The sequence below is a fragment of the Dermacentor albipictus genome, unplaced genomic scaffold (genome assembly GCF_038994185.2).
Source record: "Dermacentor albipictus isolate Rhodes 1998 colony unplaced genomic scaffold, USDA_Dalb.pri_finalv2 scaffold_14, whole genome shotgun sequence".
NCBI classification, from domain to species: domain Eukaryota; kingdom Metazoa; phylum Arthropoda; class Arachnida; order Ixodida; family Ixodidae; genus Dermacentor; species Dermacentor albipictus.
In genome coordinates this window covers 11811566-11937968 of record NW_027225568.1, presented here as the reverse complement: position 1 = coordinate 11937968, position 126403 = coordinate 11811566, and the positions used below count along the sequence as shown (strand labels likewise).

At 46.1% G+C, this 126403-nt stretch overlaps 1 protein-coding gene and 1 long non-coding RNA gene across 2 annotated transcripts; both read left to right on the top strand.

The window, feature by feature from the left end:
- Positions 1-19055: 19055 nt before the first annotated feature.
- Positions 19056-42118, top strand: LOC135905839 (uncharacterized). The gene is made up of 5 exons (XR_010565519.1): positions 19056-19205; positions 26716-26804; positions 27241-27415; positions 34955-35004; positions 40974-42118. It is a non-coding gene; the product is annotated as an uncharacterized lncRNA (long non-coding RNA).
- Positions 42119-54761: 12643 nt separating this feature from the next.
- On the top strand, positions 54762-113306 carry LOC135905836 (zinc finger protein 665-like). The gene is made up of 17 exons (XM_065436887.2): positions 54762-55183; positions 57399-57469; positions 59223-59358; positions 70694-70770; positions 75900-75977; positions 76828-77041; positions 78061-78508; positions 90221-90366; positions 92092-92210; positions 93634-93760; positions 97835-97908; positions 100087-100222; positions 104256-104332; positions 106764-106890; positions 110071-110144; positions 111229-111355; positions 111569-113306. The coding sequence occupies exons 1-17, from the start codon at positions 55062-55064 to the stop codon at positions 112095-112097; spliced, it is 2682 nt and encodes an 893-aa protein (XP_065292959.2). The 5' UTR covers positions 54762-55061; the 3' UTR covers positions 112098-113306.
- Positions 113307-126403: the final 13097 nt, after the last annotated feature.

Below are 126403 nucleotides of genomic sequence, written 5' to 3'. Positions count from 1 at the left end.
TACATATGCATGGAGTTGCGCCGGAGGAGTTCTCGGCGTGCAGGAAGCAGACGGACGGGTGAATCGCCTAGCAATATACAGCTTCTATCTAAAAATGAACCTAAATGCGCCTTAGAATGAATTTACGCCTTATTTTATTCTGCAAAATGTGTTGTAATTGTTTTTTTAGTTATGACCAAACTGAGCGCTTGAACAGCGTCTGTAGGTAGCAGTAGCCAAGTCTAAATGTGGTAAAAACGAAGTAAGACGCAACAGTGATGGAGGAAAGAAATTCTGCAGATCACACTCACCGTAGGAAACAACCTTATGCGAAGCACACGGTCGATACAGGCAGCTAGCTATGCAGCATTGTTTGGGGCTCAGCAAAGCGTTACCAGGTTGACTAGTGTGTTATTTGTAAAACCGGTGTGTGATGTGTGTGTGTGACGCGCGTACAGTGAAATAGAATTCCCCCAAATGCGCGCGTTTCACGATGGTAGCAAGTCGAGGACGACGGTGACAACGATTGCATGGTTTCTACGAACGATCCAATTATTGTGAAAGAGGGGCATGGAGAGCGAGATGGGTAAGAAAATGCAGAAATAAAATGTTTGCTAACGGCTGCCCGTGGTATCACTTGGAGGACACAAATGGGTGCCTTGACGGCCATACTGCAGTTCAATCTGAAGTCTCTGTCCTTTTTAGCCATCCGAATGAGTGGCATGGTGTAAGGCTGCCCCGTGCAGCCTTGGCCGAGCCATGATCACGCTGCCAAGGTGGAAGTTCCTGTAGCGTTGTCGTACTCGGACACTGTGTGCACCAGGAAAGACCGCGCCTCTGTGTTTGATTAAGAGGCTTGCTAACGACGAGAAGCGCCGTCAAAGTCTGGTACGGGCTTTGGTAGCATGATGATGAAGCAACATTTGCTGGGCCCGAAATAAGTCGGTGGTGCACGCAGGCACCAGACGGGGTGGTTCCCTAGTTACGGGACCCATATGTCTCCAGCAGCTCCTGGCCCCTCTCCGTCAGTGCGAGCTGAATCGGTAGGGCGGGGCTGGATAACAAGGTCTCCCATCGCTCAAGGGGTTGGGGATTGGGGGCGTTGGTGGGAAGGGGAGGAGTGGTGGTCTTGAGTTCTGTGCACTCTGCCAAGACGTGTGGCAGGGTGCCCTTTTCTCTTCTGCAAAAAGGACAGAACATATCGTGTTCCGCAGGGTACATGTGGTTCATCAGTACGGTATGCGCAAGCGATCCCGCCTGCGCTCGACGCAGGATCATCTGTTGTTGCCTAGTTAGTTTGGGGTGCGGTTCTGGCAGTCTGCACCTTTCCTCTCGGTACATCCGGGTAATGTCCCGAAAGCTGGTAACCGGGTGCGGTAGCTCTGCCGGCTTGTGCTCGGCCCGGATTGACATTTCTCGGGCATGCATGGTAGTCGGCGATGGTGTTGCCTGCTACCTGCGAGTGAGCCGGGACGCACACGAGCTCTATGGCTCTTCCCGGTGGCTTGTGCTTGTCTAGAATGGCTCGGGCCGTGGAAGAGATTACCCCCCTGCGGAAGCTTCTGTAGGCAGTCTTTGAGTCTGTGACTACGGTGTTCACGCTCGGCTGCGCGAGTACGAGGGCCACGGCCGCTTCTTCGGCTACTGTGGGGTCTGTTGTCTTCAGGGACGCGCTGACGATCAGCCTGTCTTTTGATGTAACCACCACCACTGCACGGTCACTGTGTTTCCGGAGCGAGGCGTCCGCGTAGAGGACCCTGGGGTTCTCTTCCAGCTTCCGGGCTAGTGCTTTAGCTCGCGCGGTGCGCCTTTCGTCGTCCTTGCCCGGCGTCATGTTCCGGGGAAGGGGTTTCGTCTGAATGATCGTTTTCGAGTCTTCCGGAAGGGCCGTCTTCATGGGTACTGGCTCGATCTGCCATCCTATTTTGCGTAGGACGGCTCGTCCATGTTCCGTGTGACTGAGCCGGATTCTCTGATTAGAGAGGTGGGCTTCGATGAGCTCCTCCACCGTGTTGTGGGCGCCCATGTCTAGCAGTTTTTGAGTGGACGAGTAAATAGGCATGCCCAGTGCTTGTTTCATTGCCTTACGAATCATTGTGTTTAAGGTGTCCCTATTCGCCTTCGTCAGCTGAAAATACGGTGCCGCGTAGGTAACCCGCGACACGACGAACGCGCGTACCAGGCGCATGCCATCGTCCTCTTTAAGGCCTCGGTTCCTATTAGATACCCTCCGAATCATACCAAGTATCTGTTCGGTTGAAGTCTTGATCTTTGTGATGGCGGCCTGTGCCTTCCCGTCGCTCTGAAGTAGTAGGCCGAGAATTCTAATCTGCTGTGTTGGCTTGATGGTAGTTCCGGCGATGGCGATAGTCACATTCGGCGGCAGCTCCTTCTTGGATTTTCCCGGTTGGATAATGAGCAGCTCTGATTTCTGTGGAGCGCAGCTCAGTCCGCACGACTTTGCGTACTCATGCACGGTCGTTGCCGCCCGCTGCAAGACTTCCTCCATCCAGGCATCGGATCCGGCTCGGGCCGTCCACACCGTAATATCGTCGGCGTAGAACGCGTGGTCCACGCCTTCAATTTGCTTGAGTAGATCGGGCAGGGGCAGCAGGGCCAGATTGAAGAGCAGGGGCGACAAGACCGATCCCTGAGGGGTGCCCCTATCGCCGAGTTCGACAGGGTCCGACTTCTCCTCCCCTATCCTGATGGTCGCCGTTCGGTTTGACAGAAAATCTTTTATGTAGCCAAATGTCTTTCGGCCACACCGGGTTTTGTTTAGATTCTGCAACACGCTCGCGCGGGACACGTTGTCAAACGCTCCCTTCAGGTCGAGGGCGAGTATCCCGCGCGGCGCGTGCCTCGTTGCCGGCTTGACGACCAGTTCGTGGAGTTGGTGCTGAGATGTTGCCTGAAGCCGTACATCGTCTCCGGCACCTGATCCGTTTCTTCTAGGTGCTTCTGCAGCCGGCGAAGGACCATGCGCTCCATCACCTTCCCCACGCAGGATGTGAGAGAGATGGGCCGCATGTTGTCTATCGTGAGGGCCTTGCCGGGCTTTGGAATGAAGCGGACCTCGGCGTCCTTCCATTCCTTCGGCAACTGCGAGCTCTCCCAGGCTTCGTTAATGTGCTCTAGGAGGCTGCTGGCCGCTCTACCGCTCACGTTACCGAGTAATTTGTAAGTTATGGCGTCCCTGCCGGGTGCACTTCTCTTGTTACTGTCATCTATCACTGTCCACAGTTCCGTCATGGTAAACGGCCGGTCTAGTTCTTCGTTGTTGGGTCCTTCGTACCTCTCGGGCACCGGGTACTGGCCCTTCTCTGTCTTTAAGTACTTGGCCTTCAGGTCTTCCAGGAGCCTGCGGCCGTCTCCCTTGTACGTGTTCAATACTGTGGTGAGGTTGCGATTGGTCGCAGTTTTGCTACTCAGCGGGTCAATCAGATGCCTCAAGAGACACCACGTCTTCCACGTCGAGAGCTTGCCCTGCAGGCCGTCGCAGGTCTTCAGCCAATTTTCCTTACATAGTTTGGCCGCGTGCACGGCGATCTGTTTGTTCAAGACCGCTATGCGCTTGGCCAGCTTTCTGTTGTGTCTCTGACGTTTCCACCGCCGTGTTAACGAGTGTCGGGCCGCCCACATGTGGGTCAGTCTGGCGTCCACGTACGGTGTCTGCGACGTCATTGCGATTTCTTTGGTAAATTTATCGGGAGCCTTCTTCTGTTCCCTCGCCCATTCGGTGTAGGTCCTTTGTGTTTCAGCTTGTCCCGATTCTTCCTCGGACGCCTCTTCTTGTTTTTGGGTGCACTTTCGCTTCTTGTCCCAATCCGTGATCCGTGATCCCAATCCGATCATCTTGTCCCAATCCGTGAGCACAGCCCGATATCGGGAGCCTCGGATTGTGATGCCGATCACGCTGTGGTCAGACCCCAGGTCCACTTCTTCGCTTCTCCAGGAGACGTCTAGCGTGCCTGATAACCACGACGGGTCTGGCGTGGTGTCCCTCGCGGCACTGTTGCCTCCTCTGGTGGTTACGTCCGGCTCGTTCAGGAGGGCCATCTCGTGATCCTCCATTGCTTTGGCCAATGCTTTTCCTCTCTTGGACTGAAACTTATAGCCCCAAGTTGTGTGAGGGGCGTTAAAGTCGCCGAGTATCAGAAGCGGTCTGGTCCCCGCCAACCCTTTCGCCTGGCTCACGATGCGGTCAAATTCGTACTGCCGTTGTGACGGCCGCCAGTACGCGCTCATTACAAATAAATTGCCCGAGCTGCCAATTTCTCTCGCATGAATTTCGACCAGCGTGTGCTCGCACCCACCCTGCGCCGTGACATGTTGAGTTCCCGCCACGTTGCTGCGGACGAGTACCGCCGTTCCTTTCTCCATGGGGTCCATGTAAGTTACGTACCCCGGGAGTTTTGGTTTCCCGTTCGTTTCTTGTAAAGCAATTACATCGGGCTTGTTTTCTTGCCCGTCAATGTGTAATATTAGTTCCGCTTCTTTGTTGCGAATCCCGCGGCAGTTCCATTGGTAAATTACGGTGGTGGTAATTACGGTGGTAGCAAAGAGGAGGAGGCGCGTTGTTGTGCGGCGCTCAGAAATCAACGCTCACGGAAAACGTGATTTTCAGACGCTGTTTTAACAGATGCAACCATCTCCTGGCACGTGTGCTGCTGAGGTGTCATGTGCAACATGGGACTGTTTTTTTGAATATGTACGTTTGTTTTTTCGTTGCGCAGGGGAGTGTCTCTACATATATGTGTTCTTTGCTGTTGAATGATCACGGCAAGCTCGACTCTCAAACACCCTTGCCTTTGGTGTGCAACGATTAGTTGCCTATTCTCACTAATCTTGTGGTTTCATCTAGGTTACGTCACTCTGTTCGCACCCTCTTCCGCTTTCTACAATCGACCGGTAACAAAGATTGATTAAACTTTGTGTTTTGATCTTTTCACAAAGCGTTTTGTGGGCAATGTATCAAAGAAAATATAGTTTGTTCATCTAATTACTATCCTTAGAATATGAATGTGTATGAATGTATCTATATGCATCTTTCTATTTATGTATCTCTAGTCTTGTAGCTAATTATGTCTGCCCGTCATGAAAGGACCAGTGTGGTCTGCAGTATGTACTAAAAAGCGAGACAGAGAGAGGGAAATAACGTTTATTTGCACCCGCAAATAGAGTACCGAGGCGTCAAGAGTCTTCCTGTTTTTCCAGCTTGCTTCTCACTTTTCATCTGGCTGATGCTTCTTGGAGCTCAGCGGCGTCTATGGCCATGCGGATGACTTCTTTTTGATCCTCTTCCTTCGAGCTGGTCATTAATGTCTCCTAGGATTGTCTGTGCATATTTAGTTTGTTTTTCTAGGACACGTCCATATGTGCTAAGTAATTTTTTTTACGTGTGCCACCAAGCTCGAGCGCACATGGCATGAGGGAATCAGACGCAAGAATCAGATTACGAAACTGGAATAACGATGCAACCACAATAGCGGTATCCCGAACACGATCATATCTATACAATCATCGGTCCAAGTTAGTACACAACTTGGTCCACTGGTCATAGTAAGTTCTTGTCATGGAAACGACATGTGGTGCATGCATGGATGCATGTCATGAATTTCTCTCATTCTTGTTATGCTATGACATTCATTGGAATCATGCAGTGGCTTGACATAGACTTTGGCGTTCCTGCCAATCATATTGTGACATACATGGCATGAAATGTCAGTAATGTAACACATATGATTCTATCCATTATATTCATCTCAATTATAACATTCATGTCATGACATGATTGTCATTCATGTCGGTTTCATTTTCTTGCAAGTTATATATCACGATATCTATAATATAAATGAAGTAACATGATATGTATTCATGTCATGACATCATTGTCATGAAATTGACAAAATGACAGGAGGGGATGAATTGGATTGGAAAAACTTTAATAAAAGTCCTGCAGGACGCACGTCAGCGCACAGTGGGCGTCTCCCACGCAGGAGGGGATGAAGTCTAGGTTATTTCTTTATTGTATGTATTAGGACATGTGTGGTGAGACATGCGTGCATTACATAAGAATGACCCGGAATGACGTGCTGATACATGCATGGTCAGTAATGTCATGTCATGCAATTGATGCCATTCATGTCATGCCATTCATTTAAGGTCATGCACGCCTGTCGTGTAATTCATATTCAGATATATACCAAATTATTCCATATATATCGAGTAACGACAGCAATATGTTATCATACCATTTGTAGTGGCATAGATGCCATCACAAGCCACGTCATGTCGTCGCTTTCATGACATGCGCTAGTATGTCTTGCCATGCATGTAATGACGCACATTACATGTCACGAAATCTATCGTTCATATCGTGATATATATGTGCTGTCATCCATGTCAGGTCATGCATGCATTTCATTCATACCATGATATATATTGCGTTTAGCAACCACGACAGCATCATTTTTTTCATACCATTAATACAGTTGAGGACAAATAGACGTGAATAGACAGATGCAGAACGCCCGAAGTTCGCAAAGGACGCTTCACATTGAAAAGCTAACTCGCAGAAACCTACGACACTTTGATGCGTAGCAGCCGCTCGCCAAACCGCACACGACACCCATTTGACGTGGATGATGATGCGGGCAAGAGGCTGATGCTGGTGCTGCTGCATGCACCGGCGTGTGCAACATTGAGATTCCGGCTGTCATGACAGTTTTTAGTGGATAGAAGCTTGTATCATACTGGGACACTTGATTTCAACAGGTAAGAGTTGAACTTGCATAATTATGCTGTAAATAATTTTTCACTTATACGCCCTTTGGACTCAAGAGGGCGTACGACATGTCCTTAAGAATTCAGAGAACAAACGCGTACACCCCTGACTCAAAGCTCCTTCCGACTATGCCTCCTTTGATGCACTCGTGTGACAGCGCGAATAAACCCCTGAAGTAGAGCGTCTTTGACTCAAATGGGTTTGAAAATGCCGGTGGGACAGTGGTATAAGTTGTTTTGTGTGACAATAAATTTAGTATGAGTAACCTGAAAAACACATGCTCGTCAACAGTATTGTGTTATCTGTTTCGTAAGTGATTTTTCGATGCTTGGCTTTAAATAGTTGTTCGTCCTCGCCGGCCTGATCAAACCGAAAAAGTTACACCTTTGATTTTAACTCGGCGTAATCCGAGTCTTGCCTCTCTTTCTCTCTATATCGTGTTTGACCAGTGCCATTTCTGCAGTAGCGAGATGCAAGCAGTCGAGTGCTTTAGCACAGGCGTATGCTTAGGTAACCCATTTCTAAAAAGAACGTGGACCGTACTGTGTGGCATCTGGACTCCGCGTGTTGTATTGCCAGAGTAGGCCAGTGGTGGTTTGAATCGCCTTGACTCTCACGCGCTTTTGTTAGCCGTGAAACACGGACCCTTCAAATCGCAATCAAGCCTGATGCGGATCCATTTTTTGAGGTCGCGATCAAGAATAGTAGCTGCTGCATGGTCCAACAATTTGTATGGAGTTGTTTGAGCTCACTCAGCATTACGGTGCTGGCAACCAGCCTACGATCGCTGTGTACTGGATCCCGGATACAGTAGACAGTAGATAAGTGCCCATGTAAAAGAACCCAATGCAGATTAGTCTCAGCGTCGCAGCAAGATGCCCGAGTCACAGGGGTACAAATTAACCGTGGGTTTAAACACCTCAGGGACGTCACAGTCGGTTGTTGAGTCGCGCGAAGCGAGGGTAAAGCCGTCTCTTTTTATAGTTGGGAGGCGGCTTCGCGCGCGAGTTTCTTCACGCCTGTTCTTTTTAGTCTTTAACGATTCCTTTGCCTATTTCTTCGCTTTCCTTTTTAACGTGCAATGATATCGTATCACATAAAGCCACTCGCTGCACCAGCGCGAAGCTGCCGCTCCTGCCGACACCCAGCGGGGGCCCCCAGCGGAGGCTACGAGCCCCGTAGTCCCGTTCGACATTCGAACCCACTTTGATGCGAGAGCCCACACGACTAACTGCGTGTCACGGATGGTAATTTCATATGCGAGAACGTTACACTGGCATGCAAAAGCAAACAAGCACCACTGGGCTAACAGCAGTCGTGACGCTTGTTTTTGTTGGCACTCCACCATCATCAGCAGCAGCAACCTATTTTATGTCCACTGCAGGACGAAGGCCTCTCCCCGCGATCTCCAATTATCCCTGTCCTGAGCCAACTGACTCCAACCACCACCCACAAATTTCCTAATTTCGTCGCCCCACCTAGTCTTCTGTCGTCCTCTACTGCGCTTCTCTCCTCTTGGTACAAATTGTGCCACCTTAATGGTACAACGGTTATCTACTCTACGCATTACATGATCTGCCCAGCACCATTTTTTCTCTTTATGTCAATTGGAATGTAGTCTATACTCGTTTGCTCTGATCCAAACCGCTCTCTTTCTGCCTCTTGAAGTTATGCCTGGTAATCTTCGTTCCACAGCTCTTTGCGCAGTCCTTAACTTGCTCTCAAGTTTGTTTGTTAGTCTCCAAGCCTCTGCCCCATATGTTGGCAGCGATAAAGTGCACTAATTTTATACCTTCATTTTCAATGATAACGGTAAGCTTTGCTAGAGTACAAGTAGACATAAAAGTGGTGGGGGTCCATTAGCATGCCATGGCCGAAGCTGCTCGCAGTATTACGTCACATTCACTGACCACCGGGCCGGGTACAGCTTTGGGTATGGCATACATAGTACTTGCAGTTAGTTTCCAAAGTAGTCTCCTGTCACAGTTATCCACGTGCGTGAAGGAAGACAGCTATCTAAAAGTATGTGGGACTTGTCTGTTCTCCATATTGTCTACCATGTTGCCATTCCTCCTCTATAATATAGCCGCAATGTAGACTAGCAAATATCGAACGCCATAAAAGCTACCCACGTACTCAAAGACCTCGCACAAAACTCCTGACACTTACTTCTATTCAAGAGTTGTGCGGTTGCCAAGGACATCCTTAACGAATGTTACGTAATAAATTATGGGATTTTAATCGCCAAAACCACGATCGCAGGTGGCACGCTGTGGTGGGGAACTCCGGAATAATTTGTACAACTTCGGGTTCTTTAACCTCCGCGTAAACCTAAGTAAACGGGTGTTTTCGCATTTCACACCGGTCTAAGTACGGCTCCCGTGGCTCGTATTCCATCCCGCGACATAGCGCTTAGCAGCCGAACCCCATAGCAACTAAGCAAATACGGCGAGTAAGGAATGTTGGCAGTTCGAGGAAGGTGACAGTCGGCACGTAAGAAAATTTGTTCCCATCCTCATTCTGCGAGAATCGGTACAAGTCGTCGAAGAATGACACCGTAGAGTGCACTGCACTTAATGTGATCGCGTCCGCGTCCGACATTTCAGCTGGGACATGCAGCTTAACATTGATAAAACAGTATTTATGAAAATAACTAGGAAAATTAATAAATTGTCGTTTACCTATAGCCTAGCATCCAAACCTCTTACGGAGGTGAATGAATTAAATACCTCGGTGTTATAATAGCCAGTAACCTTAGTTGGAACTCGCACATCTCCCATCTTTGCGACTCGGCTTTTAAGAAGCTTTGCTACCTCAGGCATAAATTAAAACACGCTCCTTCTGAAACCCGTCTTATCGCCTACACCTCTCTTGTCCGTCCTAAACTCGATTGTATGGGATCCCTATACTAAAACTAACATCGATGCGCTAGAAATGATATAACGTAAAGCAGTAAGGTTCATCTTCTCTAAATATCGCACAAGTGATTCCCCAACTCAGTTAATGGCTGAACACAATATTCAGTCTTTGCAACTAAGAAGAAAAATTCACAGGCTTAAATTTCTCTTCTTGCTGAGTAACAATAAACTATCTCTTTCTCCCGAACCTTACATAACACCCCTTACTGCCCGCCGAACAAGGCATCGCCACGCTGCATCATTAACGCCTTATAATGGTAGAACCAATGTCTTTTTGTCTTCCTTTTTCCCTCGAACAGTAACGGAATGGAACAGCCTACCCTATAACAAACTTCTCAGCACTGACTCAATAGCGTCTATTACTATCTAATTTTAGTGCTTGTTCTTACGAAATCTCGTTTCAATTTGTATCGTTGTCCAATATTTATTCATTTGCGCGTTGTAGTAATATTGAATTATGCACTCCTCCTTTTTTTCTGTTACATTTCCTGTGCTTTGAAACTTTGCTTGTGAAACAGTGTTTCAATTTGTACCTGCCACTCTCTATGCATTATTTAGAGGTGCTTTACTCATTATGCGATTGTACTTTCTGTTACATTTTTTCCGGAGCTTTCTTTTTTTTTATTCCTTTGTCAATCTATTGTGTTTTCTTTTTTTTGTATGTACCTTTCCCCTCCTGCCTGGGCCTTCTAAGGCCTGCAGTATTCCTAAATAAAAAAATAAATACCCCAATCACCCTGTAACGACTGACGACCAGGCACGTCACTTATACGTGCAGTCGCCTGACAGCTGCCGGTCGCTGACGTCGTCCACAGGACCTATTTGACCTCTCTTCAACACTTGCTGACATTCTCGACTTATTTTGCACCACCGGGTTTCAGATGAACTGCTTCCACGACCAATTTATTTTTGCCAAAATTTGGCCACCTTGTCAACGTGATAGTTTTCTGATATTCAGGTCATCTTTTATATTTAATATTGTCTTGAGATTTCAAGCGTTTCACCTTTCCGCAAATGCCCCCATTTTTATCGGCCTCTGTTTATATTTATGGAGATTTTTAATAGGCGTAGATGTAGATGAGAGAGAGTAGATGTGCAAGCGCACATGCAAGAAATGTCCCAGTACATTTCCCAGTATTCACTCAATGAATGTATAGAACGCCTGCACAGCCAAGTTGTAGTGATGTGAAAAACAAAACTGTTCCAAACGAGTCACGAATATAGCTCATTCTAATGTGGGCTTGCGCTGGAAAAGAAAACAAAGCCCAACAATGGCTGCTCGCAAAGTAGTGCTTCCTCTGGATCTGATCTGTGGATCAAGGCATCTTTTCATCAGATCGGAATGCTGGTACATTTCAGCGCAATCTCTGGTCCTCAAGTTTGATGGAGAATGTACGCCAGTATTCACTCCACGCGCGCAATCTGATAAGATAAACCTCATTCGCAACTGAATTCGTGACAACATACTGGATATTAGAAACACATGCGGGCGCATCTTGAGCTAACCGATCACTTTGGAACAGTGGTTAGACGCTAAAGAAAACTCGCTCCCCCCCCCCCCCCACAAAAAAAGTGTACAGTTGCTTTGAATATTAGCGGAAACACAGTGCTCATGTTAAAAGGGGCCCGCAAGACTGCACAGCGGCGCCAACATGCAAAAATTACCCGCCGTGTTTGCTCAGTGGCTATGGTGTTGGGCTGCTGAGCACGAGGTCGCGGGATCGAATCCCGGCCATGGCGGCAACATTTCGGTAGGGGCGAAATGCGAAAACGCCCGTGGTGCTTAGATTGAAACGGTAAAGAACACCAGGTGGTCGAAATTTCCGGAGTCCTCTACTACGGCGTACCTCATAATCAGAAACTGGTTTTGGCACGTAAAACTCCGTAATTTAAGTTAATTAATGCCAAATATTCAAAAGCTAAACACTTTCCAATTACTGGTATTAATCAAACCAGCATATCGTAGTTCAATGAAGCACTGTAGTCCAGGGGCCAGTTCCACCACGGGTACTGTTTCGTAGCTCATATTTCACGTGACTGTACATATGTCAGCATTATTTGTCGCAAAATCAGTGTTTTCGCTTTATATCTTAACATTAGAAAGCCAAAATATATGTAGCAAAACCCTCATTATAATATTTCAGCACTTTTTGTTCAAACGTACATGTCCGTGCTGATCCATATGTTAGAAAGTACTGAAAATTTATCCAATGCTTTCCTCCAAGCAGCTGTTTTTATTCCTGATGATGCCAGGAAACCAAGCTTGATGCCATCAACGCTCAGAAATCGAATCGGGAGCAAGCACAATGTTCTCGCACACCTTTTGTGATGTATCGTAGCGCTGAGGTGCTTCTTGTATAGTGTAGACTAGTCCATTGTTAAAACAGAAGTGCACGGTTGGGCACGTGTGCTCAAGCTCATGAACTTGATTTGCGCCAAGAAAACCTGCCAAAGCTTTTATACTTGCTTCCTAAGAACCCTACAACACCATCGATAGGCTGACTGCCATTATTTGCACCAAACAGAACCATTAAACCAACGCAAATATTGGCGACGTAATTCTATCATACGAGTGTTCAAATTTGTAACTTCTGAATGGGAAGTAAGTGGAGAATTTGTGTGCGTTATTAACCAAGCTACGTTAATTAACTTTTCGGTAATGAATCTTAGGTGGGTAAAGAAAATTAGCACTTTGGAGCCGGTCCTCGAGATTATCTAGCCGAGCACAGAAATTTTGATTAAACATGCTTCTGTAAGTGATTCTCCAAGTGAACACTCATGGAAAGCGTAACTGACGCAGAAACAGGACGTCTGTAAATTCACAGAAAGAACAGCGCTGCAAGGCGGGACACAAAGGAGGAACCCCGCACACACTGCGCTAACAACTTGAAGCGCTGTTCTTTCAGTGATTATGAACCAACTACCCAATCTGCCCATCCTTACAAACCTGTAAAGTCAACCTGACCGCACCAAGCCTTTTGTGATGCCATCAATAGATGACCCCGTGAGCATGTCCCTTGTAGCCAGGCCTCTTTCGTTTATGCACGCTGTTTTTCAAAGGCAAGCAGTGTAAAGTTTTACTGTAAATATAGCAGCGAACATGTGCCGCCGAAAGCTTGCTTGGTCGCAGAAACGATGCATGACGCAATGATCGTGGAGATTTATCGCGTCGCTGGCATCAAGACAATGCGCTGCCGCCGAGGGAAGAAAGATGACTAAAGTGAACAGCTTGGCAGCCGCTCACGGAGCCATGCCGATGGTGACGGTGCCATCGTCACGAAATCTGGAGCGGCAATATTGACGGCTGTTGCCTTAATTTTTTTCACAGCGAATCCGTTAAGAGGGAGGTTTAGCACGTGTGCTAATATCTAAATACATGTAAAAGGAGAATTCGTTTTTCTCGGCAACCACAGCACGAAACTGGACAAGATTTGTTGCATTTAAAAGAAAAACTTTGAAATGTTTTGATAACGAAACTATCAAGTTTACAACTCCATAACCCAACGATAACGAACGATATCGCAATTCTGTGAATTGCAACTCACAGTACATTTAAAGGTGACAAAAATGATCTCTTATACATGAATCTAAAACAATGTAGAACTTTGTAAATACAGCTTTTCCGAAAACCTTGTACACAACGCAACAATTTCACGTGATATATAAGTTGCATATCGCATTTGTCCGCTTTTAACCCTTTGAGGGTCAATGACGTAAATATACGACGCCGCGAATGAACTCCAAAGCGTTCGACGCCGTATATTTACGGCGCCATCTGTACACTTAAGAGGCGCACCAATTTTCTAACTTTTTATTTTTCTATCATGTGCTGCCACTATGTGGGAATACAGGGAGTTTTTTTCGCGCGCCACCCTCTCGCACTTTTTGTTGCATGGTTTGTTTTAGCGCTAGTTTGCTCCCGCGCGTCTCTATAGTACCGCTCGCGCATTGGCGCACGCGCGGGCTGGCGGCGGCTTGGGTTTTGTTCCGCGGGCGGTTTCGGCTTCTTCCGCTTGCGAAACTGATGGCTATGTCGTTACGAATCGCTCAAAGGGCGACCGCTTGTTTCTCGTTCGTTTAGTGCTCACAGGGGTGCGCATAGGAAGGATGCCACCGCGAATCACTCTATCAGAAAAGTTTACAGCCTTTGGAGTGCCCCTTCTGCCACACAACTATAATCGTCATCTGTCTTGATGCATTTCCTTTCTTGAAAACGCCGCGCCCGCTACTTTCCTGTCGGGAATGCTATCATGCCGATAACGCGCTTGCCGTTCGTTACTGAAAAGTGGCGGGCTCGCAACGTTAAAGAAAGGAGGAAACGCATCTAGACATACGACGATTATTGTTGTGTGGCTGATGGGGCACTCCAAAGGGTGTAAACTTTTCTTAGAGTATGGCATTTCCGTTGCATTTTTTTTTTGTGAGACTCGCGAAACCTAATTGCCTCTGGGTGGCGATAAGATGAAGATTAGCGGAAGTTTGTCACATGTTTTGCATTCTTGACGGGCACACAATCACACAGTTTTCTTGAGTGCACGCACCTACACAGTTCGATTACGCCATGGATTTACATATTAGCGTAAGAGCAGGAACGTTTGGGTCTTGCGAAATATTCTAGTATGCGCATTTTCAAAGCCTTGAAGTGTAACAATGGATACAATCTTCAATACTTAGAGGTTTGTTTCCTTTTTATTGTTGGTATTCATGAATGAAGAGTACATATATACCAACGCACAATATCTTTTTCTCACTTTACGGTCACCCTAGATAAATTACGGTCAATTTTTTTCGAAATAAGTCCCTAAGAAGAATTCGAATCTGCAATAAAAAATCGACGATGGGCAGTCGCATCTGGCGAAAAGAATATACAGAACGGCGATATCTGTTCTTGACGGAGCGCTATTAATTTGTATACTTCGTGCTTCCATTTTTTTCAAACTTTCGACATTTGGAAAATTCTTTCAATAAAATCCAAGTCGTAAATTGAAATTCCGCTACTAACAGTCACTAGAATTTTACTTTCTGTCTTAAATGTTACAAATTTGTTAAAATCGGTCCAGGCGTTATCTCAGAAAAGCATTTTCGCATTTTACAAGCATTTCACTAGGCCGCGTTGGAATTGGGCCCGAGCTAAAGCTTCCTCTTAAGGGCTACTTTCCCCACTATCGTGTCCCCGTGTAGAAGAAAATCCCGAAGATAGTGCGATGCTGGGCCGACCCGCGGCGGAGATGAAGCAGGCTTAAGCACTCCCCATAAGTGGGCCGATCCCGAAGATGGTGGAATACCGGGCCGAACCGCGGCAGAGATGCAGTTCGCCATTAAGGTGCCCACATGCACAGCTTCGCTGGTCATACTTCTACACAGAGTGGAAGGGAACTGCGTTCTCTTCTTTTTTTGCATTGATTTCACTTGTAGAAAGAAATAGTGCTATGAATGCAAAGCCAGTCGTTCTTGTCTTGTAGGTTTAAATATGGGTTTAAATAAACTCTGTATCCGATTCATCTCCAAGAGTAGGAAGGTGTAAGCGGGGAAATGCTCGCTAACTCGCTCGCTTTAACCCCCCCCCCCACACACACACGCACGCACGCACGCACACGCACGCATGCACACACACAAAAAAAACACACACACACACAGAGATACGACACAAGCTATCCCGCATTCACATTTACACGCGCCCACGTATGCACACAAGCAAAAAAATGTACCAACGCACGCACACGGTACTGCACGCACGCACGCACAAACACGCGCATGCTCGCACACACATACCCGCACTCGTGCGCACGCTTATTCAAATTCTGAGGTACAAACATGCGCGCACGCTCAAAGTGTGCACACCCATATGCACTCCCTCTATTTCCCTTGTTGCCTCACAAAAACATGCGCGTGCAGACGGACTGAATTACACTACTCTGCAATTGCTGTTCAAAACTCCAGCTGTAATAAATCGCTGTACGGTTTAAATTTGCCGTTTCTTCAAGTCTTTGCGCCCTCTGCTGAGAGGGTGCAAGAACATTTGCTCCAGCCTTGTGAGATAACCGCCCATCGCCGACCGAAACACTGCTTTAACGCAATACGAATGTTCCAACTAAGTGTCATGAATGCATATGTTGCTACAAAGGACTACCCTCTTGGCGCAAACAGTTCAAGCTAACGTGCTAGTATATTAAACAGTGAGTAAAAACAGTGACTAGTATATCAGTGACCAATCAACTTATAAAAAATAATAGTGCTTCACATTTCTTCCTAATTGTTCACAATATCAATCAAGCTGTGCTTCTTGTCTACTGAAGTTTTATTTGCTAATTCCAATAGCGACGTTCAGAAAGCAGATACAGTGCACTATAATGTGATTGTCATTTTGCGCTGAGACAGGGTTGACTGTGCTCTTTTCAACGCCCAGTGGTCTTTATGAGACGTTCATTTGACGGATCTCCAGTCGTATGCGCGCAGGCGCACACACACACACACACACACACAGAGCGGGCGCGAGAGAGAAATTCTGGGGGCTTTTGCTCCTTGAATATATGACCCTGCCTAGGCACCACGGAGGAGGTTTCTTTGCGCGCGTTGTAGGCGTGTGTCCGTAGACGTGCGGAGTGGAGTCGAGTTTGTTTGTTGTCGGACGCTCGCTGCCGCTGCGGCAAGGAAGGTGAAGCAGCGGGCTAAGTCGTTTCGGATTGTAGCTTTCTCGCGCGTTACAGTGATGTAACTGGTCAATAACAGCACACATGTTTCTGTGGGAGGAGTAACGACCGTAGGAGAGCCCGGGCCGTATATATTGAATATCTAGAAGGCAGAGTGCCTGAACAACCGCGATGAAAGCAAGTGGTTGAAAGGCCGCCGGTGACAATATTGGCTGACCCAGTACCAGCGCCGCAGTCGCGAGAAAGTTTGTCCGACGCACCTTCAGAGTGCAAGATTCCTCGGACGATCTCGCTGGTGCCACCATTCGTTAAAGTTGTCGGACGATCTACGAACTGTAGGCCGAACTCACCGCTGCCATTCAGATGTAAGATTTGGCAGTCGTAGCTGTAGGAAGGAGCTTGTCTCTTCGTCGGGACTTAAGACAGCAGTATTTATTTACAAGTTATTTACAGTTGAACATGAGATACATTTACACAGTCTAGCGTGACTCCCAAATGGAGCTCGCAAGACAAGCATACAGCAAACAGCTTACGAGCACACAGCTCACGAGTACATTTCGAGCACGACAACGAGCACACTCTAGCAGCCGACAATCGCTGCTTATAAACACTCCGCTCGATGTCATAATTCGACGTCATTGTAGATGACCCACCCTTTTGGAGGAGGCGAGCTCTCGACTTGGAGGAGGAGGAGGGCTCATACACACGCACACATAGGTGCAATGGTGCGGAGCCGACGTCAGAGGGGCATCACAGAACTCTGAGCCGACGCGGGTAGCGCAGCCGAGTAGCACATTGTCTTGCGTCTTGGTCGATGCGTGGGAAGGAGCCCTCGTCAGCGTTCCCGCGGCAACTCCCCCAGTCATAGCAGAACAGGGGGGCGTTGTTGTGTTGCGCACAAAGCCTGCTTCGTCGAACTCGGAGCCGTCCCGGGTGGCGCGACCGGGTACCACATTGTCTGGTGTCTCGAAAAGCGCATGGGGAGGTTCCGCCAATTACGTCCCCTCGAGAACACCCCTAAGCTGACCCCTCGCCACGTGGCTGCCATTTATCCGCAGTTCTTTGAAGTGCGCCACCGTCCCGGTTGGATCGGAACACGTGCAGCGGGCTGAAATAGCTGCAGGCCGATCCTTCGAGAGGCAAAGTTCTGACTGGTGTTGCAGTAGTCGCGGGGCGCGGTAGTGCTGAACCTAGCGTCACAAGTTGGCGGCTCGATGTAATTATATTTATTCAATCGTGTCTTTCGCTTATTGCAACAACGTGTCAATTTTTCGCGGTGGCGCCTCGAGCAAACGAAAGCGGCAAAGGGGACACTAACGCTAGAACCGTCACTAGTCCGTGGGTTGGGGCAAGCTTCGGCATTCGCGGCCCCAACCCACGTGCCGCCCTGCTTCCAGCTTTGACACCCCCGCTAGCCCTTGGGTGCCTCGAAAATCCTGCGCCGCCTGCTTTACTATAACCTCAGGTGCTCTCCTGAGGACTCCGTTTGCCGGTAACATGTGGCCTCCTGGTGCAGTGCTTGTAAAAAAATGAATATATTGTCGCGACGAAAAAAGCGACACGTGACTTGTACAACACAGTCAGAAACTTGCCCCTTAAGTCACAGCGATCACCAAATGGGGCGTCCGTGCCCATTGCCTGACCGCGCTGGCAGCCAGCGTCGGAGCGAACTAGGGGACATACGCATGCAACACGCGCTAAAAAAACTTCCCCGTAGTGCCTAGGCAGAGTCATATAGTCAAGGAACTGGTACTGGGTCAGTCGTTGTCACCGGCGGCCTTTCAGCCACTTGCGTTAAACTGCGGTTGCTAAGGCGCTCTGCCTTCTAGATTTTCAATATATGCGGCCCGGGCTCCACAATCGTCGTTACTGCTCCCACAGAAACATCTGTGCTGTTATTTATAAGGTACATCACCATAACGCGCGAGAAAGCTACGATCCGCCAGGACTTAGCCCCCTGCTTCACCTTCTTTACCGCGCCGGCAGCCAGCGTCTGACAGTAAACAAACTCGACTCCACTCCGCAATGATGGCATGCCGGCACGTCTAGGGACACACGCCCAGACAACGCCTCCTATAGCTATATGCCTGGAACGTCGCTCTCTTTTCCATAGGGAGCTCTCTGCCGAGTTTTGCGACCATGCGCCGCAGGACGGCGCGCGCAACCGTACCGGTCCCCATGGCAACCACTGCCGCCGCCGCCGAAAGCTCACGACGCGCCAGCCACTTGGCTGCCGACGTCGCTCCCGGTTGGCTCCCGGTAGCCGCGCCACCGGCGTGTTTACAAGGGCTGGCCGCAAGAGGCGCTCGCCACCGTACCAAAAGGAGGAGAGTACAGTCGAGGGCAGGGCAGCGCGTTTGCGGCTCACGTTCCAGGCATTGTATATTATAGGAGGCGTTGGCCCAGAACACGCGATAAGAAACCTCCCCCGTAGTGCCTAGCCAAGGTCACATGTTCAAGGAGTAAAAGCCCCCAAATTTTCTCTCTCGCGCCCACTCTTACTCGCGCCTGCGTGCAAATAACTGGCGAACCCTGTTTTTTCAAAGCACAGCTAGTTAAAGAAGGAGGGAAATTAAAATGCCGGAAGCATCAGCTCACAAGCCAAGAGCGCGGCTAGCAGACGGCGAATGAGCCTCTACAGTGACGTGTTCGCGCGCCGAAAAGACAGTCTCAGCATACGTGTCCTGCGCATGTGCAATGCTTCCAGCGATTGCCGTTACGCAGCGTTGACTGTGGCGGCGGCCTAAACGGTTTAAAGCCCCTTACGGCGGACACGCCCGTCACACCCTCGCTTGATCAGCCGAGGTCTGCGTATCGGTGTACCAACAGACCAGTCTGCTGTCGTCAACGGCAGTGCTTGCGACAGATACGGTCAGTGAAGGCATTTTATGTTCTTATTCCTGGCGCCGTCTTACACTGCTCCCTTTAAGAAGTGTTGCAGTTTGTGTTGAATTACGTGTGTTGTTGCCGTGCTAGAGGTGTTTTACGTCTCGAGGTAGCGCGCTGCTTATGTCGTAGCCGCCGTGGTTGTCAGTGGCTGTGGTGTCACGGGATCGAATCCGGGCCACGGCTGCACGTGGACGCAATAGTGAACGGCCTGACCTGAACGCGCAGTGATTCTAGGCCGACACCACTCCAATTTCGGGCTGCCCAATTCCGTGTAGTTCAGTTATGGCCGTAGCGATATAATATCAACTACTTTTCACTTCGTTTGGTGCGCCCTCAAGCGAGGCTATGGCAAGAAAAGCAAGAACTGCCTATCAGTCTGCCGAACAGCTGTTTCCAAAGACCGGCCGCTTATATTCACTCTTCCACGTGTAATGCGACGCTACTCATTTGCGCATATCTGTCTGGCTGCATTTTGCTGCGATTTCATGTGAGCACTACATGGTTTATGCCGTACTTGAAGCGAACGACCAATGGTGGCCCTATATACCTGCAAATCGCAAAAAAAAACGTAGAATGTTACGCTCTCTCGGAGGTTACTTGCGGACTATTTACAATTTTTTCGAATGTTTTTGAGGATGGGTAAAGAATAAAAAAAAAAAGGGGAGCACCAGTGCAGAAATGAGCAAAAATTCTGCGGCAGGCACGGTGATAGGGTGGCCGGCTCTTGAAGAAAATAGTCTGACATCTGCGGAGAATTCAGCCCCCGCCGAAGCGCCCCTTGCGAATGATGTGGAGGCTATTGGCGTCGCACAGTATGATAGGGCCACTGAAATTTTGGACAGCTGTCGCAGTGGGTTGGTAGAAAAAAAAAATGGTGTAGTGTAGGCGTTGTGTGACTGGGCCGTTACTGAGTGCGTGGTCGCAAGTCCCTGTCTACCGGGGGCCGGACTCTGGTTGGGTTGAAATATCAATGCCTGTATGTTTTTTGAATTTAGGTGCGCTATAAAAGAACGTGTGGGTGTGGTTGTCAGCTTACCTCTACATCCCGTATGCTCCGTTTGGGCGTTCAACCAGGTTTTTTTACTTGCGCAACTTGCAGCTGAAGCGGAAGATAGCAACTTTATTCGAAACAGAGGCCTCTTCCTCATATGCAATTCAAAGGTCTCCACTTATGCATTTGAAGCAGAAAAAATTTTTATGCTCGTGATGTTGAAAGACAAAGGATTGTGCCGCAACGAATTGTACGTCATCGTCAGCCTGGTTACGCCCTCTGCAGGGCAAGGTCCTATCCCATACTTCTCCCACTACCCCGGTCATGTTCTAACTGTGGCCATGCTATCCCTGCACACTTCTTACTCTTATCCACCCACATAACTTTCTGGCGCCCCCTGCTACGATTCCCTTCCCTTGGGATCCACTCCGTAACCCTTAATGACCATCGGTTATCTTCCCTCCTCATTACATGTCCTGCCCATGCCCATTTCTTCTTTGTTTCAACTAAGATGCCATTAACTCGCCTTTGTTCCCTCATCCAATCTGTTCTTTTCTTATCCCTTAACGTTACACCCATCATTCTTTTTTCCATAGCTGGTTGCGTCGTCCTCAATTTAAGTAGAACCCTTTTCGTAAGCCTCCAGGTTTCTGCCTCGTACGTGAGTACTGGTAAGACACAGCTGTTATCCACTTTTCTCTTGAGGGATAATGGCAACCTGCTGTTCATGTCCTGAGAGTGCCTCCCTAACGCACCCCAGCTTATTCTTATTCTCATTATTTCAGTCTGATGTTCCCGATCCGCGGTGACTACCTGTAACAAGTAGAATATTTCCCTTACCACGTCCAGTGCATCGCTGCCTATCGTGAACTGCTGTTCTCTTCTGAGCCTATTACACATTTCTTTAGTTTTATGATTAAATTTTAGACCCACCCTTCTGATTCGCCTGTCCAGGTCAGTGAGCAGGCATTGCAATTAGTCCCTTCAGTTACTAAGCAAGGCCATATCAGCGAATCGCAATTTACTAAGGTATTCTTATACTCTTATACCCAATTCTTCCCAATCCAGGTCTCTGAATACCTCCTGTAAACACGCTGTCAATAGCATTGCAGAGATCGTACCTTCCTGTCTAACACCCTTCTTTATTGGGATTTTGTTGTTTTCTTTATGGAGGACTACGGTGGCTGTGGCGCCACTATACAAACCTTTGAGTATTTTAACACACGGCTCGTCTTCACCCCGAGTCCGTAATGGCGCCATGACTGCTGAGGTTTCGACTGAATCACTCTTTCTCGTAATCGATGAAAGCTATATGTAAGGGTTGGTTATATTCCGCACATTTCTCTCGCTTGACTGACAGTCTGAGTGTGGTCTATTCTTTTGTAGCCTTTACGAGATCCTGCCTGGTTCTTTGGTTGACATAAGTCTAAGGTGCTCCTGATTCTATTTGTGATTACCTTAGTAAATAGTGTGTAGGCAACGGACACTAAGGTGATCGGTCTATCATTTTTGAAGTCTTTGGCGTTCCCCTTTCTCATGAATAAGGATTATGTTAGCGTTCATAAAAAAATTCCGGTACGCTTGAGGTCATGAGGCATTGCGTATACAGGGTCGCCAGTTTTTCTAGAACAATATGCCCGCCATGCTTCAACGAATCTGCCGTCACCCTATTTTTGTACATCAGACCAGCCCAATTCGTCAGAAGACTGTCGGTATTGTGGCCATTCTGACTCTGGGAACTCTCCGCAAAGTTATGACTTTGTTGGTAGCATAGTTGGTCACATTTGTCTAGCGCGCTTAATCGATGCACTGCGGTGCAAACAAAGGAGTTTCTGGCCGGTTTGGGACATGTTTGCAACTAGTCGGAGCCACAAAGTGCTCTCGGGCAATGCAGTGTTACGCTGCACCTTGGCAATAGCACAGCTGCTGCTTTGCTCGTGTTTTGCTTGCAGTCATGCGCTCCAGAGAAAAGGGTTGCTGTGCCGCCTATTAAACACCAGGATGTCGCTTGTGGCTCGTCCTTTGGTGCCCCACGGCGCTGACGCGGAAGCGTGGCCTACTTGCAGTCGTGTGGTTTTTGATAGGAAACAGGATAGCGCATGACTCTTAATCGATGCGCGGCCTCACCACGACACGTTCCGCCGCGCATGTGCACCGTTCTGAACACGGAAGCCCTGCCTATACTCGCGGACAACAATATGTGGTAAAGAAGGGACAGCTACTCAGGCGGACCTTCTGCACGCGTTTTACCGCGCCATTTGCTGCGCTTTTGGTTTCTCGCAATAGTCTGAATCGCCACTGCTTCCGCGTGGACCGTTTCGAGTTTGCTCTGATGCAGGAGAAAGTAGCAAACGTGGTCCTTTGACCCTTGGTGGTGTCATTTGTCTTAAAAGGTGCTTCTCCCTTCCCCAGCTTAACCTGAAACGCGGATGAAAATGTCAAGCGCACGGACTTGAGCATGGTTTGCCTTCGTGCTTCTCTACATCGACAAAGCGATGCGCGAGTAGATACGTATATCTACTATGGTGAGCAAAAGGAGACCACTGCTAGCGCTAGCCGAATTGCAACATTGCGCCGCCCAGCGCCTTGGCGCTTGGCCTGGAGTCAAGACCCGCTCGTGTTCATCCAAAAGTATAGTACACACTGCTATATCTGCTGGTGGTGCCCGACGCGCCCCGCTATCATGGGCGCGTTTTGCGTGAGGCATCGCTTTATAACGAGCACGGCTCAGCGTATCTCGGCCATATTACGTCGCAGCTAGTGCCATTGGTGACGGTGCGCGAACTGGACGTTACCAGCGTTACTTTGCGTGGTGCCGCTACCATGAAATCCTGTCGAGCAGTGCACGTGTCCGGCGGAGAGGCGCCTTACGCGACAGTGACAGCTGTAGGGGAGCAAATCCTGAAATGAAAGGAACGTTTAGGCAAGCGAGAACGCGCCCTGCGTGATTTCTCGCCGTTAGGTGACCCCGGCGCCCTTGTTCTAGTTGATCGGATGGTACAATTCTGGACACGCTCGCCATCAAGTTGTAAGCGCGCATGGTAGCAATGCTACCATAGCGCATACGCCCTGCAATGTTCGCTTGTGGAGGCACGGTAGCGTCAGCTGCATCTCGCCGGGTTAACCTTATCGGTGGAAAAAATAATCTACAATATTGCGTAATTTGTTGTGAGGTTGCAAGCCCTCCTCTACGCCAAATCGCATATCATACACCGAGCATACAACAGAACAAATGAAGCGAAAGGCAGAATACCCTAATAACATGAGACAAGTTTAAACTCGCGAGACTCATGTGAAACATCAATCATTTGACTTTCTGATGCTCCTTTGGACTTTTCTGATGTCTTTCTGTTGAACACTTTTTTTGCAAGCATGAGATGTCTTCCTAACGAACTTCTAATTATCCAGCACATGTGGTAACATATTAAATGAGATCCGACTGACATGTGCCTGACCGTCTTTGGTGGATTCCGGTATGCTCGAGGTCATGAGCTTTATATATATATATGTATGTATGTATATATGTGTGTATGTATGTATGTGTGTGTATGTATGTATGTATGTGTGTGTGTATGTATGTATGTATGTGTGTGTGTATGTATGTATGTATGTATGTGTGTGTGTATATATGTATGTATGTATGTGTGTGTGTATATATGTATGTATGTATGTGTGTGTGTATATATGTATGTATGTATGTGTGTGTGTATATATGTATGTATGTATGTGTGTGTGTATATATGTATGTATGTATGTGTGTGTGTATATATGTATGTATGTGTGTGTGTATATATGTATGTATGTGTGTGTGTATATATGTATGTATGTGTGTGTGTATATATGTATGTATGTGTGTGTGTATATATGTATGTATGTGTGTGTGTATATATGTATGTATGTGTGTGTGTGTATATATGTATGTATGTGTGTGTGTGTATATATGTATGTATGTGTGTGTGTGTATATATGTATGTATGTGTGTGTGTGTATATATGTATGTATGTGTGTGTGTGTATATATGTATGTATGTGTGTGTGTGTATATATGTATGTATGTGTGTGTGTGTATATATGTATGTATGTGTGTGTGTGTATATATGTATGTATGTGTGTGTGTGTATATATGTATGTATGTGTGTGTGTGTATATATGTATAATGAACGAAAAGATAGGGAATTAACCAAGGGGCCCGATATTTAATAATCGTATCATAAGAAGCAAACAAGCATAGACACCAAGGAACACATAGGAGGAATTACTTGCACCTACTAATTGAATTAAATAGATTTCATTAAATGGAATCGAACATCGCTGAAAACACAACTTGCCGCAGGTGGGGAACGACACTACGTCTCAGCATTACGCGTGCGATGCTCTGCCAATTCAGCTACCGCGGCGCCGTCTTCCCATCCACTTTCTTAGCTATTTTTGTGAGTGTTAGCCAGGGCCACCACTCACAAACCTTGGCGGCGGATGTGTGCAGTATTTCTTTGCTACGTCCACCACTTTCCACCACATCACCACATCGTTGGTCCACATCCACATCCACCACCACCACATCGTTGGTCCACATTTGGCTGGCTCGCCACGCATGCGGCGAATTTTCAGAAAGACAAGCTGTGTTCTGGAACTCATGCGCTCTCGAACGATGTCGCTTTTCATTGCAGAAAACACAATCACATCCTTGCAGCTAGCACAACCGACCGACTCGTTCTAAACAGAGCACCAGGTTGAGTGGACCCTGTCGTCCCTGCCTTCTGTTTATCGTGCGAGCACCAAATGTTGCTCCAAAAAGAGTGCATTAGAGTGCATCTAACAGACGAATGAGGCTCCAAACAAAAGGTTCATGCCGTCGAGTAATCAGGATTGCAGGAACGCACAGAAAAAAGAGTAAGGCTTGGGGCATGCTACTCCAGTCTCCAACAACTGAACCTCTAACTTAAAACAGTTCTGAGGAAGACGAACACGGCGCATTGCTAGAAGAGAAACCTCAGAAAAATACGCCTGCAGCATTAATACCTGCCCTCCAGGACAAGTAGGAAACCGGCAGAGAAAATAATGCCGTCAGCCTTACATTTTGCCCTTAGTCACTGACCAAGGCAAAGTTGTAGACCAGGCTAACGCCCTTAGGCAACATTTCGAGCGTGTGTCTATCTCCGAACATTATTCGGAGTCGATCCCAAAACACAAACAATTAATACAACAGTCCCCTGACCAGGAGCTGTAATGAAAACGAATCCTACAACCGTTCATTTAGTGTTACCGAGTTCGGGGCTTCCGTAAACGTTTGTCGAAGCTCTGCTCGCGGAGCCGATAGCATCATGTACGACATAAGTAATCTTCACTCTAGCAATGGCACTGCTGTCCCTGTTCAACACGGCGTGAATACATTAGCCGAATGACTGCTTCTATAAATGCATCTTTTGAAAAGCAATAGACGGGTGGAAGAGCCTCTTGCACTGTATTTTTACCACACCGCCTCAGTTCCCGGTTAAATGACGGGATTGCTTCCACCTCTGTAAGATCAAAGGCAATTGTCCTTCCTCTATATTTTGGGATTTTGCTTATGCTGTACAAGTTTTACAGCAACTGCCTACCGCATCTTATACGATCGCATCACTGTTTTCAGTGATTGTTCTACCATACAGCAATGCCCCAAGGGGGGCTGCAGGTACCTAATATAACCAGATAAATACCAACCCACTGTTGCTCATCGAAGTCTCCATATTCTTGTGAACCATGCTCTGTCTTAATGGAAATAACCAGTGCAACGTTTACGCTGGCCGTAGGACAGGACGCCAGGTGCAAGCGCCGCCCTGTAGTCTCCTACAGTTTGCGAAAAAGTTGCGCTGTTCATTTCCGTCATGTATCTGTAGCAACTCCCCCAAATGTATGTACCTGTGCGCTTTTTTTCTATGCCACATAAGTTTTAGGCTGTTGACGAATGTCGCTAGGCATTACATTCGACAACTGTCAACCAAGCTTGTAGTCCCTACCGCCTTCAAATTTCCTTATTTTTTACCTTACAGATCGAATATGCAAGCACGTTGGCACAATCACTGCTGATGATCTGGTAAACGTAGCTCGCAGAGCATGAAGTTGCGAGTTCAATTTCTCGTGACCTAACTCGCGTTAACAGGAGCGGTATGAGAAAGCACTCGCGCAAGAAATGACTGCTGCGCGTTGACGAATTCCACGCGGTCAGCGTTAATCCTAGTGATCCTAGTAAAAAGGTTATTCTTTAAATATCCACCTGGAGCACATGTCCATTTCAGCTGCTGCTGAAGTGCTATTTGGCTGGGTTGCGTCACCAGCTATGAAAAAAAAAACGGGCACCCTCGGCCAATTCTCACCTAGCCTAAACGGACATTCCACTAGGTGGACACTTATAGAATAACCCCCCCCACCCGTTCCTTGTGTCCTGCACGGTGCCGTCTCGAATGTTTTGCTTTGCGACGTTGAAAACCCGGTCAAAGAACTTACGACTGTACGTTCGACGCAGCCATGTCACCTGCTTGCCGCGTGAAGCGCCCCCTGCAAGCTTCTCCTCAGCAGCGTCTCATGAGGCCTTCAAGCTGCAAGCCTGTAAATGTAAGCCCCTACACTCTTCTGGAAGCATGAGCGATATTTCGAATGTCTGAATTGTATTGCTTGTGATTAGCTGTTACAATATCATTAAAATTTTATTTCGCAAGTACTTGAAGGATACCTTATTTTTTGCAACTGCAGGTACAGCCGTGGAGGGTAAAAAAAAACTTTCACCTAAAGTAAAAGTGAACGAGTCAGTTTAGAGAAGGTTCAGAATTTCGCAAACAAAACGCAGTTATCTGTGTGCACAGCCTCCCGTGTAATTGTGAAAGAACAGGTTGCGTTACGCTCGAAAGTGAGCTTGCTAACATGTTTCAGTATTTTTAATAGCGGAAAATAAACTAACAGTTGCAAGAAAAGCCTCGGCAAATAGGCTTGCGTAGCTTATGTCCCTGAAGTTTTAAAAATCTGTAATTATCTGTTTGTGTGCCGTTCCAAGGCCACTTCTGTTCAGGCGGAGCGCGTCCAGATAGACACGCTGGCTGCAGGCCTGCTGCTTAGTCTTCGCAACGCCCCGAATGGAATGACAGCACCAAGGTGCCGGCTACCTTTGACAAGTTCTGCACAAAAGAGGCGCACAAAAGGGAACGAGCTTTTGGCAAGGCACCTAGGAAGTGAGTGGGGAAAGTGGAAGGGATCGCCTCGTTGTCATTGCGCATTTTTGCTACTTAACAAATTTATATTCTCATGCTAGACTGCTCAGGGACACAATCACTTTTGAAGTTGGTTTTTATTACCTGCAGGTATGCTGTGAAGGATGGCAACAATTATATCCCGGTTAGATACCCAGGTTAGGTGCTGAAAGCAATATATGCCTGTAAGTGGACAAAGTAGCTTTGTCCTAATAATTATGGTAAATTTCTTTCGTCTATCTCAGCCAGCAACCAAAGTATTAAAGTGCTTGGTTAGCCAGTTGACGCTGCATCGCATATTTTCATGCCATATCCTGATATTGAACGTGCTTCAAGGTGATACTCAAGGGGGCTTTTTAATAGTTAGCATTAGGAGTGGAACAAACTGTGCGAGTGAAGTGTGCGGAGCCGCTGGTGTGGTTTAGGTAGACGAGTATGTAAGGGCTTAGAACAGCGCAAGCGTGTGTGTGGTGCAACTGACGGTGGCCTTCCTGGACCCCACTGTGAGTTGCACTTCGCTTATCGTAGGTGCAGGATGTGTCGAGAGCGCTCCTGACCAACCTTGCTTATTGGTGAACGTGTTCTACAGCATGGATCAGGCACCTCCCATGGGTGCGACGTAATGCTCGCGTCAATTTCCTTAGCATTGCCGTTACGCCACTGACATTTTTATCTGACATATTTTTTAGATCGAATCTCTGCCAGGTTTCTCGAAAGCTCGCATAAAGAAGTCGGTAAAGGCCACTTCGATACTGTTCGGCATGCATCGAGCTTTATATGCGTGAACGCTATACCTGATCGTTAACGAGTGTAATACAATGAAAACGCATTTCCACTAAATTGCGGATATCCACAGAATTAAGGTGTTCACCAAAATAAAAACCACGTGACGGAGTTTTGTTGCACCAGATAAAAGGACAAAAAGAACAAAAATACGGTTAAACGAAAATACCATAGTGCCCTTCCACTCTGTGAAGGATGACCAGCAAAGCTGTGCATGTGGGCCCCTTAATGGTGAACTGCACCTGCGCCGCGGGTAGGTGGGTATTGCACTATATTCTGTATCGGCCCACGTATGGGGTGTTTTTTTTTTTTTTGCATACGACACGAAAATTTCCTTCGATGGTAGGGGTATACAGCTTCACTGTGAAAACTGATGTCTTTTGTATCACTTTCGCTGAACACGCTGAACACACTGGCATCGATATTGTCTGGGCACGCATCTCCGTTGAACGCAGTGGGATGAGCCGTCTTCATCTAGTATTACTGCATCCCAACAACTTGGAATACGCTGACTCGCAGTGACCGCAGCCTTCCGACTGGCAATACTCGCATTGCTTGCACCACATTTCCATTTTTTGCTTGTTACCTCTAAATCTCAGTTGTTACAAATACGAAAGTTCCCGTGTGGGTGGAAAATCTTTGTTCGTTTTTGTATTTTCTATTCTTGCATAGTCGGCATTCATGTTTTTGCAAAACTCTTGCTTACCCCCGAACGGACGAATAAGCAGCACGCTAGATTTCAGTGTTGAAGTCACTGTCGACCCACGCTTGTCGGCTGTATCCTTGTCCGTCTCCTATCACAACACCGTCTTTCATGGACACTGTCGCGCGCGGCATGCGTCCAAAGAACTCGCACGATCGTTGGTATCGGCGTCTTCGCATTGGCGGCCATGATATGTATAGCAGTCGGAGACTTCGAAGCCTCCGACGGCGTCCGCCAATCAATGTTTCGCCACGCGTCGCCGATCTTCTAGCATCAGTAGTCGGTAAAATCTTTGTGCGTCGCCACGCATCACCCTTTTCGCCACCTACGCTTATGACGCATTAAACGCATTGGCCCGTGCCGACGCGTGCCCGTGTTTGCGCCTTCAGAGGTGCGCTATGAAATGAAAGCGACGTACGTGCATATACGTTACCTCGAGTCCAGACGTCTCGTTTGTTGGACCAGCTTTCGCCTATTTTGACTAAAGGCTGAAATACCAGCCGAAACGCTTGGATAGTGACGAAGTATTTCCACGTACGTAGTTGCCATTTGTGACCCTACACCAATGGAGCCAGCCTGCTTTTTTGCCTCCTCTGTATATGAACGGTGGTTCACGTAACTTGGACCAAGGATTTTAAAGAAAAGTGGTTAGCCGCAACTGAATGAAACCGAGTTTGCCGTCATGTGGTTGTTCTTAATCTTATATTTCGGGCTTTCTTTAAACGTCGGAAAAAAGAAATGGCCACGCGGCATGTACGTTGCCGCAAAAAAAATTGGAGCGGTCGTTTTCGAGTGCCCTCTACAACGTCACGGAGCGCACTTGGCCCTAAAGTGAAGTTTCAAACATTTGCAGAATTGATCTTAGCATTTACTTGCGGTTAGTCAATTTTTAAAATTGTTTGTTCAAGTTGCGTAAATCACCCCGGATAATCATAACCATATAAAGCCAACAGATAATGACATGAAAGCATCGATAAAATTGGCTGTGGTTGATACTGAAATGCAGCAAACAAAAGGGGAAATTAAAGTGGACGAAAAGAAAACTTGTCGCACGTTCGAGCTGAACCCACAGCCTCCTCATTACACTTGCATTACACTACCAATTGTGCTATGCTGATGGGAATCAATCCGGCAACGAACTTGGGTATGTATATTTACTGGATCTGAGAGCATGGAAGCCTGATGCCGAAACCGTTAAGCCATGAACGCGTGCCTCAACAGGGTCGGAGTAAAACACCATTAGAACTTTTCCTCGTACAGGCCAGCGCTTTGGGACACTTCACACGTCAGTCCAGTCATAGGGGATATTAAAGAGCGATCATTTCCGGTGCTACATCATTTTCCAGACATTTCGTGCATCTCTACATCGCACACGTCGAATGTAGACTAACACACTGTCGGTGTGGAGCGGGCGACTCGCGAGAAATGCGCGCTCTGGAATGCCTTAAAGGAAACTTCCTGACAGATCCAGAAACGTTGTCGGCAAGAATCGCAGGCTGTGTTTATCACGAATAACGACACGCGTCGGCCATGGTGAATATGCGGCGGCAAACGATTCCGTGCGACACTTTAAGCTACAGTTTTACGCGGACCAACCGCGGAGTCGCGGCTATAGCGGAGAGTGCGCGCCTCTCCCCTCCAGCCCGGCAATGCACCGCCCATGGCCACAATTACTGCGTACGTTGCGTACTGGTCTCGCTGGACGAATACCTTTGCATAACATTCAGCTGTGCGGTGCGGTCGCCGGATGTTTGCTGCGCTGTGCACATGCCTCATCTTATTGCTAATATACCCTTCGGTATGTCAGCGTCCTTAGGCATTCAGCTCCAGCTTCAAATGGCAATGCACTTCCCTTAACATTACCTCGCAAGTTCTCCCTTGTAATTTTTTTGTCGTTCGAAATTTGCACGGTAGTTCATTTCCATTCTTTGCATCCAATTCGCTGCCTCTGTTTCTCCCACTTTGTGATTACTGCTGCTTGTTTATTTAGGCCTTGAATTGCCTGTACTTGGTTGATAACATTGCTTACATTTTCCTTCATTTTGTGTCCACGCTTTTAGGTACAGATACTCCTGCGCTTTCGCCGCTCATTTTGACCCATGTTGCCGAGGCTTTCTTAAAGCGCCTCTCACCAGACCACAAAGCAAACTTTGGTTATACGCTGGAAATGTTTACCTATCAAGAGAGCGTTCTGCTGCAAAAATTTTCCAAATCGGCTCATAGCAGCAAGATAGGAATATTTCAGTGTCGCGAACCCATAATTTCAGGAGCCAACTACACCAACACCCCCTCTAGAACCTAAGGCCTTCTGGCTATAACCTTTCCTCTTGAGCTACGTCACGCAAGAGGCCCACATAGAAGTTCCGTGCAGCGTGCTACGAAGGTACGAGCGGCGCACCTGTGTTGAAAATGAGAGGCGGAAGAGCGAGGGAGCGACGACGGCGATAACAATTGGACTAGATGCACCTGCCGTTCCTTGGATAGCTTCGGAGTTACAAAAGACCTGGCATGCTGCGACATGCTTCCGAGCGCACATTTTCTGGACGTGAACCGCGCTCGTATTCTGTGTTTGTGCTTCAATTCGGTTATGCGTTCGGCAAGCCTTCATTGCCATGGAATGTGGATTACGTCCATGCCCGGATATGCCTAATAACTGCTGCGTGCCCAAGTGCTGGAGCAATTGGAAATCGGGGCAGAAAAATCATGCGTTCGCTTCGGGAAGATCAATGACAGAATATTGGGTGCCATGTCTAAGCCAAAGAAGAGAAAAGCTGGAGTTCGCAAAATAAGCCACCTGTTTCTTTGTAAATAGTTGCAGGAATGTATTGTATCTCCATCGATAAACTCGTGTGACGTGTGGTAAATGTGCACTGCTGCACTTTACGTAATAAGGCCTCGAAAGCGAAATTATTCGTTTAGAGCCTAATCTAGACTGGAATAAATACATGCGTCCCGAGTGTGAAAAGTGCACACCAGTGAAGTTGTCATGAGATGTGTTATGGTGCAGTGATAAAATTTTGTGGAACTTTCGTGGTCGCATGAAAGGCGAACTGTGACGCCGACGATAAATGAAGGAGAAGAAGCTCCTCTGAAGAAGAGGGCAGCACTGACTCTTCGACATAAGCCATGGTCCGTGTCATCATTTACCCGAAATTCGTTCTCAAACCTAAGACTGCACCATTTCATTTTTATGCATGGGTTTTTTTAATAATTGGGTGCGTAAGTAGTTTTGCGTAAATCTTGGAACACACTCAGGTAACAGATTTGGTAACAGGATCAGGGAACAGATTTGTTGCAGGATGGTGGGAACATTGTCCTAGAAAGTCGTACCACTCGCCTGCCTCCTAACCAGCAGTGAGCTGATGCTTCAGCCGCCAGGGGTCATGTGACACCTGACGAACACTTTTCATCTTGGTCGAAAGAAGACGACGCTGTGGACTTTGCGCGCTGTCTACCATCTTGTCAGCTGCTTCTACTTCTACCTATACTTCTGCCTACTGTTGACCCCGTGACATTATCACGGACGTTACTGTAACTGGTCGGTACAAGCTCGTCTGATCCTTATAAACTTTAGCTTTGTGGATGTTCATTTCGTTTTCACACCATCTGCCGGAATTTTGTTGGTTCAAATCACTTGCTCTATGGCATTAGTCATCGGTACCTTGCTCTTAGGACAGTTTTTTTTAATTAGCCCTATTGGAATTTAACTGGGTCCTGCTGCCGCATTTGGGACTACGCCAGGCTTCTCTGTTGTTGCTGGATCTGTGTGTCTCAACTACCCTTTCTTTCGTGCCAAAGTCATCCCTCACAACGTCTGTAATGTACCCCAGTGCATCGTCAACTTCATAGTTACCGTCTTCAACTCCTATAGTCGTTTGCGAGTTTTAGTTTGAGCTACGAGTGCTGTTATGTCGTTCAAGAATCTTTTTTTGGGCGCCTTTGTGCCTGATGTAAACGTAATTCACCGAACGTTCGCTTGTGTATTTATCTTTCTGTTGCACAAGGTCACTCGCCGCACTTTTTGTCGGTATTTGTTCCAGCTAAGCAGCAACTCTTCTGCGTGTAGTCCCAACTTTTTGCTTCTCCTTGATCCCTAGACGCCTGCTTACGCTCCTTTCATGCTAGCTTTATTTCCTTGTTCCGTCACTTACGTGGTTTCCCCTTTGTGATTGAGCAGTTTTTATGCATGTATGTCTTATCTCCTTCTGCGTAACGTCTACAACTTATATTCTGACTGCTGCAGGAAAAGCCTCCATTTTCTTCTGTTCGTACAGCGAAGCTGCTTGCCTGACGAGCCTGTAGGGATGAGCCGTATGTGCGCTTTCGCATGGAGGGGGTGACTATCTGGGCTGGGTAACGCCAGTAAAGGAGCCAAAAAAGACAACGAACTATAGTACGGCGCAGAAGAACGGACACGTGATTTCACGGCACGCCGCGCCTGCGCAGTAGGGGAGTGCACCCGGGCTGGCCGCCATTGCTGCTGCCTGCGTGTCCTGTCATCTGCCCGCAATGCAACGCTGCGGCAGTTGTGCGAAGAAAACACGGAGGTGTGCGCCGCGGTTGCCGCCGGGCTGTTTGATAACCGGATTATGCATTTCAGAGGTAGATCACTGCAACAGTTGCAACGCCAAGATAAATGGAAAGCTCCCGAAGAACAAGCAGAGTACGAGAGGCGCGAGTTGCAACCTCATTCGAGTTTCACCGGTGCAAACTCCAGATTCAAGATGTTTCTGGCCGCGGAGTTTTGCCATAGTTGGTCGGTCTGTGATCGACAGCTTCGATGGCTAATGCGCCACATATGAAAGGAACAGCCCGAAATTTCTGTGCTTGTTATTTGCTGCTCATTTATTTTTAGGAATTCTGATGATATTGGTTCGTGCTTTGCGTTAGTACCTCTCGCAAGATTTGAAGTTAAACGTCTATGATCGCTACCAGGCGAGTTCTTCCATGTTAGTGTATCATTTGGTCTAGTTTTTAGGCCATTTCTGAGGCTAAGGCGTAGTGTATACATGACTACCTGCTTCCGCATTGCCACGTTACCTGTCCATGACTCATTTTCCCTTCATCCCACAGATTTAACATTAGAGAACCACTGCAATCATTATGATTGTCAAAATCAACTATGTGTGCGTTCATATCTCCCATCGCTTCTAACGCAATCAATCCCTTACCCGCCGTTGTTGCTTAATAGCTATGGTGTTCGGCTGCTACGCACGTGGTCACGGGTTCGAATCCCGGCTCCCGCGGCCGCATCTCGATGTGGGGTGAAATGCGAAAACACCCGTGTACGTCTCGACGTCTAACCGACGTGTAACCGGGGCTGCTACATTTTCGCTAAAGTATATCCCGTGAACTTTGGGCGCATAACATACACAAGTGGACGTTGGGCGCATGACATTTGCCAAAAGGCACAAAGGCCCACCGCAAAGATTCTGTAGCCATGTTTGGCCACGCGGAGCTCGAACTAACAATATGCAGACAGCTATAAGGGATGAAGAAAGTAAAATCTTGGAGGGAGACGATGCGCTGCGGTACCCCAGACATGCGTAATACTAACTTCTGCACTAGAGAAAGCCTAGTTAAATGCTCTAATACTTCAATAAAACAAGCGTCTTCAAGGTGCAGCTAGTAAACCGGCGTGCCGTTGTTCCAAAAGAGTCCTAATGTAGAAATGTCTTGACCAGTGAAGCCACTTATTACTACATGTCGCCAATTACGTGCAGTGCACCGAATGTTGTCGTTCGCGTCAGGCAGCTATAAATGAGGACCAGCAGAAAAGATCCGCCTTTGATGGCGCTACTCTCGTTGAATGAAAGCGCCATAGGTTAGCAGAGCACGATAGGAGAGCCCTCCTGCGTTCTCTATAACATGTAGCAGGCTTTCGTCGCGGATCAGTTTGCGCAAGCACTGGCGGTACTTGACGGATTTGATATCGCGACGAACCTTCTGCGTGCAGGCGTCATGTGCTGATACTGTGAATAAAATTTGTCATCGTGTAGTTATATTTACATATGACGTGTGCTTTTTTTTTTCAGGACAGGACGGGGTGCGGATGCTCTGGTGAAGATGGACCCAAAGGGAGAAGGTGGCTATCACTACGTTTCAGTTACGATTATCCCTCCTACGTGGCAAGAATGAGAAACACGCACAAAGATGCATTTTTTAAAGGCAAAATGTTTTTTTTGCAACGACTCATGCTGAAAACATGCGTTCAACTTGTTGAATTAGAAAACATTAAGGTTATTCTTTAGCTGCGCAGAATATGTTGCCTGTGGGAGATAGCACAATTCGAACCACTGATGCAAAAACGCTATGTAGCGGCTATTACTTTACGAAAGATTACGCTAATTATCGTTTTGATTTATTCCTTTACCTCACATTTTTAAATCTGCGAGTTGCAGCTAGTGAGTCTGCACAGCTTGTCGACTCGGGACAAATTCTGAGGATAAGCATGTTTGGAAACACTAATTTTCAGACTGTCTGATGAAATGCATTGACTTATTTTTGAACTTCAACGCACAAAACAGTATTCTTTCGAAAGTAAGTGGAACAGCGAGTTTTTACCGCAAGCTTTACAGCACATATCTGGAAATCGGTGCCATCCTCAGAATTCGTCCTAAGTCTTGCACACCCCAGCTGCAATACGTACATTGAAATGTGCGGCAACGTGAATAATTAAGACGTTATTATGCGTAATTATGGTGCATGTATTTATGGTCCATTATTTTGTGCATGTAAAAAACGCCTTGTGTGGGCTACTACTGAAGCGAAACGGATCAGCAATTCTGAAGTAAATTTCCTAAAGTACTAAATAAATAACGACTTAATTTATTTGATAGCACAATACCGTCGGAAGTGAGGGCAATACTTTCCTTTTCAATTTCGCCCCGATATCACAGAGCAGATACGTCAACATCAGGTTCTGTATTTTAAAGTACTCCAATTGTGACCGATTCACCACACACTTTTTGAAAGTACTGTAATCCGTTGTTCACCTCCTCTTCGGCCTCTGTTGCACATAGACGGTACCTCCCAATTGATTCGCTTGGAAGAAATCGTCGGTGGCCGTTTCCTGTCCTCTCTTCATTTCTCACTTCCGAGCGTCCCAGTGGCAAGGGTTAACCTTGTGTGGCTAGCCATTCTTGGTTATGCTGTATTTGGTTATAGCAGCCATTTCCGGCTGGCGTTGGCAGGGCTTCCCTCGCAGGAACTTCTGTCACGTCCCGCTTTTGGACTCCATGATGGGCGGTTGGCATCGCTGCTGAAAACACCATGCAAACTTATGGTAAATGCTTTCTTTATACTCCCTGATCGCCCTTAATGAGGGCGCACCGAAGATGTCTTCCCGTTTTTCGGACGCCAAATCCTGAACATCCCTCGATTCAACATTAATCTCTCTTAAAAGTCGTACAAACCAGTATGATCCAGTTCGCCGTTCCTTGTTTCAGTCGTTGTGTGGAGTTTTTGGTCTAGGTTATCAGGCGCGAAGGATGGCAAGCGGTGATCTCCTCTTAGAGCTCTGTGATCAGAAGCAATATGAGAAACTGCCGAAACTATTATCATTTGGGGGTAGACCCAGGTAACAGTTACCCTGCACCGTGCTATGGACGCCACCCGCGGCGTTCTCGGGCGTTGATTTCCTTTACCTGACTGAGGCTGACCTCTTGGAGAGCTTGAGTGAACAGAATGTCCGTCCCACACGCAGCGAGCCGGTGGTGATGCCATCTGCGCCTGCCCCCCCCCCCCCCCCCCCCTCACCTCAGCGGCTGCAGCTCGTGCTGCTCCGCCATCTCAGCAGAAGGGGCCATCGACCTCCGGGCTGGTGGTCTCAAAGGTCTCGTCCAGCTTGTCGAGGCCTTCACAAGGAGCGCCGAGATTATCGTGATCGCTCCAGAAAAGAAACCTCGCGTCACGGTACCCGGAAAGGGCCCGTGAGCTAATATGAGTCTCTAAAACAAATAGCACAAAATACCTTAATCATTATGGAAACACAAATACTACAGTGGAATGTCGGAGGGCTTCTTCATTGCCTTGACGGCATTATAGAACTACTACCCAAACGCAATCCAATGTTCGTGTATGTTCAAGAGATGCATCTGAAACCTACAAACGCCAATTTTCTTTGCAATTACAGCATCTTCTGAAAAGAGCGAGACGAGGAACGCCTCCGGTGGTGTAGGCATAGTCGCCGACAAGTCTGTAGTTTGCCGACACGTCGACGCTTCAGACGCTCCTTGAGGCACTGTTAGTTCGGGACATTCTTTTTCATAAATTAGCCACTGCATATTCCATTTATTTACCACCGAACCATCATCTCGAAAAAGTACAACCTTATTGATCAGCTTCCCAGGCCTTGCATACTCTTGGGAGGTTTTAACGCTCATAACACGATGTGCGGAGACTCACGATGCGACGGGATAGATCGACTCATTGTAACTTTGCTTTCAACCTCCGGAGCGTGCCTCAGGAAAAGTACGAACATGCTTATTGTAATCCACACCATAATTTATACTCGTTAATAGACCTGCGATCCCCTTCGCTTCTATCTTTTTGATTTAGACTGATGTGTAATAAAGATCTGTTCGGAAATCTGTCCAACTAGCGCTGAACTTGGTAAACCAACCTGACTTCCCTCTGGACGCCCCACGCTGGAAGCTAGCCAAAGCTGACTGTGAATGTTTTAAGGAATTCACTACTTGTGAGAAATTTTTATAGATAATTTTAGTATAGATCATGCTGTTTCATACTTTACCGCTTTTATCATTGATGGCGCTGAAAAGTTCATTCCTCTAACAAGTGGCACTTCATTCAAAAGACGGGTCCCTTGGTGGAAGGACGATTTCAGAAAGGCATGAAGGAGACAAAATTAAGCATGGGGGCAAACTACGTGAATATCCTACGGCCGAAATTCTAATAGAATTTCAACATGTTAAATAGGAAAGACGCGAGGACAGGCTAGCAGAAGTTTCTCTCAAGTATGAAGTCGAATACTCAAGAGGGTAAACAGTGGCTATGGTGTTGGGCTGCAGAGCACGAGGTCGCGGGAACGAATCCCGGCCACAGCGGCCGCATTTTGATGTGGGGCGAAATGCGAAAACACCCGTGTTCTTAGGTTTAGGTGCACGTTAAAGAACCCAAGATGGGCGAAATTTCCGGAGTCCATCACAACGGCGTGCCTCATAATCAGAAAGTGGTTTTGGCACGTACAACCCCAAAATTTAATTTTTAATGATATTACCAAAGTTGAATTGCAAAAGGAAGCACTGTTTTCAACTATTCACTTTGGTTGTAAATATTGCTCTCAATTCTCTGAAGAGCACCTACAGAGACACTAAAGCGGGCAAGATAATGTATTATAGACTGTTCCGAACGGAACTACTAGCTTGGTAGTTCGGATTTTGCTAAACACTCTTAAGCATTGCTACAGTATTGAGTAAGTCGTGAAATTGTATTAACTTCATGCGCTTTAGTTTCTTTGACAGGCACAGTTTACAAAATTGAGATATCTGGTTTGGTGCAGAGTTGTAAATTTGTAAACATTCTGTATAATCTGAGATCAATTTTCGGCAACATTTGTGGAAAGCATGCGAGGTTCTAAATCAAAACCCTGTATACTCTGCTGCTGGGTACCTAGATGTATGGTTGGCACGAAGAACTTCGAAAAGCACACGAACGAGAGTCATTATCAGCAGCATTTTATTTTACGCAAAAAAAAAAACTGGGCACTTACGAGTGCACGCTTGCGCATTTTATCGTACAAGAGGCACCTGACGTGGTGTCGAATATCAGATTTGACTACGACAGAAGAAACTCAGTGGCATACAAAGAAAGAGAAGTACCGCTGACAACACTTATCACCATGTTGCTTAATACCAAATGCTCAAGTGTTTCTCTTGCTGCAGAGTTGCTGCTCCTGCTCAGAATTCGTACACTACCGAATTGCTGCTCGCATCCACGAGTGTTAACAGGCATCACCAATTGTGCGGAGTCAGTCTTATTCAAATTTAACGCATGCTACCTCATTTTGACTCGCGCAGTTGCCAGTCTGCGCAACATAGCCTTTGCCACTGGGGAATAGAACCTCATGCACCACTGCTGTGGAACATTACGCGAATGTCGTAGAATGTCTCTTGTGGTTTCCTCCTTTTTACGTCGTCATAGGAAATTGGAAAATGTATTTTTGAGCTTGGTAAGGACGGAGAACACAACACGCACACCGCGTCTCCAAACGCCTTTCTTGATGTTGTGGGTAATCTTGTACAGAGAGGGCACCGCTTCAGACCTCACATTTTTCTTGTTGGGTCTCGGTCTTAGTCCAGCTAGTTCTACGTTTTACAAGCTTTTGTAGGAGCATTTCAGTAAGTCCTACTCATGGAAAATGAGCGAAGCAAGAATTCGAAAACTAAACGAAATCAAATGTCGCCAGGAGTTCTTGATGGCAGGATAAAGGCAGTTGCCAACAATCGCCTTTTGAGTCTTCCAACATGCAAATCGGCATGTTGGCAGGTAATAGGCCCAACTGATTTGTTTGCTCAAACTGCAGCTTGATATACTTAATAAAGCTTACTATACTTAATAGACTTAATAAATATCCTTAAACTCAATAAAACTGTATAGAGCCGGACGGCGCGAGTTCGTGTGTAAAGGGCATGTCTCGGCGATGTCTAAAACAGTGGAAATCTCCCCAACCACAAATATTTCTGTGAGATTGCGCTTCTTAAATATTAAAATATTATGCCCATATGAAAAATGAAATGCTCCTTGTTAAAATTCTCATCGAAATAACGGCCGAATCCCTCTAGTGATTGGGGACCTGTCCACGTCGCGTCCTTGTTGCCTTTCTACGCCCATACGTCTACTTGTATACTTATCAATTCTACGCTCCAAATAAACTAGATTAGGGAGAAATTGCTTGAAATTTCTTCGTCATGGCTATAGCATGACATATAAGAAACAACCTGCCGAACACCACAAGGCTGTGACTGGCAGTTGCACGGTCGCTTGATTTAATTGAATGAAGTTTGCGGTATTTCAGACTGCAACTAGGGAAATTCTGCGCTTTTATCTCCAAGCCAAAGCTTAAATGGACGCTAAAGGCAACTATTAAGTCGGCGTGAATTCTTCAAATACAGTCCCAGAAACATCGCAACGCTTTTTTCGTGCCAAGAAAAGTTTACGAAGAAATTACATCTGAAGGGTGCGAATACGTTTTTAGAAATTCAAATCTCCGGGCACCCAACAGGGGAGTTGTGACGTTGCATGTGCCATCACCACACTTTGCTGCCTTCGATGAGTAAATCTGCGCCCGACAGACGGCGGTACCGAGCCAAGACAGTGCGGTGAATTCCCCGCGCCAGCCTCATGTCGGTCATGTGGCGTAGACCGTTCGGGCATCCCGCTACATCACATGGAAATTGAATTCTCTGCCGCTTGTAGTTTGTGCGAGTTTCGAGAGCCAGAAAAACCAGTGCAGCACTACGAGATAACGAAACTACTGAAACGCGAAAATGTCGACGTTGAACAATCGAGCAAAAACGTAATACTTTCGACCACCCGCGTCGTTTTCAAGGGGCATTTCGATGAGTTCTTGTTCCAAAAATGAAATAGAACTAGGCAGCTCGCAATTTAGTCCTACACCATACAAGCAATATTTCGGCAGTGAGTGATTGAGTGCCAGTCACAAAATTTAAATGAGTGCTTTCGTCATCGGGCAAGTACTCGGATGTCCCGTGGGGGTCTCTTATTTCATTTTCTCATCGGCTTGATTATTTAGGTTCTCGTCGCGATAATATTGGCATCTTAGATATTCTAGAGCACTGATCTATCACTTTCGCTTGACTTAGTGTTTGTCTTTAGTCTCCTTTTAATAAATCGGCTGCAGTTCGCAGTCGTGTACTGTGTGTTGGGTCGGCAACTCTTTGTGGGAACGCTAACCTAGCAGTTTTGCGGACGGAATGAATGTGCAGTCACCCTGATCGAATAACTCGGTCCTACATTAAGTTCCATGTATAAGCACTGCTACAATACATGCTCTTCTGTTCCTTTCTCCAATAGCTGCCACATAACGTACGCCCGGCGGGTTGGCCCCCCTCGAGCTGCCGGACTTCTTTCCTCTTCAAGAAAGGATGCTTCTCTCCTGACTGTTCCGACCCCAGCCATTTTCAGTGTTATTCTAAAAAAAACCTCGCATGTTGTAGCTGCCACCTCATGGCGCAACCCTTTTAATTGACATCCGTATACTTACGTGTTTTTAATACTCGTTTTAAGACAAATGTGATTTTATACCCGCTACCTACATGATTTTACCTACGTTTTTACTTTCCCGATGCTTATACCTGATTTTACACATGTTGACGACGCCTATTTTATTTCTTCGGGTTTTATTGTAATACGAGTCGTGAGGTGGCGGTAAATGTTACCTAGCGTGCAGCACTCCTGTTTGCGTAGCGTGCAGCACGCAATGATTCCACTCGTGGGTATGTGGCGGACAGGAACTTCTGACCATGTTACAGCCGGTAGATAATCTCTTGATGTGCATGTTGCTCTACTCGCGGGTGCAGCGCGGCAAAGATGCATGTCATCGTCTCCTGGCGTTGTTTAGAGCTAATATAGCAAGAAATCTTCCATAGAATACGACTTGATCAGGCTTCAGCATGTGTCTTCCTTTCGGGCCTTTGTGGTGTGATGCGAACTCTTCGCGGATGTCTAAGCCTCTGACAAACGCTGTTCTGCTAGCCTTTTAAGTATAGCTGAAGAATGCTACGTACAACATTCTTATGGCATATTTCGGAAATTGCTCTAGGTAGGCTGCGATCGGTTTCCTTCCAGAAATCAGCCGTGCTAATTTTTGCGCTCCTGGGCTCTTTGTGTGGCTCATACGCTACCTTGTGTAAACGCAAACAGAAACCGTACCACTGATCAGAAAAATATCTGTTGAATACTGCAGTGGTCAGCATTTTCTGCTCGTTAATTGCCTTACCGCCCATGTGCTCTACTCTTGTGTGACAATATGAACGTGCTTCTAACAATACAACTGAAGTTTGACATCTCATGTCTGACTGACATTACCAATGTGTAACTCGAGAAGTAAGCGTGGCATTTGTGGTCGACTTAGATCCTTTGAGATTATTGCTTCCCATGTGTCGTCTACTTGTAACCACCTATGCAATTGCTTTGAAATAAACGCAAGTGATTGCGAACGTGTCTGCTTTGTTCCTTTTCTTTTCCTGGACAAAAGTTGCTTCCCAAAGACAATGGGTCATTAAAAACCGATTTCAGCTTCACCAAGTGGTGTAGCTTAACTTGCACTTGAGCAGCAGGAAGTTCTCCTTCATTCATTAATTATCTTTGCAAAGAAGCATCGTAAATGTTGCTACCGATGTGCTAAGCAAACAAGTTGTTCATTATCACTCTCCGCGGTAGCCTAATGACTTGGGTGTTGCTTTGCGGAGGTCGCGGGTTTTCTGTTTGACGCGGCAGCGGGCTTTTGATGCAGGCGAAATGCAAGACCGCTCGTGTACTTCGTGCACGTGGTCAAAATTCTACCATAGCTCCACACTATGGTGTACCTTATAATTAGATGGTGCTTTCGACGCGTGAAACCTAAGCGCTGCTTTTCGTTATCATCGCAATGTGCCATATTTTTAGGTTAGTTTTAAGAGCCAAGGATATTAGCTGGCGCCGCGTCGATTAATACCGATATAACACGGGCATACCAATTCTCCGCACATAGACCATTGAACTTTCACAGAGGAATTATTTCAAGGGAGATGGGTGAATGCCACATAGTATCCGCATCAGCTCTTAGCAGAAAGCGCCACGTATCCTTGGCGCTTACGTTGCATCGAAAGAAAGCTTTAAAAATTGCCGTCCGAACACTCCGTACAGATGGTTAACCAGCGAAATTGAAACGTGTGGCCCTGGTGTTTATCACAGCAATAATCCCAACGGTTCATTTAGCGATGGCTTGGTAGCCTACCGGATTCTCGGTGCGCAGTTGCCGTTTCCACTCGTCTGCACGAGCCTCTTCTTGTGCCCGGGCTGCTGCATCATCACGGCGTAGACGAGCTCGTTCCCGGTTCTGCTGGCGGCGTTCCTGATCGAAAGCTGCCTGTTCCTCAGGAGTGGGTATGACGCGTGGCCTATCCATTTCGGAACCGGAGGGAAACTGCTGCGAATGCAATCGGCTCCGACGGAGAGCAACGACGTCACTATGGCGCAGCCAGTCGCGCGCCTCTTTTCGCTTATGTGCTGGAGGAGTTTTCGGCCTACAGGTGACACACGGATGGACGAATCGGCTAGCCATGTTTGCTTGATATACCCTCAGGGCCGAAGCAGTAGAGAGGGGGGTGTGAAACAACAAATACAAAGAATAAAATTGCTGAATGAAAACAAAATTGAACATTAACATAACCATAGCAGGTACAAAACGGCCTCTATAATATATTAGCTATGGGGTTTTTAAATTTCATGATTCAGAATTGTAGCGAGATTTTCGGGAAGGTGATTCCACTCGTAAGGTGTGCGTAGGAGCCAGGAAAGCGAAAAAGAATTCATTCTGAAAGAAGGTATGCCGAGCTTATTAGCATGGTGTAATCATCAGGATGTGCAGTGCAGTGACAGCAGTTTGTCTAATTCTGAGTGATGAAAGATTTTATCGAAAAAAGAGCTCGTTCCCGGTTCTGCTTGCGGCGTTGCTGATCGAAAGCTGCCTGCTCCTCAGGAATGCGTATAACGCGTGGCCTACGCGTTTCGGATCCGGACAGAGACTGCTGCGAGCGTAATCGGCTGCGACGAAGAGCAACTACATCGCTACTGGCGTAGCCAATCTCGCGCCTGATTTGACACATATGCATGGATTTGCGCCGGAGGAGTTTTCGGCGTACAGGCATCAGACGGACGGGCGAATCGCCTGGCGATTTACAGCTTCGATGTAAAAATGAACCTCACTGCGCCTTAGAATGAATTTACGCCTTATTTTGTTCTGTAAAATGTGTTGTGATTGTTTTTGTTAGTTATGACCAAACAGAGCGCTTGCACAGCGTCTGTAGGTAGCAGTAGCCAAGTGTAAATGTTGTAAAAGCGAAGTAAGACGCAACCGTGACGGAGGAAAGAAATTCTGCAGATCGCACTCACCGTAGGAAACAACCTTGTGCGAAGCACACGGTCGATACAGGCAGCTAGCTAGGCAGCATTGTTTGGGGCTCATAAAAGCATTAGCAGGTTCACTAGTGTGTTTTATGTAAAACCGGTGTGTTATGTGTGTGACGCGCGTACAGTGAAATATAATTGACCCGAGTGCGCGCGTTTCAGGACGGCAGCAAGTGGAGGACGACGGTAACAACGATTGCATGGTTTCTACGAACAATCCTATTATTGTGAAAGAGGCACATGGAGAGCGAGATGGGTAAGAAAATGCAGAAATAAAATGTTTGCTAACGGCTGCCCGTGGTATCAATTGAGGACACAAATGGGTGCCTTGACGGCCATACTGCAGTTCAACCTGAAGTCTCTGTCCTTTTTAGCCATCCGAATGAGTGGCATGGTGCAAGGCTGCCTCGTTCAGCCTTGGCCGAGCCGTGATCACGCTGCCACGGTGGAAGTTCCTGTAGCGTTTTCGTATTCGGACACTGTGCTCCAGGAACGAGCGCACCTCTGTTTGATTAAGCGGCCTGCTAACGACGAGAAGCGCTGTCAAAGTCCGGTACGAGTTTTGGTAGGAAAGGGGAGGAGGCGCGATGTTGTGCGGTGCTCAGAAATCAACGCTCACGGGAAACTTGATTTTCAGACGCTGTTTTAATAGATGCAACCGTCTCCCGGCACGTGTGCTGCTGAGGTGTCATGTGCAACTTGTGAATGTCATTTTGAATGTGTACGTTTTTTTTTCGTTGCGCTGGGGAGTGTGTCTGCATAAATGTGTTCTCTTCGCTATTGAATGATCACGGCAAGCTCGACTCTCAAACACCCTTGCCTTTGGCGTGCAATTATTAGTTGCCTATTCTCACTAATCTTGTGGTTTCATCTAGGTTACGTCGCTCTGCTCGCACCCTCTTCCGCTTTCTACAATCGACCGGTAACAATGATTGAGTAAACTTTGAGTTTTAAACTTTTCACAAAGCGTATTGTGGGCAATGTATCAAAGAAAATATAATTTGTTCATCTAATTGCTATCCTTAGAATATGAATGTATATGAATGTATCTATATGCATCTTTCTATTTATATTTCCTAGTCTTGTAGGTAATTATGTCTGCCCGTCATGAAAGGACCACAGTCTGGTCTGCAGTATGTACTAAAGAGAGAGAGACAGAGAGAGAGAAATAACGTTTATTTGCACCCGCAAATAGAGTACCGAGGAGTCATTCTTCCAGTTTTTCCAGCTTGCTTCTCACTTTTCATCTGGCTGATGCTTCTTGGAGCTCAGCGGCGTCTATGGCCATGAGGATGACTTCTTTTTGATCCTCTTCCTTCGAGCTGGTCATTAATGTCTCCCAGAATTGTCTGTGCATATTTCGTCTATTTTTTCTAGGACACGTCCATAAGTACTAAGTAAATTTTTTACGTGTGCCACCAAGCTCGAGCGCTAATGGCATGAGGGAATCAGACGCAAGAATCAGAATACGAAACTGGAATAAAGATGCAACGACAATAGCAGTATCCCGAACACGATTATATACGTACAATCATCGGTCCAAGTTAGTACACAAGTTGGTCCACTGGTCATAATAAGTTCTTGTCATGGAAATGAGATGTGGTGCATGCATGGATGCATGTCACGAGTTTATCTAATTCTTGTCACGCTATGACATTCTTTGGAATCATGCAGTGGCTTGACATAGACGTTGGCGTTCCTGCCAATCATTTTGTGACATACATGGCATGAAATATGATTGTAACATACATGAATATGATATGTAACAAATATGATTCTATCCATTATACTCATCTCAATTATAACATTCATGTCATGACATGATTGTCATTCATGTCGGTTTCATTTTCTTGCAAGTTTTATATCACGATATCTATAATATAAATGAAGTAACATGATTTGCATGCATGTCATGACATCATTGTCATGAAAGTGACAAAATGACAGGAGGGGATGAAGTCGAGGTTATTTCATTGATGTATGTATTAGGACATGTGGGGTGAGACATGCGTGGATTACATAAGAATGACCCGGAATGACGTGCTGATGCATGCATGGTCAGTAATATCATGTCATGCAATTGATGCCATTCATGTCATGCCATTCATGTTAGGTCATGCACTCCTGTCATGTCATTCATATCCAGATATATACCAAATTATTCCATATATGTGGAAAGGGACTGATGTTGTCCGCGAAGGCCGCCCGTGGAGAAGGGCGAACTTTAGCGGCTTTAGAGACTAGGAAAAGCTTGATCACGTACTCGGCGAGCGCGTGATCGAATACGCGCGCTGTTGCTTTGTCTCTGCATGCCTGTAGTTAAGAGAGCCAGTTTAAGGGAGGAGAAGAAGGAATGAAAGCAAAGTCTCTGAAGCAAAATTTCAGCGCCGTGGTATTAAAGCGCACCCGTGGTGGAGAAACGGAAGGCGATATAAGCGCGCGTGGCCATGATACGCACACGACAAACTGCCTTAAAATATTTAGACTTGAGGGAAAGCTTCGTTAACAAACGATAACACGGCAATCAGCACTCGAATACAACGAGAGAAATTATTGAGACGTGGAAAATTCCCTTGAAATAAGTATGGTTTGCGAGACAAATGCTTGCAAGTATTGAACCTTTTAAAAGATGAGGGGGAATATGCGCTCACCGAGATTGCAGCGTCCGCACGAGACCACCACCAGGCACCTTACTGAGACGTGGAGGGCTTTGCGGCCGGAGCAAAGCCTCCTTTCTCTGCCGGCCAAGAGCAGAAAACGTGCTTTCTGATCGCTCAAGGTTGCGCGGACATAGTATAGCTCTAGGGTCTAGGAAAAGCTTAAACATGTGCGAGGGTGGCACGCATAGCGTGGCAAGCTAGCCAGAGTAATTATCTCAAGAACTGCTGCTTACGAGGGCGAAATACCTTCGTGTAACTATAATAACCCTAATAAAACTTCTTTCAAAGAAAAAAAAAAGAAAAAAATGAAACGGCTCAGAAGGCTTTACTACGAGAGCTATGACTGATACTTTTATATATATATGTATTCATCTCATCTATGGGATCGCATGCGCGCGCTGTTGCTTTATCTCGGCGTGTAGTAGTTAAGAGAGCCAGTTTAAGGGCCGAGAAGAAGGAAGGGGAGGAAAGCAATATTGCAGCGCCGTGGTTTTAAAGCGCAACCGTGGTAGGGAAACGGAAGGCGATATAAGCATGCGTGGCCATGATACGCACACGACAAACTGCCTTACAATATTTAGACTTGAGGGGAAGCTTCGTTAACAAAATATAACACGGCAACCAGCACTCGAATATATTTATAACCGTAATAATAATTGTAAATATTCATCTCCTCTATAGAATCTAATGCGCGTGTTGTTGCTTTGTCTCTGCGTTTAGTAGTTAAGAGAGCCAGTTTAAGGGCGGAGAAGAGGGAAGGAAAGTCTCTGAAGCAAACTTGCAGCGCCGTGGTTTTAAAGCGCAACCGTGGTAGAGAAATGGAAGGCGATATAAGCATGCGTGGCCATGATCCGCACACGACAAACTGCCTTAAAATATTTAGACTTAAGGGAAAGCTTCGTTAACAAACTATAACACGGCAATCATCACTCGAATACGACGAGAGAAATTATTGAGACGTGGGAAATTCCCTTGAAATAAATCTGGTTTGCGAGACAAATGCTTGTATGTATTGAACCTCTTAAAAGATGAGGGGGGGGGAAATATGCGCTCACCGAGAGGTCATCGTCAGCACGAGACCACCACCAGGCACCTTACAGAGATGTGGAGAGCTTTGCGGCCGGAACGAAGCCCCCCCTATCCGCCGGCCAAGAAGGGAAAACGCGCTTTCTTGATCGCTCAAGGTTGCGCGGACATCGTATAGCCCTAGCTCTAGCGTGTAGCTCTAGTATGAGGCTCGGAGCAGGAGCTATGGCGCTTGAAAGTAACCTGTGGCTTCACGAACCAACCGCCTCAGCTACCTTTCCGGGCAACATTGAAGGGTTACGAGTTCAAATCACATGTTATGTTCCTTTTTTTTCTTTTTTTTCTTTGTACTGTCTTTTCCTTCATTTTATCACTGTACGGAAACCCTCCTAAAAAAAATTATACATCCTCAATTATGTATGGCCACACATGTGCAGCTCATAAATACCAGGTTCTCTAGCCGAGTGCTACGCCAGCAGTTATCTTCCTTATTAGGCTGAGGCGAGCTTCGAATTCGCCTCAGCTGAAGCGCCAGCGTATCATTTAACTATGGGAGTGGAGTATGTCTTAATGTGAACATAATTAGGCTTTTATTGGCGGCAATTGCTCCATTCGGTTCCTTAAGAATGTGAGCAAATAGGAAAGAAAGCCCAACGTCACAGAGGTTTCAAAAGCAACTTCACTTTTATTCGTCCAGAATAACGCATCTATTATAATTGGCCAGTCAAAACATATTTCATTAGTCAAAAGTACTATGGCGAGCACACAGTCCTAATGTATAGCAATGTATGCGAAATATTTTCAAAGAATTATTTGCTATTGCGTGCGACACCATTCATATCCAACAGTTTTCAGACAAAGCAACAGTGTCTAGAAGACGCTCCACCAACTAATTTTTCTGCGCGTCGGACACTCTGTGTCTGTGTTACGGAGAGTGAACGAACATAAAGCGACGCTTCTTCGCCGAGCGTTCCGCATTTAATCGTCACGACAAGAGACAGCGCGTCTGATGCCGCCGCATGAACTGTCACGATAACAGAAAGCCTCCACTCACACCTTTCGCCAATAATTTAATGCCGTGCGTTAGGTGACGCAAAATTTAAAGTGAAGCGCACGGCACACTTTGAACACACGCGCAAGCAAATATAAGAAAAACTTGAACGAAACCATCGCGTTCAAGTGAGCAACACCACTCAGAACGACGCCGTAGCTGCTTTGCGCAGTCATTCCAAATATTGCGCCAGAATCATGGGTTGAAAGGTGTCACCAACAAAGAATTATATTTCACATCTGAGAATCGTACGCTTGTTAGGGCTAATTTACCTGGTGTACCTCCTACATTTTCAAGAGTCCTTACACAAGCAGCAATTTCTCCCTTGCAAGCTGGGCGCTTCACGTTGACAAGAGCATCGAAAAAAAGTAACGATATCGTCACATAAACGTTTTTTTTTTTTGGAAGTGAGCGTTGGTTCCTTTACATGATTTGGCGGAAAGATAGCACGGGTAATCAGGGTGACTCTGTTCGCATTCAAAAATTTGCACTTTAGCGTCAAGGTAGCGGCGCACTCTATCATCTCGTTTTTAAAACATCTACAATCTCATTTTATTCTAAATCGCGTAATGCCGAAAGCGTTATTTGTTCGCGTTCGTTCTTGGCTCTCAATGCGCATGCGCGGTGATTCAGCGCCGCGCAGTGGTGAATACATACCAGACCATTAAATCACCGAAACACAAGGCATGACTGAATAAAGGAGCGATGAATACATGCCTCTTGTGTTCAGCTTCACGGGCGAAGTAACCTCGAGTGCAAGCCGTAACGATACCCAAGGGGCTTCCTCTACTCTGGGCACCTACACAACGTGAGATTTACCGCTTGTGAAATTTTAATTGAATACTGTTACCCGCAGACACGGCCCTGAATGAAGGACTTACCAGCTATGCATTTTTCTACCTGAAACGGGGCTTTGTTGACAGCCAACTTGAGATTTTAAATAGGCAACATTCTTAGATACGGACGCGTCGATGCATGGGCGGTGCGAAAGTAGTGTCAAAGTCCAGCGCAAATTCAGCTATTTAGCTCTTAAGATAAGACTTGTCACAACGCGAAGCGAATATATTTAACGAATAATTTTTTTTTCTCTTATGTATAATTACTGCGCTGCGCACACCCAACTGGGTGCTAGTACTCACTCTCCTGTACTGTACTCACTCCTGTACTGTAAAAGACTCGCGTTTACATGCTTTTAGGTGCTCGTTAAAGAAGCCCCGGTGGTGAAAATTTATGTTCAGGCACCCTAGTGCGGCATGAGTTTTTCAGGTGATGTGTCTTGCACGAAAGAGCGCCTTTGATTTTATTAGCTGTAAGCACTGCACTGCACGCTTGCTTTGCCGAACCGGTAAGCCTTTTCAGGATGAATCGTCAGAGTGCACAAAAACAGTGTAATTTGTCACGTAAAGAAAGTGTTACTAAGTAGGTTATTCCCGCAAAACACTCTATCTTTAGAAAACTTAAGCCCGTTGGTGGAAAAACCACAAGTTGGTATGAAACGATTGCTTGCGCGTTTGCCTGTGTTGCATAAGGGTGACCAATGAGTATTAAAGAAAAAACTTACTGTTGCGCAAGCTGCCCTTTTGTCGCTTGGAGTAGTTTGGCCGATGAAACCACTTCTGGTTTTGTTTTTTTAAGAGTGCTTTTACCACTGAAATTTATAATAAAGGGTTATAAATTGTTTTTAAACTACCAAACATGGGCGACTGTATAGAGCAGTGATAAAGTAGGGGAAAGTCATGGTACACTATGCTACCCATTACCATTTGTGAACAACTGTAGTAGCACGTCGCGTATTAGCCACGCTCTTGCTCAGCATTGCATCTATCATAAGAAATTTTGCCTGCTCTTCTCACAATAAACGTGATCCTTCAAGAAATTCTCGGATAGCCATCTGCGAGCAGCATAGTAGAAGGAAATTGAGCATCGCTTGTTGAGAATCATTTATGAACTCCATCCTCATTGATCCTCAATTCATTCGAATTCATCATTTCGTTCTGAATTGTTCAAATTAAGACTGGGCTACAGGACAAAAAATCTGTGTTCTATATATGGCAAGTCATTTAGGTCCATAGTTGCAAATATACAAAATACCATATATTCATCATAGCTCCGGCATCCGTGAGTGTTGAATGTATATAGCGTGTACACGCTACATTTACCGCGGCGATGCCAAATCACCAGAGGCGGGTACAAATGAAAATTTTCTAATGCAACTGCTGGTTTGCATCGTAATCGGAGAAACCATCCACACACTCTCATTTTTATTTTTCAACCTGTTTCATTAATCCATAAGAAATGTTCCATAGAGCAGAACGTTTCATTCCAAAATTGTTCTTCGGATTAGGTTACTGTGGGAGGTAGAGCAAGCATTTTATATAGCAAACTACACATGGACACATCATACCCGCTGTAAATACTCTTACAGTTAAGCTGACAGTGCTCGTGAAAGTCAAGGCAGGTGCCGTTTCGACAATGGTGGATTATTGCCCTGCACCAGAAACTGCCCCGCATTTTGTTCGTGCTATGCCAGTCAGCGCAGTGTGCCTTTAGTGAGAATGAAACAGTAGAGCAGCTTCCGGTTCTTCCATCGAGAAAGGTTCGTCCGTTCCAGAAACTTGCATGAAGGGAACGTCGTACAATTAAATTTTCTTTCGTAGCACTCTGTCACCTGCCATTGCCTCATAAAAATCTTCTGCAACACTCACTTCTCTTTAGCCTTGGTGGAGAGCGAGTGCCTCCAACGTATTGCGTTGCGGAGGAGAAGCGCGAATGCCACGGAGAGCTCGCCATGCGTGAGACTGTGCTTTTCGGAGGTCCAACTACCTACAGAACGATTGTGATTGCACGTTGTCTAATTTGCACATGTGACAATGTATTTTCTTCTTAGTGATAGATGACAGAATAGCTGGTTGGGAGCTGGGATAATAGTGCAATTGTAGATGATTCGCAGCCTAAGAAATGTTCTACCCATGAAAATTGTGTACGCCGCTCCTTTGAGAGCGACCAGCTCCTAAAGCCTATATCTCACAAATGCCAAGGACGTTTTCACATTTCATCACATACAGGGAAGCGCAATGACAGAATTCTCGTTTCTGCATGAAGTGCAACGCTTGAACAAAGTGAGACTTCAGACCGCGTACAGTGAGGTTAACCAGTGCGTAGCTGCGGTCAAAGCAAAAGGTGGGTTGTCGCTGCTTTCCTCGGACGTCGAATCACTTAGGGCACACTCTACAGACATTGAACACGACACACTTCTCAGCTAAGTAGATCTATTGACTACTTCTGAAACGTTGCTTGATGAACAAGTTACAATCCGACAGTTTCAATATGCAGCATGATGTGGTCTATGCAGGACAGACATGATAAACAACACAAGATGCTACCGAAATTCTGAGAATTATCTACTACTGCGCGTGCATTTTTAGACATTGGAAAGCGATGGGTAGGTAGACACGCAAAAGCTACGAAAACCAAGTAAACAAAAGCGAACTAAGATTAGAGCCAAAGAACGGTTACGTGTTACTGGACAATTCTCGGAATGCATGCAGCAGTCTTCTAATTATATATTTCATGAAAGTTCGCGCAACAAAATTTTTTTGAACTGGCGATGCAGGTAGCACGGCATTCTTTTTTTCACAAGATCAGCGCTGCCTGTAGCGAGTGTGAAAAAAATTTTACGACACTGACGCCATCACTGGAAGAAACTCTAAACGATCCGCAGGAACCGGGACCTGGCATCAGCTTCTAATTCGCATCTTATCACATGCCTGAACAAATGATCGGTGCACCCACGGGTCAGGCGTGCAGCAGAAGCGATAGAACACCAATCGCAAGCCACGTAGGCTTCGCGGCTGCATCATAGCGCCCGACGGCAGCTACTTCCAGGACTTACCCGCTGTTAGGTATGGCCGGACGCCAAGGGCCCCGTGGGTGCTACGTCATCCCCTTGCCCTCTCATGGTCGGGCCCCGTGGGTTCTGCGTCATCCCCACGCTACCGGAGAGGTCCCTCACCCGACGCTCTCCCCAGATTCGTCGAAGAGAGACGCACTCCCCGGATTCATCGAAGAGAGGTCATTCACCCGACCTTCTCCCTGGATCCGTCAAAAAGAGGATCGACATCCCCTTCACCAGTCTCTTCGGGGCCCGTGGGTGCTGCGTCATCCCCACGCTACCGGAGAGGTCACTCACCCGACGCTCTCCCCGGATTCGTCGAAAAGAGGATCGTCTTCTCCTTCCCGTGCTTGGTACTGCAGGAGGAGGGGCCTTCTCTCTGTGCTTGTCACGTGTCATCGACGAAAGCAAGATCCCGCCCACGCGATTGTAGAGAGCCTATTTAAGTGGCTCCGAAATGTACCTGTGATATACTTCATACTTCATACTTGATGATTCATTCTCTTCTTATTTTCTTTCAACTACCATGGAATAAAACAATGCAAGTTTCGCACTAGCAAAACGTCGTCTCGCCCTTACTCGGTCGCCATGGCCTACCGGATGCCTGCAGCTCGCCGACAACGCCACGGTACCCAATAAGTAATGTCGGTGGAGCTTCGGGAGACCGGTCACTTGCAGTGGGATCGCCCAGCAATGCAACAAACTGGTTGCTAACGGAGGGACCGCCCTGAGGTTCAACAGCGCCCGAACTTCAAGATGCACTGCAGTCTGCAGACAAGGACTCACAACTATGGACCGTCCAACAGGCCCGGTGTGCGCTCGAAAAGCACAAGCCTCATGACCCACTACAAACGGGCCCAACTGGGCTAGTGCAGCGTAAGGTATAACCCCGGTCGACGCTTGGCCAGTGTCACGACGCGTTAAACCGTCGTTTGCCGGCACTTTAATAAGGTTATCCCTATCCTATCCTATAGCGCGAAACAACTTCCAATATTTACACGAAAAAAATGAATAAAATGTGCTTCTGATTGTGCTGCCATCTTTGGTACTTAATTAGATGGTCTGAATGCACTCAAGCTGTCAATGGGATCACGTGTTCACCGAGTCGGCAGACAAAAAAAGAAAACCACGATGACAAACGCCCCCGCTGGCAAACGCAAGAAGGGTAAAAGAAGAGCTCATTAACAGCAACATCCAGAACGCACGACCTCCCCACCCACGACCGCAACGCCCCCTAACGGACCGAGGACAAACTGCGTCCGCTTTAAGAGAGAGAGTTCTGGAAGTGAAAATGTTTACATTATATATATTTCCGAATTGCTTAACGTGCACAAATTTTCCCCTGCACTTCATAGTACTTAATTAAAGAAGAAAAATTAAAAGATTATGGTTTCTTTAGCATGCGCTAAAGAGGATGAAAGCGAAAGCCTGCGCGCTCGCAAGAGATTCATTAAATTACTTGACCTCTGTCATTCGAATGCGTTGTTACTTTCTATTATTACTTGCGTTATGTTAACTCGCTTTTCGCTGTTGCTCGTTTTCGGTCACTTAGGCATCGCCACTGTTTCTGCGTGGTTAAAGGCCCGCTAGAACGGCCGTGGCAAGTCTGTGAAGACCATTGGGAGACACACGCTGGTTCCCTGAATGATGTTTTTAGCGCTTAATTCGACGAAGCTAGCTACAGGGGCTTTTATATATTCTCGTAGCACAGAATGAGACGGACACGGAAAGGCAAATCAGAAAGACAGCGCTAACCTTATACGACAGGTCCAGTTGACGCAGACGTACTGATACTCCCCAAAACCTCATAAGACACGTGTACATTGCTCGCCAGGCATTTACAAAACCGTGGAAACCACAAACAGACACTTTTGAGGCTACACTGCTTAATAGAAGGGTGTCCGTTAAACGCGAGGAAAGGTGATCGAACTCTTTTTTTTTATTGATAAAGAAATACTGGCGCATGCGCTTGAATTTTGATGCCATAACGCCCTACGGACAAATTTTCGACCCACGAGCCATCTTAGACTTTCGGCTTAAAAAAGAAGACATTTCATGTCAACGGTTTTTAACCGGGAGAGGGGGCTACACGGTTTTGATCGTTTTGTGGCAAGACAGCGCGGGTTATTAGAACGCCTCTTCTACCGTTAAAATATGAGCATTTTAGCGTCGAGGTAGTGACGCACTCTATACGCTGTTTTTTTTTTTTTTTCAGATGAGCCCTACGGCTGTCTTCTAATTTCCAAAGAGCCAAACGTTTAATTTTTTCCCTTTACCCATCGGCATTGACTGCGCATGGGCGGCAAATATACGTGCTTCTGTCACGAAACAGACGCTAGTGCTCCAGAGGCGCCCAAACAGCCATGGCTGAAGAAAGTAACAGTGGACACACGCCTCCTGCGTTTAACTTCGACGACGAAGCAATGCCGAGCACAAGCCAGGAATTCTTCGAAGGCGCTTCGGGCACTCCAGACTGTAGCACTACGTGAGTCTTGCCGCTTGTGAAAAGTCTCGACGAATATTGTTCCCGTAGGTATGACCCGGAACGCAGGCGTTGATAGCTATAGATTTTTTCTTACTTCAAGGCAGGCCTTTGAGTGACAACTTCAGCCTGCGTACGTGGGCGACATTTTTTACTTTTTTCGCACGTCGATGCGCGGCTGATGCCAAAATATCGTCAAGGTAAGCACAGCTGCGGCTGTTTGTCGTTAAGGTCCAAAGGAATGTCACTGCGGGCAGCAAGTGCTTCTATTGAAGAACATGTTTGTCGCTCGTGTTTGGTCACCGCGTCGCATACCTGTTCCGGTGGCCCAGTGGCTACGGCATTGTGGTGCCGAGTTCGAGTTCACCCCTGTTGTTCCTGGAGCAACGGCCTATCAACGCTGATGGTGAAATGCAAAAAACACATACCGGCCTACGTGCCAGCTAAAGAAACCCACGCAGTGAAGCAAAATTTCGTTCGTGTCAGGCTTTTCGAATGCTGCGCGCTGTGAAATATTAAAGGCATATTTTTCCAATGGTCCCCTTTGAGCTAAATAAACGTCCTTCACAAAAACATTCGCAAAATATCGGTAGGCGGGAGCCGCGGAGCTACCAAAACCGAAGCAAATCAGGTACGCCTGACGTACCTTTAGATTCTGGGATTCACGTACACACGACGTACCTTTCGACACAGCGATCACAACATGGCCCGTCAGTGCCCACTGCTTCACGTGACCCACGCTCCCACGCCCTGGCAGCCAGCGTGGGAGCGTAAACAAACTAGCGTATGGGCATGGCCAGCGCGCGACCACATTCCGCCATTCCGGCACTATAGAGAGAAACGCATACAAAACGAGCAAAGAAACTACTCATCTGTAGTAGGGCGGGCGATTCCTGAAATGCCATCGCGTACTGGGTGGCTGTCTCGGACGACTGATTCGCCCCCTTTACGAGAGTTTCTTTAACGCATAACGTAAGAACTCTTTCGCACCGTTCATTCCTGCTGCACATCGCGCGGCTGTCAGCTCGATGATGTCTCTTCCTTTTATAGCTGAAGGGAAACTTAGAAGTATATTTAAGTTCTATGTGAGGTTTTAAAGAATAAGCTTCGACAACTTTTTTTACTGCTGCAGTAAAGAAGTCGCCAGTAAGAATGATTTGCGGTATACAACTACAGAAGCCCGTCCCATCATTTGCGTTTCTTTGTTCTGAGGCTTATGTCTGCAATTGTGGCTTGTTCATGCCCCGCAGCTCAACCTAATTTTTCCGAGAGGCAGCTGTGAAGGAAACTCAAAAGAACGCATTTTTGTCGTAATGCAGTGAGTCATAAGGGCTTGTTGGTACAATATCGTGAGCCTCATAGCGCGTGAAAAGACAAAACGCAAGGAAGACGTGACACACACATGCCACGTCTTCCTTTCAACCTTGCCGTTTCATGCGCTATAAGCCTCACATTTTTCTCACATATGCTTAATTTCAAATGACTGCGTCCTTCTCTTTTCAAGCGCTCAAAATGAGTGTTCCCTAAAAGGCAACTGTCGGTTCACTGTTATTCTGTGGGAGCCATGTTGCTCCTAATTTTAATTATATATAAGATTGATTGCTCATGGCGCGGATCCACGATTCGTATTGATATTGCTTTGAACATCCTAATACCACCGCGGCGATTGCGAATCCAAGTAGCCGCGGAAGGAGCATCTCCTTTTATTGCAACCCTGCTTTGAATCAAAGCATGTAAGGAGTTCATGCACCCTCTTTTTTTGAGCCTCACCCTATTTCATAGAACCATTAGACAAGAATATTCCAGTTAGCATATTCCAAAATTATCATTGCAATCCTCCTCCATGAGTTATTGGCACCACGACAACTTGAAAACCGAACACGTATAGCCAACTACAAAGCACTAATCAAAACCGTTGCAAGTGAACATAAAAATAAGTTCTAAACTAATCTACACTAAACTTGATTTGCATGTTTATGCAAGTCAGAGGCGTATCCACTACGATCGATGATCGGGCTCCCCATGCCACGTATTACACAAGGTTCCCCTTGTTCGAGCCAGAAGTGAGCATAGGGATAAATTAAACATTACATGTATCACATTCGTTAACAAAATAGCAGTTGCTTTGTTCCAAATTGTGCTTTCACCAAACTTTCAGCGAATGTTTCCTTCCTTATCTGTACAAGAGTTCGATTAAAATACATATGTCCAATTATAGGATTTGCGATGACTCCTTCGAAGACCTGTGGAACGCGATGAACAGCCACAACGATCCCACGGACGTCACTGGTATGTTCGGCACGGCCTTCGACTATCAATACCACTTGCGAAGACCCTTGACCACCCTGAAAGTAAAGAAAATTGACATAGGCCACTACAGCTGTGCATTTACTGCACAAAAGGACAGACTTTACGCGCATCACCGTGTCGGTTACCGCGTCAGTTACCGTAAGAAGAGCCCTAATGCGAATTAACAGGATAGCAGATTGGGAAAATTGGTGCCTTAAAGCCATACAGCGTGAAAGCCATACTTGGACAACACAAATGACAAGGACATATTTTACAAATTTCTAGCTCTGCCCCCCTCCCCCCCCCCCCAAAAAAAAAGAAAAATGCTATCACAGCTCTGTAAAACTGTATGTGCTAGAGCACCTAAGGCGGCCAAAATTGGTTCATAAATTACTAAGTTACAGGAATTTTGAATGTTTGCGAGCGCTTTGCAAGTCCTACCCACAACATTGTATTATATTGCAGAGCACTGCATATATCATTTCGACCATTTTAGGTATATTATTAGATGCTGTTTCCAAAACTGTCTTATCCTTTTATCGCTCAATTACATCTGAAAGCTTGATATTGCTCACCTTTTAGAAATTCAACATGTAAAGATATTTATAAAAACATTCACCGCCAAAACAAAACTTCGTTTGCTCCAGTCACTACATTTGAAGATTTTCCTTTAAGTGCAACAGACCTCAGCAACTTTAGTGCAATAGTTACCGGGTATTTCTAACGTATTTAGACAATGTCCCAAGCTAAACTATGACTATGACGAGAACGCGGCCTTTATGGTTAAGGCAAGTTAGGCTAGTGCAAAAGCTTGCTTATGGAATTTTGCATATTTCCCATCGCCACCTTAGTAAAACCTAAAATATGCTTATTGCTGGAACTGTAGAGCCAAGATTTAACTCCGATTAGACACACAAAAATATGCGCAGGACGCTTTAGCTTTGCCTTCAAGAGTGGAACGCGATACCATTCAAAGATCCCTGGCTGCTTCTCGCGCTTCCCGGTAACTGCATCTTATGTAACAGTAATGTTTACCGGGAAACGCTGGCCGCATACGCTATGCACGAAAGCGAGCTTTCTGGTAGAAACGCGTCTTCTTGCGTGGGCCGCTTATGGTCGGAGGCCAGCGCCATCTGGACGCCGCTCCATAAGTGGTAGAAACGCTGGAAAATAGGTTTGTGTTTGAGTGTCCGCTTAAAAAAATATTTTCTCGTGTATTCAAATTACAATCTGACGCTATTATGTCTGTAGGTTGTGTGTAACTCGCAATTTACGGTGTTTCTGATGAATTTTACTTAAATTCGCTAAGTTCAGTAACGCCTTTGCGCTACACGGAAGGCTTGCGTGGTTCGGTATGCCTGATTCGCAATGATTTTTTGCTCACAAGACGGTCAACGCCGGTGCCGGACGCAGACACCGGATTTTCTGCGACACGCTCGTAGAGCTATCGCGTTAAAAATGCGTACTGTTGTCCTAGCGTGGAACACTATCGTGTTCTATTATAGTGTAATAGATACAGACGTACTTTTGAAGAAATCCAACGTTGCATAATTTCCGCCAAGCACGTCTATTTCGTCATATGTATTGAAGGCACATTGCCCGAAAGAGCACCACACACGGAAGTCCTGAAGTCAGGTTATCCTGTCACTAAGCTTCAACTAATCGTTGTAGTTTTTTTTTTCAGCACGCAATGTTGACGCTCCCTGAATGACCCTTGCACAGTGACGAGCTAACACCTCTGTTATCCTATCAGGCCATACACATCTCACTGAAAGCGGAATCGCCAGTGCCCAACCTGTGGAGTTCAGGAGCAGCGTTGAACATGCACAGACCAGTACAAGCCGCGCAGGCATGGGGGAAGCATCGGTCATTCCGGGAAACATTGCTAGGTGAGCCCACGTGTGGAAAAATTTCTTTGCATAAAGCAAATCACAGACGGTGCGTAATGCTGCCCGTGGTGCAACCGTCCCTCCACTGTCTAACTTTTTTCTATGGATGAGATCTCTGATGCGGGAAACGCGCACAATAACAACCGTTGTTACAAACACGGGTTATGGTGTAGGTGGTGTTAACATGCTTGTCATGCTCAGAACTCTTGCAAGTTTGTGAAATGCGTACGTACTACACCATATTCGTTTGCAAAGATACTAAAGAGAAAGGCGTCCGTCTAAAGACGAAATAAAATTATGGGGTTCGACATGCCAAAACCACTTTCTGATTATGAAACACGCTGTAGTGGAGGACCAGGGGTTCTTTTACCAGGGGCTCTTTAACGTGCCCCTAAATCTAAGTACACGGGTGTTTTTGCATTTCGCCCCATCTAAATGCGGTCGCCATGGACGGGATTCGATCCCGCGATCTTGTGGTCAGCAGCCTAACACCATAGCCACTGAGCAACCATGGCGGGTGCCTAAAGCAATCGAGCAAGCCAGTGACAGCCCATATTGCTTAAGTGACGTTCATTTCAGAGTGCAGCGACCAATCTTAGACTTTCGATGATTCGACTGTATGCCACATGCTCAAATATTGTACCGCTTTGCTATGACTTTCACTTACCAAAGTGACCTATGAGCCCGGACGCATGATGACGGTATGACGCTAACGCAATGATAATGGAATAAGAATGAATGATATTACTAGGTTGCCGGATCGAATCTGGGCCACGGTGGCCGCATTTCGATGGGGCGAAATGCGAAAATATCCGTGTAGTCAGATTTAGGTGCACGTTAAAGAACTCCAGGTGGTCAAAATTTCACGAGGCCCCCACTGTAGCGTGCCTCATAAAGAGGTCGGGGTTTTGGCACGTAAAACCTCATAACCTAATTATAATGTTAATGAATGATATTGATGTAATGGTAAAGTCGTACGATGGCGACGGCATCACGACCGTTACAGGCGCATTCTGAAGCCATGATGATGGTATGACAAAGACTACGTGACGACGACGGAATAGCGATAATGGCGACGACCGCACCGCACAGGCGGCATGATGACTATACCGTATGACATCAAATTCATGATAGCGTCTGTGTGACAACGACGCAATGACAGCGATGGCATGACAACGACGGCATAATCCCGACACAATTGCGACAGCACAACTGCCGCAGAATAACGAACAACACATGACGTCGACGCATCAATGAGGGTGGTGTCACGGCTTGACGGCAATGGGATTACGACACTGAAGTGATGACTGCGGTGGCTGCTGTGAATCGCACCCGCGCGTCACGCACGCGCTGCCTCTCGCGATCTCCCGTTTAGCGAGGCAGTCGCGCCACACTTGGCTCCGTTTGCAACGCGCCGCGCTAGAATATGTCCGCGCCAGCCAATATATCGCCAAATGAAAACACGTATGCAGCTGCGCTCAAATTAGGCATTCGGCAGTATCATAATAGTCGGTGCAATTTTTTGTCAGAAAAAGATTTTAGGTTTTTATTTGTTGTTCTACCCCGACAAGTAACCAGTGCTTTTGGTCGAATTAAAGTCGACATTGATCCTGCGAAGAATTCTGCCTAAATGTTAATTTATGTATTTCCTGTGTAAAAATTTCTTTTTTCTTCACAAAATGATAAATTTTTACTTAATTTTATCGATTTAAATTATGTGGTTTATTTACCTCCTTTTACTTATTAAGCACATAATGCAAGATACCACCTAAGCCAGTAGAGTTAACGAAAACTTGCAACGTAACATCGCGTTGTTTGAATCGTGGCACATATTTGGCTGAGTCGCGACAACAAAAGTAACAGAATAAATGCGACTGCGCAATCCTAATTCCAAAACAGCGCCAGTGGCGCACACAGAGAATAGAAACAACGGGACGGCGCGCTGCCTCTCAAGGTCAGATTTACAATTATGTTAGCACATAAACTCGCCCAACTGTTCCTACTGTTCATATACAAATTTATAAAATGTAGAAAGCAGAAGTTATAGCTTGAAATGTTCATTATTTTAATTAGGAAAAAACAAGAAGGTGCCCCCGAAGCAAAAGAAATAAAAAAGAGGTAATCTATGCTGCAGTAAAGCAGATTACAATCAGTGTTAAAATGTAGATTTGAAGACTGAGATTCAAGAAGCAGAAAATTTCATTTTCGGCATATTTCATCCGCTGGGCGTTTCAACATGAACGCACTTGTATTTAACGTATTAGCACACGCGGTGTATGCTAAAATAGATTATGCGCATGTCAGTTGTTTCGTGTGCTGTGCGGGAGCGATAAATTGTACGCATGTGTGTCAGTGTTAACCAACTTCATACAAATATAACAGATACATTAAAGTCCGGTAACTTAAACATAAGGCCGGTGGGGCAAAAGCCACAGTTTGGTTTAGGACGATTGCTTATCGTATTGCCTGTTGTCTAAGGGCGACCAATGTATTTTGAAGAGCAAACAAAGTGCTGGGCAAGCTGGCCCTCTTCCCGCTCCGAGTAGTTGGGCCAATGAAACCACTTCTAGTCTTGTTTTAAAGGTACTTTTAACACTGAAATCTATATTACAGGGCTCCGAATATCTTTTAAAAAGCAAACAAAAAGTAACCATATGCTGCCCTTTGCCATTTGAGAACAATTGCAGTAGGACGTAGCGTTTCAGCTGCGCTCATGATGTACAGTGTATCCGTCATCGGACATCTTTAAGGCGGAAAGCCTTAAATCTCTGTTTCAAGGTCGCGCTGTGATTGCACAGAAAATTGGAGTGGTCGCATCACTGTCGGCTTGTTCGTCGTCGTCGTCTTTCACATCGCTGCCACATCGACGCCACTCTTCATCGTCATCATCCTGGTTACGCCCACTGCAGGGCAAAGGCCTCTCCCATACTTCAACTACCCCGGTCATGTTCTAATTGTGGCCATGTTGTGCCTGGAAACTTCCTAATCTCATCCGCCAACCTAACTTCCTGCTGCCCCCTGCTACGCTTCCTTTCCCTTGGAATCCAGTTTGTAAACCTTAATGAGCATCGGTTATCTTCCCTCCTCATTACATGTCCTGCCCATGCCCATTTCTTTTTCTTGATTTAAACTAAGATGTCATTAACTCGCGTTTGTTCCCTCACCCAATCTACTCTATTCTTATCCCTTAACGTTACACCCATCATTCTTCTTTCCATAGCGCGTTGCGTCGTCCTCAATTTAAGTAGAACCCTTTTCGTAAGCCTCCAGCTTTCTGCCCCGTACGTGAGTACTGGTAAGACACAGCTGTTATACACTTTTCTCTTGAGGGATAATGGCAACCTGCTGTTCATGATCTGAAAATGTCTGCCAAACGCACCCGAGCCCATTTTTATTCATCTGATCATTTGTCTCATGATCCGGATCCGCGGTCACTACCTGCCGTAAGCAGGTGTATTCCGTTACCACTTCCAGTGCCTCGCTACCTATCGTAAACTGCTGTTCTCTTCCGAGACTATTAAACATTACTTTAGTTTTCTGCTGATTAATCTTTAGACCCACCCTTCTGCTTTGCCTCTCCAGGTCAGTGAGCATGCATTGCATTTGGTCCCCTGAGTTACTAAGGAACTAACTATGCTGATTCGACGCCACTAACCATGCCAAAAAAGACAGTCAACTATTCCAGAGTCAATTAGGGCACTTGAACTCAGGATCTTGGATAGGAGTCGAATCCACGACATTTGGTGTTAATTATGGCGGATATGACTAAGGCCCAGTTAATTAAGGTAGCCTAATTAGGGCGCTCGAACCCACAACCTTTATTGGGAAAAAGAAGTAATAAGAAGCAAGAACGTATTCGGACGAAACTATCGACTAATTCGGTGGCTCTCTCTTGAGCGCGCAGACGTTAACTTCCACCATCTATGGTGTATGCTAAAGTGACTGTCATGTTTTTTCATGCTGTTCTCACAATAAACTTGATCTTTCATTAAATTATCAGATAAGCAGCTGCGACTGGCATAGCAGAAGCAAACTTAGCATAGTTTGCAAAGAAATATTTATCCCCGCAGGGGCGTCTGCGCAAGCAGGCGTTTGGTGTGTTGCGGCACCACGTACCCGAGCACACGAGGGTTGGACCCTCCCGCGTGTAGCCGTGTGCGGCTTAGCCGTGTCCGGGGAAAGGGGGATCCTGGGGGTTGAGCCGATGCCGGGTGTTCGGACCTTTAAGGCCCCCCGGCGGAGGCAACACACCTCTTTGGTCTCTGCTTCACGTAGACGGCACCCCCGGACTGACCCACCCGGGGGAAATCGGCAGTCGCCTTTTCCTGTCCTCCTTTTCATTCTTCGACTTTCTCTCTAGCCTTTTCATCTTTCCTGTCTTCTTTTCACTTCTTCTTACTTCCGAATTTCCTGGCGGCAAGGGTTAACCGTGTGTAGTATATCCAGGCTTGGTTATATGCATTAGGTTATAGTGGCGGTGCAAAGCTGGCGTGTGCAGGTTGCTCACAACCTGTAGCGTCCCCTTGTTGGGCTCGGTGGTGGGTGGCTACCACCGGCGCCGAATTTCAAACAATATTATGGCAGAAGCTTTTCCGCGACTTCCAGATCGGCCTCTGAAAAGAGGCCGCACCAATGCACCTTTTCAATTCACCCTCCGAACCGACATAGACAACTTCCGACGTTACCACGTCTTGCATAGTGAAGGATCACAAAGCATGCGTAAGCTATCTCCTTTCTTGGTGGCGAAATGCCTCGTAGAAAAAATTGGCAAAGACTATAAAGCCTCGAAAATGACCAGTGGCGACCTACTTATAGAACTGAGAAACAAAGAACAAGTGCCAAAGCTGTCCGAACTCGCCAGTATTGGTGAAATCAAAGTCACGATTTCTCCCCATCGCTCCCTAAACACCTGCAGGGGCGTCATCTCAGAGGAAGATTTTCTCAGCTTGAGTGACGAGGAACTTCTCGAAGGGTTCCAAGAAGAGAATGTCATTAAAGTACAAAGAATTACAATCCGAAGAAACAATGAACAACTCCCGACCAAACATGTGATCCTCTCATTTGGTACTAGTATTCTCCCCACTTCTCTCGACACAGGATACCTAAAGATGAATGTCAGGCCATACATACCGAACCCGAGGCGATGTTTGAAGTGCCAGAGGTTCGGCCACGCATCACAATCATGCAGAGGCAAAGAAACATGCGCTAAATGCAGTGCCAACGATCACCCATCTGAAAATTGTAACGCTCCCCCACGCTGTGTGAACTGCAAAGGGGATCATCCAGCGTATTCACGATCATGTCCCCGTTGGAAGAAGGAGAAGGAAGTGATTGCTCTTACAGTAAAAGAGATTTCATTTTTTGAAGCAAGGAAGAGGCTTTCGCTCTTACCTCAAATAAGCTATGCCAATGCGGCGCAACAGGGGGCAGCGCCACATCGGTCTCAGGAGTCTACAGAGGTCACAGTCAGTGGTCCTGTAGCAACTCCATCCGCCCCCTCGGTGGCAGCAGCTAGTGCTACTCCACCATCATCCAAGACGGCCCTGCAGACAGTCGTCCCGCAGGTCCCCAGGCTAAACAGAACGCCAAGGACCGAGGCGCGTGTCTCGGCGCCTGGCTCTCGATCATCCAGCGCCTCAGAGAAGGCAATGGAGGTCGACACTAAAACCCCGGCGTCATTGACGCCAAAAGAACAGCGCTCTTCTGAGCGCCCTAAGAAGGGCAAGGTCCTTATAACTCTACAGAAAAAGGGACAGGCAACCTGAACGGTTACCGCCCTTTAAATGTGTACTGTCCCGTATCGCATGTCACCTTTAGTTTTTTAAGTTCGCAAGCACCACTACATTTTTCATTTTAGAAACATGGCTTTCATTGTACAGTGGAATTGCAGAGGTCTTATACACAATATAGGTGACATCAAAGACATTATCAACACTTTTTGGCCAGTTGCAGTGTGTCTCCAAGAAACGAATCTTGGTCCGAAAAATAGCAAAATTCTCAAAGGTTTCACCGTTGTCCGAAAAGACCGTGAACACTCTAGCCGTTTGTCAGGAGGAGTCACCATAGTCGTTCAGGGCGGCACCCCTACACGAAATGTTCAACTGAATATTCTTTCGAGGCTGTTGCCGTCACCGTTCTATCGCATAAAACCATCACCATCTGTTCACTTTACATCCCACCCCATACTCATTTTACTATTAGACAACTGGAAAACCTAATACACCAGTTGCCGGAGCCTTTTATTCTGGTAGGAGATTTTAATGCCCATTGTAGCCTCTGGGGCAGCGATAGAACAGACCAAAGAGGGCAAATAATCGAAGATTTTATTCTGTCTAACAGCATATGCCTTTTAAACTCGGGTTCACCAACATATTTCTCACCAAGCTCACGCAAATTCAGCTGTCTAGATTTAGCCTTCTGCTCACCATCTGTTTTTAGCGATTTTAAATGGGAAGTCCCCGACACTTCATATGGAAGTGATCATTTGCCGGCATTTATCAAGCTCTCATCCAAATTACCTACAATAAACCCTAAGCCACGTCGCTGGAAAATACATCTTGCCGACTGGCCGCTTTTTATAAAACATGCAAATCTTGAAGATGTCTGTTTAAATGAACTCAATGTAAATGAAATTAATGACAAGTTCACTACAGTTTTAATTTCAGCGGCAGAAAAGGCAATACCTCAAACATCCAGTCTTGTGCGCAAAAAAAGTTTCCCCTGGTGGACCCCCGAGTGCACAGAAACCAAAAAGCTTCAAAATAGGGCCTGGGGTATGTTACGAAGACGCCCCACCTATACCAACCTTTTATGCTTTAAACAGGCCAAAGCCAAGGCACGATTTATCAGAAGGCAGGTAGAAAAATCATCGTGGAAGAAATACGTATCTTCCATAAACAGTACAGTTACGTCTAAACGCATGTGGGAACAGGTAGGAAAGTTTCGGGGAGATTATTCATCTTACACAATACCGTTACTTACAAGTCCAGACACACAAACAACAATACAAGAACAGGCAGACATACTTCGCGAACATTTCCGTGATGTATCCAGTCCAGGAAATTATACGAAGGAATTCTTACAGTACAAACAGTCTGCTGAAAAGCAGAAGCTACCCACTACTGGCGCGTTAAATGAACCGTACAATTCCCCCCTCATACAACAAGAAATAAACAGAGTCCTTTCTGCAGGTAAAAATACAGCGCCAGGAAACGACCGTATCCACTCCGCCTTCTATCTGGCTCATCTATCCCAGGCATCTGTAGAAGCTCTCCTTAAGTTTTTCAACATAATCTGGGAATCTGGTATAATGCCCGAAGAATGGAAAAAAGCAATAGTAGTTCCATTTCTAAAAGCCGGTAAATCCCCAACATCCGCAAGCAACTACAGACCCATTTCCCTCACAAGCTGTCTGGGAAAATCATATGAAAGCATTATCAACATTAGACTCTCATTTATCTTAGAATCAAGACACCTCATAGACCCCCACCAGTGTGGATATCAAAAGGGCTGTTCAACCACTGACCATCTTGTCCGTCTAGAACATGAAATTCGATATGCATTTTTACACAAACAACACTGTCTAGCAGTTTTCTTCGATTTAGAAAAAGCCTACGATACCACGTGGAGATATGGAATTTTAAAAGACCTGGCTGACCTCGGCATCCGGGGTAAAATGCTGAACTGCCTAGCTGATTTTATGAGCAATAGAACATTTCAGGTACGTCTGGGCTCAGTACTATCTGATACATTTAAACAGGAAAATGGTGTTCCACAAGGCTGTGTTCTCAGCACGACACTTTTTATAGTAAAAATGAACACAGTTAATAAGATCATACCGTCGTCTCTAATGCACTCCTTATACGTAGACGATCTCCAAGTGGCTTGCCGTGCCTCAAATTTGCTAACCTGTGAGAGGCAGCTCCAGATAACAATTAATAAACTTACACAATCGGCTAACAAAAATGGTTTCCGTTTCTCCACACAGAAAACAGTTACTGTTTTGTTCTCTCAGAAACGAGGGCTACACAGCGATCCAGTCCTAAAATTGAACGACAACATACTGCCGGTGGAACAAGACCAAAAGTTTTTAGGAGTAACCTTTGACACCAAACTTAACTTCCTAACTCACATAAAAGCACTGAAGATTAAAGCAAATAAAACTCTAAATATCCTTAAAATTCTGTCTCATAAGCACTGGGGTTCCGACCGAACGTGCCTTTTACGTGTCTACCGGTCTCTTGTGCGTAGCCTTTCAGACTACGGCTCCGTGGTTTACGGCTCAGCCAGACAGTCCTACATCCGACGACTTGACCCGGTACATAACCTTGGACTGCGACTTGCAAGTGGTGCCTACCGAACTTCACCTATTCCAAGTTTATACGTCGAGTGTAATGAACCCTCCTTACAGCACCGCAGAGCATTCCTCACTTTTTCCTACGTACTAAGAATTAAGTCATCACCACAACACATATGCTACAACATCCTCACACAATGCAACTCACGCCTACACTATACGAATAAACCGAACATGATCAAACCGCTTGTCCTGCGATATGAGGATTATCAATCAATCAATCAATCAATCAATCAATCAATCAATCAATCAATCAATCAATCAATCAATCAATCAATCATTTTATTTCCTTAAAGAAGGAGGAGTACAGGACTAAAAGCTTGGACAGCTTGACGAGGTCCCGACCCCTTGTAAGTTGGCATAACAGCAAGATGACAGCCAGTCATACACAAGAAATGAAAAAAAGAAAAAAAAACATCACAATGTAACGGGTAATACAGAGTGAAACAAGACGGCAAGAAATAATCAACACTCATAAATAACAGTGGAAAACAAAATTAGGAGAAGGCAATGTCTAGTCTTGCAAATAAATAAGTTGACAAAAATGTTTAATGCGAGAGTTTCGGTTTCTGGAGGGATCAAAATTTTGTCGGTCTAATAGGTTTAAAAGCGAAGGTAATGTATAGGATAAAGATTGCTCATCATAAGAGTTTCTTGGGGTAGGTACGAACCACATTTCTTTATGTCGGGTCTGTAGAATATTTGTATTTTCCCGAAGTTTTGCCAGATAAATTGTATCATCAATGCCAAATTTTACGAAATCTTTGTAGCACAACATCAACCTATAATTGTAAAAACAAAATACAGGAAGAATTTCATATTTAGAAGAAAGTGATTTTGTGGAGTGCGTATATTGGACATCAGCTATGTAACGCACAACTCTTTTTTGTAGCAAATGTAGTTTGTGCAAGTTTGTCACACCAGTTGTACCCCACACCATGACGCAGTACTGCATGACAGATACCACCAGAGCATTGTACAGCATAATTTTTACCTTGGTCGGGAGTAAGCGACGCAGACGAGCAATAACACCAATGGCAGATGACAATTTAGATTGCAGATGATCAACATGCTCATTCCAGGTTAGGTGCTTTGTAAAACGCACCCCAAGGATATTAATTATTGTTGTTATGACATTCCTTGCGATGTCCTCGAGGTTGCCAGAAAGCCACAGCGTTTGCCCCCATGGTACGATTTTGAACCGTTATGTGACTGGACATTGACACATTTAAAGAAGAAAGACACCCCACGCGAACACATTACACAAGAATTCCGTGAACTTCAGGAGAAATCTAAAAATAACGTGCAATATTACACTGATGGCTCCAAAACGAAAGAACACGTGGGTGTGGGGGTCATAACGGAAAATTGGGAAAAAAGTATTCGATTGCCACAGCACGCCTCTGTTTTCACGGCCGAAGTTTCCGCCATATGGGTTGTTGTGAAAAACATTATCGCTGATAAACACACAAATGCAGTCATATACACAGATTATTTAAGCACACTGAAGGCACTACATCTGAAATCTGAGTGTGAACCCCTGATTGGAGACATTTTAAACATGGTGGCTTTTAATGAATACGGGAGGTCAATTCGTTTCTGCTGGGTATCAAGCCATGTTGGGATACCGGGTAACGAAGCAGCTGATACATATGCATTGATGGCAGTACACGAAGACATTACAACCACAACACTCCCATACAAAGATAGCATCCGCGCAATTAGAAAAGCCTTAACGGTAAAATGGCAACGCGAATGGGACCGTTGTTCCGACAACAAGCGACATCTCACGAAACCCATATTTGGGGAGTGGAAGTCATGCTATCATCAGGAGCGGTTCATCGAAGTAGTTTTGTGCCGACTACGCATCGGGCACACACACATCACGCACAATTACCTACTTAGGAAAGAAGACACACCAACATGCGAGAAATGTCAACAGCCACTAACAGTTATGCACATATTACTCACATGTACGCAGATTGAAACACACAGACGAGCACTCTTGCACAAATTATATGAACAACACATACCGTTACACCCTGCTCTAATTTCAGGCGATGATCCACTAGTCCCATTTTGTGACGTCCGTAAATTTTTAGACGACACTGGATTTTTACATAAAATATAGATTATTAACACAGTCTTTCACTTTATAAACTGTATTTTAGAACACCTCGTGTTTGGCGCAGCATAGCCTTCGCTGCTTTTGCGCCATTAAACCCCATTAAACAACAACAAATATTTATGAACTCTATCTTCGTTGAGGCGCAACTCATTCGAATCCATCCTCACATTCTGAACTGTTCAAATTGACATTTGGCTATGAGACACAATCTGTTTTGTATTAGGAGCAAGGAACTTAAGCCTATAACTTCAAATACTACCAAAAATGCAATATATTTTTCACAGCTCCGGGATACACCAGTCATGAATGTAATTAGCGCGAAAATACTACATTCTCCATGGCGATGCCGAACGACAACATGAGGGTACAAAGGAAAATTTTTCTAACATGAGCGCTGCTTTGCATCAGCCTTGCAGAAACCATCCGCACAGTGTCTCCTTTATCCCCCAACCTGTTTATTATTATTGCATAACAAATGTTCCATGGAGCATTTTATTCAGGAATTGTTAGGATTCTGCCACTGTGGTAAGCGGAGCACGCATGTTATGTAGGGAACTACACCTGGAGGCATGATACCCGTTGTAATTTGACCATTAAGCTGACGATTTTCGTTCAAGTGAAGGTAGGGGACGTTTTGACTATGGTGGATGAGTGCCCTGCACCAGATATTACCTCGAGTGTGCGGTGCGTTCTATGCCAGCCAGCGCAGTGTGCCTTTAGTGAGTACGAAACATTTCAAGTAGCCCGTTTACTAAACAGTACTTCGCCTTTCTTGAACTTTGTTTTAACAACATGTCATTTCAATTTTTCGCCACAGCTGTATCTAACACCAACATGTTTATTAATTGCAGCATTTCTGGCGATGCCTGGCGTTACCAGTGGAACACTCAGCAAAGGCCAATAACCGACGGTACTTACAACGTCGACGGTACGTAGGCCTAGGTCACTCGTCTTTACAACAAACAAGGAAGATAGCTCCAACATGTTGCGGGTCAGAAGTGTACTTATGGCGTATAAAGAGACAAGTTACCAGCACCGCCAACATTGTTTCCGCATGAGCCACTTCATCAATGTGCTTAGAAAGAAATGTGTGTCCCCTTTCCCACAGCCCCAGTGTAAGTTAGCAAACCGGCTCCTCGTCTGGTTGACCTCCCTACCTTTGCTGTCCTTCCTCTCTCTCTCTCTGTCTGCGCTGATGGGAACAAATGCAGATTGATATGACATCGTGCAGTTCAAGATTTCGAACGAATTTGTTCTTAAACGACTGAATTGCGAATGCACACGCCTAGATGGTCAGGTCAGAAAGCGAGACTAGGTTCGATGCCATGATCAATTCACTGGCAACTGGAACCAGTGGTGCGTGCCAATGGTCTGCAATTTTGTTTAGCAAGGATAATCTCAGTGGCTCCATCGCGCTACGTTTAGGTACCTTTTTCTTTGAACCGATGAAACTTAGAAGAGAAAATGTTTTGATACCATCGCAGCGTGTGATTTGAATTTAGGGTGGTGTTTAAGGTGTCTACTATAGCGGAGGCTTGTAACGGTGCTGTAACATTTTCGGCACAGCGTGAGAATTGTTCACGTGTAGCATGTTATCAGCAGCCGACATATCCCACTGTATACAAGTCCCAGTTTAAAATTTCGGGCAGCCCAGATCATTTTATACTGAAACCCTTATTTTATACCCATCAAGAAAACAACAAATGCAACGTAAACATCACAAAATTAATGAAACTCTAACTCAATAAGACAAAATTGCAAGGTATTTCGCTCTGTGAGCATAAATCATTAACAGGTATCCCCACCATATGCTTTTGAAACTTTAACGAGCTTCAAACGCATTGATAGATTAAGAATCACAGTAAACAACGATTTCCAATAAGTGTGGCACCACCTGAAAATTATACCGCTGTGTTAACAAGAAAGTCTACACCTTGCTCATACAACGGCCTTCCAAACTGAATGGTCTATTCTGTAAGCTGATTATCATTCTATAGATATATCAAGCATATTCCGTTCTGCCGGTATCTGTGCAACCTATTTCATAACACTGACTGATACGCGTTGAGAGTTTAATAACGTGACTAGCAAAAGTGAGTATGCTGGACTTTAAAAACGAAGTCCATAAATTACGCCTAATCAATCGCACTGTAGTGCGTTGGATGTCAAAGCTATTGCAACTCGTATCTTTAGTGATCTGGTTGGGAATTGGCGTTTAATGCTTTTGTGATCTACGAAGGCATTATTACTATGGCAGTGGGTGTAATAATGTGATCATCATTCTTAGCCGGCTTTCTCTAAATCAGATTGTATATAAAGGTGTATTCAGCAATACGGTGTGCCCTTCATTGTTTTGTAGGGAACTTCCTCGCATCCTGACAAGGGTTGTGCAGTATTCATGTATTCTAATCTCTCCGGTTTTCCTTTTTTTCAATGTCATGCAGTTTCTGCGCACTTCGGGAACACGCGCTACTTGCTACAATCCTTGCAGCGCTATCGGCACATCCCACACTTTTAAAGCAATTTCACGCTTACCGTTGCACCATTCAATGACGTTGCACCGTGAATTAAGACTTCCATATTACTTTCCAACTAATCTTCTGTCTGCAACACGTGTCTTAGATAATCTCATTGACCAATCGTTGTTGATGTTCCGTTGATAGTCTGTTGGTGGAATACACAAGGCCATTCGCGAGGACAACCATTTTTAATTTGTTAATGAGCTGATAAATATTTGCATTGCTTACCGCCTGCGCTTAGGAACTCCAGCCGCAGGCATGGCCAAATGGGGTTCGGATACCCAGTTTCTAAAAGGCGAGTACGCCGTGACACATGTATGTGTCATAGGAGGTCAAGAATCTCTGATCAGGCTTAAAAAATTATAATTCCTCGGTAGAAATGTGCCCTCTCAATTTTGCTTTGTCCTCCTCTGTAACGCGTTAGGTGTAGTGCTCGTAATAGTTTAGCTAAAGGAAAGAACTCCACCATGTATCTAATGCGCCTATGTCTAGATAATCCAGCAATTATGGTGGGTCAGCGGTTGCACGCACAAGAAATCGACATGTCCTATTTTCCTTCGAACACTCTCCTATTGTGTCCGCGATATAACATAGAGCGTAATAATCTTTAGAAGAATTAAGCTCGTCCTCGGTATCCCCATCGCTGAGCACGAAGCTCTTGCGTCGATTCAAGGCATAGTTATATATGGGAAAAGCATAGACTCCGGTATCCCTGCAGTAGGGTTCGCCCACAGCTAAAACTTCTTCAAACTTCTTCAAACTTCTTCTTCAAATTCCAAAGAAACTCAGTGACAAGAGGGATAGCTACCCGGGGAAAAATCATGACTGTACTCACTAATTTCTCCCGGTAAGGGCCAGCTCTGTTGCCCGAAACAGGTGCTGCATCAGCAGCTTTGAGCGTTCGGCATACGGAGCCTGACATGACTTACGTAACAGTTGTAAGCGCGCGACTGGACATGGACAGAGCAAAAAAAAAAACAAAAAAAAACAGGCAGCATGTTACTGCTTTTAGACCTGAAGGCACGCGTTCAGGATGGTTACCTTGGGGACTCACTCCCCCTGTGAAATATATGGACATAATGATTAGGAAGATGTTCATCTAAGAGATGTCAAAATGAAACACAGCGTATCTATGTTTAACGAGGCCGTGTAGGGTGGGTACGCATGCAGTAAGAAAAGTGGCCGAAATTAATCCGTACTTCCACCCTAAGGCTTGCATCATAATGAGATGAGATGAACATAGTGAGGAGCGAGATGTTCATCTAAAAGAAAGCGCGTACGATGCACAGAGGATGTGTAAGTGTACCGAGGCAATGTAGCTTAAGTGCGCTGGTAATAAGCAAAGCGGTCGAAATATGCCGTTCTCTCACAATACAGCCTGCAACATAATGAGATCGTAGTTTTGGTGCATAAAAACCCCAGAATTCAGTTTTTTTTAAATTTTAATGTCACTCCCTTCACCAAACGCTTCCAAGGCCATAAGAGGAAAGTTATTAGGTAACGGCTATTGAATGAGTTGCTTAGCCGCACATATCTCAGTAAGAGAACATGAATTTTGGGGGGAAGTTCTCACCCTGATTGATACGTAGCTATGATATGTCAACTACTAGGACTACTGAGCAAGCGAGTCTTGTACCTATAATACGACAAGTTGCAGTGCTTGTGTAAAGTGCAAGCACCCTCACCAGTCCAGTCCACACAGTTTGCCCAGAATTCGCCATTCCTTCATTCTTTCCACAGAGAAGGTAAGAAATAAATGGTAACAGCTACATCAATATGCTCGTCTCGATTTCGCCTGTGTTCAAGAACTTCACACCAAAACGTCGCGTTATGCAATTATCGGTGTAAGATTTCCCCACAAAAATGAAGACATGAAAACATGAAGCGGGAAATGCTGACCAAGCACACTTGCTCTCCGCTCTGCTTTTCGCGTTCGCGCGCGCGTTCGCGATTGTTTCACAGATTCGCTTAGTCATGCTGCGCTGAATTGGCAGGTCGGTTCACATCTACGTAATATTATATAATTGCACATGTATGCCCCATTCATAAATTCCTCAAAGGCTTGCGCGTCCATTACTCGCGCATTAAAGCCATTAGTGTGATGTCAAAGATTTGCGTGACGAGTTAAATAAACGCGCGCTTACAATCGCACACACAGCGTTGTGGGAACGCATACCATAGTATCGCCCTGGAAATTTATACAGAAAGTCACGGCGATGGTGACGCCGACGGCATAACTGCGTCTGGGATGTCCATATACTTGTTATTGCAATAAAGAATGAGCTTGCGGAAGAGCGGCAGAACAAGCCTTGGCAGGTAGGTTGAGACGCGTTGACAAACGAGGCTTCTGTTTCCGAGATGGCTAGATGGGTGTACATTAGTTTGTCATTAACAATCGTTAAATAGCCAGCGTAACTGTGTGGGTTCGCAAGCGTGTGAGATCTTCTGCCGAATAGCCTCTCAAGTTTCAGGTGAGTGATGAATGGCCAATGATAGATCCTTCGCTATTTCCTGCATGCCACGGAATATTATTTGGCTTCCGTGCTGCTAATGTCACTCGGTACACACTGAGGCAGTTCCCTTACCTTATGCAAAGAGGGTTCCCGTGCACTTTAGACAAAAGCGGCGGCCTTGACATGGCTTTCCGACATAAATCATACAGTCTATACCTTGCGGCACACATTCACAGAATATATATAGCCTTAAAAGCGAATGCGTCGGCTAGTGTTCCCGTAGGCGTAAGTTTAAATCGACTATTGTAGCGAGATACAAATCGCGGTCGGCGCTTAAGACATAACATTCTCTATTCCTTGCAAATACAGGTGCCGCATCGGTTTTTAGCACACTATGTAGAAGAAAAACTTCCGCTGCGCCTTTGTATTCCATGCATGGAAATGCGGGATATTGAGACTTAGGATCGGCATCGTTTTTGGAAAGCCAGGACGCTTCGAAGACCAAGAGACGGCAAGCAGAAAAATCTGACGCCTTGGTACGCAATGTCTTCCTGCTGTCTTGACCTGTGCAGTAGAAATCACTTGTAAAGAGTGGAAGCATCAGGGAACGTTCACACTGGCACACGCACCTACAGTATGCTTCGCCGGCCCTCCTCATCACGCCATCGTTTTGACCGGGCATTTTAGAGGTCATTAAATTACGTGTTATGAGTGTCATTGGGCACGTGGTATAACACTGATTTAGATAATACGTGAGCTTGTCTTGGAATATACACTGTCTAAATAATACTAACCTTACTTTCGTTTTTGTTTTAATATAATATCATAGATGTAATAGCTTCACCTTTCCGCAAAGACAGCGTCTATAATGGTACGGGACCTCTTTCATTCCGATATCATAGATCGCGCTAAAATGTTTCAGTACAATATGCCTGTGCGCCTTAAGGATTTTGGAGGCAAACGTTTCCACACAGAACCTTCTCCTCATCTGTTCTGTCCCCTAGTCGAAACGTTGGCTTCTGCTACAATCTTTGTCCTACCACTATTGCCTCAGTGTTCATGTGGATATCTGTCTTGTGCTGCAGAATTCCTGAGACAACCCATGTTGACGAAGCGAACACGCAATACCACCTGGCTGATAGCACATCCGCCGACTGCGGTAGGTGCGGGAATGTTTTCGGTCACTGGTATACCATGCCTTGCCGTCAAGGTGATTGAGGAAGCTAACGTTTGATATCGCATGCAATGGATTTCAACAGTAGGAATGAATGAATTCTGGTATTCTAGGCGTCGAAACCGTTATTTAATTATGAAGCGCGTCGTAGTAGGGGACTCTGGGTTTATTTTGACCACCAGGGCACCTTTAACGTGCCAACAATGTTAACTGCATCACCGCTGTCTGAATTATGGTTGAGTAAATGTCATTCATACATCTTTCAGTTCTCGGCTGATATAACCTTTTCTTGCTTTGGTTAAGTCATTTTATTGCGAAATATGCTTTGCCTCATCCAATATGCAGCCCTTACCCTCTGAAAGCCAAGCCGGCACGAATCCGCTCGTACCTTAATGATGTTGCTCTGCTAATGTAAATGTTCTTTGTCTCAGCGCTGATATGAGGATCACCGAAAAAATTCGCGAAGATGTCCAGGTTTCTTAGTAATGAACGACAATTTTCTCTTTCGTGAACCATTCATCGCTTTTCAGGCTTAACTGTTCAGGTCAAACGCAGCGATTGTTCCGTACATGCACTTCTATGTCACCTTTTGTCGTAGGACATGCAGCACCGGCGTCTGGCGCTGAGTCGCTTATCGCAGAGCACAACCATTTTCAAAGCGTGACAAGAAGCGAGTGAACAAATATCAGCCATTGCGAGGTCAACCAAGCTCCGGTCAAGGCAGAAAAGACAAGAATGAATACAGCAATCAACAGCTCCCGAAACATATGCATGTCTTTTTTCTAACATCACGTCGTACGTTCCCACTTTTGCTGTTTCAATTTAGAAAATTATTTCAGACGGCCGCAGTGCTTCCTGCGCGTTCCTATCACGGAATCCTCCAGCCTCGTTGTGGCACTATGTCAAATCGGCACCTCTGCTTTCAAGGCATACGCACAACACAGAAACCGGGAGCACTTCTTTCACACATCTGGTCTATAGCAGCAGCCCAGTCGCCAGTACAAGCTACGCCCACATGGAGGAACGATCGAAGATTTTTGGAAACGACGCCTGGTGAGCCATGCTTTTGTATGAATTCCTTTCGATGGAGCAACTCACTGAAACGACACGAAACGTTGTCTATGACTCAGTTATACTTGCACTGACGAACTTGTGCGACGGATGGAAGTGTTGTTCCCTGAATTGCCAAATGTCATCTGCAGTTCAGACAATATGGCGCTGGCATGAACAGGACCCATTAGCACAGGATCTAAGGGAAGAATGACAAGAATAAGTATAGGTAAACAAAAAATAGCATACTAGCAGCCATACACCAGACAATGTCCGTCCAGTGCATATAGGGCAGTAATTTAAAAAAAATATTCACTGGACAGAAAGCATAAACAAGGCAATTGTGCATGTGTCCTTTTCTGTCCGTACTTTTTTTTCATTTCTGCCCTAAACGGTAGAGACGATGACGCATCTACAATGCCGAAGCTCCACGCATGCAAACTTCATGAAATTAACGCAGAAAAATGTCATTGACATGGAATCAAGAGAAAGAAATACAGGTTTCTATGTTAGATTGACAAACGTTGCAGTGAGCGTTGTACTGTATATTTGCACAACATGATCTTTAAAAAACTTCTTCAGTGGCATATTTTATGGATTCTGCGTTAAAACATCGAAATATGTCACATTACTCGACATGTATTTAGTATGTATGTATTGAGTTATGACATATATCCAAGGATTCAATCCGTCTACCACCTCCTGTATTTGTTAGAGGTAACGTGAATAGTATAGTACGCAGTTGAAGCATTTCCAATTATGTCACTCTTCCTGAGGTACGAGGGGTCCTATAAAAAAGAAGGCTGTTTTAGCTCAGGTAATGCGGTCTGTTTCTGTGCCAAACGACTCACTTCTGAGGGCGCGTTTATGGACTTTTGCTGCAACATCGCGCTCAGGTTGTGCAAATAGCCTTGCTATAAACGCGCGATTTAGTTTGTCGAACTTTCAATGCCCAAAAATGTGTTTTGTCGTCCTGTTATTAGAGTGGCCCATATTCAGCTTCATTGTCCTTCTACTTGCAGGAACGCTACTGGAACTGGAGGAAGAGAAGGGCGAGAATTCTGCGATTTCTCTGGCAATGTTTCGAGCAAACAGGATGCCTCACATGGGCATGCCGACGGAGACACGGGCGATGCCGCCCACATTTTCAAAGCATCCCAACTAACGTCTGTAAAGAATTCGAAGTTCGTAAAACACTGCCGTAACACAACAGGCAAACAACACAAGTGCGAAACGTGTGGCAAATCATTCGGCCAGGCTCGTAATCTGACTTTACATAGCCGCACTCATACAGGCGAGAAACCCCACAAATGCGATATTTGTAATAAGGCGTTCACCCAGTCTAGTGATCTAAATAAACATAGGCGCACGCATACAGGTGAGAAACCTTACAAATGCGATATTTGTAATAAAGCGTTCACCCAGTCTAGTCATCTAAATAAACATAAGCGCACGCATACAGCCGAGAAACCCCAATAATGCGATATTTGTAATAGTGTTCCGCCAGTCTTCTCATCTAAATGACCATAAGCCCACACATACATGCGAGAAACCGTACACTTGCGAAGCATGTGGTAAATCACTCGTGCGGATGACGGATGTCTGTAGGCACCAGTACGCTCACACGGACGAGAGGCCCAATGTATGCCCCAAACGTACTACACCACTTAAAACGAAACAAGAACTTAGGCGTTATCTCAACATCCCTTGTAGTGACAGAGCTTTCGTTTGCAAATTATGTAATGAATCGTTTTTAGACAATTCACGTCTCACTCATCACCGCCAAAGCATACACGGGGACAAAACACTGCCTGGGTCATATCACTACACCGAGAAAGAAACCCTTGACGGATACCTGTGCCAGAATAATACTTGCTACTTATGCGGAGATTCATTTGGAGACGAAGTTAGACTGACTGCGCACCTCGTGACACATAGGGATGGGCAGCCGTAATATTCTCACTAGCACGCAAGTAAATCACCCATGGCTTTTGCATAACAACGTGACAGTGAAGTATTGCTGGGAAACAACGCTGACATACTTTCACAGGAGTGAGAAGCTAACCAAACGTACCTGTGCAAAGGCCGGCTTCTTTTTACATTTAAAACTGTCTAGTAAAATGCATGATGTGATCGATGCCATCTGGTTTTTCAAAATTACGAGACAAAACGTCGTCGCCAGGAGTATTTGGGGTGCTTCAAGGTGGAAGTATATTGCAGGTCCTGGCCAGCGCTTACTGTTCGCACAACTACATGTGTCATTCGCAAAAGCAGCTTTAGCACATTTATTTCAAGACAAATCCTCATGGGCTGCAAGCTTGTGTTTTGTGTAAGTAGAAGGTCGAGACGTCCGCACAAGATCTTTGACTCCCCTTTCCATTAGATTTTTTTGCAAGTGTTTTGAAATGTACTAGTAAGCAAGCTCTAATGGACCCTCTGCTTAATGATTTTGCAGTGTGGTCAGAAGCTAACATCTCTCACTAAAAATTAATCTGTCAAGTAAACTGTCATTAAGGAACTTAAGCCCTGCTGCCTTCCAGAGTCCGTTTTTACGACAATGTATAGACGCATCCAACGCATGCAAAAATTTATTTCGTTTAAAATTTGTCCAATGCATTGACTGTTTTGGTTTTCTTGGCTCTTGTATTCATACCTAAAATCTTTCTTGAAAACCATAAACTAAGCTGATGACAGTGAGACTATTAGATTGAAATAATTTGGCGATTTATTATATTACGTGTTCTCGCACTACGAAAATTTTACTTGTTTTATTGTGGTGGCTTCATGTTTTCAAGGGCAGTCCTTCATCCACTTGGAAGACGTCTGTTATGACTCCCACTGTTCTGTATTTAAAGCTGTGGAATTTTTTGAGTGTGGTGTGACAAACGCATCTGCGCGAGCAATGAAAGGAAATGTGAGATGCAGGTTTTAGGCATATTAACACGCGCACTTGCATATCTTCTTCTTGTGAATGCGTTTCACCGGCTTACAATCGCCTGTTACCACTCAGTGCATGACGCGCCTGCATGCATCAGATGATTCTCGAGGTTTCTTGTTGATTATATATTTTTTCTACGTTCTAGTCAAACCTTGTATAATCAGATTGCACGCGCGACGCTGATACAGTCCTGCATTCTGGAAGGCATGCAAGCACCAAGGATTGCGTTGGAATCTTCGATGATTCATGCGACGTTCGTTAGGCGTAAATCACTTGTTGGATGATCGACGCTTGTGCCCATAACTATCTTTCTGTCCGAGTGCAACTTGTTTTGTGGGTTCACGTTCGCCCAATAAAGAGTATTTCGGGGCACACGGTTCTTTGTGTTCTTCACTGCCACTACAACGCGACATCTCGTACACAAGCTTCTTCGTTACCGCATACACCATGCAAGCCGTGAAAACTGCGTAAACGTCGCCATGGGTCAGCGACCTAGCCGCAGGCTACAACTACCGCAATAAAACGGACGTGTGCCCGAGAAAACTAGGAATACCGTGGCCCTGTGAGCAGTCGCACTGAAACACCCTATGTCGCCTACAACGATTGTTATGCAAAAACAAAGGGAGCCACCCATCTTCCGTAGATCATATCAAGTTCTGGAAAGCTGGCTGGAAACCTACGCCCTACATTTAATAATTGAAACTGTGACGATAAGCTACGGCATGACTATATCTCATTGAAAGACACCGCCTGGACCTGGTTCCAGAACCGAACGTTCAGCCTAAAACTGCGGGAGCTGTTTCGAAGCGTCTTCCTACACGCATGCACGAGAGTCGTGCGCAAGGAGCGAGCCGAAGTTCTGCTCGAAACCTGCGTGCAGCTACCGAACGAGAACATCGCGATCTTTACACAAGAGATGAACCGTCTTTACGTCGACCCGGTCATGTCTCAGAAGAAAACGTGTTTCCTCGTGCGTGGTTGGAAGGAACTGCTTCACGCCGGATTTAATTCGCAAGCTGGCCAACACCGTCGCGAAGAGAGAGAGAGAGGAATGTACGAAGGCAGGGATGTTAACCTGTCAAGAGTCTGGTTGGCTACCCTACGCTAGGGTAAGGGGGCAGGGGAAGAGAGAAGGGAGAGAGGTGTAGAGGCGTGTACGGATAGCACTTCAGTTAAGCCGCTCGCGCAAACCAGACGTTCTGAGGAAACACAAAAGTGCCTTCTGAGCCGATGATCGGTGGGCACCGTGCTCTAGTACTGTCTGTTCACTCATATGACGATTATCTAATTTCCTCATTGTGTTAGACACAGATTCTGTGTGCCTGAAATTGCGGACAAATGGCAGAATAAGTGGTCAGTGTTCTCCTCGCATCCGCAAACATTACATTAAGGACTATCAGCCATTCCAATTAGTGCTCAGTAGGCATTCGTGAAAGCACTCCAAGCCATAACCGACACAGAAGAGACGCTTCGCGGCGGTGCAGACCGGCCGGAGGTCTTAGTTGTAGTGACAAGTTTAGACTGTTTAGTCAGTCATGTGCGCTTTGTATGTGCGGTATTCCACTCTGCTAAGGAGATCGTGCGCGCTAGAATGCGAAGTTGTCGCACGCCGTCGGTCCTTAAGAGAGGAATGGGGACGCAGCGGTCTTAGTTTCACGTCCGAGCTGCCTTATCGGTGTCATCATTTCCTATGATACCGCAATGACCTGGTACCCATTGAAAAGAGATATCATGGCCTTTCTTAAGTGATGGATAAGATTTCGCACGTGAGCTGATCGTGCGTTCAATATTGGAGAAACGACTGCACAAATTCCAAGGCCGGCCTTGGAAGCGAATTGCGGAGAGCCGCAAGCTCTGCAGCTGTAGACGTAGTGACATGGGAAGTCTTGAACTGCTGGGTTATTCTCATTGTTGGTATAACTACAGCGCCACCGGAACTGGTTGATGTAGTTGATCCATCACCATAGACGTATGTGCAGTCACTGTATTTCTCGTACAAGATAAGTAAAGTTAGTTGCTTGAGTGCTGATGACGGCAACTCCGACTTCTTCTGAACTCCTGCGATTGTAAGGTTTACCTGAGTGGGGCGCACACACCATGGCGGAATGGAATGTCTTGCGCAGGTGTGTATCCTGACCTGATAGAGGCACGGTTCGCCAAGACAGTCGCACTGAATGTCGTGTGGGGCCCATCTACTGGGAGACTTGCCAGATGGTGGGTAGGGTTCCGGGTGAAGTGTCTTATGGCAACATGCCTTGTTTCAATGGTAATTTGCGTTCTACGATTGCCCTCTTGGACGACTGCAATAACTTGCATCGTTGACGCACTCCGCGATGAAACAAGGCATTTCTTGAGGGCTTGAATTTGGATGCTTTAGATTATATTCAGGTTAGTTCTGCAGGTGTTGGACCTGGCCGGTAGGCTGTGCCACAGCAATCTCATAAAGACGGCCCTGTACAGTTGCAGCATAGATTGCATTGGCACGCCCCATGTCTTTCCCGCTACTAAGCTAAACATTGGCAAATTTCTGTCGGGCGTTTCCTTACATAATTCACATGAGGGGTCCAGAAGCGATTTCTGTCAATGACCACAACCAAAAATCTGACTCGTGCTGTACGGGATCAGCTTTCGGCCGACGGGTATCACGTATGGAGACTGATTTTCTGGTAAACGCCACCAATGCACACTTTGCACATGATATATGAAGTCCTTGTTCTCGAAGATAGGATGATGTTAAAGTGGCTGCCTTCTGAAGCCGCGGGCGTGGCTTCACAAGTCGCGTCACAACCGACATCCAGATGCAAATGTCATCCGTATAGATGGAGAGCCTGACGGTGCGTGGCAGGATGTCGGTGAGTCCAAGGAGTCTTAGACTGAAGAGCGTTGGGCTCTGTACTCCGCCCTGAGGCATCCCACGGTTACTGTAATTCTGGGAGGTAGGGCCATCTTCGGTAAGTACGAAAAAGGATCTCTTACGTAGATAGCTATTTATCAATAAATATACCTTGCCGTCAAGTCCTACTGCCTCTAAAGCGTTGAAAATCGCTTCATGCGTTACGTTATCGTACGCTCCTTTAACATCCAGAAACAGGGCAGCAGATAAGCTTTTGCAGAGCTTCTGGTGCTTGTCGTACGTCACCAAGCCGATAACGTTGTCTATCGAAGAACAGCCACGCCTGAAACCGGCCACTGCATCTGGATATACCTAGTTAATGTTTGAGGTACCATTCTAGCCGTGCTACAATCATCCCCTCCATTAGATTTCCGAAGCAACGGGCAAGCACAATTGGTCGGTATGATGCAATCAATGTCTACAGGTGAATTGACAGGCTTGAGCAGCGGAATTAGGCGACTGGTCTTCCATTCCTGGGGAACTGTACCTGTCTGCATGGAGCTGTTGAACAGGAGCAGGAGCCTTTTCCGAGCCTCTTCGCCAAGATTACAGAGGGCACGGTAGGCTATACCATCGCGTCCTGCTGAGGATCAACGCTTGCACAAGGCAAGTGCAGATTTGACAAAGGACTTTCCATGCGGGGGTCGTGTCAAATCGGTGAGGTAAAGGGTCAACATTCCAGTGGGGCTAGTTTCGCCAGCAATCCTCCTGCAGAAGTCTTCAGCGACGTCATTCTCTCTGCATTGTTGGTGAATTGCCAAAGACTTAAATGGGTGGCGCTGCTGAGGGGTTCCACGGACACCACGAACAGTTTTCCATATGTGAGACAAAGGTTCTCATGAGTCCAAAGAGTCGCAGAATGACATCCATCTTTGCGATGCAAGTTTGTCCATACCACGCTGAATTTTCTTCTGAGTTCTTCTGGCCAACCTCAAGTCATGTACAGACTTCGTGCGCCTGTATCTTCGCTCTGCACGGCGACGAATTGCACAAAGCTTCTTCAGCTCAATGTCGTATTCGGTGCCTGTATAAATTCTCGGAAGCGAATGTATGGCAACCTCTAGGGCACCCTTTATGATTTCGTCTAGGCGAGAGGACAAGTCATCACGGCAGCCGTCTTCGACAATTTGCTTTGAACCTTGGCCAGTCAATACATTGCGTGACGCAGGCTAACTTTGCGCCCGTCAACCCTTATATCCTAAGATAAGTGGATAGCTGGTCACCTCCCCGCGTTTCAATATCCGGAAACCACCTGACCTTTCTAGTGAAGGAGCGTGAAATAAAGATGTGGTCCAGGCAGCTACAGTAGACAGTTTCACGCAGAAAGGTGGGACTTCCATCATTTAACAAGCAGAAGTCTTGTTCAGAGAAAAATAACACGAATCTTCTGCCTCTCGAATTTATGTTAAAACTTCCCCAGAGATAGTGGCGGGCACTAAAATCTCCAGTCATACCCAAAGGCACCGGAGTCACTGTCGTGATTCGCCGTAACCGGTCGCAGTCCAGCCGACTTGAGGGCAAAAGGTCGGCTCCAACTGCTGTGAAAGTGAGCTTGCCTTTCTTCACTGTCAGACATACGTACTGGTTTTCTTGGTCCGGTGGCACTGGATGATGACCATACGTAAGATCACGTCGTGTGAATACGATGATCTTCTGGCATTCTCCGTGAGTGGTGGACATGAAACACTCATACCCGGATAATCAGATGTTGTCTGATAGGGGCTCGCAGATGATGATGGTAGGTAACTTATTCAGGAAGAGAAACTCTGGTATTCCTGAAATTCCTCTGGTATTCCACTGAAATTTCGACCCGTTCCGGACTTCGTCACGAAATGACGGCTACTGGAGATCCATGATTTCAACCAAGAGCTGCAAGTACTGGAATGAAAGTGTCCAGCACCTGTAGCGCGCTTTGCGCAAACGAAGATTTTATGTTGGTAAGTATAACGCGAATGACATTCATGAGCGACCGCAGGACGTTGATGACCTGGAGATCATCAGCTCACGTCGTTTCAACAGGTGCCTAAGCCATCGAAGACGGTGCGTTGTGAGGTAACTTAGCAATGAGTTGTGCCCTCGGTAGCTCAGGTCATTCTTCAGGACGGGTAAGCCTTTCCGCTTCATTTGCTATCCTCGTATCTGTCTTGGTGGCACTATACGTTCATACAGCAATCCTTCCTACGAAAGATGGTGTGTTCCTATCTGCAGTTGCGGAGTTTCGTGAACGGTTTCGGTGTCGACGCCGACGTCGGCGAACAGTAGTCGAATCGCTGTCTGTTTGGCTCTAACTCAGTGGAGACTTCGACGATATTCCTCATCGCTGTCGCCAATGCAGAACCTGTCACTGCAGCGCTACAGTACACTGGCCCAATCCGCGGCCGGTCTGTGAAACAATTTGCAAAAAAAAAACTAAAAACGGCAAAAGATGGAGGTGCGGATGCTGTTCGTTGAAATACTGAAGATCCTCCACCGCCAACGCATGATCAACCTCCATGATGATGCAATGGCGCACTGCCATTTCGACGACGCTCCGAAGGAAAATATACGCCGCCTGAAGACCACATGACGCCACGTAATAGCGGCACAATGCGATGCAGCCATCACCCGACGTCGCAAAGGAACTAACCCAAGACCACGAACAGCCAACGTCGACATGCTTCTCGATGTAGGCAGCTGGAGGTTCCATGATAACGCCGAGTGGGATGTGCACGGACGTCCAACACCAGAAGTGGGATGCCACCCTCCCGCACGGAGCCTTCGCCTACAACACTACAGTGCAAGTAAAAGTGCATATCGCGCCGTTCGTGCTAGTTCACGGTAGGAACCCAACAGCAGCTTTCAACGCCATGCTACGGCGTGTCACCACCGAAGAGAAGAGAATCTGGACGCCGCCAACTTTCTGCAGCGTGCGGCAGAATCGCAACTTGCCCGCCTACACATCAAGCACCAGCCATGGACGGACCGCCGACGCCACAATCTTCGACGGCGCTTTGTGAAATACAAGCCCGGCGACTGCGTTTTGATTTGCACCCCGATCAGCCAACGTAGACTGCATGAAGAGCTATGTTATTTCGGACACTACGAAAATTAGCCGAATGTGCGCACGGGACTACGAGGTAGTGCGGGCCGACACGCAATTCTAGCGGCGCCGCTCGAGCCCCTATTTACTCCAAGTGCGCCTTAAACCGTGGTACTACAGCTAACCAACTCAGCACTATTAGAACAAAGGTGCGACCCTTGCTGACGCACAACTTCACAAGTGATAGGGAAGGATAGCTCCGACTATGGAGTATGCCAGTTCGTCACTTGCGTGCAGAACGGGCACGCAAGTGAATATGAATATACTGATGTATATCCGGTTACATGGTGCGCTCATGTGCCTCGTGGCTCTGGTGGCACGGTTTGTGTTCTAGCTGTGGATCATACGGCGTCGCTGGCGGCGGTGAGGCGCTCACACCGCCCAGCTACGTGGCAACGGCGCGAGCAAGCGTATTTTGCTTCCGCTTCGAAGACGTCGCGGATGGCGCTTCGAAACGACCACAAATTCATACATTTGACATAGCTTAATCTTCTCCTCATCCTACTTTCACGCAACAAAGCGAGAAAGGCTGGCTGATATCTGCGGTGCCTAGGCCGACATGCCTGAGTACGCACTTGTCTCGCTCTGTGTCACCAGCCGGGCGCTCCTTCGTGTTCCACTATTCTTGTATCGCATCCCGTTCGAGCTAGAGCTTTGACATGGGTGGTTGCTTGTCGTGAAAGGTATAGACCTTAGGTTATGCTGCTTGGCATTAGTTTCCGTCGAAAAGAAGTTATTACCGCCAATGTTGGGGTCACCGGCGGCGGTGACGTGAGATACGCAGGGAAGGGATAAACGTTCTTCCCCTTTTGTTTGCCACAAGATTGCGCGACATATGAATTGCGTGTGAAGGAGGCACTCACCAGCTTGAAGGAGGAAAACGGCTTGTTCCTCGTTTCTAGCACACTTTTTTTAGGAGTGTAAAGGAGGCACATAAAACGTAATAAACTAATTCAACACAGCGTCTGGATCAAAAAGTACGATGACCAGACAAATCCATGTACATCCCATCCTACCCATGGCGGCTGAACAATTGCAGCGGCCGATCCCGGCCACCGCGGCTGCATTTCGATGGGGGCGAAATGCGAAAACACCCGTGCACTTAGATTTAGGTGCACGTTAAAGAACCCCAGGTAGTCAAAATTTCCGGAGTCCTCCAATACGGCGTGCCTCATAATCAGAAAGTGGTTTTGGCACGTAAAACCCCATAATTTACAATTGCAGCGGCCGAATTCCTTTCAGTGCATTCTAGGAAACTATGGAATAAACTCGGCTTGTTTCACTGTGCGAACGAATTCACGCATGCGCATTTTTCAAAACTACTTTCTTCAAAAACAGTCGAAGCTCGTTAATCAACATGAAGTTCAAGACATGACGATGCAGCTTCTTGCGCTAGTCCTGTCTGCTTCTAGTCTCTCTGTGTGTGTTACTTCGTAGTACAATGCAAGAATACGTTCTAGTGTAAACGTCGGGATCCGCATCTGTATTACTCTGGCAGGATACGAACAGACTTTTGTAGATCAAGAAAGTTTAATAAAAAAACAGCAATTCTCTTTTCTACAGTTTTCCCAGACGGTCCACATGGGTGTAGGATGACAGAAGCTGCGACTTGCATTCCCGTAACTGTGCTAGCGCATGCATCAACCTCTTTCGCTTCAAAAAAAGTGGTTACAGTCTACCTGTAATCACAGCCTCTCTGTGTATTAGGACTGCGTTTTCAATTTACTTCTAAGAGTGGTGCAGTAACTAGGGAAAGCCAGGGGGACCAGTAACTGGTATGCAACCTCTACAGTAGAGTTTGCATCTGTTCGTCTCACTTGCAAATACATTAGTTCAACTGCTTTCGCCAAGAGGACTTACGTATGCGAGCAATGGGATGCATCGTTCGTGTCGCGCGATACGACAATCATCGCACATACCGCAAAAGCGTCTGATGCTTGCGAATGATGTTCAAAAGCTTAGACGCTATATCAGTGCCGTGAGTCCGGCTCTTATTCGGACGGAAAAGATACCCTGCAGACAGACATACCACTTTAAAGCGTCGCAACTATATTCACTGTGCTGCCGTCTTTCTTGATAATCAAGCTCCAAGTGGGCATTTTTCTGAGCACAAAATAGATAGGTGGTTAAGTTATGATCAATCCGAGCGGGAATTCACTCGTCAACAGTATCCGCAGAACTTACGGCAACGCGATAAATGAGTGAGGGATGCGATGGCTCGCCTGTATTTTAATGCGAAGCATTCTCGGTGAGTGTAGCGAAATCTTTACAGCTATCTGCCTGTTTTCGTGGGCGTAGCCAAGCCTACAAGATATAATTGAAAGTCTCCTCACTTTTCGCTCGTGATGTCTCGAGCGTGACCTTTGCTAGTGTGCCGGAACTAGACTACAAAGCGCCGTCTTGGGAACACTACCTTTTGTGGTCATCACATGTCGTGCCTGTGGTATAACTTTCACCGTTACTTACGCAATAAAAACATTGATGATTGCCTAAATGAAGTAATCAATAAATGAAAAACTTTATTTAGTGAGCTTTTGCGGCGCATGCACCGGATGGAATGAAATAAGCATTGCCTGAACCATAAGCGAGTTGAAACCGTGTATTGATGCTCGCTATAGTGTATTTCTAATGCAGTATTATGTAGCTGCTGGGAATAGAAATGGCACGCTACAGCCTGCGCGATATAAAACAAGCTTCAAACGATCAGCGTCTCATTTTACCTTCATTCGTTCTAAGCAATATGTCGTATTTGATGTGGCGGCAATTCTTTTATAGAGCCATCATCTTCAAATTGCACTGAAAACGCAACTAAATGAACCTCTCCCACTCGTGGTTTAAACGAGGGCGAGAAAAATGAGTTTGATTGTGTACACGGCAAGAGCAAAGCGAAAACTGACTCGACTACCGACTCGGCTTGTTCAGACTCGGCTCCGCCATCATCTGCTATCATATTCGCAGCGTTATAAAGCGGCCACCCTTGGTTGGTTGTATCCCATATTTGAACAAATGTTGTACGGCACATATGTATAACGTTGGGAGTGATCAGCAGCATATTAAATTTCACAACTACAGCGCTCATCATGGTCGGCATGAAACGCAATTTACGACTGTAGCACAATCGATGACCGGGACGCGAGACTGACCCCAGTGCGCGAGGCCTGACTGAGCTACGGCTATGCGCAACGCATGAGCGTTCGTCACCGAAGAAGCGCGGGAACTGCGAAGCAGCTGCAGTTCCTTATTGCTTGGTGTTGGGAAAGCACAACTGCAATTTATGGATAACAGAGAAAAGTTAGCGTACCTCGTCCGGCGATACGAACTGTCGGCTTCATTTGACCGTGAGCGTGATAGTCAGCAAAGTTGTCGCATCTGGTAATAACCCGCTGCTTATGGCTAATTTAACCCGTATACCTTCTACACATTCACAAGTCCTTACACGAACAACAATTTATCCCCTGCACACTGTGCACTTAGCTTTCACAAGAGAGAGATATGAAGAGGGAAGGCAGGGAGGTTAACCAGATATCAGTCTCCTGCTTGCTACACTACAGTGGGGACGGGAGGTAAGGGTTGGAAAGAGGACAGAGAAAAAAGCGTTGAAAAAACACGCACACACACGCACATAAAGGTGTTCCAGTTAAAGACGAGTAGATCGCAAAAAGCGCAATAATGCTTGCACAGCCTTCTTCTGTGACGTTAGGCTCATTCGATGTAGTGAATTTTTTTTTCCGATATTGGTTGGTTGCCCAGCTGGTCAAGTTTATGACGAAGGCATTCCCTCTGTAGACTGTACCGCGGGCAGGCGTGCAAAATATGGTTAATCGAGTCTTCACGGCCGCAGTGGTCAGAGGTTGCGGTGCGGTCATCTCAATGCGGAATGCATAGGCTTTGGTAAAGGCAACGCCCAACCCCAGTCGATACAAAAGAGTGACGTCTCCACGGCGCACTTTGACAAGAGCATAAAAATAGCAGTGATGTCGTCACATGAACACTAATTTTTTTTTGGCGGGGGGGGTGGGGAGTGAAGGTTAGTTTGGTTAGATGATTCAACGGAAAGATATCACGGGTAATCGGGGTGCCTCTGCTATCATTGCAAAATTTCTACTTTAGCATCAGCCTAGTGGCGCGCCCTATCCTCTCGAATTTTCCATATATGGGGCGTCAACTTATTCTAAATCCCGAACTGCCAAAAGCGATGTTTGCTTCCGTTGGTTTTGGGCATCGGCTGCGCATGCGCGGAGCTTCAACATCACGTACTCGTGAATACACGCCAGTTCGTTGCCATCCAAACATCAGGCATGGCTGAAGAAAGAGTCAACGAACACGCCTCCTGTGTTCAGCTTCACGGATGAAGAAACCCTAAGCGCAAACCGTGAAAACAATCGGGGTGCTTCGTCTTCTTTGGGCACCTACCCAACGTAAGCTATTACTGCTTATCAATTTTTCATTGAATATTGTTACCCTTAGACATTAACCACGTAATAGGCTTTTACATCTGTACGGATGTTCCCACCCATATCGAGTCTTTGTTGACGGCCAACTTGAGCTTTTGAATCGGAGACTTGCATATAGGCGCTTCGACGCACGGGCGGTGCGTATGGTTATGTTCAGAACAAAGCTGCTTAGCGTTCGGGATAAAACTTGTCACAAAGAGAAACTAATTTATTTAACGAATAAAACATTTTTCGCTTATGTATGATTTTCCCACTGCACACCCAGCACTGCATGCTGTAGGTCCAAGTCCCGGCTACATTTCCGGATGTTACCATCGTATTTCGATGATAGCGCACTGTAAAAAGACTCGCGCTTATCTGCATTTAGGTGCTCGTTAAAAAAGCCCCGGTGGTGAGTCTAAATGCTGTTTCTACTGTAGGACGCGTTTTATCAGGTCCTGTTTCAGGCACCTAAAACGTCGGAGTTTATTAGTTTAACGCGCACTGCCTGACTTTATTTGCCGAGTTGGTGAGTACTATCGCGAGCAATGTAAGTGGGAACACACGAAAGGGTGGCGAATAGCCTCGAAACCAAGCCACAGCGATACGCGGATGGCGCTGTCGAAAAAAGGGGGGAGAGGGTGCTTACTCTCGCGCTAACTATTCGCATTCCCAGTATACGCCTCCATTTTTTTTTCGAAAATGGTAGCTGACTGAACTTCACTGGCCGCCGTCTTCCGTTAAGATGGTTATGTGTCGCACTGACTTCCAGCTTAAACACGGGGAATGCGGGAGATGGAAATTAAAAACGATGAGCAAAACGTGAACAAGGTGAATGCAGGAGCCAACGTTTCGACGCCGTCGCCGAGCATTTCAACCAACCAGGTCATAACTTCGATGAACTTAAACTCTACATCTTACAGTCAAACTTCCGTTCTGAACGAGAAAGAATATACAGAGAATCGTACCTTAACCATAAGTTCAAGACATTGCAACCAATAGGCATAAACGCGTCAAAGGGAGCATTAGAATGTATTCGCTATGCTAAACTTCAAGCTATAGGCAACAACACTGAGCTTGATTTCTTGGCGTATCCCTACCCCCCCCCCCCCTTTTTTTCCTTTCCGTTCCTCTTTTTTTTTCTGCCGGAGTTGTCAGAAGCCTTTGACACGCCGGCTAACACGCGTGCGTTGACTGACCGGGGTAGGGGGGAGGCTTCTACAAGTGAAATTTTTTTAGTATCAACGTTGGCTTGCATCAGAACTACAGAAATAATGTCCGCAGTGTCAATTTTATCGTTCAACCGGTTTTATTATTCCAAAAAAATTTCCATGTAGCAAAATATCTTATTCTCAAATTGTTAGGATTCTGTCACCATGGAAATTGGAGTACGCATTTTATATACCCCACTACATGTGTAAGGATCGTTGACATTGTAAGTACTCTACCAGTTAAACTGATAGTGTTTGTTCAAGTCAATGTAGGTGCCGTTTCGAATATGCTGGATTAGTGCCCTGCACCAGACATAGCGCCTCGTGCAGCTTGTCCTATGCGAGCCAGTACAGTGTGCCTTTACTGAGAACGAAACATTGCAATTAGCGTCTTACAAAGCAGTACTTCGCTTTTTGTACACGTTCTTTTAATAAACCATAATTTCAAATTTTTGTCACAGCTGTAAGAGCATTACATCATCGGCTTTATTAATTGCAGAATTTCTGACGACGCCTGGCGCTACCACTGGAACACTCAACCCAGGCCAATAACCGACAGGACTTACAGCGTCGACGGTACGTGGGCGATGGTCTTTCACCTTTACCACGACCATGCCCGTACGTAGCCCGTACGTCCATTGTGGCAGCTGTGCATTTATTGCGTATACGGAGGCACGTTACCAGCGGCACTAAGTCGCTTTCCGACATGAAGCACCTCATCACTGACCATAGTAAGAAATTTGTGCTAATGTGAATACAAGCAGGGTCATGCAAAAGCAAGGCATTTCGAGTTTCTGAGCGAATTCTCTCATAGGTGAACTACGAGGACACGCTCCCAGCTGGAGCGTGTCCGTGAAGCAGAGACCCCTACTACGTTGCATGCCCTGATCATTTAACCACTATTAATTTCAATCAGCGTGCGACGATTGGCATACAATTTTATTTGCCAAAGAAATTCTTGCTGGGTTCGTTGTGCTACCACCCTAATTTTTCCCTTGAACCGATCAAATTTAGTAGACAAAGAAATGTTTTCATGCCAATGCACATAGTAATCTGCAATTAGGGTGGCGTTTTAGATGCATATACCGGACGGTCATAACGGTGCTCTCACGTTTTCGGCACAGAGTCAGGATTGCTCACGCATAGCATGTCACGAGCAACCGACCATTTGACGCTGCAACATATAACGCCAAGCAACAACAGTAGCATAAAGTTTACCAATTTAATGAATATGTAATGCAAAGAGACACAGAATTGTTGCTTAGTTCTTCGCGTTCTGTTAGCATAAATCTGTACCTACTAACCAAATCATACGCTTCTGAAAGTTCCACAAATTTATTCGCGTTGACAGATTAACAGTCATAGTACATAGTGATTTCCTCTGAGCGTGCCACTACCTCAAATTGTAACGCTTTGGTAACAGCCCCGCTTAGGAACTTCAGCCACAGAAGTCGCCAAATGGGCTTCGAATAACCAGTTTCTGAAAGGCGAGTACGTCGTTTGCTAACGCATGTATCTGTCATAGGAGGTTAAGAATTCCTGATCACGCTTAAAACAATAAATTATAATCCCTCGGTAGAAATGTGTCCTCTCAATTTTCTTTCTCCTCGTCTGTAACATGCAATGTCTAGTGCTCGTAATAGTTTCGCTGAAGGCAAGAACTTCCCGACGTATCCAATATGCCTATAAGTAGATAATCCAGCAAATATGCTGGGTCAAGGGTTGCACGCACAAGAAATCGACGCGTCCTGTTTTCCTTCGAATACTGTTCTGTTGCGCCCATGATATGAGATACAACGTAGTAATCTTCAGAAGGATTAAAATCGTGCTCGGTATCCCCATTGCCACGACGTTCTTCCGTCTATTCAAGACATAGTTGCAGAAAGGAAAAGCATCGACCCCGGTAGCAGTGCAGTATCGTTCCCCCACTACTAAAAGGGTCTTGTCTCGCACCATCTATAATAATGAAATATCCATTTCCTATGAATCACCCTTGCACACTGTCGAATGAACGCCGTTGCTGTATTTCTGTACCGTACAGCTGTCAGTGAATATGGCAGCACTAGTTACGTGCACCAGCCGTTCACCACCAGCATTGATTACGCAACGCCCAGCACGAGCCTTACAGACATGGAGCAAGCATCAGCCATTGTAGAAGGCGGCGCCAGGTGAGCCCACATTTAGAAAAGTTTAATTCTAAACAAACTCAGAGACAACAGAGATGGCTACCCGGGGAACAATCATGCCTGTACTCACTAATTTCTCTCGGGGAGGGCTATCTCTGATGCCTGAAACAAGCACTGCCTCAGGAGTTTTGAGCGCTCGGCAGGCGGAACTTGCCATGACATAATAGTTGCATGAGCGCGACTGGACATGAATAAAGTAAAAAAAAAAATCAGGAAGCACGTTGCACTCCCGTAAACGTGAAGGCACGCTTTCAGGATTGTTACCTTGATTACTTACTCCACCCTGTGAAATATATGAACATAGTGAGGAGGAAGATGTTCATCTAAAGGATATATATCAAAATGAAACAGATGTTTAAGTTTACCGAGGCCGTGTAGGGTGGGTAGGCAGGCAGCAAGAATAGTAGCCGCAATTAATCCGTACTTCCACACTAAGACTTGCCTCATAGTGAGATCGTGGTTTTCGCAAATAAAAACACATGAATTAAGTTTTGAATTTGTAATATTTTTACCTCCGCCAAACGTATGACAGGCCATAAGAAGAACGTTATTAGGTAACCGTAATTTAAGCAGTTGCTGAGCCGAAGATATCTCAGTACAAGAACACGAAATATCTCAAAATGTCAAGGAAAGTATTGCATAATCCTACTCTTTCTTCTCTTTGATAATTAAGCCCTCCCTATCGTTGATGAGGTCAAAGTACCTGTTCCTTTCAATTTAGCCTGCCGTAGTTCCTTATGCCTCGCAGGGCGACTTCTCACCTAGATCGATACGTAGCGGTGATACGTCAACCACTAGGCCGACTGCACAAGCGAGTCTTGTACTAATAATATGGCATGTTTCAGTCCTTGTGTAAAGAAGTGCCGGCAGCCTGGCCAGTCTAGTCAGCCCGCTTTGGTCCGAATTCGCCTTTCGTTTTTTCTTTACGCTGAGAGGACCAGAAATAAGTCGTAAAAGCTACGTCATTAAGCTTGCCTCCACTTCGCATGTGTGAAGCAATTCACAACGAGACGATTTTAAGCGATTTTCAGTGTATGACTTCACCACAAAAATGAAAAGACAGGAAAACATAAAGCAGTACAATGCGATATGGAAAGAGTCTGTGGAGCAGGAAAGCCTCGCCAAGCACAGTTGTTCTGGGCTATGCTTCATGCATCCACGCGAGTTCTCGATTGTTTGACTGATTCACTTAGTCATACGGCACTGGTTGGCAGTCCGGTTGACATTAACGCAATATTATAACAGTGCATGTGTGCCCGATACCAGGACTCTTCCAAGACTTACGCGTCCATTATTCTCGCATTAAAGCCATTGATCTTAGTTCAAAGATGTGCGTAACCAGAGAGAGAGAGAGAGAAAAAACATTTATTCGGACCACCGAGGTGGTTTCTCTTGAGGTCGAGTGGGTAGGGTCCTCATTCCAGGACTCCACTGGCCGTGGCTGCTCGACGTACTTGCCGGACGAGAGCTTCTTGTCCCGCCAGGGTATCGCCGGTCAGCTGTACCTCCCACCGCTCAAATGACGTGCTAGGCGTCTTTAAGTGTTGAGGTTTGCCCTCGCACCCCCAAGAGATGTGAAAGAGCGTAGGGCGTGTGTCGCCGCACCAGGGGCAGATGCCGCGATATATATGTGGGAACATTTTACTATATCTTTGTAGGTTTGGAAATGTGTTGGAAATGAGAGCTACGGCATCTTCAGTGCTGAGCTTTTTGTGAGGCGGGGGATAAATCCTGCGGTTGAGTCGCTGGATCTCCAGTCGGTCGCAATAATTGGATGGCAGGGGCATGATGGTAAAGGGTGGGGATTGATGAGACGATTGGTCTTGCCCCGCTCGTTTGATTAGCGCTCGAGCTAGGGCGTTCGCCCTTTCGTTCCCCTCCAGACCCGCGTGACCCGGCGTCCACGTGATTTGATGGTATTCTTGCAGCCTCGGGCCTAGAATCTGAGCCGCCAGCAGCGGTGTTCGTCCGTTCGTAAAGTTGCGTAACCAGTTGAACGCGCGCTTACACTCGCACACACAGCGTCGTGGGAGCGGAGACCACACTATCGCCCTTGGAATTTATACGGAACAACACGGCGATCGCGACGCCGACGGCACAACTGTCTGGATTGTCCATATACTTGCTATCAAAATAAAGAATAAGCTGACCGCAGAGCGGCAGAACAAACTTTGGCAGGTGGGTTGAGCCGCGTTGAGAAATGACGCAACCGTTTCCCAGATAGACGGCTGCGCATGTATCCGCCATTAACACTCGCTGAAAAGCCAACGTAACTGTGTTGTTTCACAACCTTACGAGATCTTCGGCCGAACATTACAAATAGCCTGTCATGTTTTAGGTCAGTGTTCAATGTCCAATGTTAAATTTTTGGCTGATTGCAGCATGCCGCGCAACATCATTTGGCTTCCCTGCTACTAACGTCACTCGGTACACATTGTTGCGGTTCCCTTACCGTATTCAAAGAGGGTTTCCATGCACCTTCAGCAATTGCTTCTGCATTGACACAACCCTCTGATATGGATGATACATTGTATACCTTGTGCCACACATGCACGGAATATGTATAGCATTAGGAGCGCCTGCATCGGCCAGTCTCCCCGTATGTGTAAGTTGTGTAAATAACCATATTAGCGAGATACAAATCACAGTAGGCGCTTATGACAGCAAGTTCTCTATTGCTGGAAAATAGAGGAGGTGCTTCGGTTTTTAGTGCATTACGTAGAAGAAAAACTTCCGCGGCGCCTTTGTGTTGCATGCATGGGAACGTGGGACGTCGAGACATAGGGTCGGCACCGTTTTCGCAGAGCCAGGACACCTCAAGAGACACGCATGATGAGCACCGCTTCGTCTTTAATGACGCTTGATTTTTTCTGCTAAAATAGTATGTAATGATCGGTTCTTTCTTTATTGTTAAACAATAATTTGTTATTTTCAGTCATGAGCGCTTGTGCTTGGATGTAAAATTATATGAAATCTATAGACTGCCTGCGAGCCCGTGATGTTGGGGAACAGAAAAGATTTGCGTAAGCATGGCAACATTTTACTAGCGTACGCTTGTCTACTGTAGGCGAATACACGTCACCAAAAGATGTTGTGCCGCTGGCTGAAAACATATTGGGAATATTTCAGTTTAATAAATATGGTGTCTGTGGAGTCAAGGCCACGTTTCAAGCCATGCCACTTTAGAGACGGCTGCTCGGACACCCATATCCCCGCATTACCATGGCAGCACGATGTCTATTAGAAAGCTAGGTGATAATGTGATGTCTGTGATGTCTGTCTGAGGTGATAATGTGATGATAATGTGATGTCTATTTGCCTCTAGGTGATAATGTAAGAAAGATTATGATATGAAACCTCGAGGCGCTCTCGCATCGTCGCCACCACCGTTCTATCCTCAATTTCATTGCACATGTGCCGCACAGGCTGACTTTTTGAAGTCACGTGAACTACTACGCGTGAGGGAGGGGGGACGAGGTGACCAAGAGACGGCGAGCAGAGAATTATGACCCCTTGATACGAAATTCTTCCCGCTCCCTCGATTTGTGCGGCGTAAATCACGTGTAAAGGGTCGCGGCATCAGGGAACGTTTGCTTTGGGACAAGCCCCTGCAGTCTCCTTCGCCGGCCCTCCTTATCACGCCATCTTTTTCACCGGGAATTTTAGACGTCGTTAGGTTACGTGTATGCGTGTCATTGGGCACGTGTTATAACATTGATGTGGGTAATACGTGAGCCGTTATTAGAATACACACAAAATTCTACTAGCCTTACTTTCCTTATTGTTATAATATCATGCTATAGATGTAATAACTTCGCCGTTCCGTGAAGATTGCGTCTATATTGGCACGAGACCTCTCCGATTCCGATGTCATAGATTGCAGTATATTGATTCAGTGTCATATGCCTGTGTGCGTTAAGGATTTTGAAGGCAAACGTTTCCTCAAAAGAACTGGACCTGTTCTGCTGTGTCCTCTAGTCGAAACATTGGCTTTCGCTACAATCTTTGTTCAACTGTTGCCTCAGTGTTCATGTGAATATCTGTCTTGTGTTGCAGAATTTCTCAGACAACCCGTGTTGACCAATGGAACACGCAGTACCTCACGGCTGATGTCAGATCTACTGACTGTGGTAGGTGCGGGAATGTTTTCGGTCACTGCTATACCATGCCTTCGTTGCACTTAAACAGCATGAATGAATGAATACTGGGGTTTTAAGTGTGAAAACGACGATTTTATGAGGCACACCATAGTGAGAGACTCGGGATTTATTTTGACGACCAGAGGACTTTCAACTTGACACCAATGTTAAACAGCATCGGCGCTGTATGATGTGTGGTTGAGTAAATATCATTCCCACCACTTTTCGATATTCGGTTGATCCAAACTTTTCTTGATTCGGTTGTGTCATTTTATTGCTAAGCATTCGTTGCCTCATCCAGTATACTGTGACAACATAAGAATGTAGCGCAAGCTCCGTCCACAAGTCCTGAGTTCAACCACCCTTACCCACAGACACGATGCCAGGGATGTCACGGGTATGTACGGCACGGCATTCGACCATCGATGCCACTTGCGAAGACGCTTAAGCACCCTCAACTGAAAGAACATTTACATGGGCCACGGCAGCGATGCATTTACTGCAGAAGGGGACACACTTTACAAGCTTCACCGTGTTTGTTCCCATATGAACAGCCCCAATGCGAATTAAAACAGTAGCTGATATGAAAGTTGGTGCGTGAAAGCCATACAGCGTGATAGCCATACTTGGACGACACAACTGACAAGGACGTAGTTTACAAGTTCGTAGGTCTGCCCCCCGCCAAAAAAAAAAAATCTCAGTTCTGTAAAACTGCATGTTCCAGAGCACCTAAGGCGGCCAATATTGGTTTATGAATTACCAATTTACAAAAATTCTGAATGTTTACGAGCGTTTCTCAAAGTCCTGCCCAGAACACAGTATCATATTTCAGAGGGCCGCGTAATATATCATTCTGACCACTTTAGATGTATATTTAGATGTTTCCAAAACTGTATTATCCTTCTTATTGCTCTATTATATATGAAAGCTTGATATTGCTCATATGTTACAAATTCTTCCATATTGAAATTTTTTTATAAAACGTTCACAGGCAAAGCAAAACTTAGTTTGCTCCAGTCCCTACAATTTAACGTTTTCTTTTAAGAGCAAAGACATCAGCAAATTTATTGCAATAGTTACCGCGTATTTGTCATGTATTTAGACAGAATCCCCAGAGCTAAACTTTAGTTTTTTGCGCTACTAAGGAGCTTTACTATAAGGAAAACCTGGCCTTTATGCTTAAAGGAGGTTAGGTTTGTGCAAAAGCTAACTTACGAAATTTTGCATATTTTCCATCGGAACTTTAGTAAAGCCTGAAATAAGCTTATTGCTGGAAATGTAGAGCAAAGATTTGACCCCGATTATAGACACGACATTTGCAGGACGCTTTAGCTTCGCCTTTAAGAGTGGAACGTGATACCATTCAAAGATCCCTGGCCCCTTATCGCGCTTCCCGGTAACTGCATCTTACGAAACCGTAATATTTACCGGGAAACGCTGGCCGCAAACGCTATGCACGAAAGCGAGCTTTCTGTTTGAAACGCGGCTTCTTGCGTGGGCCGCTTAAGCTCGGAGGCGAGCGCCATCTGGATGGTTTTGCACGGAAATGGGTACGCCACTGCCCGTGGTGCAAGAGTGGTAGAAAAGCTGGAAAATTGGTTTGTGCTTGACTTTCCGCGTAAAAGAACGTTTTCTCGTATATTCAAATTACAATCTGATGCTATCATGTCAGTAGGTTGTGTGCAACTCGAACATTACTATATTTCTGACGAATTTTACTTAAACTCATTTCTTTCAGTAACACATTTGCGCTACACGGAAGGCCTGCGTGATTCGGTATGCCTGATTCGGCCTGAGACGGCGAACGCCGGCGCCGGACGCAAACACCGAATTAGCTGTGACGCGAGGCCCATAGGGCTATTGCGTTGAAAATGCGTAATCTCGTATTCAGCATGGAACACTGTTGTGTTATGTTCTGGTGTACTAAATACAGCACTTATTTTAGGGAAAATTCTACATTGCAAGAGTTACGTCAAGCACGTCTATTTCGTCATCAGCATTGAAACCATATTCACAGAAAGAGCACCGCATACGGAAGTACTGAAGTCGGGTTACTCTAACACTAAACCTCAACTAAATCTTCGTGGGTTTTTTTTGCAGCACGAAATGTTGACGCTCGTTGAATGACCCTTGCACATTTACGAGCTAACACCTCTGTTATTCTCTCAGGCCATGTACATATCGCCGAAAGCGGAATCACGAGTTACCTACCTATGGTGTCCAGAAGCAGCATCAATCCCGCACAGCCCAGTACAAGCCGCGCTTGCATGGAGGAAGCATCGGCCATTCCGGAAAACCTTGCTAGGTGCGCCCACGTTTGGAAAAATTTCCTTGCATAAAGCAAATCACAGACGGTGCGTAATGCTGCCTGTGGTTTAACTATGCCTCCACTGTCAAACTTTTTCTATGGAGGAGAGCTCTCATGCGTGTAACGCGCACAATATCAACCGTTCCTCTAAGCACGTGGCATGGTGCTAACATGCTTCTCAAGTTCAGCATCCTTGCAAGTTTGTCAAATGCGTACGTACTACGCCTTATGCATTTGCAAAGTTAGTACATAGAAAGGCGTCCGTCTAAATAGAAAATTAAGTTGAAAAATGGGGTTCTACGTGCCAAAACCACTTTCTGATTATGAGGCACGCCGTAGTGGAGGACCCCGGAAATTTCGATCACCAGGGTTTTTTTTAACGTGCACTTAATCTATGTACACGGGTGTTTTCGCCTTTCGCCCCCACCTAAATGCGGCCGCTGTGGCCGGGATTCGATCCCGCGACCTTGTGGTCAGCAGCCTAACACCATAGGCACTGAGTAACCACGGCGGGTGTCTAAAGCAATCGAACAATGCAGTGACGAGCCATATTGCTTAAGTGACGTACATTTTAGATTGCAGCGATAATGTTTAGACTTTCTAGGATTCGACTATATGCCTTGTGCTCAAGTATTGTACCGCTTTGTTATGATTTTCGCATACCAAGGTAACCTATGAGCCTGGAGGTATGATGACTGTATGACGCTAACGCAATAATGTAATAAGAAGGAATGATATTACGAGGTCACCGGATCAAATCCCGGCCACGGCGGCCCCATTTCGATGGGGGCGAAATGCAAAAGCACCCATGTACTCAGATTTTGGTGCACGTTAAAGAGCCCGAGGTGGCCGAATTTCCGGAGTCCCCCACTACGGCGTGCCTCATAATCAGGTCTTAGTTTTGGCACGTCAAACCTTACAACTTAATTTTAATGTTAAAGAATGATATTGATGTGATGGTAAAGTCGTACAATGGCGATGGCATCGCAAATTCAGGTGGATTCTTAAGTCATGATGGAGGTATGACAAGGACGACATGACGACGACGGTTAAACAACCGCCGGAAAAAGCGATAATGAGGCCGACCGCACTGCCAAGGCGGCATGATGGCTATACCGTAATAACAACGAATGCATGATAGCGTCTGTGTGACGACAACGCAATGACAACGATGGCATGAAAACGAAGGCATAATCCCGACACAATGGCGACAGCACAACTGCGGCCGAATAACGAACAAAAAATGATGTCGATACATCAACGAGGGTGGTGTGACTCCATGACGACAATGGGATTACGACATTGTAGTGACGACAGCGGCGACTGCAGTGAATCGCGGCCACGCGTCACCCACGCACTGCCTCTCGCGATCTCCCATTTAGCGAGGCAGTCGCGCCACACCTGGCTCCGTTTGCAACATGCTTCACGAGACACTGTCCGCACCTGCCAATATATCGCGAAATGAAAACACGTGTGCAGCTGGGCTCAAATTAGGCATTCGGAAGTACCATATTAGTCGGTGCAATTTTTAGTAAGATGAATAAAGAGTTTAGGTTTCTATATGTTCTACCCCAGACAAGTAATCAGTGCTTTTGATCGAATTAAGGCCGACATTGATCGTGCGAAGGACTCCGGCTAAATGTTGATTCATATATTTCTTGAGTAAAAATTTCAAATTTCTTTACAAAATGATAAATATTTACTTATTTTATCAATTGTCATTGTGTGGTTTATTTACTTTCTTTTACTAATTAAGTACATATTTCGATATAGAAACCACATAAGCCAGTAGAGTTAAGGAAGACTTACAAAGGAACGTCACGTGGGTTTATTCGTCGCACATATTTGGCTGAGTACCGTCAACAAAAGTAACAGAATAACTGCCACTACACAAACCTAATTCCGAAATAGCGCCAGGCCGCACACAGAGAAAAGAAACAAGGGACGGCGCGCTGCCTCTCAAGGGCAGATTTACAATTATGTTAGCACATAAACTCGCCCAACTGTTCCTACTGCTCATATACAAATTTATAAAATATAGAGCTTAGAAGTTATAGCTGGAAATGTTCATTATTTCAATTAAGAAAAACAAGCATGTGCCACAAAAGCAAAAGAAATAAAGAAAAATACAGGTTATCTATGTTACAGTAACGCAGATTGCAATCAGTGAAGAAATGCAGATTGGAAGACTGAGATTGAAGAACCAGAAAATTTCATTGTCGGCATATTTTATCCACTGCGCCTTTAAACATGAACGTACTTGAATTTAACCTATTCGCGCACGTGATGTATGATGCAATAGATTATGCGCGTGTCGGTTGTTTCGTGTGCTGTGCGGGAGAGATACATTGTACGCATGTGGGTCAGTGTTAACGAATTTGATACAAATATAACAGATACATTAAAGTCCGGTAATTTAAACATAAGGCCGCTGGAGCAACAGCAATAGTTTGGTTCAGGATGATTACTTGTGGTATTGCCTGTTGCCTAAGGGCGACCGATGTATTTTGAAGAGAAAACAAAGTGCTGGGAAGCTGACCCTTTTCCCGCTCCGAGTAGTTGGGTCATTGAAACCACTTCTGGTATTGCTCTTAAGGGTTCTTTTAACATTGAAATCCATAGTAAAGGGCTCCGAATTGTTTTAAAAAAGCAAACCTATGCGACTTTATATTGCGGTGATAAAGAAGTGGAAAGTCACCACAAGGGGGGGTGGCAGGGGGCTGCGGTACTCTTTACCATTTGAGAATAATTGCAAAGTACCTCGCGTTTCAGCTACGCTCATCTGTACAGTGTATCCGTCAACGGACATATTATTAAGGCGGAAAGCCTTAGATCTCTGTTTCAAGGTGGCATTGTGATCGCAGAGAAAATTGGAGTGCTTGTATCACTACTGGCTCGTTCGTCGTCATCGTCGTATTTCACATCGCTGCCACATCAACGCCACTAACCATGCCATAAAAGACAGTCAATTATTGTAGAGTCAATTAAGGCACTTGAAGTCAGGACCTTTGATAGGAGTCGAATCCACAACATTTGGTGTTAATTAGGGTGAATATGACTAAGGCACAGTTAATTAAGGTAGCCTAATCAGGGCACTCGAATCCACGACCTTTATTGGGAAAAAGAAGTAATAAGAAGCAAGAACGCATTCGGACGAAACTATTGAGTAATTCGATGGCTCTCTGGAGTGCGCAGACATTAACCTCCACCATCTATGGCAACTTGATCCTTCATTAAATTATCAGATAAGCAGCTGTGATTGGCATCGCAGAAGCAAACTTAGCATAGTTTGCAAAGAAATATTTATGAGCTCAATCTTCGCTGAGCCCCAAATCATTCGAATTCATCCTCCCATTCTGAACTGTTAAAGTTGGAAACTTGGCTATGAGAAAAAATCTATTTTCTATTAAGAGCAATGTATTTAAGCCCCTAATGCGCTGTACTTCTCAGAGCTCCAGAATGCGAGTCATGAATGTAATTTGCGCGAAAATACTCCATTCTCCACAGCGATGCCGAACCACAACATGCGGGTAAAGGGAAATTTTTCTATAATGAGCGCTGCTTTTCATCAGCATTGCAGAAATCATCTGCACAGTGTCTTCCTTATGCCCCAACATGTTTTATTATTATTGCATAAAAATTTTCCATAGAGCAAAACATTTCCTTGTTTCCTTGTTAATTGTTTAGATTCTGTCACTGCGGCAAATGGAGCACGCATGTTATGTAGGGAACTACACCCGGAGGCATTATACTCGTTGTAATTTGACCATTAAGCTGACAATGTTCGTGCAAGTCAAGGTAGGTGCCGTTTCGACTATGGTGGATGAGGGCCCTGCGCCAGATGTTGCCCCCTGTACCGTTTGTGCTTTTCCAGCCAGCGCAGTGTGCCTTTAGTGAGTGCGACACATTTCAAGTAACCCGTTTACTAACCCGTACTTTGTCTTTCTTGAACTTTGTTTTAACAAAATGTAATTTCAACTTTTTCGCCACAGCTGTAAGTGTCTAACACCGACACCTTTAATAATTGCAGCATTTCTGACGACGCCTGGCTTTACCAATGTAACACTCAGCAGAGGCCAATAACCGACGGGACCTACAACGTCGACGGTACGTAAGCCTAGGTCACTCGCCTTTACAACAAACATGGAAGATAGTTTCAAAATGTTGCGTGGCAGAAGTGTACTTATTGCGTATGAAGAGACACGTTACCAGCGGCGCCAAGACTGTTTCCGCATGAGCCACTTCATCAATGTCCATTGCAAGAAATGTGTGTCCCCTTTCCCTCACCCCACTGTGCGTTAGCAAACCGGATGCTCGTGCGGTTGACCTCCCTGCCTTTCCTGTCCTTGCTCTCACTCAGTCTCTGTCGACCGGAATACATGCAAACTATTAAGACATCATGCAGTTCAAGATTGTGAACGAAATTGTACTTATATGGCTGAATTGCGAATGGACACTCCAAGATGGTCACGTCAGAATGCGAGACTAGGTTCCATGTCATGATCAATTACCTCTCAACTGGAACCAGTGCATGCCAATCAGTTTTCCAATTTGTTTAGCAAGCAGAATCTCAGTGGGTCCATCGCGCTACCACTGGATACTTTTTTTCTTTGAACCGATCAAACTTAGAATAGAAAATGTTTTGATACCATCCCAGCGTGTGATTTGCATTTAAGGTGGCGTTTAAGGTGTCTGCTATAACGGAGGGTTGTAACGGCGCTGTAACAGGTTCGGCAAAGCGGCAGAATTGCTCACGCGTAGCATGTTATCAGTAGCCGACATATCCCACTGTATACAAGTCAGTTTACTATTTGGGGCACCGAAAATCAATTTTTATTGAAAGTGATATTTTATACTCGGAAAGAAAGCAACAACTGCAAAGTAAACATTACAAAATTAATGAAACCGTAACTCAATAAGACAAAATTGTTACCTAGTTCTTTCGCTCTGTTAGCATAAATCTTTACCTGGTATCCCCACCATATGCTTCAGAAACTTTAACGAGCTTCAATCGCATTGATAGACTAAGGATCCCAGTACATAACGATTTCCAATGAGTGTGGCACCACCTGAAAATTATACCGCTGTGTTAACAAGAAAGTCTACACCTTGCTGATACAACGGCCTTCCACACCGAATGCTCTATTCTGTGAGCTGATTAGCATTCTACGGATATATCAAGCAATTTTCGTTCTGCCAGTATCTGTGCAACCTATTTCGTAACACTGACTGATGCACGTTGAGAGTTTAACGGCGTTACTAGCAAAAGTGAGTATGTTGGACTTTAAGAATGAACTCTTTAAATTACGTTTTATCAATCGTATTGTAGTGCGTTGGAAATTGAAGATAATGCAACTCAAATCTTTGGTGATCCGGTTCGGAATCGGCGTTTAATGCTTTTGTGACGTGCGAAGGCATAGACACTATGGCATTGGGTGTAATAATGCGATTATCATTCCTAGCTGGCTTTCGCCAAATCAGATTGAATATAAAGGTGTATTCAGCAATAAGGTGTACCCTTCATTGTTTTGTAGGGAACCTCCTCGCATCCTGACGAAAGTTATGCTGTATTCACGCCTTCTAATCTCTCCCCTTCTCCTTTTTTTTTCTATGTCACGCAATTTCAGCGCACGTTGGGAGCATGCGCTACTAGCTACAATCCTTGCAGCGCTATTCGCACATCCCACGCTTTTAAAGCAATTTGACGCTTTCCGTTGCACGATTTAATGACATTGCCCCGTGAATTAAGACTTCGATATTTTTTTCCAACTAATCTTCTGTCGGCAACACGTGTCTTAGATAATCGCATTGACCAATCGTTGTTGATGTTCCGTTGATAGTCTGTTGGTGGCATACAAAAGGCCATTGGCGAGGACAACCGTTTTCGATTTCTTAATGAGTTGCTAAATATGCATTGCTTACCGCCTGAGCTTAGGAACTTCAGCCGCGGAAGTGGCCAAATGGGGTTCTGATAACCAGTTTCTGAAAGGCGAGTACGTCGTGACACATGTATGTGTCATAGGAGGTCAAGAATCTCTCATAAGGCTTAAAAAAATTATAATCCCTAGGTAGAAGTGTGCCCTCCCAATATTGCTTTGTCTTCCTCTGTAACGCGTTAGGCGTAGTGCTCGTAATGGTTTAGCAAAAGGAAAGAACTCCACCATGTATTTAATGCGCCTATATCCAGAGAATCCAGCAAATATGGTGGGTCAAGGGTTGCACGCACATAAAATCGACATGTCTTATTCTCCTTTGAACACTCTGCTTTTGTGTCCGCGATATGAGAGAGAGCGTAATAATCTTCAGAACAATTAAGCTCGTCCTCGGTATCCCCATCGCTGAGCACGAAGTTCTTGCGTCTATTCAAGACATAGCTATAGATGGGAAAAACATAGACTCCGGCAGCCCTGCAGGATGGTACCCCCACAACTAAAACATCTTGCCTCGCACCCTCGATAATACTGAAGCATTCATTTCCTATGAATTGCCCTTGCAAAGCGGGGAATGAAGACCTTTGCTGTACTTTTGTACCGTACAGGTGTCACTGACAAGGATAACACGAGTTACCTGCACCTGGGGTCCAGCACCAGCATTGATCACGCGATGTCCATCATAAGCCGCACAGGCATGGAGCAAGCACCTGCCATTGCAGAAGGTGGCGCCCGGTGAGCCCACATTTAGAAAAGTTCAATTCCAAAGAAACTCAGTGACAAGAGGGAAGGCTACGCGGGCGAAAATCATGGCTGTACGCGCTAATTTCTCCCGCTAAGGGCCAGCTCTGATGCCTGAAACAGGCACTGCATCAGCAGCTTCGAGCGTTCGGCATACGAAGCATGACATGACTTACGTAATAGTTGTAGGAGCGCGACTGGTCACGGACAGAGTAAAAAACAATACAGGCAGCATGTTACTCCTTTTAGACCTGAAGACATGCGTTCAGGATGGTTACCTTGGGGACTCACTCCCCCTGTGAAATACATGGACCTAATGGGGCGGAGGATGTTCATCTAAGAGATGTCAAAATGAAGCAGAGCATATCTATGTTTACCGAGGCCTTCTAGGATAGGTACACATGCAGTAAGAAAAGTGGCCGAAATTAATCCGAACTTCCACACTAAGGCTTGCCTCATAATGAGATGAGATGAACATAGTGAGGAGCGAGATGTTCACCTAAAAGAAAGCGCGTACAATGACATAGAGGATGTCTAAGTGTACCGAGGCAATGTAGCATAAGTGCGCTGCTAATAAGCAGTGGTCGAAATTATTCCGTGCACCCACAATACAGCCTTCAACATAATGAGATCGTAGTTTTGGTGCATAAAAGCCCTAGAATTCAGTTTTTTGTTATATTTAATGTCACTCCCTTCACCAAACGCTTCTAAGGCCATAAAACGAGTTATTAGGTAACGGTTATTGAATGAGTTGCTTAGCCGCAGATATCTCAGTAAGAAAACATGAATTATGTCAAAATGTCATGGGAAGTACTGCGTAATCTCACCATTTCTTTTTTCTTGTATTTAAGCACTACCTATCGTTGATGATATCAAAGTAGATGTTCTTTTAAGTTAGCCTGCCCTACTTCTGCACGTCATTGTGGGGAAGTTCTCACCCTGATTGATACGTAGCTATGATATGTCAACTACTAGGACAACTGAACAAGCGAGTCTTGTACCGATAATACGTCAAGTTGCAGTGCTTGTGTAAAGTGCAAGCACCCTGACCAGTCCAGTCCACACAGTTTGCCCAGAATTCGCCTTTCCTTCATTCTTTCCGCAGAGAGGGTAAGAAATAAATGGTAACAGCTACGTCAATATGCTCCTCTCGACTTCGCCTGTGTTCAAGAACTTCACACCAAAACATCGCGTTATGCAATTATCAGTGTAAGACTTCCCCACAAAAATGAAGACATGAAAACATAAAGAAGGAAATGCTGACCGAGAACGCTTGCTCTGGGCTCTGCATTGCGCCTTCGCGTGCGCGTTCTCGATTGTTTCAGATTCGCTTAGTCATACTGCGCTGAATTGGCACTTCGGTTCACATCCACGTAATATTATATAATTGCACATGTATGCCTCATACCGTAATTCTTCAAATGCTTACGCATTCATTATTCGCACATGAAATCCATTGGTCTGATGTCAAAGATGTGCGTGACCAGCTAAACGCGCGCCTACAATCGCAGGAACAGCGTTGTGGATGCGGATACCGTAGTATCGCCTTTGAAATGCGCTGTTGCTTTGTCTCTGCGTGTAGTAGTTAAGAGAGCCAGTTTGAGGTCGGAGAAGAGAGAAGGAAAGGAAAGTCTCTGAAGCAAACTTGCAGCGCCGTGGTTTTAAAGCGCAACCGTGGTAGAGAAACAGAAGGCGATATAAGCGTGCGTGGCCATGCTACGCACACGACAAACTGCCTTAAAATATTTAGACTTGAGGGAAAGCTTCGTTAACAAACTATAACACGGCAATCAGCACTCGAATACGACGTGAGAAATTATTGAGACGTGGAAAATTCCCTTGAAATAAATCTGGTTTGCGAGACAAATGCTTGTATGTATTGAACCACTTAAGAGATGAGGGGGGAAATATGCGCTCACCGAGAGGGCATCGTCAGCACGAGACCATCACCAGGCACCTTACAGAGATCTGGAGAGCTTCGCGGCCGGAACGAAGCCTCCCCTCTCCGCCGGTGTCAAGTTCGTCAATAACAATCGTTCAATAGCCAGCGTAACTGTGTTGCTTCACAAGCGTGTGAGATCTTCGGCCGAATAGCCTCTTAAGTTTCAGGTGGGGGATGAACGGCCAATGATAGATCCTCGGCTATTTGCTGCACGCCACGGAATATAATTTGGCTTCCGTGCTGCTAACGTCACTCGGTACACACTGCGGCAGTTCCCTTACCTTAGGTAAAGAGGGTTCCCGTGCACTTTGAACTAAAGCGGCTGCCTTGACACGACTCTCCGATATAAATCATAGTCTATACCTTGCAGCACACATTCGCGGAATATGTATAGCCTTAAAAGCGAAGGCGTCCGTCTGTGTTACCGTAGGCGTAAGTTTAAATCGACTATTGTAGCGAGATACAAATCGCGGTCGGTGCTCTTGACATGACATTCTCTATTGCTTCCAAATACAGGTGCCGCATCGGTTTTTAGTACACTACGTAGAAGAAAAACTTCCGCTGCCCCTTTGTATTGCATGCATGGAAATGTGGGATGTCGAGACTTATGATCGCCATCGTTTTCGGAGAGCCAGGACGCTTCGAAGACTAAAAAACGGCAAGCAGAAAAGTCTGACGCCTTGGTATGCAATATCTTCCTGCTGTCTTGACCTGTGAAGTAGAAATCACTTGTAAAGAGTGGAGGCATTAGGGAACGTTCACACTGGGACAAGCACCTACAGTATCCTTCGCCGGCCTTCCTCATCACACCATCTTTTTGACCGGGCGTGTTAGAAGTCATTAGATTACGCGTTATGCGTGTCATTGCGCACGTGGTATAGCATTGATTTAGTTATTACGTGATCATGTCTTGGAATATACACTGTCTAATTACTACTAACGTTACTTTCGTTAGTGTTTTAATATTATATTATAGATGTAATAGCTTCCCCCTTCCGCGAAGGCAGCGTCTATATTGGTACGGGACCTCTTTCATTCCGGTATCATAGATCGCAATAAATTGTTTCAGTGCAATATGCCTGTGTGCCTTAAGGATTTTGGAGGCAAATGTTTCCACACAGGGACTTGTCCTCGTCTGTTGTGTCCCCTAGTCGAAACGTTGGCTTCCGCTACAATCTTTGTCCAACCACTATTGCCTCAGTTCTCATGTGAATAGCTGTCTTGTGTTGCAGAATTCCTGAGACAACCCGTGTTGACCTATGGAACACGCAGTACCACCTGGCTGATAGCACATCCACCGACTGTGGTAGGTGCGCGAAGGTTTTCGGTCACTGGCATACCATGCCTTGCTGTCAAGATGATTGAGGAAGCTAACGTTTGCTATCGTACACAATAAATTTCAACAGCATGAAATAATTAATTCTGGGTTTTATATGTCATAACCACGATGGTATTATGAGGCACACCATAGCGAGGGACTCCGGATTGATTATGACCACCAGAGGACTTTTCTCGTGCCACCAATGTTAAAGAGCATCGCCGATAATCTGAGGTATGGTTGAGTAAATGTCATTCATGCACCTTTTCGTTATTTGGTTGATCCAAACTTTTCTTGCTTCGGTTAAGTTATTTTATTGATAAGCACTCTTTGCCTCATTTAATATACTGTGATAGTATAAGAGTGGGGTGCAAGGTCTGACCACAAGTCCCAAGTCCAACCGCACTTACACGCTGAAAGCCAAGCCAGCTGGAATCCGCTCGAACCTTAATAACCTTGCTCTGCTAACGCAAATGTCCTTTGTCTCAGCGCTAATATGAGGGTCACCCGAAGATGTGCAGGTTTCATGGTAACCAATGACAAATTTCTTTCGTGAACTATTCATCGCTTTTTGTGGTTAACTGAGATTTTTATAAGCCCGATCTCGTTCCAGAGATCTTAAAGGTAAAATATTGAAGGTTTACTTGACTTTAGTTTTCAATAACAGCGGCAACTTACTATGCAGCGATTGTTCCGTACATGCATTTGCATGTACGGTGTTCTTGTATGACCGACAGCACCGTCGTCTGCCGCCGAGTTGCTTATCACAGAGCAGAACCATTATGGAAGCGCGCCAAGAAGCGACAGAACAAAAATCAGCCCTTGCAAGGTCAACCGAGTTCCGCTCTATGCAGAAGAGACGAACGAATGTAGCAACGAACAACTCCCGAAACACACGCGCGTCTTTTTCGTAACGTTACGCTGGGGCTTCCCATTTTTGTTGTTTGAATTTAGAGAATCACTTGAGACGGCCGCAGCACTGTCAGGGTTTCTTCTTTCTTCCTGCGCGTTCTTACCACGGAATTCTCCGGCCTTGTTGTCGCACGATGGCAAATCGGCACCTTGATTTCAGGGCATACAGGCCACACAGAAATCGGAAGCACGGATTTCACACTTCCGGTCTGCAGCAGCAGCCCAGTGGCCAGTACAAGCTACGCGCGCCTGCAGGAACCATCGGACATCTTTGGGAACTACGCTTGGTGAGCCAAACTTTCGTATGAATTCCTTTCGATGGAGGAACTCAGTGAGGCGACACGGAACGCTGCCTGTGCTTCAATTATACGCCCACTGACGAACTTCTGCGACGGATGAAAGCGTTGTTGCCTGAAATGCGAAATGTAGTCTGCAGTTAAGACAATATGGCGCTGGTTTAACAGCCCCATTTAACAGCCCCGTTGCACGTTTACTTGCAGGAATGCTACTGGAACAGGAGGGAGGGTACAGCAAGAGTTCTGCGGTGCATGTTCCAATGTTTCCAGCAGACAGGATGTCTTACATGGGCACACCAAGGAACGCACGGGCGATACAGCCTACACTTGCAAAGCAAGTGATCCTGTGAATAATTCAGTGAATCACTGCCGGAATACAACAGGCACAAGCCACAAATGCGTAACCTACGGCAAAATGTTCCACCGGGCTAGTCTCCTTGCCACACATTACCGCACGCACACAGACGAGAGACCCTACAAATGCGAAATATGTGAAAAATCATTTCGGCAATCTCATCACCGCGATATCCACAAACGTACACATACAGGCGAGAGACCATACACTTGCAAAACATGTGGTAAATCATTCGCGAAGTCGTGGAATCTCCGTACACACAACTACACTCACACAGACGAGAAACCGCATGTCTGTCAGAAGTGTTCTAAACCATTCAAAACCAGAAAAAACCTCAAACATCACAACTTGTGTTGTGGGGACAGAGCTTTCGTTTGAGAAATATGTAATGCATCCTTCAAGAACAACTCGGCTCTCGATCGTCACCGTCGAAGCTACATGCATGGATGAAACCCCGTATTAGTGTACGCAGGGCGCATTTGCTCTTACAGAGAAAGCCGTCGATGGACAGCTGTAGCAGAATATTACCTGCCGATTGTGTGGAGATGCATTCGGAGACGACGATCAACTTATTACACACATCGTGACGCATAGGGGTGTCCAGAGATAAGTCTGACTAGTGCGCAAGTTAACCAAATCGCCCGTGGCTTTTGCATACCAACGTGAAAGTGAAGCAGTGCGGGGAAGCAACGCTGATATTCTTTCAGAGGATCCACGAGCTAACTAAACGCATCGTGTGTATAGACCGTCTTCTTTTGACAATTAAAGCGGCCTAGTCAAATAAGCGATGTGAACGATGCCATCTGGTTTCTCCAAGTTTTTGGAGTGCTTCAATGTCGAGGTATACGGCAGATCCTAGCCAGCGCTTACTGTTTGTGTAACTGCATTTGTTCACGAACACAGCATTAGCAAATTTATTTCAAGACAAATCCTTATGGGCTGCAAGATTGTGTTTTATGTAAGTAGAAGGTTGAAATGCTTTCACAATATCCTTGACTCCTTCTTCTGTCAGTGTTTCTTTGTAGGTGTTTTGACAGCTTAGTAGTGAACAGGCTCTAATGAACCCTGTGCTTTATGATATCCGAATGTCCATAGAAGGGAACATCTCCGATTGGAAAGCATTTAAAATGAGGTACTGTTTTCTTCTACACTAACAAGTAATCTCTGTCATTACTTAAGGTCCTTGCGCCCTATTGCGTTCCAGAGACAGGTTTTATGACTGTATGTAGACACATTCTACGCATAAGAAACATTTCATTTAAAATTTGTTGAATGCATTCACTGTTCTCGTTCTCTTTGGCTCCTGTATTCATACCGAAAATCTTTGTTGTATACCATAAACTAAGCTGATGGGAGTAGTGAGACTGCATTAGATCAAAATAATTGGGAGCTTCACTATAACACGTGTTCACCAACTACGAAAATTTTAGCTGTTTTATTGTGGTGGCTTAAAGCTTCAAAAGCCAGTTTTTTATCCATTCGGAAGCCGTCTGTGAAGACTCGCAATGTTCTCTAGTTACTGCTGTACAATCTTTTTACCCTGATGTGACAAACGCAGCTGTGCGAGCAATGACAGGAAACGTGAGATTCAGTTTTTAGGCATATTGACACGCATACTTGTATATATTCTTCTTGTGAATGCGTTTCGCAGGTTACAAAGCTTGTTACCACTCAGCGCATGACGCGACTGCATTATCATAAGATTGTCGATGTTTTTCGTCGATGATATACTTTTTCTACGTTGTAGTCGAACCTTCTGTAATCAAATTGCACGCGCAATGCGAATACAGTTCCGCATTTTGGAAGGCATGCAAGCACCAACAATTACGCTGGAATCTTTGATAAATCACGTACGAACATGCGACGCACGTTAGCTGTAAATCAATTCTTGGATGATCAATGCACGTGCTCGGATCTATCGGACTATCTTTCTGTCCTAATGAACTTGTTTTGTGGGTTCACGTTCGCCCAATAAAGCGATAGTTTCCTGTCTCACGGTTCTTCTTACTGTGTTGTTTCCTTCTACGAAGGGGAGATGCCTTGCCGAGACAACCAGTCGGCAAGGCAATTCTGCTACATCTGTAGAACCACTGGACACCAACCAGACGTCTGCCCCAACCAAATGGTTGTACGTGCAACGTCTGCACCCACCTTAACCCAGACGCCGGACACACTTGTGTTCCGAATCACGCTCTTTGCGGAGGGGCCCATTTCCCGGCCGCAACCGTGTGCAACAAGCCAAGCGCATTCCTGGCAGAGGGGAACCTGCCTCCACCATTACACTCAAAACCCAACAGCAGCTCCACCCGGTCACTTAATCGACCATGGCGGCTGACCTTTCCCTTCGTGGTTCAGCTCAGCGGGAAGACTCCGACTTTGACTACGCGGAGTCTTCGAGCGTCTACGGATCCGAGTCCGGTTCCAACCCAAGGTCCACATCCCGCTCCTGCTCTCGCGCCCGGCCTCACTTTCGGTCGCCCAGATGGTGATCTCGGTCGACACCCAAGCAATCTCAGCAGGCAGCACCAACGGAAGACCAAGGAAGCCTCACTGAAGAAAACTACCGCCAAAGAAAACGAGGTAACCTGGACAGCAGTAGCTTCCGCCTGGTATGAAAAAAGCACAGACGTCGCATCTGTAAAATTTCAACAGGAACACGTGCGCAAGCACGCACGTTCATTCAACGCTCATTCAAGAATACCGACAACCCAAACAAGTTGCATAGCTAACAGAAATACCACAAGAGCTGGCACCACACAAGGCCATCACTGACCTACAAACCCATGCCAATGCCATCCGCTTCCACATGCACGCCTACATGCATGCTACACGCGCCCAGTTTGAACAAATAAGACTGCAATACAACGCACATACAGAGCAATAAAACGCATGGAAACCACTCTAGACAGCAAGCTTAAGGACCAGCTTCACTCCACAAAACTTAAAAAGACACTACGACACAACCTATACAAGGCCACAGCTGGTGCAGGACCGAACCAATTAGGCCAGATCATAACATCACCGAACGCAACATCTAACAATGCCTAGACCATACAGCCAAGTCGACGAAAACTTGGCCGAAGGAAAAAAAAGGCGGTGACAAAAGTCATCGCTCATTCCTCAAAACCACCGGGGCTCATAGCCCTAGAGAGCCCCGTACCCGACCAACACTGCATGGCTACGAACAATACCACAGAGGTAAAGGCAAGTGGAAGGTAGCCGCACTAGTAGACAGAAACATCACACCCATATAACACAAGCTCAGACACGACGGGTACGTACTACACGTACTCTTCGAACTCGTCTACAAAGCTAACCAGAAACATAGCGCCTTCGTCCTAAACATATACTGCGCCCCCCCTCCACCCGAAGTCGGGTAAAAGTAGACAAACTATTTGCGGACACCCTCCGCGTCGATAAAGACAACCCCCTGGTAATCTAGACGATTTCAAAGCACAGAGCACGCGGGGGCGGGGAGTAATAGATACCGGGCTAGAAATATTTCCAGCTAGGAAAACTACTATGTCATCTCACACTCCTCACAGAGCCAAACATACCAACTGGTGAAGGGAACAGCCTAACCAGCGACTCCACTCCCGACCTCCTCTTCAGCACACCGCGCGAGCCGAATCACTCAGCACAATCAAAAACTTGGGCAGCGAGCACTACATATTAAATAAACACTACAGACTGGATGCCTCTGCAGACAGATCAGCACAGCAAAACTCGCATCAGGGAAGCCCAAGAACAGGACGCAGACACCATCATGAACCTGGAAGACGGGTGCGACAACCTCTGTGGACATACACAACAACACACAAAGGAAGTCACAAGCACGGAGCCAACCCCAGAGGTGAATCCCAGTTACAACTGTGCGATGCCAAACGGGGCCTCACCCGCTGGCGGAAAGCACAAAAGAACAGGAAACAGAAGACACGTATAGCACAAATCACAGCGGAAGCAGAAGACTATACGATGAAACTCACCTCGGTGAACTGTTATAGATTCTAGGACTCCTTCGGTGGCACCATAGATACAGCCAAAACATGGCACATCCTCAAACCATCCTGGGTCCCACCAAACCCAGAGGCCACAAGGCACTGGAGCGGTTACTACATACTTACCGAGGTAGCCAACATGACCTCGGTCATACTATTAAGGCCAAGTGTTATGGAGATCGCGCTCCCACACAACCATGTACAACACCCTACACAGGACAAACCAACCCACTAATGGACAAACCTATCACAGTGAACGAAATGAGACCAGTAATCGCAGCCCCCACCAGTAACACAGTGGCGGGCACGGACCGCATCACGAATTCTATGATCGAAAACCTGAGCGACTAGCCTACCTCCACGTTCACGGCCTTTCTCAACCAACACTTGGAACAAGGTACGGTGCCGGCGATGTGGAAAGACGACCGAATAATCAAGATCCCCACGTCTGGCAAGAAATTGTCATTTGAAAACCTCAGACCCATGTCGCTCATGTCCTGCATCCGCAAGGTGCACATGAAAATTATGAACACGACACTACAGAGACATTTCGAAGACAAGCAGCTGCCGCACACCATGTTCAGTTCCCACGCAGGCCTCTCCACACAAGACTTACTACTCCAAATGAAGGAATAAATCCTCAGCAACGTTCTCTACAGCGGCGAACATGTCTTCCTAGCAATCTATATCAAAGGGGCTTTCGACAAAGTCAGCCACCAAAGAATCCTAGAAGGGCTCGCCAACACCAACTGCAGAAAGCGAAGGTACAAATTTGTTCAGAGCTTCCTGAGCACACCAGGAGGTGCGGTCATCTCATCCACGTTCTTGAACGTCGCCATGATTGGCCTCGCAATGAAACTGCAGGACTTAGGTCTTCGATGCGCAATCTACGCAGGCGATGTAACACTGTAGAGCACAACAGGGTCTCTCATCGGCAAAGAATGGCTACATAGTGCAGCTCACCTCATCCAAGAATACTTAAGGCAACGGGGGCTAAAGTGTTCCCCCGAGAAATCTGAGCCCCTACGATACTGACGAGGCCGGGGTAACTACACAGTCCCCACAGGCTCATCAAGACAACTCGAGGTATACCTCAACGGGGGCCTCATACAAGTGAAGCCACTGCTCAGGGTGCTGGGCATACGGCTGCACTTAAACAAGCATACCACACATGCCCTTACACTCCTCAAAACCTGTGTCCAGGCGACATCACGCGTGAGCTCCTGCGTAACATACAACGGCAGAGGCGTGAAGGAAAGGGACAACGCCCCGACTGGTCAGAAGCCGGGTGGTGAGCAGAATCACATACAGCCTTCCCTTCGACTATCTGGCACACTCAGAGAGTAAGCAGACCAACAAAATCTTGAGGTCGGCTTTCAAGTCCACTCTCCGCCTGCTGATGAGTACATCGACTGAAAAATTATTGGCGCTAGGGTTACACAACGCCCTCAGCGAACTGACAAAAGCCTTTTACGTTTCACAACAACAGAGACTTGCGCGGACTCACACGGCCCAGCAGGTGCCACAAGCCTTGGGCTTCCAAGCAATGCCAACACGAACCCAAGAAACCTGCTCGATACGTCGTCACGCCCAGGACAGTTATCACGTTGATCCAACACCACGCAACATATACCCTAACGAACACTCCGACAGCAGAGCGAAGGCCCAGTAGATGGAGAAAACGTTCAGGTTCCACGCCAAGTCCCGTTTTATGGACGCCGCCACGTATGGGACGAAGAACAAGGGCACGGTGGCTGTGGTATGCGACCGCGGAGACCGCGTTACCTCCACTGCATCGACCCGCCCCTGTACGGTCACGGAAGCCGAGGAGCTAGCCATCGCGTTATCCATCCGCGAAGTCCAACACACAAACAAGCTACTGAAGATCCTCGGGGATTCCCAGCAGGCCTGCCGGAACTTCCTACCGGGAAGAATCGGAAGACCTGCTGCACAAGTCTTAGCCCAAATACCCAAGGAGGACCCTGAGGACATCACCACCCAAACCACCTTCTGGATACTGGGCCACACTGGCATCACGAGTAAACTAGGGTGGTTGCTTGGGCTAGTTGGTAATTCATGATCAAAAATAATCTACAGCGCAAAGGACAAGGACAGTGATAGACGACATACACAGCGCTGACTTCCAACAATATTTTATTGCGTCGCCACATCGGTGTATATATACAAGAAGAGGCATGCGCAGAAAATATACGACAGTCACAGGGGGTGTCCTAACAGCAAGTCATTGAACAAGAACATGGTCACCAAAAAAATTTAGCAATACGATTACTATCTGTTTAGAAACGCGATTTCACCAGGGGTCAGCGCAATTGAGGGCGCACTAACGCACATACTGCCAAGTTTTCTGATGAAATCAGCTTCCACAATTTCCCTGGTGAGCTGTGAGCAGTGTCTCGCTAAAACTTGCGTATCTTCAAAGAATGGCACGCAGCCGCAGTCCCGGCAATGAATGCCCAAGTGGCCTTGTACAGTGTTGCGGACGTTGTTACAATGCTCTCTTAGACGGTCGTTTAAGCACCTGCCCGTCTGTCCTACATATTTACTGCCGCAAGACAGGGGAATTTGGTAGACTACATTAGTTGTGCACGTCACAAACCGTTTTTTGTGCCCGACAGAACAACAACTCTGGTGCGATTTTGGCGCGTTTACACGCTTACAGAGCTTTGCCAATTTTTCCGGGGCTGAGAAAACGACTGTGATCCCTGCACGCTGCCCTATTTTCTTCAGCCTATGGGATACATCATGCACATATGGCAGCACTGCACACTTGCGTCTTTCAGCCCGCTGGTTCCCTGATTGAGCGGAATCATCACGTTTCGTGCGCCTCAGAAGCTCTTCCGCTATGGCTGAAATTAAGGCCATTGGGTAACCAGCCCAAGAAAGACGATCAACCTGAGCAGCAAGACTATGTTGCATCTGGTGCGGGCACGATTTATTGAGGCTGTTAATGAGACATAGCTTTATAATACCTCGTTTAACGAGTTTTGAGTGTGCGGAATTAAAGGGCAAGAGTGGCTTCTTACTTCTCGGTTCGAAGCACCAGCACACATGTTTGTTAGCAAGGCTCATGCTGAGATCTAGAAAGCGCAAGGTATCATCGATGGGGACCTCATGCGTAAGTTCTAGAGGCTCCAGCTCTTTCTTAAAGATATCCAAGACTTCAGAAACAGCAGGCTCAAAAGCGGGATTAGTGCAATCAATAAATATCAGGTAGTCGTCCACAAACCTGCACACCTTGACAACAGAGGCCGCGGCTAGGTGACCATGAATATTGCGATCATGATGAGCTAGGTAAATATCACTTAGTACGGGCGCAAGACATGATCCTATACAAACACCTTTCTTTTGTATGTAATTTTGTTCATTCCATGAGATGTAAGTTGATGTCAAGTAGAAGGCGAGCAATTCAAGTAAGCCGCTAACAGAAACACCTGTGGCATTCTGAAAGCCAACTGCTCCAAAGTCATCAATACATTCTTCAACAACCAGAAGCAACTTGTCATGCGGAAGTGAATAGTAAAGATCTTTAACGTCGATCGAGAACATCTTGAGTCCCTTTTCATTCTCTTTTAAAAAACTAATAACTTCACCAGAATGTCTAATGAGAAAAGGATCGTCAATGGTTAGAAGGTTTAGTTTATCTTGCAAAAACAAGCCAACAGATTTCTGCCAAGTCGCTGCTTCAGTTACGATAACCCGCAGAGGGCAGTCATTCTTATGCGTCTTAGCTGAGAAGAAAATGTCTAGGCTTAGCTTTTTAGTTTTTTCTATCACTTTTGCTAGCTTGTCAAGGCTAAGGGATTTGCATAGTTTTTTTTGCTTTCAATTTCACGTTAGCAAGGGAAACACTGTCATCACGTTTAAAAACTGAATCAATGGCAACGGTAGCCTTCGCATTGAAGTCACCCAACGGCAGGACAGCAAAACCACCTTCTTTGTCAGAGGGTAAAAGTGATAACGAGTTCGCTTTCAGAAACGATGTAACATATCCGATCGGGAGAACCTTTGTGGAAGGATTGCAGCGCGTTAAAACATCAACACCTTCCGCAACACACCTTTCAGATTCGGTGTCCGGGGCACGTCCAGCAACTTGCCTAACAAGGGTGAGAAGTTCATGTGGCGATTTTCGAGGTTCCACGGCAAACTTCGGCCCAAGGGCTAACACATGCTGCACCTTTTCTGGAAGCGTCACATCTCCAATCCGGTGCACATTGTTCCTCGGCAGGGGTTTCTTCTTAGGAGTAATGGCACGTAGTTGTAGAAGCGCATGTTGCCAGAGATATTCAGCAGTTCTGTCGACAATAGCAGATAACTCACGCCACTTTTTCTTTGCCGTAGACGGTCTGTCAGAACTGTGAAGTTGAAGAAACAGGACGTCACGGTAGAAGCGGGCCTGGCGTTGCCATTCCGAGCGCAGAATCTTGCAGATCCTCACGCTGTGCCCACAAGAAGGTCTGAACCCACCACACAGGGCTGCCACTTCGGGAGGTAGGATCTTGACTCGGATGCAGTAAGCGAATGAACGAGCTCGGCACACGGCAAGAGCAATCAAACTGACCAAAACACACGGACTTGCTGAGGAACCGGGGAAAGACGAAGGGAAAGGGCCCATTGTACTAGAAATGAAGTGAACTAGGGTGGTTGCTTGGGCTAGTTGGTAATTCATGATCAAAAATAATGTACAGCGCAAAGGACAAGGACAGTGATAGACGACATACACAGCGCTGACTTCCAACAATATTGTTGGAAGTCAGCGCTGTGTATGTCGTCTATCACTGTCCTTGTCCTTTTCGCTGTACATTATTTTTGATCACGAGTAAGCTGCAGGCCGACAGAGCAGCTCGAAGATTCTAGCATAACCGAGCACTACACACGCCGGCTGTAGAAGACCCGGACCCCGTCGACCTCTAGTAGTCAGCCATCGTAAACTACCAAAGAGGGAGTCGCTTGCGATATCCACATCCCCATTGAAATCTAAAGACAGAGGATGCCACTGCCTGGCGTAGGCTTCAGACGCGCACTTACATGAACCTACACATATTACATCGCAAACATCCCACAGCCTCCAGGGACCAGTGCCCGTGGTTGTGGGCCACACCAACTCTATGACACAAGACGTGGGAGTGCGCGCTACACAACATAGAGCACCACGACACGGATACCATAATGGAGCAATGGGAGGCACTGCCGTTAAGCTTGGCTCTCAACGACCATCTCAAGCTGATCCAGATAGCTGACAAGTAGGCAAGAGCCAGCGACGAGCTGGATTATGGGCCACGATCGCTTGCGATTATTCTAAATATTCTTATAATAAAGGTTATCTATCTCTCTCTCTCTCTCACCGTCACTACATCGCGACATCTTGTAGAGGAGCTTACTTTTTTCTGGATACAGTCAGAAAGCCCTGAAAGTGGTGTAAACGTCTCCATAGGCCAGAGAGCTAGCCACAGGCTACTACCTCCAGAGTACCGACGTCTGCCCTTAAAGACTGTGAAGATCATGGCTAAGCTAACAACGTCAATGACATTCCCCGTGATGCCTACAACAATTGTGCTCCAAAAGCGAAGGCAGCCACCGATCTTCCGCGGATCACTGTATGAGGATCCCAGAAGTTAGCTGGTATCCTACGCAAGAACCGCTACAATCGACAGTTGAAACTGTGACGATAAGCTACGGCATGTCTATATCTCACTGGAAGACACCTTCAGTACGTGGACCGAGATCCGAGAGTCCAGCCTAACAACTTCGGAGCGGTTTCGCAGCGTCTTCCTACAAATATTCACGAGGGTCGTCCGCGACGAGCGGGTCGAAGTTCTAATTGAAACCCTTGCGCTGCTACCGAATGAGAATGTCGCGATCTTTAAGCAAAATACCAACCCTCATTTCTTGAGAAGAAAGCATGTTTGATCATGCGTGGTTTGAAGCAAGAGATTTACGCCGGATTTAATTCGTAAGCCGGCCAAGACCATCGCGAAATTTCTTCCGGAAACCATGGGCCAGGATAACATTCTCCAAATGCGCACTCGGAAACATAGCCGCCTAGCGCCCTCGCCGAAGTGGAAATCCTCCGACTAGGTTCCGACAAGCTCTGAAAGACCATCAGAACAATTGCTCACGTAGAACTCCGCAAGATGTTCTTTTTGACGCAGCCTCAAGTCACCTCAATCGCTGATATCGTCTGAGGAGACCCAGCAATCATTTGAGTACCTGAGTAGCCGCTACTTTTGCCCCAATCTAAAGTTGGGGTGCGCACAGTTGGCAGTTAAACTGCTCGTAAACTAATAAAAAATTGCAATCCCAAGTAAAAACTATTCTGGTAAATCAATTACGCGAACCGCATGGTCGACGAATCATCATGGAAGAGAAAAGTTGTCATTTATTCTGATTCCTCTTCAACTTCAAAATTAACGATTTCCAGCTACAAAATTACCCGGCGTGTGCCTGTAGAAGCTCCGTGCTCTAATATAGAGTTCCTGCGAACACCGTATTGAAAGGTGTTCGACACGGCTCGTGAGCATACCTCGCTAAACACATTATTGTCACTACATATAAATACCCAACAAAAAAAAATATATTTTTTTCATTCCGAATGTGCAAGTCACATCGATATTAAGCACATTCATCAAAGAAAAACTATTAGGTGGGGACATTTTCACAAATAATGGGAAATCCCCCTTTCAGAAAACTGAAAGTATGTTTCACCAGAAGTCACTTGAGCTATTGTTTGGAACTTGTCCCGACAGCTCTCGTCATATGCGAACAAAAGCGTGCACATCCCTTCCTTTACATCACGTTCATTGTCGGTTATCTTCCATCGGGAACCTCCCATCTATTTTTCTCCTCTCACAGTGCTTGTTCTGCTCTCAAAGAAGAGTAAGTGGCTTGCCAATCTTCTTTCGTCCTGGTCCTATGTTCCTCCTTTATACCAGCAAATTATTTACGCTTGCTGCCGCTCATTAAGTGTTGAGGCATTTCGCCATAAACTTCGTAATTATTACCAAAACTCCGCAAGTAAAAAAAAACATTCTCCTATTTTGTCTGTAGGCAACACTAGTCAATAAAGGGTGATCGCACTTGGACGTCAAATCACCTTCGTTAATTCCTGCCTTGATAAATTACGGTACGAACCGCTGTCTTCAGGCAATGCAACTATGACGGCTGATGAAGGTCTTCCCTGGGAATAAGCACAAAAAGCCTCCAACATCGAGGCCAGCATGCACAGCGACCATGAAAAAGAAAGCTTTTGCTGTGCTGTTATGGAGGTCCACCAGGTAAAATTAAAATCAACCGGGTAAAAATTAAAAGCGGATAAGATTTGTAATCTCATATGTGGGTGCATGGCGTTTAGGAGCCGCTTAGAGAACCCCGGTGTGTTCACTTTGATTGCAATAGTAATATGTGCCAGGCCGCTGAGTTAACGTGGTGCACCCGTTCTCGACAATAGTATTGGGGAGCATGCACATACATCATGTGTCTCACGGGCAGATTTGTCGGCATTTCTATTTACAGCAATCTGGCAGTGCCCACGTAGCCACTGAAATACAATTGCATGGCCTCTCTCTACCGCTGGGTGGCAGCTTAATCGTATCTCCACTTCGAATAGTTCATTTGGCCTGGGAAGAAGAGCTCATAACAGCGATTGCACGGCTGCCTTTGAGTCACAGAATACAGCCCAGCGATTTGCTGACTGTTGATGCACATATGACATAGCGCTGCAGAGGGCGCAAAGTATGGACCCAGTCAGTGTTCTGACGTGGCTGATCCTGAATTTCGTGCAGATTTACGTCGATGAAATGTCTGCCTCACTAGCAGAGCTGGTTACAGTCGAAGAGCCAACGGTAAAATGGAAACTCGAATGGTGTAAGAATAATGCAGTATATGTAGAGCGGCTTGATTCAGGACGCAAGTTGGCCAGTCAGGCTTCTTTACAACTCGCGGAATGCACAGCCGCACTTGCGGGTGACGGAGACATTGCAAAGGACACAAGGCGATCTTGCTGCAACGGTGAAATGAAACGAAAGAGATGATCGGTAGGCGGCTAGAACGCCGGAGAAAGTTACCGCTGGTCTACTTTTCCAGTGAGAAGCAATGCGTTGAGACTAGTGTCGGCAAAGGGGCCGGAAATTATTTCTAAGGGTGTGCGTGGTGACATAACTACTGCTGGGATGTTGCCTGGCGATGGCAACTCTTGCAGCCCTTGAAGGGAATCGCGGAAGACCAAGACAGGTTCGAAACGCATGAGCTTGAATGTTCTCAAATAATCTCAAATGTTTCTTCCGAGTGCTTGACAGCCCTGGAGTGCCTTAACACTAGGAATCCAAGGATCCGCATGTTTTTTTAGCGATTACTTTGGAAAGGTGACTGATCGACATGACTGGCTTGGGAAAGATGCATGGGGGCTCCGGAAAAGTACGCCGTTAACATTGATCTTTAAATATCGATGAGTTCTCTTGTACAAGATAGGCTGGCCAATAGCATACACCGGAGATCCTGTCATCGATTTTCTCATGGAGACGTCTAAAGCATGTCCTGTTGTTATGGCGCCGAGACGTACTGTCCCTCAAGATGAGCAGACGTGAGCGTTGCAGTTCGTTGTAATCTCGCGTGAACCTGCGGGCAATTACTACTTAAGTCCGGATGTCAATCTCATCTGCGTAGATTTATAGGCTGACCTACTGTGCCAGGGATTCCAGTAGCCTTATCTTAGCTAGGTTGAAAAACCTGGGCTCAAAACGTCAACTTGTGGAACTCAGCAGCTGGTGCAGTGGTTGGTAGTTTCACTATCATTGGCGATGAAAAGAAGTCATTCAGGCCAGGTACCATCAAATTCACCGAAAAGGGTGGCCACGGTTTTCAGCGGACAGGAGCGTGTGAACGAGGGCTTCGCAAGAATCATTACCCTCAGCACCCGTCACGGCGTTTGGATTATTTCTCTTGTTGAATTGATGAATAAAAATTAATGACGCAGTCGACCGATAAACGGCCACGTCAAAAGCCTGTCATCGCCTCTCCTCAAACATTGTAATATTCAAGAAACCCATTGAGGCGTGAGGAGATCACCCTGTCTATCAATTTACGAACACATCTGGCGAGAGCAACAGGCCGATGTGATGTGTGTTTAAGGGAAGGCTTGCTTTAGGATTGGGAAAACACGGCTACGCTTCGACCCAATGGCAACTTCATCGTGACTTCATGAAACATCGGGATGAAACAGCGCGATCTCACACGCTTCATGGTCACGGTGGTAGATAGCGACGTACGATATAGTGTCTACTTAGGGTCGAAGAGGAAAGCCTGCAAATGGCTAGAACAGCCTCCAGTTCTTCCATCGAGAAAGGTGCGTCCGTTGGTGAAACTCGCATCAAGGGAACTTCGTACAATTTCCTTTCGTAGCACTATGTCACCTGCAATAACCACAAAAAAGTATTCTCCAACATTTACTTCTCGTCAGCGTTGGTGGAGAGCAAGTGCCTTTAAGAGTTGGCGTTGCTGATCAGAAGCGCGAAGGTCACGGAGAGTTCCCCATACGCGAGACAGTGCTTTGCGGACGTCCATCTAGCTACAGAATGATTTCAAGTGTTGTTGGTCTAATTTGTACATGTGACAATGTATTTTCTTCGGAGTGATAGACAGATGATAGAATAGCTGGTTGAGAGCTGGTATAATAAAGTAATTGCAGATGATTCGAAGCCTAAAAAAATTTCTCCTCCTAACATTTGTCTACGTCGCTCCTTCAAGAGCAACCAACTCATAAGACCTATATCTCACAAATGCCCATGACGTCTTCACATTTCGTCACACAAAGGGAAGCGGTATGACGGAATTCTCCTTTCCGAAATGCAACGCTTGAACAAAGTGTGACTTTAGACCGTGTACAGTGAGGTCAACCAGTGCGTAGTTGAGGGCGAAGCAACAGGTGGCTTTTCGTTGGTTTGCTCCAACATTAAGTGACTTAGTGCTCACTATACAGACATTGAACAAGACACAGTTTTCAACAAAGTAGATGTTTTGGCTACTTCCTAAACGTGGCTTGATGAACCCGTTCCGATCGTAGAGTTTCAATATGCAGCATGATGTGGTCTATGCAGGACAGACATGATAAGCACCACAAAATGCTACCGAAATTCTGAGAATTGCCTACTAATGCGCAAGCATTTTTAGACATCGGAAAAGCGATAGGTAGGTAGACCGGCATAAGCTATGTAAACGAAGTAAAGAAAAGCGAACTAAGATTGGAGCGAAACAAGGGTTACGCATTAGTGGACAATTCTCGGAATTTATCCAGCAGTCTTTTCATTCCCGGTTTCGTAAAAGTGCGTGGCAACAGAATTGTTTCGGGCTGGTGGTGCAGCTTGCACGGCATTCTTTTTTTCACAACTTCAGGACTCCATGTAGCGAGTGTGAAAAATAAAAGTTTATGACAGTGACAGCGACAGTAACTCCAAAAAGGCCGCAGGGTCCCGTACCTCGCATCTGCTCTTCATTCGCGTCTTATGACATGCCTGAACACACAATCGGTGCATCCATGGGTCAGGCGTCCAGTAGCAGCGATAGAACCCCAATCACAAGCCACGTAGGCTTGGCTGATACAGCCGGGCATGAAAGAAGTTCCTATATTTCCACACAAAGTAAGAAACAAAGGTACTTGGTCCAGAGCCCATCGTT

Coding starts and splice junctions, on each gene's coding strand:
- LOC135905836 (XM_065436887.2), top strand. CDS start 55,062: ATGGCTGAAGAAAGTAACAGTGGACACACGCCTCCTGCGTTTAACTTC. Junction 104,333..106,763: donor CGGGACCTACAACGTCGACG/GTACGTAAGCCT, acceptor TGTACCGTACAG/GTGTCACTGACAAGGATAAC. Junction 106,891..110,070: donor ATTGCAGAAGGTGGCGCCCG/GTGAGCCCACAT, acceptor CTTGTGTTGCAG/AATTCCTGAGACAACCCGTG.